General features: G+C 35.1%; 7 protein-coding genes and 1 pseudogene across 7 annotated transcripts; 3 read left to right on the top strand and 5 right to left on the bottom strand.

Annotated features, from left to right (window-relative positions):
* The first annotated feature begins 25,378 nt into the window (after window positions 1-25,378).
* Window positions 25,379-26,903, top strand: LOC107848601 (chitinase 2). Its single transcript, XM_016693382.2, has one exon. It carries the CDS (start codon window positions 25,903-25,905, stop codon window positions 26,821-26,823), a length of 921 nt encoding a protein of 306 aa, XP_016548868.1. The 5' UTR covers window positions 25,379-25,902; the 3' UTR covers window positions 26,824-26,903.
* A 280-nt stretch (window positions 26,904-27,183) lies between these two features.
* On the bottom strand, window positions 27,184-29,231 carry LOC107848602. Its single transcript, XM_016693383.2, has 2 exons — window positions 29,105-29,231; window positions 27,184-28,827 (listed from the first exon to the last, which is right to left on the bottom strand). Exons 1-2 carry the CDS (start codon window positions 29,176-29,178, stop codon window positions 28,398-28,400), a joined length of 504 nt encoding a protein of 167 aa, XP_016548869.1. The 5' UTR covers window positions 29,179-29,231; the 3' UTR covers window positions 27,184-28,397.
* Window positions 29,232-29,371: 140 nt separating this feature from the next.
* On the top strand, window positions 29,372-30,949 carry LOC107848603 (chitinase 2). The gene has a single exon (XM_016693384.2). It carries the CDS (start codon window positions 29,378-29,380, stop codon window positions 30,296-30,298), a length of 921 nt encoding a protein of 306 aa, XP_016548870.1. The 5' UTR covers window positions 29,372-29,377; the 3' UTR covers window positions 30,299-30,949.
* Window positions 30,950-32,336: 1,387 nt separating this feature from the next.
* Window positions 32,337-33,657, bottom strand: LOC107848417 (kinesin-like protein KIF27). Its single transcript, XM_016693182.2, has one exon. It carries the CDS (start codon window positions 33,444-33,446, stop codon window positions 32,532-32,534), a length of 915 nt encoding a protein of 304 aa, XP_016548668.1. The 5' UTR covers window positions 33,447-33,657; the 3' UTR covers window positions 32,337-32,531.
* A 23,514-nt stretch (window positions 33,658-57,171) lies between these two features.
* Window positions 57,172-57,684, bottom strand: LOC107846271 (secreted RxLR effector protein 161-like). Its single transcript, XM_016690702.1, has one exon. It carries the CDS (start codon window positions 57,682-57,684, stop codon window positions 57,172-57,174), a length of 513 nt encoding a protein of 170 aa, XP_016546188.1.
* A 7,312-nt stretch (window positions 57,685-64,996) lies between these two features.
* LOC107847641 lies at window positions 64,997-87,233 on the top strand (annotated as a pseudogene).
* Window positions 87,234-91,688: 4,455 nt separating this feature from the next.
* Window positions 91,689-95,903, bottom strand: LOC107848196 (BTB/POZ domain-containing protein At5g60050). The gene is made up of 2 exons (XM_016692900.2): window positions 94,864-95,903; window positions 91,689-92,877 (listed from the first exon to the last, which is right to left on the bottom strand). Exons 1-2 carry the CDS (start codon window positions 95,407-95,409, stop codon window positions 91,924-91,926), a joined length of 1,500 nt encoding a protein of 499 aa, XP_016548386.1. The 5' UTR covers window positions 95,410-95,903; the 3' UTR covers window positions 91,689-91,923.
* Window positions 95,904-111,918: 16,015 nt separating this feature from the next.
* LOC107847595 (phototropin-1) lies at window positions 111,919-136,390 on the bottom strand. The gene is made up of 25 exons (XM_016691954.2): window positions 135,983-136,390; window positions 129,329-129,886; window positions 128,586-128,760; window positions 127,287-127,469; window positions 124,257-124,348; window positions 123,066-123,375; window positions 121,590-121,839; window positions 121,256-121,326; window positions 119,240-119,346; window positions 118,044-118,093; window positions 117,694-117,798; window positions 117,178-117,237; window positions 116,999-117,088; window positions 116,596-116,672; window positions 116,381-116,465; window positions 115,793-115,873; window positions 115,462-115,565; window positions 114,853-114,902; window positions 114,313-114,419; window positions 114,062-114,184; window positions 113,777-113,828; window positions 113,540-113,652; window positions 113,284-113,424; window positions 112,319-112,426; window positions 111,919-112,195 (listed from the first exon to the last, which is right to left on the bottom strand). Exons 2-24 carry the CDS (start codon window positions 129,873-129,875, stop codon window positions 112,322-112,324), a joined length of 3,078 nt encoding a protein of 1,025 aa, XP_016547440.2. The 5' UTR covers window positions 129,876-129,886; window positions 135,983-136,390; the 3' UTR covers window positions 111,919-112,195; window positions 112,319-112,321.
* Between the last annotated feature and the right edge of the window lie 7,789 nt (window positions 136,391-144,179).

Here is a 144,179-nt window from a genome sequence, read left to right as displayed (position 1 = left end):
TAAATCACATAAAGATTTTCATAGAAATAGTGTAAATAATTTTTAAGTTTTAGCATACATACTAAAAGTAATATTCTATCAAGTAAGAGAGTCGTTTGCCATTTATCTCTCCTCAGCATTATTAATAAAAGGTATTGAATTAAGACACTTCAGAAATTTGTTCATATTATTTAATATTTAGTATACTTAAGTACTATTAATAGATCATTGTGGTCGGATTTTCCTTGAACCCCACATAGACAAGAGTTTTAGTGCATCGGTTCAAGTAGTGGCAGAGCTAGCTTTAATTAAGGAAACAGTTCGATTGAATTTCATTAATTGAAAAACTACATTGTGCAAAATGGGAAAAGTATACATTGTTTAATTATGCGTAATTAAACGAAGTCCTCACGCGAAAGCTGATTATAAAAGTAGTATTCCCTTCATTTCAATTTATTTATCTTGATTATTATTTGGACAACAAAAAATATTTTTTTCTGGGTCAGATTTCAAATAATTTTTAGATATTTTTGAATTATCAATTTTTGAAACTTATGATATCTTTTTATGTACTTTTTAAATATATAATTTTATCTTTTAAAAAAAAAATCTTATATATAAATTAGACAAAAGATTAATAATACAGAAATTAATTTTGTAGAGATTAATAATGTGAGTTGGGGGTGCGCATGAGTTAGTTAGAGTCCGTTTTTGTTAAAATCAAAATTGAATCAATTTGGTCAATTTCGTAATTGTTAAAATTAAACCAAATAAATTTAATAACACTAAGGTGAATAAGATATAAGCGAAGTCTAGGTAAAAATTTATTGTTATTTGTTATTTGTTTACGTAAGTTGGTCTAAATACATGTCTTCTATTAAAAAATGACTTAAAGCCTAAAGTTTATTAGTCCAACAGAGATAAAATGAGTGGTACAAATAAAATTTTGATGGAAGACGATACCGAAAATTTAAAATTACTAGTTTAAGTGTACGCACCTCACGTGTGTATTTCACTTTAATGAGTTTAAATATTAAGCTAAATAGGATATTAATTTAAATAATAAAGAAGAATACAATAATTAGATTTAACATCTTTTGAACATGTAAAGATGGAGAAAGTATTTAATTAAACTTAATATTTATCAAAAGAAATTCTCAAAGCCAATCAAAATTTATCTACCACTTTTAAATTACAACAAAACTATATGATTATAGAAATATCAAAACAATACAATTAAATCTAACCTCTGTAAAAAATAATTTCTCAAAGTCAATCGTTATTCATCTACTACCTGTAAACTACAATAAAAAAAATACGATAATAGAGATATCATAACAATGCAACTAAACTTAAACTTTATACACACAAAATAAATTTTCAAAGCAGAGATCAAAACTATACAATTAAACATAACTTTTACCTAAAAAAAATTCCAAAATCGACTGACATTTATCTACCACATGTAAACTACAATAAAATAATACGGTAACAAAAATATCAAAATAATACAATCAAACCTAATCCTTACACAAAACTTCATAAACTTATTGTTTGAGTAGAAATCATAAAGTTACTCAATAACGAAAGCTTATTATTCATGATCAATAATTACAATGTAATAGAAAAGAAAATTTAAAACCTAGAAACAACAAAGTCACGTTGTAAATTCAATAATAAAAATTACATACAAACATGAAAAGATGTTTCGTTATTCTTAATCAATAAAATCAATGTAACAAAAAAGAAAATTTAAAACCTAAAAATTAAATCAACATATTATATTAGAGATTCAATAGCAAAACTATTTATAACATAAAAAGATGTTTGTTAATTATGATCAATAAAATTAAAACATAATATAAATAGAATTTTGAAATCCGAAAACCACAAAGTTATTCAATAACAAAGCTACGATCATAAAATTTTACTACCCAAATAAGATATCCATATAAACCTAAAAAAGAAATTCTAAAATTGAAAGAAAATATATATATATATATATATATATAATGAATCCTAAATTATAATATTATAACAAAGGAATAAAGTCCTAATCTAAAAATACAAAACCTTTTTTTCTTGTTTTGGAAAGTCCAAATACCCTTTTTTAATTAGAAAAAAAAAATCGCGCTTTGTGTTTAGTTTTTGCAAGAATTCTTTTTGCTTCTTTTTTTAGAAATCTTAACCTATTTTATATAAAATAGTTTCAACAATTTTTCTAAAATATTTAGAATTTTACTTTATATATAAATATTATATAATAATTTCTTTGAAGTTGTATTTCTGTAACAAAATATTGCCATATATAGGAATTCAACTACAAGTAGAAAATATTATCCATTTAATTTTCTTATATATTTATTATAGTTAATATTTAATATTATAAATTAAATAAAAATTATAAAAAGATAATTTTATTTATTGTGGAGTCTTTTAACGAATGGCAAAAAGTTCAAATCGTTTTCCTAAGGTATTCACATTTTTAATATATTATAGATATAGATATAGATTATAGATATAGTTTACCAACAAAAAAGATTATAGATATAGATTATAGATATAGATATAGATTATAGATTATAAATAGATATAAATTATAGATTATAGATTAATAAAACTTCATATATATTACATATTAGCGTACAACATATAACCTATTTTCGCCCTGTTATGATTTATGAGGTTTGGTCATTTTAACAGCATGTATGTCTAATTTTCCTATTCTTGTTCTATCATCTATTTTGTATAAAATAATATATGGTTTTTGCTAACTTATGCATATACTCCCTCTGTTCCTTGTACCTTGTCACATTTTATTATTTAAAAATTAAATTATATAAACTTTGGCTAATATTTTAAAATATATTTTTTAATTATATTATATAAAAAAAATATAATTTATAATATTTTACGTATAGATTTTAAAAATCTAAATTTAAAATTTTGAATTGATGTAATTCAATTTAACTCTAAAGCTAGTTGAATTAACTCTGTCATAAAAGAAAACCTGATACGTAAAAAAAAAAAAAAAAAAACAGAAAAATATTATTATTACCGACAATGGAAAAAAGCAAGCAAATAGGGGGGAAACAATGTTGAATTATATGGAGTTTGAAATAAAACCAACCAAACTGTTTATTACTCAGACCAAACGGCTCCTTATATTTAATACATAATTTTATGGAAGTAATGTATTTTCTCAGTTTTAAAATAGTTGGCCTTTATTGATTTGATACTTTTCTTTAGAAAAAAAAAAATTATTGAGTGTATGTTACCAAATTAGCCTTATTAATTAGGGCAAAATTCAAAAATAGCATACTTATCCCTTAATAATGAGTTTCATAGCAACAGTTTCATAATTATATAATATAGGAAGTTGTATTTTGCATTTTTGCAAACTGTTGCTACAAAAATACAAATACGTATGCTTTTTACTGCCCTAATGATCGATATGTATTTTGTATTTTTGCAAACTGTTGCTACAAAAATACAAATACATATGCTACAAAATGTAATTTGATAAAAGTGTTGTTATTTTTTATAACCTAATACTTAAGTATGTTACTTTATGTATTTTTTCCTATTAATTATGATTTGAAAATATAAATTTGAGTATATATACTTTGTTTACTCATTTAATTATAAGGATAGTATTGGAAGAACATAATAAAATAATCTGAATTTCATAAATGGGACAACTAAATTAAAACAAATATTTTTAGAAAGAAAATCAACTATTTTAAAATTGAGCAAGTAGAGCGAAATGCCTATTCATCAGACCAAACGGTTCCTTATTGTTTCATTTGCCGATGGACCATGGAGGTTAAAATAAAAATGTTACATAAATTTCAGCCTTTTTGAAGCTAATTATTCTATATCTCAACTCGTTTTCATATTAATAAAAATTTCTAATTTTTTCCACACAAATATATCACTTAATTTTACATGGATACATCACATTCTCCTATTTATATCACATTCTTCCAGATATATCACTTAATTTTACATGAATACATCACATTCTTCTTTGATTTATCCGTGAGTTTTAGAGATAGAAAGCGAAATATGGGCTGGAATAAAAGAGTATGAGTTTTAACTAGATATGATAAGTTAAGTAGTATTATTATGTAATTTTTCCTTCAAATAATACGACTCTTGTAGCCTCTAATTTGGATTGAATCTTTTTATTGCGATTTTATTCGTTGAAGAGTTTGATCATCTCATTTAAAAATAGATATTTTTTGAAAAACTTTTAGAAATAACAATACTTTGAGCTTTAGTTATCAACAATAGCGATAACTTAGCTAATTACAAACGGTGAAATAGTTTACTCAAAAAGATTTGCAACACAATATATCAGTTGACTCTATATCATTATAGCAGTTTGCTCTGTGTTGCTTCATTCTGTATCGATTCTCTCTGAGTCAGAGCGAACATATACAATAAATACAAAGTGATTTGGTACACTAGTACAGGGTGAATCCACATTGATAGATGGGGTGCACCTGCACTAGTTAACTTCAATAAAATAATTTGTGTATATATACCTACAAAAGAGTTGTATACTATTATTGTAATACCCTGTATTATTTTTAGCTCAGTTCAGCTCCTAAATGCATGCATAAGAGGCTTAAAATCCAAAATTTTCACTAAATGTTGGGGACTTAGTCATTTTTTAGGGTCTCTTAACTTCAAGGATTTTTAAATTGGTATTTCCAACCCCGAGATGTTAGTTTTTGAGCTAATTCATGCTCAGGGTGTAAGGTACATGTCTCGGAGAAGTTTCAGATTTTTCGGACGAGGATTGGGTCATGTTTGGATCACGATTCCAGCAGCTCATCACGATAGGGTCGTGTCATGGTGGTAATAGAAATGGAACCCTCATCGCCTGACGGTGACCCTGGAAACCACATTCCAGCTACGAATTTAATTGCCTGAGGGACAATTGTGTCATTCCCCCTCAATTTAATTCATCAATTCACAAATTTTAACGTTAGTTAGGGTATTATTTGCCTATCTTCTTCAATTATTCCCTCAAAGAAATCCTATTCACCTCCCAAGAACACCAATTTCCATTATTTTTCTCCAAGGAAATCGATAATTCAAGTTCTCAAATCCAAGAACCTTTAAGAAAGCATCAAGATTGGCATTTCTCTTTCAAGCTTAATGGTTTAAGGTATGTGTGATGTTTATCCATGGGACTTTTTCACCCATGGAGTCCAAGAATCCCCATTTATCTTTAAATTATGAGTTTTTACATGTTCAAGGTGAATTATCTCCATTAAGCTATTATTGATTTTCATTTGGAGTTATGTTTACAAGTGTTTTGGATGGGATGAGCCATTACATGTTTTGAATACTGAAATCTTCATATTGAAATCCCTAATTTATAATTTTAGTATTGTAATCACGTTATTCTTGCATGTTTTACCCGTTACCATGCTTAAATTCATGACTCTCATGTGTTTGATGATATGTCTAAATATTGGGTTTTGAGCAATGATCCCCTACTATGTTTTTTTAAAGTTTTATATGTCATTATTTTTATTTTCATTCAGTGCTGGTGGATTACGAACACTCGATACCTAGTTGTTTACATAATTTCAGTATCTTCAGAATAATTTCAGATAAACCATGAGCATTGTCATTCAGTTAGTTGTTATGATCAGTTGTTTGCTCAGTTAAGCTTAGTTCATTCATGTAAACAGTGTCATTCAGTTGGGAATAGGATTCAGCACCGACCAAACTCAGGGATGGAGGCATTTCTGTCAGTTTAGGGTTTGACCCTTAGTAGCAATCTTTGAGTTATAGAACTATGAAGTCAGCGTAGGTTTGAGATATCTTCCTGCTAGTTTGGGGTTAACACATATCTCATGAGTACTCCTGCCAATATAGGGTGACTCTTTAGTCCTTTGGGACGCCAGTTTAGTGGATTCACGCAGTCATTGTTAGTACCCGTGGCACGGTAGTGACACCCTTCCAACTGGGGTTACAGGTTGGACCCCAATTAGCTCAATTTGAGGCATGTCAGTTAGATGATACCTCGCACAGTCTCAGTACAGTATTCAGTCCAGAATTCAGTTCAGGTTTGCTTGACCAAGTGTATAGATTTTCAATTTATCAGCTATACATTTTCAGTTTTTTAAATAACAGACTTATTTCAAATTTTAGATTTATGCTTGGTCTTGCATTCTCTGATGTTACAATTTTCATACATTCATGTTCAGTTATCTCATGCTTACAGTTAGTCCTTATCTCATATGCACAGTACCCCATGTATATCAGCCTGACCTCATCGCATATACCAGTACAGTCAAAGTACTAACCGTATACTCTTCTTTGCACTACAATGTCTTGTATCATAGGTTCGGTTGCTCAGTTCCCCGACCGTAGTTAGACATCCCAGCATTGGTGAGTCCTCATCTATCTGGGACATGATGGTTTATTTCAGTTGTTCAGTAGTTCAGTACATTCAGTCAGTCGGAGTTAGTTGGGGACTTGTTCCATCAACTTCTCGATCAGTTTAGAGACTTTCAGACATTCAGACAGTCAGTTAGAAAGTTAGTTCATTTTTAACAGTTTTTATCTATTATTCAGACTTGAGATTAAATCATATTTTCAGTATTCATACCTTATGACTTTATCAGTTGTTTCCGCACATGTCCATTAATATTATTTTATTTAGTGCTCACAGCAGGTACTAGCTACGAGTTAGCTTGTAGTTACTTATGACCGTAAGCACCGTTGTCGCGACTAGGGAGTAGTCTTGGGTTGTGACAATTATTTTGTGCACCCTCAAACTTAAGAACTGATTTGATACATTGGTTAGGAGAGTGACCTTATTCCCTTTGTATGAGTTTCGTGTGTTTGAATCTATATAGTGTCATTCTTCTATCATGATCCGAACTAGGACCCTAGTCGTGATTGTCACCCCAAGCCAACCAAGGCGTGAGGTGGCCTCTTAGCCTTACATCATAAGCATAATAGTATAAAGAGATTATGGAAGTCAACACATGAAAAGGAAAGAGTTTGATAAGTAAAAACAAAGTATAAAACTTAAATCCAGGAGCAATAATCCCCATACTGTTTACAAGTCTTTATACATAAAACATTTACTGAGTCAGGACATGACCCTGACTATGCCAGGAGAAAATCAACGGAATCGTTAATACAAATTAAGTGAAAAGTAACATGGTCTACCGGATGATGGAAGGATCACCACTTCTCACCAGTTGTCCAATAAAGTGACGATCCACCCAACACTACACTGGATCACAAGAAAAGGTCTCTGAACCTACATCATAAAATGATGTAGCATCTGGGGATGGTCAGTACGGAGAGTACCAACATACAACCCAAGTAAAGGGATAAAATATGTAATTTACCAAAAATCAGTTATAAATCATATACACAAAACAGCAAGATAATAAAATGTCAGGTAGGGAAAGGGGACATGAAACATGATCATTTAAAATTTTAGTCCTGAACTATGTATTTCATACCGACCTTCAGGCACCCATGGTCTATATGGGTGTGGCTCTCCCTTCTAGAAGGACTCCAGTCCATGTTAGCTACATAGATCGAGAATAGGTTAGAGTCGCCAAGATAATAACCTCACAATAAAATAACTATGTATACTGTGTGAAGCAAGCACATAGTGGTCATCCATTTCAGGACAAGACCCCCAATGTCGACAAACGTGGTTTTCAGTGTTGTTTCTCTCGGTACTACACTTTTTCAGTAAAGCAATACAATTTTTTTTAAACCCAATTAAAATATTTTTCACATACCATTAATCAATAACCATGGAGCTTTCATTTATTAAGGCATATCCTAATTGATATTGTCATACCAAAAGAACTTGCAAGTCATTCCAGTCAAATCATTTTATTGAACCATTTAAATTCTAAACTCCAATTCCAACAGTCCAACGCAAACCATTTTTCCATTAATGCTATATTATTTTCCTTTAACCATGCAATGTTGCAAAAGATGGGTTAACACTATGAAAATCTCTTTCAAAACCCAAATTCATGAAGTGGGTGGAGGTTCATATTTTTATCATGCAAAGGTCATAAAGACCATGAAATCATATCACCAAATTCCACCATTATCATAAAACATAATTTCAGCTTACAATTCAACACTTAAATCATGAAAAAACTATTAAAACAAGAAAAATCAATGCAAGGATATGTAATAACCCAAATTCCTCAATCTTAGTTTACACAATCATCAAAATATGATAATATCAAGTAAATTTCATAATTTAAAAATAAGTAAAAATAAGGAGGTGTCCAACATATCTTTTTAGTAGAATAAATTCATGAAGAACCTGAATTGGGGCCTTGTGAGTTGAATTCTAGAGAAACTCTAAGCTTGCTTCTTTGAATGATGAAAAGGGTAAGAAATGATGATAAAAGTGATGACTGATGGGTTAATAGGGATTAGAGGATGTTTAAAGTTATGTAATAGGGCAAAGGACCATAAATCTCTTACCCTAATTGAGAAAAAAATAAAATAGGCATTTTGTGCCCTTGAGCGTGTCACACCACTATCGCGGAGGCCGAAGGGAATGCCACACTCTTATCGTAGTGTGCACAGGGCGTGACACGCTGCTATCGCAGACCCTCACTAGTTTGAGGTCCAGAAATGACCCGGAACCTTTTTCAAAAATTCTAAAACTCTCCTCAATCATCCCTTTAACATCCCTTATCGTGATTCAAGTCAAAAATTATTATTAAACACAAGATAGGATCCAAAAAAAAAATCATCAAAATTTTTTAGGTCTTACATTATCCCCCCCCCTTTGGATCTTGCTTCCTCAAATGAGAGACTAAGACATCCTTAGAACGATAATTTGAAAAATATAGAGGGGTTTAAGAACAAATTTGAAATGCGTTAAGAGAAGAAGTAAAATTCGTACCTCAAGCACTTTCGTCCAACATTGGAAACAAGAACGGATATTTAGCTTTCACGTTCTATTTCCATTTCCATGTAGCCTCTTTTATATTTTGATTCCTCCAAGGCACCTTCACCAAAGCTATTTCTTTAGTCCTCAATTTCCGAACAAGCCTATCCAAGATTTCAATCGGGATTTTCTAATAGGACAATGAATCCTTAACTCCAATATCCTCAATGGGCCCTATCAAAAAAGGATCACCCACACACTTTTTAAGAATAAACACATGAAAATTGGGATGAATCGAGGTAAAGCTCGCTGGTAAGTCTAATTTGTAGGTAACATCCCAATCCTTATTACAATGTGATACGAATCAATGCAACGGGGACTGATCTTCTCCTTTTTTCCAAATCTCATAACTCTTTTCATAGGAGAAACCTTCAAGAACACTTAATCATCAACTTCAAACTCCAACTCCCTTCGCTTCACATCCGCATAAGACTTTTGGCGAATTTAACCAGTTTAAGTTTCTCGAATTACCTTTGCTTTCTTCATCGTTTGATGAACTAAGTCAGGCTCAAATAACCTAGTTTTTCCCACCTCAAACCATCCAATCGGAGACTTTCACTGTTTACCATAAAGGGCCTTAAAAGGGTCCATTTGGATGATGTAATGTAACGCCCCGAATTTGGTACCCGAAATGCTACACGGTGCTCATGACCCCGAAGGACCACAAGCTAACCCATGACAGATATCTGTAACTGAGCACGGAATAATAATACTAATATCATAAATACGAAAATATGAACTGAAAGGCCATAAGGTTCAATACTAATACATAACTGAAAATATGGTATAACAATACCAAAACAACCGAAATAACTATCTGAACATACTGTAGTCTGAAAGCCTCTAAAACTGACTGTTTGAATAAGGAGTTGATGGGATATATCCTCAACTAACTTCAACTACTGAAATAACTAAGTACTGAACTAATGAAATAATAAATCATATCGTCCTCGAAGGATGAGGACTCACTGTTGACTGACTACTGATATCTGGAATCTACTGATGCTCTGGAGCTCGTGTCTCTGAACCTATGGTATAAGACACCATAACGCAAATGTGTCAGTACTTTGAATGTACTGGTATGCAAGTGAGGTAGGTTGAATGCAAGGGGTTCATATGCATGAACAATACTAACTGACTGACTAACATGAATGTGAGAATACATGCATGAATACATAACCGTAACTAAGATCATGATAGGACTAAATACTAAGTTCTGACTACTGAGTCTACTGATAACATGGATTTATAGATATCTGAGTTTACTGATACTGGGATACTGAATACTGAGGGACTAATACTATATTACTAGTATATGAATAACTATTTTTGACAGTTCTAATTATGAAGAACTGGTCTGGTTAACTGTATCTGATAGTTCTAAAGTTAAATACTGATAAAATGAGTTCTGATAACTGATATAACTGATAACATGAGTGACTGTATCTGACAGTCTAAGTTCTAATGAAACTAGCTAAGTTTTATACTACACTGGGTGACTGTATCTGACAGTTCTAAAATCTGTAAAACTATCTGAGTTCTATTACTGAGACTGAGACTGAAACTAAAACTGAGACCATGGGAGGTAATCATCTAACCGACATGCCCCAAAACTAAACTGGAAGGGTCCAACCTGTAACCCCAGCTAGAAGAGTGTCAATACCATGCTACGAGTAAAGACAAATTGTTTGGTAACCCTCTCTGATAGGAAGCTCTTCCATCAACCCTCCTATAGGAATAACCCCAAACGAGATATATTAGTATCCCTACGCATAGGGGTAAATCTTAACCTACACTGGCTACGTAGTTCTGGAATACAAGGATTGTTTCTAAGGATCACACCCTCTACTAATTAACAGGTGAGTCCCTATCCTTGGGTTCACTCGATGTTGAATCCTACTCCCAACTGAATAGAAACTGAACTAATTAACTGAACTGAACTGATACTAATGGTATTATTTAGCAGAGCTAAACTAAGTTCGCTGAGTTTCGTTGACTGATGGAATGCTACTGAGATCTGAGGACTAATTGAGGGTACTGAAGTTACATAGATTTACTGGGAATACTGAGGTTACCGAGATTACTGAGTACTGAGATCACTGAAATTACTGAACTACTGAGATTACTGAGATTTCTAAGATTTTTTGGTTTTCCTAAGTCACATGACTGACTGAGTTCTATGGATCATGACTGGACTGAGAATATCATGAAAACATGACATGGATCTAGACACACAACTAAATTATCGGGTACAAGTACCCCCAGGACTCGATAGAATGAAACTGACAAGGCAAGACTTTCTTGAATGCATGACCAACCTCAACAACACATAATACAATAGTTGGGATTATTTTATGAGGCACTTGATTGTGATAATCTTATACATGGACAAGGGAGCAAATAATCATGGCTTAATTACATACTTTTAATATCATTAACACTTTATCAAGTAAGCATAATGCATAATCAATTATAGGGGAGTCATATTAAACATGAGTAAATGGCATGCATTTATCATATAAACCATAATTGAGTCATTATTCGTGATTTCTACTATACTAGGCATTTCATCAAACACCTTGCATGCACTATTTAGGGCATAGGTATGATCATCAATTAAATACAATATGATTCCACCATTTAACTCTATTGCATGAATTTCAACCCTATACTAACATGGTTTCATGAAAGCATGATAAAGATTCAATCTTGGTAGTCATACAACCATAGCAACATGAACATAATCAATTCACCACATAAATATCATGATATAACATTTAAAAGAGAATTCTTGGGCTTCATGGATGAAAGGGATCCATGAATGAACACCTTGCATACGTTAGATGGCAAGTTCCTTAAAGATCTACGGTGAAATCTCTTGGACTTATTCTTCAAGTTGAAACCCTTGCTTTTGTTCTTGAGAGAAATTGAAAAAAAAAAGTACAATTTAGTTTTTTGAGGGTTTAATTTCATGTTTGAGACTTATATAGGGGTAGAAAATTGACCAAATTACCCCTCAAAGCATGGAGGTAGAATGCTGAAAAACTAGGCACAAAGGCTATAGCAAGGCGGCGCCTTTTGCAGAGCCTTTTGTAGCTGGGTGGCGCCTTGCTATTGAGGGAAAGGGACAAGGCTATAATTTAGGCGGCGCCCCCTTATAGCCTTTAGCTACTGGTTCGAAATCCAAACGTTCCCTAAACGGATTCCAAAAATTCTGAAACTCACCCAGAATTACTATTGGCTTGCCCCATTGCAACACAACTTGAAAATTGGAAAATGAAGGCCAGGAAGGTGGTCAACTAAATCCCCGAAGTTCAAAGGCTTAAAATAAGACTAAGTGTGAACACCTAGCTAAAATATTCTAAGTGTTGGACCTTTCAATGAGCTTTTAGGAGCTAAAAGAGCTGATTATCAACTTAAGATTTTACGGGGTCTTACAATATCTCCCCCTTGGGAACATTTGTCCTCGAATAAAAATTGACTGAGACGGGGAAGAAGACCACTGAGGTACGTATAGAGCATAAACTACTGAAAGCATGAGATCATGATTGACATAACTGACAAGCTGAACATATCATACTGAATATGCATATCTAATATATGTATAACTGATTCATGAATGCATAACTGAGTGTTCTGACGAACTGAATTTCTTGCAATGAAAATGCATGTCTGATGCATAATTATTTAACTGAACTGATATATGAATGCATGACTGAATATGCAAATGGTAATTGATACCAAGTTTGTAATGAAAATCTAAGCATGAACTGAATACCAAGCTTGTAATGGTAATTTGAACATGGAACTGAGTAAGTTCAAGAAAATTGTTATGGAAATTAAAAAGTACACGATGAACCCATGATTATGCTACAAGTATGCATGTACGGGAATATGAGAACATGACTGATATCGGAAAGTGATGTATGAACTGAATTTTGTGAACTGAACTAAGCCCCTCGAATATAAGGCTTATGACTGAGATTGGAACTTGAGGGCTAATTTAGGAGTATCCCCTACTTTGAACTGGATCCATTATTAGAAGAGAAAATAGAATGTTCATGTCATAAATATTGGGGAATTTATAGCGTATCTCCCCCTTGGGATACAATATCCCTCAAAGTATACTGACTTGGATGAGCTGGTGAGGATGCTAAAGTGATGCATAAGGCACCTATGAACTGAGTCGTAACTAATTATCTAAGATCTGAAACTGAGGCATGATACATGAACTGAGCTGAGCTTGTATCTATCTAATTGGTTCATCTTAAAATGGTTACATTCTTTCATGATATTTCGGCTAGAGCGCATAGCTGGGGACATAGAAACTAACTGTATGAATTTGTCTGTACAAGACAGCTGAGTAAGAAAATCATAACCTAATTGAGATTCGGTAAGATGAGTTAAGACCTATGAACACCATTTAAGATGAAATAACTAAGCCTCTTGCATTGCAACTACGATTACTGAAAAGATTAACATGGGCTTTGATCACGAATGCACAAACATATTGAATTATCTAGTTAACTGAATAACTGACAGTTATAGTGTTGGTCAAGCAAGTATGGAACTAAACTAAGTTTCTGATTTGATTACTAAACTGAAGCTGGCATCATAACTAAGACTGTAGTAGAGACTGTAACTAAGTCTGTAATTGAGACCCATACAGGTACCGAATGCTAGTAACTGAGGTTGATACTGATACTAAATTACTGAGTCCTAATGGCTAAGTAACTGAAAATGGATAGCCATGGTCCCATAGGGCTATCTGGGTCCCTTACAGAATATCAATTACTAGACTGATGTTGTAGCTAAGGCTTGTGGAATGGAATATTGACACTACAGATTTACCAAGGGATCTAATCTCAGGGTATACATGGCATAATCTGAGTTTCACTGAACGCTAGGAGTGAATTCATGAATTGGGTGGGCTAAGCATACTGTAAAGCTTGTCATGAGCACATGAGTCATGAACTGTATGACTTGAGTCTAGAATTTCTGTGTTTCATGGGACATAATTCGTTACACTAAGTGAACTGGAGATCCTCATATTAGGAATTTAGAACATACACCATTCTAGGAGAAATGGGTTGAGAATCATTTTCCCTTACTGATTTCCTACACGTACGACATTACTAACAAGATCTAAAGATTTGACTTTTAGAGATATCATAACCAGACAGTTCATGTATATCTGTCGGGTGATGATAGACTGATTTACTAGGGTAGATACTAGAAAAGTCTTGTTAACATTTGGTCTGACCTTAAAGTTGACCGCTATGTAAAGAGTTACAAAAGAAAAGAAGCTCCTGAATTGGAGAAAACATGAACATGTAAATGAGGGATCTGTAACATACCAGTGGATGCATCAGGAGAAATTTCCTGATCCTATTGGGACTGAAGTGCGTAGAGTCTATTTAGGCGTTGTCCACTAATAGTGCTGGAATTAGCACCCTGCTTATTCGAGCAACCAGACTGAGCTGAAGAAAGACCGTGCTGACTTCGAGGACTGGGTTTAGGACAATCTCGGACTTTATGACCTACTTCACCACATCCTAAACATATACTACTGTCGTCTTTACACACCTCCTTATGATGCTTACCACACTCTTCGCAAAATGGACTAGTAAGAATCTTGCTCTCATTACCCTGGGCATTGGAGCCTGATGCCCCATCTCTATAGATATTTCTAAACTTTGGTACTGGTGCACTAGCTGAAGGGTAAAATAGGGCTGAACATTTCTAACACAACTGAAAATGATTACCACTCTGCCACCCCGACTGAGCAAAACTATAACTACTTGTTCGGGCTCTCTTATTTTCTCTCTCCTTCTTCTTAAGTTTCTTCTCTTCAATATGTTGAGCATAGACCATAAGCCTAGATATGTCTATCTCCTTAACCAACATCGTATTCTTGCACTCCTTAACTACTCTACCTGATACCCCTGATACAAACTTACTCATTCTGGATCTACTGTCTGCTACTATATGGGGAGCATACCTGGCTAACTAAGTGAACTTAAGGGAGTATTCTTTCACACTCATACTACCTTGTCTGAGATTGATGAACTCTAACACTTTAGCCTCCTTCTGCTCAATAGGAAAAAAACTATCTAAGAAAGACGTAGCAAACTCTTCCCAATCTATGAGATCTATATCTGTACCCCTGTCTACCTTCCACTGTATAAACTACGTATGGGCTACATCTTATAGCTGATAGGTGGCTAACTCTGCACTCTCGCTAGAAGTTACTCCCATAATATTTGTGACTTTCTGAACTTGATCGAGGAACTCTTGTGGATCCTCTCCTAACTTAGAACTGGAGAATAAGGGAGGATTCATTCGGGTGAAGTCCTGAATCCTAGTTGCAGCAGAATTTGCCACTGGGTTGGCTGGAACAGCAGTTGTCCATTCATTCTGAGCTACGACTGAACTGGCTAGAGTAGTAAATGCAGTCCTGAATTCTTCATGAGAGACATGCTCATCCAGAGAATTTGTCTGAATTGGCTGAGGCGCTGACTGATTTTTGGTTCCTCTTTCGTTAGCCCTTTTGGGAGGCATGTTCTACAAACGAAAGGAAGAAACAGATTAGACAGAGAGTTTAACTTTGATCCTATGCTCACTGGAATGACATTAATACTGAAAGAAGGGAAACTATTCCTAATATATCTCATAGCCTCCTGCATATAAGTGTGGTGCAAAACATACCCATGTACAAGACTCTACTAGATGCGGCTTTTCAGACTTTCTAGGACACTATTGAACCTTAGCCTCTGATACCAAATTTGTAACGCCCCGAATCTGAAACCCAGAATGGTATACGGTGCTCATGACCTCAAAGGACCACAAGCTAACCAATGACTGATATCTGTAACTGAGCACTAAATAATAATAATAATATCACAAATATGGAAACATGAACTGAAAGGTCATAAGGTTCAATACTGATACATAACTAAAAATATGGTATAACAATACCAAAATAACCAAAATAACTATCTGAATATAATGTAGTCTGAAAGCCTCTAAAACTAACTGTCTGAATAAGGAGTTGATGAGACATGTCCCTAACTAACTCCGACTGTTGAAATAACTAAGTACTGCACTAATGAAATAAAAAATCATATCGTCTACAAAGGATGAGGACTCACTGCTAACTGACTGCTGATATCTAGAATCTACTGATGCTCTGGAGCTCGTGTTTCTAAACCTATGGTATAAGACACCATAGCACAAATGTGTTAGTACTTTAAATATATGGGTATGCAAGTGAGGTAGGCTGAATTCAAGGGGTTCATATGCATGAACAATACTAACTAACTGACTAACATGAACATGAGAATACATGCATAAATACATAACTATAACTAAGATGTGATAGGACTGAATACTAAGTTCTGACTACTGAGTCTACTGATAACATAGATTTACAGACATCTGAGTTTACTAGTGCTGGGATACTGAATACTGAGGGACCGATACTACATTATTGGTTTATGAATAACTGTTTTCGACAGTTCTGATTATGAATAACTGGTCTGTTGACTATATCTGACAGTCCTGATGCTGAATACTGATAACATAAGTTCTAATAACTAATATAACTAATAACATGAGTGAATGTATCTGACAGTCTAAGTTCTGATGGAACTAGCTGAGTTTTATACTGTACTGGGTGACTGTATCTGACAGTCCTGAAATCTGTAGAACTATTTGAGTTCTATTACTGGGACTAAAACTAAAACTGAGACTATGGGAGGTAATCATCTAACCGACATACCCCGAAACTAAACTGGTGGGGTCCAACCTGTAACCCCAGCTGGAAGGGTGTCAATACCTTGCCACGGGTAAAGACAAACTGTGAGGTAACCCTCTCTGATAGGAATCTCTTCCGTTAATCCTCCTGTATGAATAACCCCAAACGAGATGTATTAGTAGCCCTACGCATAGGGGTACATCTTAACCTACGCTGGCTACGTAGTTCTGGAATGCAAGGATTGCTTCTAAGGATCACACCCTCTACTGACTAATAGGTGAGTCCCAATCCTTGGGTTCACTCAGTGTTGAATCCTACTTCCAAATGAATAGACACTGAACTAATTAACTGAACTAAACTGATACAAAGGTAATGTTTAGTGGAAGTAAACTTAGTTCGTTGAGTTCCGTTGACTGACAGAATGCTAATGAGATATGAGGACTGACTGAAGGTACTGAAGTTACTAAGATTTACTGGGAATACTGAGGTTACCAAGATTATTGAGTACTGAGATCACTGAGATTACTGAACTACTGAGATTACTGAGATTCTATTGCTTTCCTGAGTCACATGACTGACTGAGTCCTATGGATCATGGCTGAACTGAGAGTATCGTGAAAACATGACATGGCTCTAGGCACACAGCTAAATTATTGGGTACAAGTACCCCAGGACTCGATAGAATGAAACTGACAAGGCATGACTTTCTTAAATGCATGACCAACCTCAACAATACATAATACAATAGTTGGGATTATTTCATGAGGCACTTGATTGTGATAATCTTATACATGGACAAGGAAGCAAATAATCATGGCTTAATTACATACTTCTAATAGCATGAACACTTTATCAAGCAAGCATAATGCATAATCAATTATAGGGGAGTCATATTGAACATGAGTAAATGGCATGCATTTATCATAATTGAGTCATTATTTATGATTTCTACTATATTAGGCATTTCATCAAACACCTTGCATGCACTATTTAGGGAATAGGTATGATCATCAATTAAATACAATATGATTCCACCATTTAACTCTATTGCATGAATTTTAACCCTATACTAACATGGTTTCATGAAAGCATAATAAAGATTCAATCTTGGTAGTCACACAACCATAACAACATGAACATAATCAATTCACCACATAAATATCATGATATAACATTTAAAAGAGGATTCTTAGGCTTCATGGATGAAAGGAATCCATGAATGATCACCATGCATACCTTAGATGGAAAGTTCCTTAAAGATCTACGGTGAAATCTCTTGGACTTGGTCTTCAAGTTGAAACCTTTGATCTTGTTCTTGAGAGAAATTGAGAAAAGAGAGTATAATTTGGTGCTTTGAGGGCTTAATTTCGTGTTTGAGACTTATATAGGGGTAGGAAATTGACCAAATTACCCCTCAAAGAACGGAGGTGGAATGCTGAAAAACTGGACACAAAGGCTATAGCAAGGCAGCGCCTTTCCCAGAGCCTTTTGTAGCTGGGCGGCGCCTTGCTATTGAGGGAGGGGGCCAAGGCTATAAGTTGGGCAGCGCCCCCTTATAGCCTTTAACTACTGGTTCGAAATCCAAACGTGCCTTAAACGGATTTCGAAAATTCTAAAACTCACCCGAAATGTACTTTTAGCTTGCCCCATCGTAATGCAACTTGAAAATTAGAAAATGAAGGCCGGGACGATCGTCAACTAAATCCCTGAAGTTCGAAGGCTTAAAATGAGACTAAGTGTTGATCACCTAGCTAAAATATTCTAAGTATTGGACCTTCCAACGAACTTTTAGGAGCTAAAAGAGTTGATTATCAACGTAAGATTTTACGGGGTCTTACATGTAATGATAGATATTATTATAAGCAAACTCAATAAGCGGCAAATGATCAATCCACCTACCTTTAAAATCAATTACACATAACCTTAGCATATCCTCCAGACTCTGAATAGTACGTTTTGCTTGTCCATTCGTTTGAGGGTGGAAAGCGGTGGTAAGATTCACCTAGGTACCCAGCCCTTTATGAAATGAATGCCCTAAAATAAGAGGAAAACTGTGTACCTCGATCAAAAATAATAGACATCGTATCCTCATGCAACTGAACCACCTCCTGAATAACTTAGCATATTCTTCTCACGAGTAACTAGTCCTCACAGGCAAGAAGTGAGTGGACTTGGTCATTCTTTCTAAAATGACCCAAATAAAATCATACTGATTTTGAGACTGGGAAGACCTATGATGAAATCCATATAATCATCTTCCACTTCCACATGGGCAATTTTATCTCTTGAGAGGTGCCACCTGGCCTCAAATACTCAACCTTAATTTGTTGACAGACCATGCATTTGGTGCAACAAAATTTGCCACGTCCCTTTTCATATTATTCCACTAATAAATTTATTTCAAATCATTTATATCTTCATTGAACCCAGATGAACCACTTATCTGGACACATGGGATTCCGTCAAAATCCTTTCCCACAACCCATCTACATCAGGAACACATAACCTTCCTTATATCTTAGGATGCCATCTCCCCAATTTCAAAAGCCATAACCTTTTCTGACCCAAGCTATTCTTAATTTGCATACGTATGGGATCCATAACTTGCTTCTCTTTTGACTTCATCCCCTAGAGATTAATTAGACACTTCCTGGATGATTACTCCCCCATCCTCGAAGTTCAAAAGACGTACTCCCAAATTGGACAATCAGTGAATATCCTTCATCAAACCATTTTTCTCCTCCTCAATGTGAGACAGACTCCCCATGGACAACCTGCTAAGAGCATCAACAGAAACATTAGCTTTCCCTGGGTGGTAGTGTAGACTCATGCCGTAATCCTTAAGCAATTCGAGTCACTTTCTCTGCCTGAGGTTCAATTCCTTCTGCGTGAACATATACTGCAAACTCTTATGCTCTGAATAAATATTTGTATGCACCTCAAACAAATAGTGACGCTAAATTTTTAAAGCAAAATCAAAGTCGCTAGATCTAGATCGTGTGTCGGGTAATTTCACTGTTGAACCTTAAGTTGCCTGAAAACGTAAGGTATCATTTTCCCGTGTTGCATCATAACACAACCCAGTTCCATACGATACACATCACAATACACAATGAACCTCTCAGTACCCTCAGGTAGGGTCAAAACTGAAGCAGAAGTCAACTTATCCTTCAACTTCTCAAAGCTACCTTCACAAGCATCCGACCATAGAAACTTTACCTTTTTTTGAGTCAAACTTATAACCAAAGCAGCAATAGATCAAACACTCTCCATAAATCTTCTATAATAACTTGCCAAGTCCAAGAAGCTCCTAATGTTGGTTGGAGTCTTGGGTCTAAGTCACTTCTTAACCGCCTCAATCTTTTGTAGATCCACCTTGAACCCTTCATTGGATACAACATGCCCAAGAAAAGTCACAGCACTTAACCAAAATTCACACTTAGAAAATTTTGTATATAATTTTTAATCCTTTAGGGTATGAAACACAATTCGGAGGTGATGTGCATGATCCTCCTCACTTTTAGAGTGCACCAAAATATCATCAATGAAAATTATAACGAACAAATCCAAAAACTACCTGAATACTCGATTCATAAGGTCCATAAAAGTAGTCGGGGCATCAGCCAATTCAAAAGACATGACCAAAAAATCAAAATGGCCATAATGGGTCTGAAAAGCAGTCTTGGGAATATCAGTCTCCTTAATCTTCAATTGGTGATAACCTGAATAGAGATCTATTTTAGAGAAACACCTGGCACCCTGAAGGTGATCAAAGAAGTCATCAACTTTAGGAAGAGGGTACTTATTTTTTACTGTGAACTCATTTAACTGACGATATTCTATACACATTTGGAGAGACCCATCTTTCTTTCGCACGAAAAACATAGGAGCACCCCAAGAAGAAACACTAGGACGGATGAAACCCTTATTAAGGATATCCTTTAATTACTCATATAGTTTCTTTAATTCTGTCAGATCCATACTATAAAGAGGAATAGAAATCGGATGAGTATCCGATAGGAGATCAATCCCAAAGTCTATTTCTCTATCGGAAGGAATCCCGAGAAGATCATTGGGAAAAACTTTGGGAAATTCATTTACTATGAAAATGGATTGTCGGGAAGTACTTTCAGAGTTAGAATCCTTGACCTGAACTAAATGGTATAGACACCCTTTGGATACCAGTTTCTGAGCCCCAAGGTAAGAAATAAACTTTCCTTTTGGTACTAGGGAACTCTTATTCCATTCAATTACCAGTTAATTAAAAAATGAAAAGTGACTTTTCAGGTTTTATAATTCAGAGAAGCATAGCATGAATGAAGCCAATCCATCCCCAAGATCACATCAAAATCCACCATATCAAGCTCTATTAAATCTACCAATGTTTCGCTATGAAAGATGGACTCCATACACACCTTATAGACCTTTCTAGAAACAATAGACTCACCTACCAAGGTAGAAACTGAAAAGGGGTCCAAAGTACTTTCAGGAATAAAAGCAAAGTATACAGCCACATAGGGAGTTATATAAGATAGGATAAAACTCGAATCAAGCAAGAAACAAACATCACAGGAGAAAAAATATAACATAACAGTAGCAACATCTGTAGATGCTGTGGATTCCTGACAAGTAGAAAGAGCATAAGGGCGGTTTCAGTCATTCCCTGTCCATGAAGTAACACCCTTCGCTGCAGGAGCTGATGAAGTGGCGATCAAAACCTTATTAGCCCTAGTGGCAACCCTAGATGGGGGAAAATCATGTTGCGTATGACCGGGTTGACCACATTTGTAACTTAAATTCTTCCCCTCCTTACAATACCCACGATAAAACTTCCCACAAAAATGGCAGTGGGGGTAAGGTGGGGATGACTGAGCTTCACTAGCCTAAGATTGAACACCTTATGCCCTGGGACCACTGGTAGGCTTGAAACGTTGATCACCTGAAGGCTTAGGGGCAGAAGCACTAGTTTTCGAATACGAATCTCCCCAAGTATTCCTCTTGAACCATTGTCTACCCCCATTTTTACTATTCTTCTGGCTCACACCCTGCTCTGCGTACCTAGTCTTTTTACTATGCATTTCCCCCATTTGAATCTGCTTCTTATCATCCTTCATCTAATGTATATAAACCACCAACCTCGATATATCCATGTCATTATTTAGTATAGCCGTCTGACACTCTAACACGAAGTCACGAGACAGTCCTGAAGCAAATTTTCTCATGCTGGACCTCATTCCAAGCTCAAGATCATAATGGGATAGTTGCGTGAACTTCAATGCATACTCTTTAACGCTCATATTACCCTCCTTTAGATTCATAAACTCTTAAGCTTTGGGTTCCCTCAACTCCTGAGGAAAGAAATGATCGAGAAAAATACCCGAGAGCTCCTCCCGCACAGCCGGCTCAACATCTTCACCCCTTAACTCTTCTCACTCTTTGTACCACTGATAAGCCACTTTTTCAACTGAAAAGACGTAAACTCGACCCCCTCTGAATCACTAGCATCCATAACTCTAAAGATATTTTTCGTCTCATCAATAATCCCCTGAGGATCCTCCTCAATCTTAGAACCTGCAAATGTCGGGGGATTCAACCTCATTAATTGGCCAGCCTGAGTTACCTCAAACGAACCGGTGGCAGAACCAATATGATCAGAATGATGAGACTACGATGCCACAATTTGAGCAAACATGTGAATGAACTGACGAAACTCAACATTCGAAATATCTCTCTGAAGAGACTGAGTATGAGTAATGCCAACCTAGGAAGCCCAAGGAAAACTAGTAGGGATAGGTGGGACCCCAGGAGCAACAGTGGAGTCAGAAATAGGAGCCCTATATCCGGTCTACATACTATGAGTAGGGCATACCTCCTCAGCATTTGCCCCAATTAAGAAGGAGGTTCCAACTGAATTTCTACGAACGTCATATCTTTGTGAAGACATGATCTGAAATGCTAGTAAGCCAGGAGTTAGAGAAAATCAACAGTCACCAGACTCTCTAGCATGAAACAAAATATAAAGAAGGGAAATCATTCCTAAATGTCTTGTAGCCCCTTCTCCCCCCCCCCCCCCCCCCCCCCCTCGCTTATAAGTTGGCGCACTACATACCCATAAACGAGACTCTACTCGACACGGCTTGTAGACACCTAGTAATCCTAAATTGTGCTCTGATACCAACCTTGTCACGACTCGAACCAACGCCATGGTCGTGACGGTCACCCCAAGCCATCCAAGGCGTGAGATGGCCTCTTAGCCTTACATCACTAGCACAACAGTATAAAGAGATTGCAGAAGCCAACCCATGAAAGGGAAAGAGTTTGATAAGTAATAAAATGAAATCTGAAACTCAAAATCAAGATTAAAAAAAAAATAATCCTGATACTGTCTACAACCCTCTATCCATAAAACATTTACTGAGTTGGGACATGACCCCGACTATGCTAGAAGAAAACCAAGGAAACCAATAATATAAATAAACTAAAAAGCAACATGATCTTTCGAATGATGGAGGACTCACCACTCCTCACCGGTTGCCCAATAGAGTAACAATCAACCTAACGTTGCACCAGGGTTACAAGAAAAAGTCTTCAAACCCACATCATGAAACGATGTAGCGTTCGGGGACGGTCAGTATGGCGAGTACTAGCATGCAACCCAAGGAAAGGGATAAAATATGTAATTCACCAAAAATTAGTTATAAATCATATGCACAAAACCATTAAGATAATAAAATGTTGGGGTAGGGACAAGGGACCTAAAGCATGATCATTTAAAATTGTAGTCCTGAACTATGTTGCTCATACCGATCTTCAGGCCCCCATGGGTTATATGGGTCCGGCTTCTCCTACCGGAAGGGTCCCAGTCCATGTTAGCCTCATGGACCGAAGACTAGGTTAAAGTCACCAAGACAATAACCTCCCAGTAAAATAACTATGTACTACTGCGCGAAGTAAGCACACGATGGTCATCCCTATTTCAGGACAAGACCCCCAACGTCGGCAAACGTGATTTCCAATGTTGGTATTTTCAGGATTGCGCTTTCTCGGTGAAGCTACACAATTTTCTTTAAGCCCAATTAAAATATTTTTCACATATCATTAATCAATAACCATGGATTTTTCATTTATTAAGGCATATCCGAATTGATATCGTCATACCAAAGAACTTGCAAGCCATCCAATTATGCCAAATCGTTTCATTAAACAATTAAACTCTAAACTCCAATTCCAACAGTCCAATGCAAATCACTTTTCCATTAATGTTGTATCGTTTCCATTTAACCATGCAATGTTTCAAAAGATGGGTTAACACCATGAAAATCTCTTTCAAAAATTAAATTCATGAAGTGGGTTAAAGTTCATATTTTTATTATGCAAAGGCCATAAAACCATGAAACCATATCACCAAATTCTACCATTATCATAAAACATAATTTCAACTTACAACCCAACATTTAAATCATGGAAAAATCATTAAAACAAGAAAAATCAATGCAAGTATATGTAATAACTCAAATTCCTCAACCCTAATTTACACAACCATCAAAACATGATAATATCAAGTAAATTTCATAATTTAAAGATAAACAAAAATAAGAAAATGTCCAACATGTCTTTTTAGTAGAATGAATTCGAGAACTTGAATTGGGGTCTTGTGAGTTGAATTCTAGAGAAACCCTAAGCTTGCTTCTTTGAATGTTGAAAGGGGGGAGGAATGATGATAAAAGTGAACTGATGGGTTAATGGGAATTAGAAGGTGTTTAAAATCGTGTAATAGGGCAAAGGACCAAAAAGCCCTCGCCCCAATTAAAAAAAAAAACTGGGTGTTTTGTGTCCTTTGGCGTGGCACACCGCTATTGCGGAGGCCTAAGGGCGTGCCACGCTCTTATGGCAGCGTGCACAGGGCGTGGCACGCCGCTATCGCGGACCCTCACTGGTTCGAGGTTCCGAAATGACCTCGAACCCTTTCAAAAATTCTAAAACTCCTCCCCAATCATCCTTTTAACACCCTTTATCATGATTCAAGTCAAAAATTATCATTAAATACAAGAGAGGATCCAAAATAAAATCGTCAAAATTCTTAAAGTGTTAACATCTTTTTTTTTACAAAGAAATTACTGATAAAACTCATGCACCAAGTTTTGAATTAAGGATCAGAGGGTTAAAAACAAGTTCTAGGACCATCAAACCAATCATACAATTGTGTTGGTCTAGCTCATTTAGTTTTCATTTATCTAGTACATTGGGTCTTATGTGTGTGTAACAACAATTTTTGATGAAGCAATGTCGATGTCATGTGACACCACTCGACTAACATGCATCCCCCTATAGTGGTGCATCCGTTATCTTCCAATCTTTGGTTCGCTTCTGCATTAATACAAAGCAAATTGATACAGCTCTAACCGAATATATAAAAGCCAAATTTCCACTATTTCGGATAAATATAAAGCATATGTTTGCTTGTTTGCTATGCTAGATAATTTTCTTTATTTGGTATGTACTTTAATTGTATTATCAACACGTCTTCTCACATTGAGACTTAGATTCTTCTTTTCCATAGCCAAGCACATGAAAATTCCTTTAATGGGTGGTAGTGAAACTCAATTTCAGGACTTGGTTGCTCTAATATCACGTTGAAATATGTATCCATCTCATCTAAAAGTTTAATCCGTTAAAAAGTAAACTTTTTATTTACTTGAATTATATTCTGAAACTGTCAAGTTCCTTTTCTGGAGAACATGGAAACAAAAGTTGGAATGGGGACAAATGCAAAATGACTCGAGTTTGCATTTGTGCTCTAGAAAGAAAATACAGCGGACTTAATCCAAACACAAATTGAAGGCCAAATAGATTGTTACAGGAAACTTTGACTACTTCAAGGTCCATAGTTCACATTTTAGACTGCTAAACACTTTAAGCCGGCTGTGGAAGATGCCAAGCAATACAATGCCAAAATTTCCAGTTAAGACATCATTTTTTAACTATACTGGTGCTTACCAAATACCAAATCAGGTCTGCAAAAGAAATGTTATTCACAAAATTACAACCAGAAATTAAGCCTTAAAATGATGGTGTGGGGCATCATCATCTAACAAATGCCTTGTCGACGGAGGCAAAGCACTTTAAATATTGGTGTCAGCTTTGCTTATATACCAATAAGAAGTACAAGGAATCCTTCAAGCTCCAAGAAAGCATGGAGTCATTCAAACTCTGGATCTCCCTTCTTGTCCTTCAGACTCTCTTGAGTATTTCACGTACAACCGCGGTAGTTTCAGCAAACTGCCCTGTGGTTTTCAGAGAATATATTGGAGCTCTAGGAAAGAATGTCACATTCTCTGACGTCCCAATTAATCCAAATGTTGAGTTTCACTTCCTCCTCTCCTTTGCCATAGACTACACAAACACAAATTCACCACAACCCACTAATGGTAACTTCCTGATATATTGGGACGCTGATAACCTCACGCCTTCTCATATTTCTTCCATCAAGGCCAAGCATAAAAACGTTAAGGTAGGTATGAGTCTTGGTGGTGATTCAGTGAATGGTAAAAATGCCACCTTTGCTCCTACATCAATTACATCTTGGGTGAGAAATGCAATATATTCAATCACCAAGATATCAAAAGAGTATCACCTGGATGCAATAGATATAGATTATGAACACTTCAATGTGGATCCCAATACATTTGCAGAGTGCATCGGACGACTGTTATACTTCCTTAAACAAAATAATGTCATCTCTTACACATCAATAGCACCATATGCAGATGATTCAGTGCAGGAGCATTATTTAGCACTCTGGAGAAAGTATAGTCATCTAATAGACTATGTGAACTTCCAATTTTATGCCTACGCGAAGGGCACAACTATTCCTCAATTCCTGCAGTACTTTGAGACCCAGAGATGTAACTATAAAGGAGGCAAGGTTCTTGTGAGCTTTGGAACTAATAATATTGGAGGTTTGTCTCCTGAAAATGGATTCTTTGATGCATGCACCATACTAAGGAGACAAGGAAAGCTTCATGGTATCTTTATTTGGTCTGCAGATAACTCTATGAAGGATCATTTCCTAAATGAAAAGCTTTCACAGGACCTCTTAGCAAGGGCAACTTAAATATCTTGCAACTATTTAAGACAATCTTTTGTAGACCATCACAACAGATAAAAATTGGAATGGAAGAATGTTATTTTTTATTTTGGACGCGTGAGTTTCAGGTTTAGAATTCCCAAATGTGCTAAACCTTACTCTTCACGGGAAAATATTCCCTCTTAATAAATATAGTTTGTAACGCTAAAAGGACTAACAAAGCATTTCACCAAAACGCAGGTGTCAATTAGACTGACCAGCAGCATTATACAGGTCTAATCATCTATGAGACACATTGTAACACCTCTACCTGAGTACAGATATGTCATAAAATGTAGTAGCATGCGTGAATATACAGGTAAGGACTAAAAGACAATTGATTTCCATAATTTATGCCGTAAATTAGTTGCCTAGGAAGTATACAATTGAGAAATTTTTCAGTTTCAAAAGCAAGCAATCCCTACAGTATCTTGAGTAAAGTAAACCATACAAGTTCACTGACCAACTTAAAGTCTCACTGGTATATGTCCTGCATGTTGCCCTAACCCTTGCACTATGCTTCGTTTACATCATCACTCTCAATGCATTTGGGGTCAAATATTTCATCGCAAGTACACACTTTCTCCTTCTGTCGAATTGCTCAACTTAAATCCTTTAGCTCAAAGAAGGCAGTCTGACTATGTTAACCTAGGAAAAAGCAAATAAGCAAAAACTCCACGCATAGCTAAAATGTTGCTTCCATCAAAGAAAACAGGTTAGAGGAAACATTTTCCAGTTCTGAAGAAAAATGAATAGTCCTTTTAATACTTGCTTCTTTTACCCCATTTCCTTTCTCTACTGTAGTTATTGGACAGCTATGAATGTTTATCTTACTAGCCTAGGCAAATGGACTGACTGGGTTCAACTTTCAAAGGTAGGTCATCTTAGAAAAGCATATCCAAAGTTGTGCTACTATGTTGTACAAGTGAAGAACCACCACATAGTTCTATTCATAAGCCTTTGAACCATCCTGTGCAATAAATTATTCCAGACTGTTCTTTATAAACAAGAAAATAAGAAAAAGATAACTCAGTATCAGCCGTCGAAAGCATTCACACATCATAAGTTGCCATATCAATTGTCAAAAATAGATCAGACTGAGGAATGGTACTATCAACTTGAACCAAAGAGCCAATATTCAGTATCATCTTTGCTGACAATTAAGAGAGAACATCGATGGTTTCAAGGAATTCCAGAGCAGAGTAGGTAAGTTACATATTACCTTTCCAAAAGCCCCGTTGCTAACTTTTCATAAGTATGGGCTCTTTTCATCACAAGTATGGGCTCTTCTCATCATAAGTATGGGCTCTTTTCATCAGCATGGCTAACTTACAATGGATTATGCCAGAACATACGGCAAATCTGTTAAGTTGTTGGATGAGGAGGTAGCAAGAGTCAGAAAAGAAGGTGGAGGACAGTACCAGCCTTCATATGGTGGGTTATCTGGAAGGAAAGAAATCAAAGAATTTATGAAGGAATGTTCAATAGGGAAGATTAAGTGGAAAGTAATTACTACTCTAGATTTTTGGTGTAAAGAACAAAACATGGATGAGGAGATCCAATTAGTGGACTTCATAGGAGCTCTGTAATTGTCGTTGCTTCAATTTTCTGTAAATAACACTTTTGGAGGTGGCCAGCATAGCCCTTAATGTTGAGGAATACAAAGTTACTGGTTTAAAAAAAAGAAGTCCCATTTGCTGGCCAAACACCATGGGCCTTATCCTTTGAGGTGTTCTATTAACACAGAAATTCAGGGATACGAAACTATAAATCAAGTTCTTCTGAAAAGCTTGTAACATAAGTTGAAGGAGACAGATGTGAAATGACTCAAGTTTGCGCTTGTGCTCAAGAAAACAACTGCAGATGATCAAAACAAACACAGTTTGAAGGCCAACAATTGTTACAAGTAGCTTTGACTGCTTGAAGTTTGACTGCTTGAAGTCGATGAAGTGAACGTCATTATTTTCTGAAAATGTTAGAAACGTCAAAGGCCTGTGAGACAAAAAATCAACCACTTCAAAATTTATCAGGATTTCTTTGTATGAAAGAAAGATGTCATCTAAATATGACCTCTACATGACAATGGCAGATGCATATATGAGTCAATTTATATTCCAAACAACTTGATTAGGATATTTAAATTTTAACATTTTAAATACATCTCATAATACCTAGCACAATTGATATAGCAGAATGACCTTGTTGATACAAAAATAAACATGAAATTTCATGCCTTGCTGACCAGCCAATGAGAGGGAGTTTCACTTACCTAAGAATATTCATAAAGCCGTCCATAGAAATGCCAAGAAAGACAATGCTTGGCTTCCAGCTGAAACATAACATATTTAATAGTATGAATGCTTACAAAACCTGGCTCCAAAAAAATGATATTACTCACAAAAGAACAAATAGAATATACATTATATGATAGTTGGTGAAGCATACAACAAATTCCTTGTTGAAGGAGAAATATTTTAATAGGTATCTACTTTGGTTAAATACCAATAAGAAATACAAGCTACCCTTACAACTCCAACAAAGCATGGAGTCTTTAAAATTTTGCATCTCTCTTCTTGTCCTTCAAGCTCTCTTCAACATCTCTCCTACGACTGAGGCAGTTCCAGCATTCTGCCCTGGGGTTTTCAGAGAATATATTGGAGCTGAGGGCAAGAATGTCACATTCTCTGATGTCCCAATTAATCCAAATGTTGAGTTTCATTTCCTCCTCTCCTTTTCTATAGACTACACAAACACAAAATCACCAGAACCCACTAATGGTGACTTCCTAGTCTATTGGGACATTGACAGGCTCACCCCTTCTCAGATTTCTTCCATCAAGGCTCAGTATAAAAACGTTAAGGTAGGAATGAGTCTCGGTGGTGATACAGTGAATGGTAAAAATGCCACCTTCACACCTGCTTCAATTACTTCTTGGGTGAGAAATGCAATATATTCAATCACCAAGATAGTGAAAGAGTATAACCTGGATGCAATAGATATAGATTATGAACACTTCAATGCAGATCCAGATACATTTGCCGAGTGCATTGGGCGACTGTTGTACTATCTTAAACAAAACAATGTCGTCTCCTACACATCAATAGCACCATACGCAAATGATTCAGTGCAAGCTCACTATTTAGCACTCTGGAGAAAGTATGGTCATCTAATAGACTTTGTCAACTTCCAATTTTATGCCTATGAAAAGGGCACAACCACTCCTCAGTTCCTACAGTACTTCGAAACTCAGATGTATAACTATAAAGGAGGCAAGATTCTAGTTAGCTTTGGAACTGACAACAGTGGTGGCTTGTCTCCTAGACATGGATTCTTTGATGCATGCAGCATACTGAGGAGTCAGGGAACACTTCATGGTATCTTTATTTGGTCTGCGGACGACTCTAAGAAAGATAGCTTTATATATGAAAAGCTGTCACAGGACCTCTTAGCAAGTGCAATTTGAATATCTTGCAACCATTCAAGACAATTGTAAGCCATGACAAAAGAGAAAAATTGGAATGAAAAAATGTTACTGTTTCGTGTTTGAAGTAGTCCGCTTATTGTGGTCTTATTATCACAATCCAGATGCAAACACGTCCATATTTACAATTTCTAAAGATGCTAAAAAAAGTAAAAACTTATTTTTCGTGTTGATTAATATATTTTAACGTATTCCATGGCAGAACAGATATAGGACAAATGCAAGGACATATAACAATAAAAATAGGACATGAAATGCACCCATGGAATTATTGAGGTGCACAAGCTGGCTGGGACACCGCGGTTATCAAAAACAAAAAAAAAATAGGATGTAAAAGCTTATAGCAGCCCACTTCCCAACTTGTCTAAACAAAATGCTTATCCACTATCCAAGGTCCATAGTAGATGATTCAGAGGGCCTTGTTTCGTGCTTCCATCATAGCACCATTTGTCGATAATCATCAGAATATGTTAAACTGTTCGACTTAAGCGACATCACTCCCTCATAATTTGTTACTCCTGGAGGCCATTCCTACTTTTCCATTTTGAGTTATACATCATTGGATTTTCAAGAACTAAAGTTAGTGCTGCCTAGCAGTAATAGGAATTAATTTACAATCTCTTTTAGTTTTCTTCAGGATTATTTAAATTTCAAAGGTAAAAGAAGAACGGCACAGTGTAGTTCTCCTTACACTATTAGCTTCCAGAGGATAGGACAGGACGACAGGTGAAAAGAAGAGAGATATCTTTTTTGATTACTCTTTCCGTGCAAAAAGTAACAGCAGATCAATATTCATCATTACCCTTACATACAGTTATCATGCTTCTCAAATTCAAACCGAGACAGCTCCAACTCTGAGGTAGGGGCAAGGTCTGTGTACACACCACCCTCCCCAGACCCCACTTTGAGGGACTACACTGGGTATGTTGTCCTATGATTGTGGTGTCTCATTTTTGGTAAGCGCTTTTTATCAAGTAACACAAACACAATTTCTTGCACATAAAACTCACACTATCTAGAAAGATCAGGAAGCTAGCCAACCTACTTAATGTGAATAATTACATTTCCTAGTAGTTCTCCTCTAAAGCAAATTTTTAACACTACCCAAAACAGACATTCACCAAAGCCCAGACCTCCTGTAACAACTCAAAATCAAAATCTCTAACTTCCTAAGCCTTTTTTCAACCCAAGCAATTCTACTACCACCTCCCTATATCTCTTCCACTAAAAGGATTAAGATGAAACATTGCAACAAATTACATAATGTGCCAATTAGACTGAGCAGCAGCATTATTCACGTCTAATAATTTACGACCCATCATAATATGTCCACTACTTTGCTTTCTTACATATGTGCTATTAAATGTTGTAGTGAGTGTGGCTATAAAAGTAAAAACTGTCAGGCACTTTGTTCCATAAAGTATGTGAAACGTACAACTTCATTGACTAGCTTGCAGTTCAACCAGCATATTTCATCCCACATAAATTCTTGCTCTTTGTCGAATTGCTTAACAGAAATCCTTTAGCTCAGAGAAGGCAATCAGACTGTTAACTCAGGAAAACAGATTAGATGAAACATTTTCAGGTTTTGAAGATAACTGAACTTCTAAAACTTAGAATTATTTTCCATTTCCTCTTCTACTGAGGCTAATGGACCGCTATGAATTTATCTTGCTAGCCTATGCAAATGGACTAACTAGCTACAACTTTCATGGGTACAGCATGTGAGTATTAGGAAAGTGAGAAAAATATTCAAAAGATTGCTACTGAATCATACAAGTGAAGAACCACCACTTAACCAATCAATGAAAAGCTCCAATAAATAGCAAGGATGTTAGATAAACTCAAATAAAAGAAACAGAAATGAACAAAAACATATTAGCTTTGCAGCTTCAATTTGCTCAGTTTGTACAACCATATGCTTCTTTATAAGATAGATTGCATCCGAAAAATGTTACCTCTACTCAAAAAAATAGATAGCATTTAAATCCTAAATCCAGTTCTGATATGTCAACCATACTTCGCTAGATCCATAATCATTTTAAATTAAATCATATCTCAAAAAGGATTACTTGAACCACTATATCCATACAGCTTTAACAATGATATCCACAGGGAACAAATTTCCTCAGGTGCAAACAGAAAAGCATAACTCTGATCCTCGACAATAGTAGCAACAACAACAAAAATATTCCTACGACTCAACTAATTTCAATTACTTTTCACCTTCAACTCTTCTGTTTTTACTCTTTTTCTTACTACTCTGCTCCGTTGAACCAGCATTTTCACAAGCATCAGGATCCATACTCTTCCTCTTTTGCCCTTCCTCCTCCGTCTTATTACCCAAGTCCTCTTCCACTTTCTTCACCTCCTGCTCACTGTCACCAACACCTCTATTTTTCTTTTTCCTCTTCTTCTTATCTTTACTTGTCACGCCATCTTCCTTAACTTCCTTAAGCTCCAGTTCCATTTTCGCGGAACTATCAGTTTTAACATTGGATTTTACTGTCTCTCCTTGGTATATATCGAGCTGTTTCTCAGTCTTGATCAACTTCTTGGCCTCATTTTCCTTGCCAAGATTCTTGCTTTTCTTACTTTCTCGAGACCCATTTGGAATATCCACATTCTTCATTACACCTTCATTCGCTAAACCCACCTCCCGATTCTTCTTGTGATCACGCCTACTTTCTGAAATTTCCTCAGAATGCTCAATTTTAACAAACTCCAACTCATTTTTCTTGGATTTTACTGGCTCCCCTTCGCCCACTTTATCATTTTTTGATGATTTCTTCATCTTATTCCTTGTATCCGTTTCAGGATTTTCTTCCTTGCCAAGATTCGCGTTTTTCTTGTTTTCCTCATTCGTCACTACATCTTCAACCTTTAAATCCATTTGCTTACTTTCTGAAACTTCATCAACTTTGATGTCATTAGCAGAATGCTTCTTTTCACGGCTGAGTTTTTCATGAACCTTAACAAGATTGTTGAAGGAATCGGCAGCACGTTGGAGGTATAAGGAAACGGCATGTGAAGCTTCGTGATTTGATGCAGCAAATTTGGAGAGGGATTTTGCTGCGTGTGCTAGAGAGGTTGGGGTGGTGGATTTCACTTTGCTTGATACAATCTTCATTGGGGTTGCTTGAAATTGCAGAAAATGGAGGCTGTTGTCTGGTGGTGAAAGAGCTAGGGTTTATGTTTGGGTTTTATGATTTTGACTTTTTTAAGGTTTCAATTGGTACCGACCCTAAACCCCCCAATTCACCAATTACTGCCTCCGCGTTAGTACTAATATGTTTGTCCTTCGCACAACTTTTAAAGAAAAAATAATAAGGGATGTAAATGGAATAATATGATAGAAGAGCGGAGGTTTTTTATTTCTCATGAGGATGAGATATATATAATGAATGAAACCTTTATATTTATAGGAGAAAATATTCATAGTTTCTAACTAAAAGACAAATACTTCAAATGGTGATACATATCAACTAGATTTTGATAGATAGATTTTGTCTCTATTCTTGATAGACATTCATTAGAACGTAAATACATTTATAACACTTCCCTTGAATGTCTAATTTATAGATAATATGTCTTATTAAAACCTTACTAGAAAAAACTCAGCCTCATTAAAACCTTACTAGAAAAAACTCAGTGGAAAAAAAATCTAGTAAAGGAAAAAGAGTACACATCTCTAACAATACGCATATAGGCTGCCTTATTAAAAACCTTACAAGAAAAATTCAGTAGGACAAAATCTCGTAAGGGAAAAAGATTACAACGCATATTAACTCACCCTAATGAGAACATTCTTAAACCATTGCATCCCAATCTTGTGCACCATCTTCTTGAAAGTTGTAATTAGAGGAGACTTGGTGAATAAATCAGTCACATTGTCACTTGAAAGAATTTGTTGCATGTTAATATCATAATTCTTTTGTAGCTCATGTACGTAGAAAAGCTTTGATGAAGTGTGCTTCATTCGATCTCCTCTTATGAATCCTCCCTTAAGTTGTGTTATGCATGCTGCATTATTGTGTTATGCATGATGCATTATCTCTATATAAAATTATGGGTACATTATCACATTTCATATCATATTTTTCTCGAATGAGATGTATCTTGGATCTCAACCATACTCATTCTCCTATTGCTTCATGAATAGCTATTATCTCAGCATGATTCGATTAAGTGGCAACGATAGACTGTTTTGTGTATCTCAAAGACATAGCAGTATCCCCACACATGAACACATAGTTTATTTGAGATCGAGTTATATACGGGTCAGATAAGTACCCAACATTAGCATAATCAATAAGATCGAATCTTTAGAATAAAACAAGATCATGTGTTTGATCTCATTTTGATGTCTCCTAGTAGGACCAGAATTATACCTTGCTTACAAATTAACCGAAAAGGTTATATCGGTCCTTGTAGTATTTGCAAGATACATTCGTACGTCAATTGTACTAAGATATGGCACTCCATAACCAATTCAATTTGGGATATTTCTCATGTCAGCAAATAATCTATTATTTTGAAAACTCTCTAAGAGTTCCAATGATTTTCAAGTTATAAACTTGTGCAATATAAGAATTATAAATAAGTTTTTCAGAAACTTTTATATACTTCAAACATTTTGAAACCTTACAAAGTTTCATATAAATTTTGTCACGTGACAATATTCAACATTTCACGTGTAACATCGTTAAGTGTTTGAATTGCAAATCAAATAAGTTTTATGCTTACTAAGATGCATCCTTTCATGTCATTTGATAAATGTTTCTACGGCAACATGCTTAAATAAACGTAGAATTCAGATCCTCATGATCTTTTACAATACTGCAGCAATATCGTATCAAAAATATCGTTAATGATATATTATTTTGTATCGATTCACAATGCGACATAACATTTTCAAATCTCACCACTTCATTATTTTTAGGTGTCCGAACCTCTCATAAGGTTTCATGAAGTGTTATGTTGTAGGCTCTTCAAGAGCACATTGCCTTCTTATTATGATTATTTGCCCCTTATCATTTTCAGAATTATTTTATTTGGAACCGATTGGTCTACCATGCTTCACGCATGCATAGATTTTATCCTCTAGGGACATAAAACAGGAGCATTTGCATCTTAAATATAAGATGCTTTCGACATTTGACTTGAATTATCTTTTGAACGGGGATCTAATGATAATTCTTAACATATTTCATAGTTGCTTATAATCTTCCTCTTATGTTAGGAAAACTAACACACATCCTTTATATTCTTTGAGGAATTCATCATTGTGCATCAAGATAAATTCATTAATCGTATATCGCACAATAAAAAAAATTAGATAGAATATTTGGTTTGGGACCTTGAACCAATTGAGAGGGAAGAAATAATCATAATCTATTGGTCTGATGCATACAAGTGCTATTGTATGCAACATATCATATTTCACATCAACACATGAAGCTTTGTTCTCATTAGCAATGGTTTAACTATTTGTCGAAGGCATTCAATGCCAAACCATTATCATCAAGATAATTTGTCTTGATTATACAATCTGAAAGTGATGTTCTTAACTCAATTTTATTAAGCAAGCAATGTTATGAATGTCAAACTGAAGGTTAACAATGAATGTACATGTGATCTTTTTATTGATGCATCTTTTCAACATATCACATGATAGGTGAACGGGCCCTTATTCACCTTTTATACTTTTCAGATTTTGAGGAATTAAACCCCAAAATTAGTTAGTCCAACGAAATTTTTATGAGAACAAGCAAATAAGCAATTCTTGAAGAATTCTCTATTTCTTCAACATATGTCTAATGCACAATATGCACATTTTTGAAATATAGCAATCGTTTATGTCAATTTATGAACTTTTATACTAGTAAACTCCAAGTTTACCATGACATGTGCCTCTTTTTCTTTAGTAAATTTCAGATTTACTATTATATGAATAAATTCTAGATTTGCTACTTTAGAAGTAGATTTCAAAATAACTCTTCTCAGTTATTCTACCTCTTTTGGAGGTGAGATGTGATACCATGACAATCAAGTGCACGTTTGTATTAATAAGTTTATCATTCCCCAAGAATGAAATATAATCGTGTCTTAAGCCTATCAAATTCTGACAGCTTATAACCTCTTTCATGATATTTCTACTTTAGGAGCACATCGAGGCATACATATCTTTCAAAGTATATCATATATTGCTACCACATTCACTTCAAGAATGGAGCATATTCAGTAGAACAAGTTTCATGACTTTTCATCAAAAAACATATTATTTTGCCTTAGACATCATTATATCAACAATATGGTGCATTGAGATTCAAACTCAATATCTTATTCATATAAAGGCATCTTAGGCCACAAAATGATGGGGTTTGAACCCAACATCTTATTTTCATGGTGCATGCATTCAAATCGTGCTTTTGGGAGGATGACCATCTTCAAGTGGTCAAATCTTTCTTTTAGGCTATTCCACAAAACAAGTGAATCCTTGGGTATTGAATTTTTAAAATTTCATCAAGATGATGACGCAAGAAAATCATAGCCTTAGCATAATATTGATTAGATGATGTATTTTCTTTCTTTATGGCATCTCCAAGATTCATAGCATCTAATTGGATTTCAGCATTCAACACTCATGAAAGGTAGTTCTTGCTCGAGGTAATGAACTCAGATTTTATAAGATTATTAGCAATATGAAAAGAAAGACAATAATACCTTCAAATTTGAGATGACAGAGTCTCGTGCTAATAACGTGTTATAAAATATAAATTAAGAACAACAAGAATAAATAGGGAGAAGAGGGAAGACTTCTTTATTTCTCTTGAGGATGAGAGAGCATCAGATTGAGGATACAATGAACAAAACCCCTCTATTTATAGGGGAAAATACTCTTTGTTTCTGACGAAAAGACAGATACTTCAAATCCTGATAGACATCAACTAGATCTTGATAGATCTTATTTATATTCTTAATAGACATTTACTATAATGTAAATACATTCATAACAACATTAATATTATTATTACTTATTAGAGTTAGTCACTCTTTCATTAAATTATTAAGGGTGAAATTGAAAAAATGCATTCAATTCTCATTTGATTCTTTAAACATGACAAATATTTTAAAATAATTTTTTTAACAAACATGTCAAGTAATATAAGACGAGAAAATTTGGCTGATAACCTATTTTGAGTTCTCAATTTGCAAAATGATCTTCTTATTTTTTTATCATTTAAAAATAAAATAAAAAAATAATTTAATTAAAAATGGATCATAATAATATATTGAAAAGTATGAGACTTATTTGTGATAAATATAAAAGATAAAAACCTTTCATCTTTCTCTTCTAATTTCAAATTCTTGTCGGGTCTCATTCTTTTCTTCTCCATTTTTTGTTCTTTTCCCTAATCTCATCAAATAAAAGTTAAATTTTCTCACCTTGCAGGTCTCGTTCTCTCTCTTTTCTCCTCTTTTATTTTTAAAAACTCATTATTTCTTCAATATTTTTTTTTCTATAGTAGAACTCATTCTTGTATTTTTTTCTTAATAGATTTTACTTGTTTTTTTTTGTGAAGAACTCATGAGAAAAGTCAATGCTAAAGATGTTGATTAGAGCTCAAAGAAAATCAGGTGAACCTTATTTATTTTTAAATTTTATAACTTATATATTGAAACTTGATAAATGAGATAAAAGAATCATAGACAATAATTTTGAGTTTTCTTTTTTCGTTAATTGATACGAACTTTGTTTATATTATCTTTAGGGACATGATTCTCTGGTGAAGGGAGTGAGTTTTCTGAGGCATCTAGCAACGAAAATGAGCCTTCTTAGGAGAATGATATATTTGTGATAGCTGGATGTGAAACCTCGATAGATTTCTTTCAATATTATTTGTGCAAAGACTTAGATAACGAGGACCACTTTGATGCACTTGTGTCTACTTTATCAAGGTAAGATGTTGTTGAAAAATACAGAGATTAAAAAGGAAGGAAAAAATGTAGTTGAGAAAGATGTTGCTGCTAAATTTATAGAAGAAGGTACTACAAGAGTGAAACGAGCTAGAAAAACTAACCCGAAATATAAACTACAAGAGTGAAACGAGCTAAAAAAACTAACTCGAAATATAATTTTCCTTATGCAACAGAAGTTGGACAAAAAAAAGTAAGGAAGACTTCAAAAAATATGAAGACTCATCTAAGGAAACGAAAGTTTGATGTTGATAGTTTGTAATTTTGTTAAGATATTTTTTGTATTTGTCAGACATACTATGGATTGATCTGATTAGTTAATAATCTATCAGATAGACACGTAATCTGTCTGTTAGGAGAGATGCGTCGTCTTTGCATATGGTTATGAATTCTTGATTTGCTTGCTTATAAGTCCAAGATACTCTTTCATATATTATATTGTTTCTTTATTTTTGAAAAAAGTGAATGTACTTCATACTTTCATTCGTATAATCGCCTACAAGTCTATAATTTGTTGATAGATACGTAATCTATCTGTTAGGAGAGATGTGTCGTCTTCGCATATTGTCATTTTATAAGTCCAAGATACTCTTTAATTTATTATATTGTTGCTTTAGTTTTGAAAAAAGTGAATGTACCTCATATTTTCCTTTCGTATAATCGCCTACAAGTATAGAATCTGTCGGATAGATACGTAATTTGTTTGTAAGTAGAAATGTGGCATCTTCACATATGGTCATGAATTCTTAATTTTCTTACTTATAAATCCAAAATACTCTTTAATATATCACGTTGTTGCTTTGCTTTGAAAAAAGTGAATGTACCTCATATTTTCTTTCGTACAATCGCCCACAAATCTATAATCTGTCGGATAGATACATAATTTGTTTGTTAGTAGAGATGTGTCGTTTTTGCATATGGTCGTGAATTCTTAATTTTCTTGCTTATAAGTCCAAAATACTCTTTAATGTATTACGTTGTTTCTTTGCTTTGGAAAAAGTGAATGTACCTCATATTTTCTTTCGTATAATTGCCCACAAGTCTGTAATCTGTCGAATAGATAAATAATTTATTTGTTACGAGAGATGTATCGTCTTTGCATATGGTCATGAATTCTTGATTTTCTTGCTTATAATTCCAAAATACTCTTTAATGTATCACATCGTTGCTTTAATTTTGGAAAAAGTAAATGTATCTCATATTTCTTTTTGTATAATCGCCCACAAATCTATATTTTGTCAGATAGATACATAATCTGCTTGTTAGGAGAGATGCGTCGTCTTTGCATATGATCATGAATTCTTGATTTTCTTGGTAATAAGTTCCAAATACTCTTTGATATATCATATTATTGCTTTAGTTTTGAAAAGAGTGAACGTACTTCATGTTTTTGTTTCGTATAATCGCCCACAAATCTATGATCGGTCTGTTAGGAGAGATGTGTTGTCTCTGTATATGATCGTGAATTCTCCGTTTTCTTTCTTATAAGTTCAAGATACTCATTAATATATTATATTGTTACTTTAATTTTGAAAAAAGTGAATGTACCTCATACTTCCTTTCGTATAATCACCTACAAGTCTATAATTTATCGGATAGATACATAATCTTTCTGCTAGAAGAGATGGTCGTCTTCGCATATGGTCATGAATTCTTGATTTTCTTACTTATAAGTCCAAAATACTCTTTAATGTATCCCATTGTTATTTTAGTTTTGGAAAAAGTGAATGTACCTCATATTTCCTTTCGTATAATTACGCACAAGTCTATAACCTGTTGGATAGATATATAATCTATCTGTTAGAAGAGATGCGTCGTCTTTGCATATGATCATGAATTTTTGATTTTCTTGCTTATATGTCCAAAAACTCTTTAATATATTATATTATTGTTTTAGTTTTGGAAAAAGTGAATGTACCTCATATTTTTCTTTTGTATAATCATCCACAAATCTATGACCGCTTTGTTAGGAGAGATGTGTCGTCTTTGCATATGGTCATGAATTCTTGATTTTCTTACTTATAAGTCCAAAATACTCTTTAATATATCATATTGTTGCTTTATTTCTGAAAAAAGTGAATGTACCTCATATTTTTCTTTCGTATAATCGCCCACAAATCTATGATATTTCGAATAGATATATAATTTGTCTGTTAGAAGAGATGCGTCATCTTTGCATATACCCATGAATTCTTGATTTTCTTGCTTATAAATCCAAGATACTTTTTAATATATTTTATTATTGATTTAATTTTAAAAAACATGAATGTATCTTATATTTTCTTTCGTAAAATCGCCCACAAGTCTATGTTTTGTCGTATGGATATGTAATCTGTTTATAGGAGAGATGCGCGTCTTTGCATATGGTCATGAATTCTCGATTTTCTTGCTTATAAGTTCAAAATACTCTTTAATATATTATATTATTGCTTTAATTTTGAAAAAAAGTGAATTCAAATCTTATTTCTTTCGTATAATCGTCCACAAATCTATGATCCATCGGACAGATACGTAATCTGTCTGGCAGAAAAGGTTGTATCAATTGTACAATTTAAAATCAATAATAGAATTTACAAAAACTCAACCACTTTTCAATTATTTTTCTATCGAGGAAACTCTTAAAATTGGCCTACCACCTTCACCATTTATATCATTCAAATAAATTTGGGCATCTTTATCGTTCATTATCTCAACATGCAGTGCTTTGTCACTCGAAAAAGCCCCTGCATTAGTCATATACTTGACACAAATAAGGTCATGTTCGCAGCTCAATTAACCTCTTCTAAATGATAGTTTCTTATCAAATGTAACATCACCACTCACAAGCATTGTTCTAACTGTGTCATTCTAAGAATTCCATCTCCAAGATTTCTTATCGTCCACCCACTTTAAAAAATAATCAATAAGTAAGACAACTCTTGCATGATTTTGTACCTACAATAAATAATTTAACATCATTTAAAACTATTAAAACGAAACATTATTGTAAATATGAAAATCAAAATAAAAATAACAAATGATTAATCTGTCGGACTAATTACTACAATTGTTCTGCTATAGATTGATATAATATACGTCGGATCGATTATCAATCTGTCCATCGTAGATCAACTTTCATTTGCATAGAACTTTAAATACATAGAGAAATTGTTAATGTACCTCCAATTTGAGGTCTTGATAAAATGTTAGAACACAATTCCAAACTAATGCTACTTCGAAATAGAACTTAATTTGATTTAACTTGATCGTAGCTTTTCTCTCCTTCAAACCTTCTTCAAAACTATATAAAAAAAAACTTATTGAATTCACAAAAATGAGAAGAGCTTTAGGATCTCAATAACTCCCTTCACATTATGTGCATAGAGAATGGATTGAGAGTGGAAGAAGAAGAAGAAGAGGAACTCTCGCGAAGAAAACTCCCTTGAAGAAAGATTTTTTGGTGGGAGATTTTTTTCCCTTTTAATTCAGGTGCTGACTTGTCCCTTTGTGGACTAATTTGTAATTATTAAAACGAGTAAAAACATTTAAATCACAAAAAAAACTAATTATTCACAAAATGAGTCATTTTCCTAAAGTAAAAAACTTATGGTCCATTTAATTAAAAAATAACTTAAAAGGTTTATTTAACAAAGAGTCTCATATAAGATGGATGGAGTACTACTTACCTATTGTTGGTAAGTAGTAAAGAGTCATGTTTGGTAGTTGGTTTGAAGATGAGTTATGTACGTATTAAGTAATATTATACTTTTTTTTTTTCAATTTATATGAGTTAGTTGACTTGGTATAATGTTTAAGAATAATAACTTTTGAAATTTGTGATATAAAATAAGTCATAAAAGTTTGTGTAGGTAAAAATCATTTCATTAAGAATAAAATGATCATTTAAAGTTAAATTGTTACTCTCCACCCAACAATAATTGTCCACTATTGACCTGACAAACACCCGAAGAATAATAAATAATATATTATGTAATTTTATCATATTCCCCTTTGAATATAATAAATTTAATATTTTAAAAAATATATTGGATAATGAATAGTATATAATATTAAGGATAAAATGGATAGAATCGGGTAAATTATCTATTATTTTTTCAAACTGAACAAATATTGTTGAACATCTATTTTTAATATAGCGGACAAATATTATTGGACAGAGAAAGTATTAAATATAGATATAGATCGTTCTTTTTGAGACTTTAATATAAGAATTGATCATTGTTTTTTAGACTGATTAAAAAAATATGACTCATATAAATTGAGACAAATGGATTATTTGGAAAGTTTTTTTCCAGTATATTTGGTAATTGATTATAAGGTTAGTTAATTCATGCATAAAATTAATATCATATTTACTATACATGAATAATTTAACCCAACATAATTTCCTCATAAGTAATTTATATTATATTATACTTATATATAAGGGAGAATCACACATTTTGATAGTTCTTACAAGAGCTTTTTAGATATTTCACTTTTTTAATGAAGTACAGTTGCTACACATATCAAATATACAATGAATTGATGATGTCCTTTTCTTGTATATTTTTATTTTTACCCCCCTGTAACACCCCGTATTCAATTACGTGTATTGGCGTATTCAAGTACGTGTATTGGTCTTATTTATATGGAATTAAATTTTTATTTTATTTTATTTATACCGAAATTTGCCCGTCGATGGTTTCATGCAAAGGTTATTGAATAAGCTTTCCAACGATATAAAGATTTCCAAAAACGGATAGGTTTCGAATATAATCGAGCACGTTCGAAACTATAAAATGGTGGCCGGGATATTTGAGAATAGTAAATGTGCAGGAAAATTTCCTGCACACAAACTACTGAGGCCAACCAAATTTTTGGGTCAACTTCGAATGATCATACCTCTTTTAATATAATGAACTGGGAGAGATGCGACCTATGAAAAGAAAGATCTTTGAGTCTTTTTTCCAATGCAATTGGTTTCATCCAAATCCAACGTCTGAGTAAGGAGTTATACTCGTTTTACTTCAGCCTATCAAAATAGATTTTTAGGGTCAAATTTTAAACGACCATACTCCTTGTACAGGACGAAATGGGTGGCCTACTTTGTATGAAATGAAAGCCCTTTGAATTATCCTTCCAACGATATCAATTTCACCCAAATCCGATATCGGAGCAAAGAGTTATGGTCGATCTACTTTATCTTATCAAAACAGTCCACCAAAGGACAGATTTGACATTATTTAAATTTTAAAGGCATTTTGGTCATTTTCTATTATATTATGGACGGGAATATATGTATATATACATGTATATGAGTTCAAAAACTCATCTTCATCATCAATCATTGAGAAAGAACACACCCTAGCCAAATTTGACCTTTAAATTACTTTTGATTCAACCGTAGAAATTCTAAAGTAATCCAATAACTACGTTTGTCATCTCGAGAGCTTCTAACGGCACCTATAATTTGTGGAAACAGGATTGCGTAATCAAGAGGTGAATTCTAAGGTATGAATATTGTTTTCCTTTATTCTTTTCCATATGTATATGTGTGATAGAGGATTATGTGTATTGATTGTTATTGAAAGGTGATGGAAATAGAGTTATGGACTATTTTGCATGGTTTGATTGTATTGAATTGTGGAAGGTGGATATGGTAATTGAGTTATGGAAGGTGGATATGGTGATATACTATTGAATTGATGATTATTTATGTCTATGACTTAATTTGGTTTAATGGATTGGTAGGAAGGATAAATGAATCCAAACTTGATATTGGAGGATGTTGTATGAATTTGCATGACATGTGAATGTAATTGGAGTATAAGAGGGTTAAAGTGACACCCTTTATGGTGTAATTAAGGCTTACTACTTAACCACTAGTTTGGTGAATTCAAATAATTGAATTGTGACGTTTGGTTGCTAATACTAGATTGTTATATATGTTCATTGTAGATAAGTAATCCGAAAAGACGAGAAGTCCATTTGGGACTAGTATTGAAGGTTGACAGTCAGGTATGTAAATCATACTCTATACCATATCTTTGTCATGAAAGTGAACAATTGTTCTATTAAGAAAGTTTCCAAAGTTATTCAATAACATGTGATCCATAATAGTTTTGTATGATGTCCTACGTTACCAATGAACTTGTTTCCACCCTACAAGATGTCAAGACATTCCAATACTTATTTTCCAAATCTTACATATTTATTGCACTAATGAATGTCAGAAGGTATCCGGTTACTCAAACAAGATCCATGTGCTATTAATGACTCCAAAACGTTTCATTGATATACCAATAAGTTCCTACTTTATTATTATGGCATTGATGACTCCAAAACACTTCATTGATGTGCCAATGAGCTCTTACTTCATCGTTATTGCATTGATGGTCTATTTATATGTCTCTTATTGATGTATCATTGTTTCAAAGTATCAAAAATGCGGTGGTGACTAAAATAATAATCTTAAAGATTAATTGAACTAAGTGATGGAAGTTCTCTCTTATCGAGTGGTATCCCAGGGGCATAAGCCTATCATGGGTTGATCCCTATTTATGTGTTTATGGGTGGTATCCCAGGGGCATAAGCCTATCATGGGTTGATCCTAGTTGATATGTACTGGAGGCAGCCTAATGGTCACAGTACAGTACAGTAATGATTACAAAGATGATAAGAACGAAGGTAAAGTAATTGAATAAATGCAATGTACAGGTTGTCACAAGTTCTAGTAAGTGTGGTCCACTCCTATTACGATTTATTCACTTGTTTCTGATTTCTATTGAGCTCCTATATCATATGTGATTATCTACAGCTTTACATACTCAGTACATATTTTGTACTGACGTCCCCCACGGGGGACTTGCATTTCATGCTGCAGGCACAGGTACCTCAGCTCATACACCGCACAAGTAGGAGCCAGGATATCCAGCTGCTTTTGGTGAGCTCCAGTTTGCTTTGGGGCTTTTCGTGTCATATCCAGTCACTTTTGGTATTGTATAGAAGTTAGTTATATGGCGGGGCGTGTCCCGACCTTAGTTAAACTCTGTGTATTGTCTAAAGGCTTTGTAGACCTAATGTACAGTCAAGGTGGTGTTTTGTTAATAGACGTGATGGCTCCAACGGCCAAGTATTGTATATATATATGTGTGTGTGTGCTTGAGCTTATACAGGTGATTATTTCCTTTTATATACGACATGATGCTGTCCAAATTTTAGGTTGTCATAGAGGTATGCATGGGAAGTATAAGGTTATGAGCTGGTTCTCCTGGGCCTCCTCGATTACGGGTGTCAGTCTGCCCCAATAGGATTTGAGGCGTGACAATAGTGGTATTAGAGAAGTTTGTCCTAGTGAGTCTACAAAGCCATGTCTACGTAGAGTCTTATTTATCGGTGTGTCGTGCACCGCATCTATAAATAAGAGGCTATGGACATTTAGGAATTATTTCTTTTCTTCATGTCTTAGATCGTGCGACAGAGCCTATATTGTATATGAAGTCATAGTTGACCACTGAATCTGTTTATTTCTCTTATTATAGTAATGATGCCGGTTACCAGAAGCAAAAATACCGGTAAACAAGTAGATGTGGCTGTCGAAGAGGGGACTAGTAAGTCACCCACTATACCAGATAATCAAAGTGAGGCTCCAGCTGAGCATGCATGAGAAACTTCTTCCACTCCAAAAGAAATAAGAGGGAGGAGAACTATATCCCCAGAGCCACTTATTAATGCTGCTGATCAAGATCTTAGAAATACAGTGCAATTTTTGACTCGTATAGTTGCTGGGCAAGCTCAAGGGCTAGCCATTCCTACCACGGGTCCTAGTGGTATAGATAGGGCGGCTAGCCTTCGAACATAGGATTTTCTTAAGATGGATCCTCCCACTTTTACTGGATCAGATCTTAACGAGGACCCACAGGACTTTATTGATCAAATTCAAAGGGACTTAGATGTTATGCATATAACGGGTAGAGAGACAGTGGAGTTAGTGACGTATAGATTCAAAGGGAAGACTATATATTGGTACGAGGATTGGAAACGATCTAGGGGTATTGATGCACCCCCAACTACTTAGAAAGAGTTCAAAGAGGCATTTCTTGATCATTATCTTCCATTCGAGATTCGTCAGGCCCGTGCAGATTAGTTTTTAAATCTTCGTCAGGGGAATATAAGCGTGAGAAAGTACATTCTCCGATTTAATTCCTTGTCGAGATATGCTCCTAATGTTGTAGCTACTAAGGATGACAAAGTTTATTAATATGTGGATAGGCTGGATCCATATCTGGTTAGAGATTTTACTATTGCCGCTTTGAACAAAGATATGGACATAGCGAGGATCCAAGCTTTTGCACAAAAAATGAAAGATTAGAGGCAGAGGAGAAGAACACAGGAATTAGAAAGAGGATATTCCAAGAGGGCCAGATCTACAGGGCAGTTCATGGCATCCCAAGGAGGGTTCAAACCACAGTTTTCTGTTAGACCACCTAGGCCATTATCTTCTTATTCTGCAGCTAGTGCCCCACCATAGTTCTAAGGGTCCAGAGGAAATCAATTTGGGAACAGAAGTGAGAGTCAGAGTTCACGGATAGTGGGGTACCAAGGGTAAGGAAATATGAGCCAATTGAGACCTCCTTGAGAGCCATGCAATAAATATAGAAGGTATCATTTGGGTGCATGTCGGCTGGGGACCAATGTTTGCTTTTGGTGTAGTATGTCGGGGCATATGATGAGAGAATGCCCACGAAGGGGCATAGGAGGTATGGCACAACCTACGGGGTCATTTGTTGCATCATCATCATCGATGCCTTATTCAGGAAGGGGTGCACAACCAATGGGTCATGTTAGAGGTGATAGAGGAGCCACGAGTTCTAGCGGGGCTCAAAATCGTACGTATGCTCTAACGGATCGACAAAATTTAGAGGCTTCCCCAGATGTGGTTACGGGTACGTTGTCTATCTTTTCATTCGATGTATATGCCTTAATTGATCCCGGTTCTACATTGTCTTATGTTACTCCATTGGTTGTTGGAAAGTTCTAAAGAATACCCAAAGTGTTAGTTAATCCATTTGAAGTGTCCACACCGGTTGGGGAATCTATTATAGCTAGAAGGGTTTACCAAAACTACATAGTAACTATTTGTGGTCATGATACGATGGCTGATCTTGTGGAGTTAGAAATAGTGGATTTTGATGTTATAATGGGTATGGACTGGTTGGCATCTTGTTATACCACAATTGATTGCTACACGAAAAAGGGATATTTTATTTTCCAAATGAATCAGTCCTTGAATGGAAAGGTGAAATTGGCGCACCAAGAGGTAGATTTATTTCTTATTTTAAGGCAAGAAGAATGATTTCCAAGGGATACATATATCATTTAGTTAGAGTAATGGATACAGAAGAGGAGCCACCAACTCTTCACGCTGTTCCGGTGGTAAATGAATTTTCTGATGTATTTCCTGAAGATCTTCTAGGTTTGCCTCCTGAACGAGAAGTAGAGTTTGGTATTGATGTAATACCAGGCACCTAACCAATCTTCATTTCTCCGTATAGAATGGCCCCAGTAGAATTACGAGAATTGAAAGAGCAATTGAAATATTTGCTAGAGAAGGGATTCATAAGGCCTAGTATGTCCCTCTGGGGAGCACCGGTGTTATTTGTGCGTAAAAAGGATGGCTCGCTGAGGATGTGTATTGATTATCGACAATTGAATAAGGTGACTATTAAGAATAAATATCCTCTCTGAATTGATGATTTATTTGATCAATTACAGGGCGCCAAGTGTTTTTCTAAGATTGATTTGAGGTCAAGTTACCACCAAGTGAGGGTCAAAAAGAAGGATATACCCAAGACAACTTTCCGAACACGGTATGATCATTATGAGTTTCTAGTTATGTCATTTGGGCTAGCAAATGCACCTGCAACTTTTATGGATTTGATGAATAGGCTGTTTAAGCCATTCTTGGATGTATTTGTGATAGTTTTTATAGATAATGTTCTAGTTTATTATAGATCAGCAGAGGACCATGCCAATCACTTACGACAGGCATTGCAGACTCTTCGTGATTGTAAGCTTTATGCAAAGTTCTCTAAATGTGAGTTTTGGTTAAAGTCGATGGCATTTTTGGGTCATATTGTATCTAGTGAAGGGATAAAGGTTGTTGCTCAAAATATAGAAGCTGTAAAGAACTGGCCAAGGCCCACAACGCCTACGGAGATTTGTAGTTTTCTTGGGTTAGCCAGTTATTATAGAAGGTTTGTTGAAGGATTTTATTCCATTTTAGCACCCTTAACCAAGCTAACCCATAAAGCATCCAAATTCCAATGGAATGATTCCTGTGAGAAGAGTTTTCAAGATTTAAGGAACAAGTTAATTTCTACACCCGTGTTGGTACTTCCAGAAGGCACCGAAGGGTATACAGTGTATTGTGATGCTTCCAGAATTGGTTTAGGATGTGTATTGATGCAGCATGGTAAGGTAATAGCATATACTTCTAGACAATTTCGCCCACATGAGAAAAATTATCCTACATACGATCTTGAGCTGGCAGCAGTTATTTTGCTTTAAAGATATGGCGCCACTACTCATGTGGGGTTCATGTTGATATATATACTAACCATAAGAGCTTGCAATATATTTTTAATCAGAAGGATCTAAATTTAAGGCAGCGGAGATGGTTTGAACTATTAAAGGACTATGATATTAATATCTTTTACCATCCAGGGAAAGCAAATATGGTAGCTGATGCGTTAAGTCGTAAGGCTATGATGGCACCTATAGAAAGGCAAGGGATGATTAAAGATCTTCACCAGTTAGCTAGTTTGGGAGTTCGTCTTCTTGAAACTCCAGATAAAGAGCTTATTAAACATAATGTTGCGGAATCTTCATTCGTAGCTGAAGTGAAAGAGAAATAATATGCAGATCATATTTTACTACACCTTAAGGAGAACGTTCAGAGTGGTGCGACCAAGGCATTTGAGCTTACACGAGAAGGAGTACTTCAGTGCCAAAACCGATTGTGTGTGCCGGATGTAGACGGGCTAAGAAAGAAGATTATGATCGAGGCACATTATTCAAGGTATTTCATTCATCCAGGATCAACCAAAATGTATCAAGATTTGAAAGATATGTATTGGTGGAATGACATGAAGAAGAGCATCGCAGAATTTGTAGCTGAATGTCCAAATTATCAAAGAATTAAAGTTGAGCACCAAAAACTCGGAGGTTATATGCAATGCATTGATCTTCCAAGCTGAAAGTGGGACATGATTTGGGAGAGAGTGGTTGAACGGAGACTGGGGAGGGTTGTGTCTATTTTGGAGAACCAATTTGGATTTATGCCTGGCCGTTCAACGATAGAGGCAATCCATTTGGTGAGGAGATTGGTGGAGCAGTATAGAGAAAGGAAGAGGGACTTACACTTAGTGTTCATCGACCTAGAAAAGACGTATGATAAAGTTCCGAGGGAGGTTATTTGGAGGTGTTTGGAGGTAAGGGGGTCCCGGTGGCGTACACCAAAGTTATTAAGGATGTGTACGGTGGAGGGAAGACTAGGGTGAGGACGACGGGAGGAGACTCAGACTATTTTTTGATCGAGATTGGGTTGCATTAGGGATCGACTCTTAGTCCGTTCCTGTTTGCGTTGGTGATGGACGTGTTGATGAGGAGTACTCAAGGTGATTTGCCTTGGTGTATGCTACTTACGGATGATGTAGTGTTGATTGATGAGACGCGGAGGGAAGTGAATGAAAAATTAGAGGTTTGGGGGCAAACCCTCGAGTCGAAGGGTTTCAGGTTGAGTAGGTCCAAGACGGAGTATTTGGAATACAAGTTTAGTGACTTGAGGCAGGAGGATGATGTAGTGGTGAGGTTGGACTCCCAAGATGTTTGTAAGAGGGATAGTTTTAAGTATCTTGGGTCTTTGATCCAAGGGAATGGTAAGATTGATGAGGATGTCACTAATCGTATTGGAGCAGGTTGGATGAAGTGGAGGCTCGCTTCCGGGGTGCTGTGTGATAAGAAAGTACCCCTTAAGCTTAAAGGTAAATTCTATAGAGTGGCAGTCTGTTCGGCCATGTTGTATGACGCAGAGTGTTGGCCAGTCAAACATTTCCATATCTAAAAAGTGAGGGTGGTGGAAATGAGGATGTTGTTTTGGATGTGTGGGCTTACTAGAGGGGATAAGATTAGGAATGAGATTATCTGAGAGAAGATAAGAGTGGCCTCGGTGGAGGACATGATGCGGGAAGGAAGGCTAAGATGGTTTGGACATGTGATGAGGAGGGACGCGGATGCCCCAGTGCGTAGGTGTGAGAGACTAGCGCTGGATGGCTTTAGGAGGAGTAGAGGTAGGCCAAAGAAATATAGGAGGGAGGTGATCAAAGAAAACATGGAGCAGCTGCAGCTTACTGAGGACATGACCCTAGATAGGAAGGTATGGAGGTCGCGGATAAGGGTAGAAGGCTAGTGGGAGGGTGTCGGTTGTAGCAAGCCACCAGAAGAGATCTTGTGTAGCCGGGTTAGTAACCTTAGGTCTGTGTCTATAGGTTTCTATGGCGGCGAATATGTGTTACTTATACGTGGGGATCCCTTTCATATTTTCTCAGTTGCTATCTGCTTACTTCGTGTTGCTGTATCTCTTGTATTTTTGTATTGCTCTGATTTACTTTTTAGTATTCCTTACACCTTTTTCGTTAATGTATTTTATCTCCTTGTCTCTTATTCTTTTTCTTGAGTCGGGGGTCTATCGGAAACAACCTCTCTACTTCTTCGGAGGTAGCAGAATGGACTGCATACATCTTACCCTCCCCAAACCCCACTTTGTGGGAACACACTGGGTTTGTTGTTGTTGTAAACTTTTGGTTCAAATAACCATTATTCTCTATTATTTCCTTACTAGTGTCTTACTTTTATCTCTAATTTTTTTTGTTCTTAGATTAAGGTTTCTTTTTGCATATCCTTGTTCATATCAGACCTCTATCTGAAGAGAAGATTCCTTGAGGGGTGCCATTAATGATAACCTAAGAATCCCGTCCAATTAATCCATTTGGCGTTGAAGCCCAGTTGACATAGTAGATTCAAGAGAAACTCCCAGTGATCAACACTTTTTCAATGTCTAGCTTAAAAATGATTCCCGACTTTCTTGGTGAGAGTAGTTCTAGGATGGTGGCCAGAATATTTTGAAGAGTCATATGAATAAACCACGGTGCTTGGGACCTAGTTCCTTATCTGGTCTTCGGCTATAAAAAGAGTATTGCAACTGAGAACAGAGAATAATCAACAGTAATCAAAAGACACAGGATGTTTTAGTGGAAACCTCCTTGTTCAATGGAGTAAGACCACGACCTACCTAGTAGGATTTCTTCAATAGCTTCACTAATCAATCGATCCATATTCAAATTACAACTCTATGAAATCTAGGAATTAAACTCCTAATCCCCAACCCCTTACAATAACTCTATTGTAAAGACACCAACAGTTAACTCTAACAACTCAGATTTGTGACATAGGAGAAAATAAAATATCCACAATGAGAGGAGTAGGTTTGCGGTGTTAAGAACAAAATACAATGACTTAATCAACCTAGAATAAAATACATTTTTCACTATGAGCAGACTTATATCTTGGTTGTTGAAGCTTTGTCTTCAATGACTCAAACGACGACTTTTGCATAGAGAAAAAACTCTTTATAATTTTGTAAAAACTAGGTTATCATCCCATGTAATGATCAATATATATGAGAGATGATGGGAAGGATGTGAGAAATATAATCGAAAAATATTATTAAATTTTTGTCTACATAATTACATTGACACCCTATTTATAGACACTACATTACAATCCTTTTCTAAGTAGGATTTGTATACTATTCCTATTCCTATTCTTATTCTAACACTCCCCCTCAAGCTGGTGCATACAAGTCATATGTACCTAGCTTGTTACAAATATGATTAATACGAGGACTGGTGAGGGATTTGATGAAGATATCTGCAAGTTGATCACTTGACTTTACAAATTTTGTAGCAATATCTCCCGAGAGTATCTTTTCTCTGACAAAGTGACAATCAATCTCTATGTGCTTGGTCCTCTCATGGGATACTGGATTAGATGAAATATGAAGGGCTGCTTTATTAGCACATACAAGTTTCATCTTACCAGTTTCTCCAAATTTTAGTTCTCTCAGCAATTGTTTGATCCAAACCAGCTCGTAAGTTGCTGCAGCTATTGCTCGATATTCTACTTTGGCACTAGATCGAGCAACCACACTTTGTTTCTTACTCTTTCAGGACACCAAATTACCTCCTACTAAAACATAATATTCAGATGTAAAATGTCTATTAGAGGGTGATCCTGCCCAATCAACATCTGTATATCCAACGATATGCTCATGGCCTCGATCCTCGAAGAGTAGTCCTTTACCTGGAGATGACTTTACATATCATAAAATACAAACAACTGCATTCCAATGACTATCACAGGGGAAGTCACAAACTGTCTTACCATACTCACAGAAAAAGAGATATCAGGTCTAGTCACTATGAGATAATTCAACTTTCCAACAACCCACCTATACCTTCTAGGATCACTGAGTGGCTCCCCATGTCCTGACAAAAGTTTAGCATTTGGATCCATAGGAGTGTCAATAGGTTGACATTTCATCATTCCTGTCTCCCCAAGAATGTCTAAAGCATACTTGCGTTGAGAAATGACAATACCTAATCTGGACTGAGTAACCTCAATACCTAGAAAGTATTTCAGTCTACCAAGGTCTTTAGTCTGAAAATGCTGAAAGAGATGTTGCTTCAAGTTAGTGATACCATCTTGATCATTGTCGGTGATAACAATATCGTCAACATAAACCATAAAAAAATACACAGATTTGGTTCAGAATGGCGATAAAACACTGAATGATCAGCTCTACTACGAATCATGCCAAACTTCTGAATCACTGTGCTAAACTTTCCTAACCAAGCTCGAGGGGACTGTTTCAAATCATAGAGTGACTTGCGCAATCGACATACAAGGCTACTAGACTCCTTCTGAGCAATAAAACTAGGTGGTTGCTCTATATAGACTTCTTCCTCAAGATCACCATGCAGAAAGCATTTTTAATGTCCAACTGATAAAGAGGATAATGACGAATGACAACCATACAAAGAAAAAGATAAACTGATGCTATTTTAGCCATGGGAGAGAAAGTGTCTATTAGAGTGCGTGCCCTACTGATTTAATATTTTACTATACTAGTTGCCTATCTGTGGAATAAGTAAGCTAACGTGGTTCACAAAATTAAAACTTGAACATAGTATTTTTACGTGGAAAACACTCGGCTCAAGAAAGGTGTAAAAAACCATGACCTGTACCTCTACATGATTTAACCCCAACTTCACTAGAACTCTTGAGCCTCAACAATCAATAAATTACAAAACTCCTTGTAAACTAGGAATTAAAACTTCTAACTCCTACTTCTACAAAACACTAGTCTTCCCAAGATAAGTGTTCCCAAGTCTTTGAGTTCCCCAACTTGAAGACGTTAATCCTAACTAGTTTATACTTCACTGAGACTAGAGATTATAACTTAATATGACTCAATGACCAACCTATTACATAAAGTCTATGAGTGGAACACTTCAATTTTGTTTGTTGTATTTATCCTGATGGAGTCCTTTAGTTGATGTACTTTTCTATTTTCAATAGGATTCCCAGGTAGTTTCACTTCCTCTTTGTTGTCTTCTCTCTCCCCTTGCTTGAATAGGACTCTTCTCTTCTATCCTATAGTCTTTCCAGGACTTCTTGATCAACTCAACTTCTAGATGATGCACTTATCCTCTCCATTGCATCTACTTCAGCTGATGTGATAAGTGTTGAGAGCATGTTACTTATCCACTCCTATTTTTACGCAGTGTCATCATATCAGTAGTCTTACCTGTAACTTGTTCACTTGTGTGGAACAACTTACACAACATGTTTCATTCATATGTCCATCATCAAAACTTCATATTTCCTAACAAATTCCCCCTTTTTGATGATGACAAACTTAGCAGCTCATCATCTATTTTTAAAATCCTGACACACTCAATAAAGGATTAAAATAGAGGATCATAGGATGAAACAGGTTAGTCATTGAGTTATAAGAATTGTATAATCTATTCTTCCCCCTTTTGGCATCATCAAAAAGTTGGCTCTAACAAGTAATAACTGTTTAATAATTCATGGCCACTGGGGCTGTCACTAAAACAATCAAAACTCAGAGCAAGAGAACAACACTACATTATGAAAAAACAGAATCAAAACATATTTAGCAAAAAGGTCTATTTTATTCATAGAACAAGATACAATTATCATAACCTAGTAACAACAAAAAGAGAAACAACATGGACCAAAGACAACAAGGAAAATATGCCCAAGGCACTAAGAAGGGGCTTAAATCAATGAGGAGGGGGGGATAAGGGAGGTCAGCTTCCTAATAACATCAGCATTCTCAGCTCTTTCCTTTTCCAAAGTGGCTGTGAGGGAAGCAATTTAAGATTGAAGAACTATTTTCTCATCCTCATAAGCAGCCTAAGAAGCCTCCAATGCAGCCTGAACAACCTTCACCTCAGCAAGGGCATTTCTCAACCTTTGCATAGGGTTATCAGCACTCCTCATAGAAATAGGTAGCATCATATGGTTCATACTCCCTATGATATCCTTGGTAGTCTGTGAAGACCACACTTGGACAGACACCTCAAACTCCTCAAACATAGGGGTGAGCCAGAATTCATAAGGGAGGGCATGTCCATTCACTTTCTTAAGGAGAACCCTTTGCATATGCTTCAATATGAGTCGAGGCAAGTCAATTTTCACCTCAGTGTCCAACAGTTCCATGAGAGTAGGGTCAAGAAAACTAGCCACAATTTTTCTTTCCTTTCTTGGGATATCATCTTATGCACTACATCAAAATAGAGTTGGTGAAGTGGAGACATCTCCCTCTTAAGAACTCTTCTATGAGTGATCAAGTGAGGATTTCTAGAGAATTTTCTACATATGTCAAGAGCAGAGGCAAGACTATCAAGAGGTGGCCAAGTGCCCTTAACATAGTGACCTAGTGACCCCATCCCCAGAAGAAATATGCAAAATCCTAACAATGTCAGCAACATAAAGGTTCATTGTAACTTTTTGAACAGTAGTAGAAAACATCTCACTAATGAACACCCCATTTATGCAGAACTCATACACTTCAGGTTTGGCAAATCTCCTTTGAAGGTCACCCTGAAGGAATAGGTATGACCATCCTTGAAACTCCAATTTTCCCAACAAAGTATACATATCAACACCCCTAAAACCACTAATAACCCCCCCTCTAGCTAATTTGCACTTTTGAAAGTGAAGATGGTGTTCCTCAGGAGTGTCCTGATATGAGGATGGTTCTGGAACCTCAAAATCAGGATCCAACTCAGCAGTAGCATCTAGGGGGGGGCTCAGAATCAGGCGAGTCAGAAGGAACAGGTTTGTTTACCTGTTTCTTTGGATGAGAAATAGACCTTGGAGGAGGAACTTTGGAGGATGAGGAGGCTTGGACAGTAGGGATGGATTTAGAAGAAGAGGAAGCCTTTAAAGTGGGTTGGGATGATGATTTACGAGACAAGGAGGGTTTTGGGACTTTAGAAATGATTGTCTTTTTCTTTCTTTTTGATCGAAGAAGAATATCAGGAGAGGAATCATGAGGAGGTGGAGAAGCATAGGTATCTACATATTTTTTTTACTGGCTTTAAGTGCCTCTTCCAGGGAAGCATCTTCCTGTTGCCTTTTACCCCTAGTATGAGGAGTACAAGGAGTAGAAACAAGAGAGGAAGATTGCACTGGAGCATTGTCATCAACATCGATGGTGATGGAAGAGGGTTTTCGTTTAGGCTTAGATCTGGACCTTCTAGGAATTAGGTCAGCAAAAGGAATGTCATCATGGTCAAGAAACTATAGAGAAATTGGAGGTGGTAGTGAGGGTTCAAATGATGGTGATGGATTTGAAGAAAATTTAGTAAAGGGGTTTTGTAGGTTCTTGAACATTGCAAACTCTGACAGTTTGATGGAAATTGGGGGTGGAACGAGTGGGGGTAAGGTAATGTTTAGATGAAGTATAATGGCAGTAAAGGGAGTAGTAGCAGATTCTGCAGAGGAAGAGGATGAGGAAGACGCCATTGAAGAACAAAATTTGTTGTGATTGTGCAGAGCTTGAAGAAAGAGTGAAGAGTAAAGAGAGGGAAGAGGCGTATTTAAGAAGGAAAAAAAGAAGATGAAACGTGATGTGAAGTGTATGTGGTGGAAGAAACGTAACGATTAAGGGGTTCAGTTTTGATGGGAAAGTTCTGGCATAACGGAAAGAAACATGTAGACAACCTGTTTCTCTTTATGCTACTATGGACAAACAATAATCATACTTGAGTTCTGAATAAACAATGGACAAAATTACCTTAATGTTCCAGTCTTCCTGCAAAATCAACACATAGCTGAGTCAATTTACCCTAAAATCTTGGAATTAGGATACACAACTAAATGTGTAAGACTGAATTAATCAACAATCACTTAAGAGCAGCTTATTCTAGTCAATCATTGAGGGAAATTTATACAATTTTAATCATCCCCGAGGCTAACCTATTTTTTTTAAAGTATTCTCTACTCAAAGCCTTAGTGAATATGTCAGCAATTTGTTCCTCAGTAGAACAAAACATAATTGATATATGACCTTTTTCAACATTATCTCTACGAAAGTGATGCCATATATCAATATGCTTAGTTCTTTTATGTTGAACAGGATTTTTGGCTATGTTGATCGCACTTGTATTGTAACAAAAAAAAGGAACACATCCAACATCTGTACCAAAATCCATAAGTTGTTGCTTAATCCATAATAATTAAGCACAACAAGATCCTGCAACAACATATTCAGCTTCAGCAGTAGACAAGGCTATTGAATTTCGCTTCTTAGTGGACCAGGTAATTAAACATGATCCAAGGAAATGTGTCATGCCTGTAGTGCTCTTCCTGTCAACCAAATATTCTGCATAGTCAGCATCAGAATATCCAACCAAGTTGAAATTACTACCTTTTAGGTACCATAAACCAAGATCACTGGTTCCTTTGAGATATCTAAAGATCCTTTTTACGGTTGATGAGACTCCTTGAGACTTCTTAGGAGTAGATTGAAATCTAGTAGATAATCCTACACTAAACACAATATCAGGCCTGCTTGTTGTAAGATATAGCAATGACCCTATCGTCCCTCTGTACATATTTTGCTCCACATCAGAACTTGTTTCATCCAAATCAAGCTTTGTAGCAGTGACAATTGGAGTGCTTATTTCTTTTGTTTCTTTCATGGAGAATCTCTTGATAAGTTCTTTTACATACTTCTGCTGATGGGTCATTATTCCAGATGTTTTTTGTTTTATTTGCAATCCCAAGAAGTAGTTTATCTCCCCCATCATGCTCATCTCAAATTCATATTGCAAAATCATGAGTCATGTTCATGTTTGTAGAGCCAAAAATAATGTTATCTACATACACCTGCACAACCAACAAATCTTTTCCATCAGTTTTCAAAAAAAGAGTGTTGTCAATTTTACCTCTAGTATGTCGATGCTCCAGTAAAAACTTTGAAAATCTCTCATACCAAGCTCTTGAAGCTTGTTTCTACCCATACAAGGCCTTATCCAGTTTATACACATGATCAGGAAACTCCTTGCTTTCAAACCCTGGAGGTTGTTTAACATATACCTCCTCTTTGAGAATTCCATTCAAGAATGCACTTTTAACATCCATCTGATATAGAATGAACTCCATGTAGGCAGCAAAAGCAACAAGTAATCTAATAGCTTCAATTCTGGCTACAAGATCAAAGGTCTCATCAAAATCTATGCCTTTTTCTTGATTGTAACATTGGACCACCAATCTTGCCTTGTTCTTTGTAACTGTTCCATGCTTATCAACTTTATTTCTGTACACCCACTTAGTCCAAAGTACTGTTCTATCTTTTGGGAGAGGAACTAAGTATCATACTTTGCTTCTCTCAAACTGATTTAACTCTTCCTACATGGCTATGATCCAATCAGCATCAAGCAATGCCTCAGTTACCTTCTTTGGCTCAATCTCTGATAGAAATGCCTTGAAGGCATACATACTTCTTAATCCAGACCTAGTAGTGATCCCAAAAGTGAGAAGTGAGATCAGTGAGAACATCCTCAATAGGATGTAATCCTTGATACTTGTAACCTTTTGGGACCAAGCCTAGTGAGCTACTAGGATCACTGCTGATGTTCTGAGCTGGGTTAGTTGGTGGCTCAGTTCCCCCTGTCACTATACCTCCTGATTCAGTTCCCCCTGTTGGGGTGTCTCCATGTTTGGTAACTCCAGTCAATGAACCGGGTTGTGTAACCTATTCTTCAGAGTCACTTTCTTCCTGCAGGTTAGTCGTAACACTAGGTTCATAAAAAACTACATGCATGCTTTCTTCAACACAGTTTGTTCTAATGTTTAGAATCCTATAAGCCTTACTATGAAGTGAATAACCTAAGAAGATTCCCTCATCACTTTTAGCATCAAATTTTCCCAGATTATTCTTTTCATTGTTATGTATGAAACATTTACAACCAAAGGTTCTAAAATAAGAAATGTTTGGCTTTCTTCCTTTTAGTAATTCATAGGGAGTCTTCTCTAACATAGGTCTGACCATGCACCTATTTATGATATATGCTGCAATACTTATTGCCTCAACCCAAAGGTTTTTGGCAATATTTGCTCCAAGCATTATTGTTCTAGCCATATCATCTAAGGTTCTATTCTTCTTTTCCACCACTCCATTTTGTTGTGGTGTTCTAGGAGTAGAAAAGTTATGATCTATACCATTTGCTAAATAAAATTTTAAGAACTTGACATTCTCAATTCTGTACCATGGTCAGATCTTATAGAAACTAATAAAGTGCCCAGTTTCTTTTCAATTTCCTTGATGAAAATTGCAAAGATATCAAAGACATCTTTTTTAAAGGCTAGAAACAAAGTCCAGGTAAGTAATCATCAACAATTACAAAGACATACTTTTTTCCGCCTCTACTTTGAAGTCTCATTGGTCCACACAAATGTCCACACAAATCCATATGTACCAGGTCCAGGCACTTGGCAGTGCTAACATGGTTCTTTGACTTAAAAGAAGATTTTACCTGCTTCTCCCCTACACAAGCACTACATAACTTTTTCTCTTTAAACTTAGTCTTGGATAATCCCAATACCATATCTTTGGAGGAAAGTATGTTTAGTTGTTTTAGACTTGCATGTCCAAGTCTTATGTGCCAAAGGAGGGGATTATTTTCTATTGTACTTAGACAAGTCAACTCTGGTCCTGGTATTTCCATTATGTCAGCTTTGTATACATTTCTGTATCTTCTAGCAGTGAGCACAATCTCCTTAGTGTCCATTCTCTTGACTTTGACACCTGCAGAAGTGGAAATAACTTTATTACCTTTATCACATAGTTGTGAAAACCTCAGCAGGTTGTACTTCAATTCTTCTACAAGATAGACATCTTCCAAAGCTCTTGACTCAGATGAGCCAATTTTTTCAACTCCAGTAATGATTCCCTTTTTTCCATCACCAAGAGAAACTCTTCCTCTATTGATTTTTGAGAATGAAATGAACTTTTTCTTATCACTAGTCATGTGTCTTGAACAAGCACTGTCCAAGTACTAATGCCTTTTGTTTTCTTTCACTTTCTCCTGCAAAAGAAATCAATGGTTAGACTTAGGAACCCAGACAAGCTTGGATCCTGTTTTATGAGTAAAAGGATGAATTAAATTTCTTCTAGTCCATGCTGGCAACATGTAGTGCAACCTGTTTCTCTTAGCTGAACTAGTTCTTTTCTTTTTGGTCTGAGAGAATTTATTTGCCAGGTTTTGACTGTTTGATCTGCTTTTAGCAGCTACTGGACATTCAGTGGTTGGATGTCCAAGGTTGGCACAGATATAACATAAATCTTTAGGATCAACACTTTCTTTGTGGAATCCCAAACTTGCCTTTTCATTGTGAATTCTTTCACTCAATTTGTGAACAATTCTTGATGAATTTGTCCACCTATTAGCTCTTTTAAGATCAAGTTTTAGCTTAGAGACCTCTTGACTCAATTTATTTATCATGTCAGCTGTATTACTACACTCTAGTTTGCACTTTTCTAATTCAAGTTCAACACTTTTTTGTTCTTTACTCATTGTTTTTTTCCCATTGTTAGTGAGAGTCAATTTAAGGATTTCAGACTTAAGATCATTATTAGAAGAATCAAGTTCTACAACCTGTTTCTTGAAAGTGTAGTTTTCCTTGTCAACGGTAACTTTACAAGCCTTTAATTCAATGAGATCAAATTTAAGGCTTGCAAAACTGTTGAACAACTCATCCCTATTAGAAGTTAATTCTTGAAAATCATTAATTACTGCACTCATCAAGGAAATAAGTTTTAATTTAGAAAAGAATTGTAGTTTTTCTTCAAGTTCAAGTATGCTTACCTCAATAGCATCATCTTCTTCATCTAAATTTGAATCTCTTAGTGCCATGAATGCAGTTTCATCAGCTTCATCATCATCTGAGTCAAACCCCCAAACTGCTATCATTGCATGTTCCTCCTTCATTTTTGCCTTCTCTTTTGGTTTCTTTTAGCCCTTTCCTTTTTCCACTCTATTTCCCAGACTGGAAAGTCTCTGATCTGATGATTAGTCTTACCACACTTGTAGCATCCATTCGGATTGTCATTTGAACGCTTCTTCTTACTTGTTCCCTTCTTCTTTTTGAAGAATTTGTTGAAGTTCTTGGTTATGAAGGCAACTTGTTCCTTATCAAGTTCAAATTCATCATCACTATTAGAAGCCTTTAATGCCAATATTTTCTCAGGAACTACTTATTCTTTGGTTCCATCAACTTCCATTTCATAAGTTCTCAAGTTTTCAACCAGTTCATCCAGGGTCATACCTGTGAGATCCTTATTAGCCTCCCTAATTGTAGTTACCTTAACATTCCATTTTGATTTTGGCAGTACCCTTAATATCTTTTCAACTTGTTTTTCTTCAGTGATGATTTTTCCCAAGGAAGTCAACTCATTTGTTAAAGTAGTAAGCCTTGTCATCATCTCATGTAGGGATTCATTTTCCTTCATCGTGAATGCCTCATACTCAGTAAAAAGAAGGGAAATTTTGAATTTCCTTACCTGAGAGGTACCCTCATGTGCATTTACCAATGCATCCCATATTTGCTTAGCAGTGGTGCAAGTTGATACCCTGTTGCATTCAGCAGGTCCTAATCTACAGACTAGGATATTCTTAGCCTATGCATTTTTTCTTAATGCCACCAAGTCATCAACAGTAAATTCACTCCTTACCTTTTTTACTTGTTCACCATCAACCATCTACATAGGACCATCAGTAATCCTATCCCACAACTCATAGTCTTTGCCTTGGATGAATATCTCCTTCCCTGCTTTCCACCCGATAAAGTGAGATCCATCAAAGAGTGGAGGTCTAGTGGTTGACTTATCTTCACTATGACTAGTAGGAGATGTGGAAATCATCATCGTGATATTTTCAGGTGCTAGCCTTATTTAAGACAACCTCTCTCTGATACCACTTGTTAGAATGTGTGTCCTACTGATTTTAATATTTTACTCTACTGGTTGCCTAACTGTAGAACAAGTAAGCTAACGTGGTTCACAGAAGTAAAAGTTGAACACAGTATTTTTACGTGGAAAACACCCGACTCAAGAAAGGTGTAAAACACCACGACCTGTACCTCTACAGGATTTAACCCCAACTTCACTAGAACTCTTGAGCCTCAACAATCAACAAATTACAAGACTCCTTGTAAACTAGGAATTAAAACTTCTAACTCCTACTTCTACAAAACACTAATCTTCCCAAGATAAGTGTTCCCAAGTCTTCGAGTTCCCCAACTTGAAGACGTTAATCCTAACTCAGTTTATACTTCACTGAGACTAGAGATTACAACTCAATATGACTCAATGACCAACCTATTACATAAAGTCTATGACTCTAAGTAAAGGATCAGGTTGCTCCACTAGCTCCTTCAAGTTGTAGGACTGATTTGCTGATTGTTAACTATCTTTTTCAGTGCATGAGTGAAACACTTGAATGTCGTTTGTTGTATTTAAGCCAACTCCTGATGGAGTCCTTTAGTTGATGTACTCTTCTATCTTCAATAGGACTCCCAGGTAGTTTTACTCCCTCTTTGCTGTCGTCTCTCTCTCCTTGCTTAAATAAGACTCTTTTCTTCTATCTCATAGTCTTTGCAGGACTTCTTGATCAACTCAACTTCTAGATGCTGCACTTATCCTCTCCTTTGATTCTACTTCAGCTGATGTGATAAGTGCTGAGAGCATGTTACTTATCCATTCCTATTTTTACGCAGTGTCATCTTATCAGTAGTCTTGCCTGTAACTTGTTCACTTGTGTGGAACAACTTACACAACATGTTTCATTCATATGTCCATCATCAAAACTTCACATTCCCTAACAGTGTCACTATAATCAAGCCCAAATATCTGTGTATATCATTTGGCAACAAGGCGAGACTTCAGCCGATCAACCTGACCATCTGGACCAACTTTGACTGTATAACCCAACGGCAACCAACAATAATTTACCTGCAGGAAGGGAAACAAGCTCCTAACTAGTATGTAAAACAGACATCTCATCAATCATAGCCTGTTTCCATACTGAATGAGAAAGTGCTTCAACTGTAGTCTTGGGGATGGAAATAGAGGACAAAGATGATACAAAAGCATAATGGGGTGATGACAAATGATGATAACTCAAGAAAGTATAATGTGGGTTAGCATTACAAGTGGATTTTATACCTTTTTGAAGTGCAACTGATTGGCTAGAAAGAGGCAAGTCCGCAGTAGGAGAAGCGTCAGGCGCATGACATGAATCATCTGGGATTGGGACTGATGTTGGACGTGGGCGGTGGTGATAAGTCAAAAGTGGTGGCACTGTAGCTGGAGATGGAGAAGTAACATAGATTCCTCAAAGATTGGCGTAGGTAAGACTGGAGGTATGGGTAAAACCTCAGAGATATTAAGATGATCAGAACATGTATAGTAAGGTTGAGACTCAAAGAATGTGACATCAGCGGGCATAAAGTAGTGACCTAAATTAGGTGAATTGCATCGATACCCTTTTGAACTCGAGAGTAACCAAGGAAGACATACTTGAGAGCACGGGGGCTAATTTATTTTTTCTTGGGACTAAGTTATGAACAAAACATGTGCTCCCAAATACACAAGGGAGGATAGAGTAGAGATGTGATTGAGGAAATAGGATGGAATGGGGAACTTGATTCTGGATCGAAGATGATGACTTTCTATTAATGAGATAGCAAGATGCGAGGATTTCATCGCCCCAAAAACGCAACAGAACATGGGATTCTATGAGAAAAGTGCAAGCAGTCTCAATGAGATGCCTATTTTTTCTTTCTGTTATACCGTTCTGCCGAGGGGTGTATGGACATGATGTCTGGTGAATGATTCCTTGATGAGTCATAAACTCCTAAAACTGGAAGGATAAGTATTCTAAGGCATTATCACCACGAAAAGCACGAATAGAAACACCAAATTGATTTTGTATTTCAGCACAAAAACTTTTGAATATAGAGAATAACTCGAAACGATCTTTTATCAAGTAAACCTACGTACATCTTGAAAAATCATCGATGAAAGTAACAAAGTAACGAAATCCTAAGGGTGAACTGACTCTACTAGGACCCCAAATATCAGAATGAACTAATGAGAAAATAGACTCTAAGCGACTTTTAATACTACGTGAAAATGTAACACGTGCGTGTTTCCCAAGTTGATACGACTCACAATCTAATGTGAATAGACTAGACAAACAAGGTACCATCTTTTGTAGCTTGGATAGACTTGGATGTCCCAAACGTTTGTGAATAAGGTCGGGAGGATCTGTAGTGGAGCATGCTGTGAAGGAATTTAAAGAGGTAAGATGGTAACCCTACTGAACCTACTGAACCTCCCTTTGCTTAGTAACCCTCTTTTTTTTTTTTGGATAACCCTGGTGTCTGGGCTAGCTTGCACACCTCAACTAATTTCATGGAATATTTGCCACCTCGCACCAACAACAGATACCCACAGATAGGAAGATATCACCTAGTGTTTGTCTCTGTTGGGAATTGAACCTGAGATCTCACTGTGTTCAACCCAACTTCATTGAATCACTAGGCCACACTAAAGGTGGCAGCGGACTGGAGTAATTCTGGACCGGTCCGATTTCGGTCACGCTTTGGTACCGATGCGGATTGTGACATTTTTTCGGTAGTTTCAGTTCCAATTTATCGGTTTCGATCCAACGCTGGCACCGGAATTAACGTTTGATTTTTTCTTTTTTAAACTTAATATAAATATAATATAACTTGTTAAACTTCTTACAAATGTTATATTAACTTAAACTTAAAGATATATTTTTTAAGTTTAAAATATATTATAAAATATTATATTTATTAACTTAAACTTAAAGATATATTCTTTAAGTTAAAGTTTTAAACTTTTTATGATATACTAAACTTAAATTTATTAAAAAAAAGTTAATAAAAAAAATTATATTAATATATCTTTAAGTTAATTATATTTTAATAAAATATAAGTTATATAATATAAGTTAATTATATAATATAATTTAATTAAAAAAAAGGGTGAAGTTCGAATTATCCGGCCGGTTGCCGGTCTGGTTCGACCCAGTTCCACACCGGTAACCAACGGAGCGGTGCGGACCAGCCAAAATTTCCGGTAAAATACACCGGTAAGACTGTGCTGCTACCGGTACCGGTTCCTGTTAAACCAGTCCGGCGGTACCGATTTCGGTTCATCGCCAGGCTTAAGCCACACCCTTGGGTGCAGTAGCCCTTTCTTTTTCGCAGTCACTTCATTGTGGATTGCCTGACTTCTCTTTAATTGTTCTCCTAACCAGTCTAACCCTCTTATGGTTAAACCCCAATTTACCTGAAATTGCCAAGTCCTCTCTCAATAAGTAAAAGAAATACCCTGTCCAAATTGTCATTCCTTTGTTCAAGCTTCTTCCGCTCAATCTAAGCAATAGCAAAGCCATGCAACCCCTATTTAGAGAATATGATGAGAATTTGATGTATCCAAGCTCATTTTAAAAAAAACATACGCTTTGTATTTATTTGAATTTGTGGTTTGGGGGCTATTGTAACAAAGCCTTGCCAAATTGCAGAAACCATTTTAAGATATTTTCAAATTCGGCCAATTATATGTGGATTCTTACATTATAGTCTTGTCCTTCAACTAGAGTACAATATCTTTTTGCATCAAAAAGAGAGTCCAGTCAGTGACGGTGCCAACTTGTAATGAGAATCTTCTTCCATAAAGCAAGTTGTCGTTTTATGGTCCCATAAATCTTTGGAAAAAAAGAAATTTGAGTGGTCAGTTTGCATCTAAGGCCTGTAGCTAATAATTTAGCGAGTTAGAAGACATGCTGAAGTCTCTTTCTTAAACCTTTCTCCCAGAAGTATAGTTGTTAGATATTGATTAATTAATTTTTTATGTCAGATTTTGACACGGGAAGGTGGAACAAGTTAGCCTGAATATCAATTTTTTTTATCAGATTTGTATGAAAGCACTACACTGGAGAAATAGTCCTCTAATCATGTCACAGTGTGGTTCAAAATGATCCCCAATTAACATAAGCCAGATGATTGCGCGTGTTGGTCAGCAGTCCGTTGGCGGCCGTCGTGCTCCTGATGGATTCATAGATCGAAGTCTTCCTCATTTTCCCTTCAAATCAAAATTTCCAAGTGTGAGTAGTTCATGCTACACTTTTATCTTTTTGTTATGCTCTGGATAGTTAGTCATTTTCTCTTCTGACAAGAGCTCAAGGTCTTTCCTCATACGCCTACCTGTATCAGTAGTAGGTGGGATTGCTGAGAGCATCCTCCTATTCCTGTCCTAACTGGGCTAATCTTCTTTACTTTCTTCTTTTTATTAATTTTCTCAATCCAATTAATTTAGCTGCATCAATGTATTGCCACCATACAGATACAGGTATGATGGTTCCTTTTCTAATTTTTTAGTAATGCATTTTCATCTTTAGTTTTTCCAGTGGATCATATGTTACAGTAGTTTCTCATTCACATCGATGGCTGTACTTGTACTATTAAATGATTGCCTATATGCCATAGGTGAGATATGCATTTAGCAGATAATGGTAGTGACCAGAAAGGGAGCCTTGGAGTAACTGGTGAAGTTGCTGTCATGTGACCAGAAGGTCACGGGTTCAAGCCTAGGAAACAGCCTCTTGCAAAAATGTAAAGTAAGGCTGCGTACAATAGACCCTTGTGGTCAGGCCCATCCTCGGAACCTGCGCATAGCGGGAGCTTTAGTGCACCGGGCTGCCTTTTTTTTTTTTTTAAAAGATAGTGGTAGTGACCATTTGTCTGTCTATTTCCAATGTGATTTCTCACCTGCCCACCCGTTTACTGTCTAAATTACAACAACAACAACAACAAATCCAATATATTTCCACTTAGTGGGTCTGGGGAGGGTAGAATATACGCAGTCCATACCACTACCTCTAAAGAAGTAGAGGCTGTTTCCGATAGAACCCCGGCTCAAGACACAGGACAATAAACAAAAACATCCAAAGCATGAAACATGATAAAACTAACATAGATACGACATCCACAAAAATAAAGTACATTACCAAACAAAAGACACCAAAGCCCACCTAACTACTGACTACAATTCAACCACCCACTTTATCCCTCTATACTAGTGTTTTTCCTCCAAACCTTCCTATTCAGGGTCATGTCCTCAGTGAACTGTAACTGGTCCATGTCACGTCTAATCACTTCTCTCCAGTATTTCTTAAGTCTACCCCTACCCCACTTGAAACCATCTAGCGCCAGCCTCTCACATCTATGAACTGGGGCATCCGTGCCCCTCCTCATCACATGACCAAACCATCTCAACCTCACTTCCCGCATTTTATCCTCCATCGATACCACTCCCACCTTCTCCCGAATAATCTTATTCCTAACCCTGTCTGCCCTTGTAAGACCACACATCCAACGCAACATCCTCATTTCCACCACCTTCAACTTTTGGATATGAAAATTCTTAACTAGCCAACACTCCGCTCCATACAATATGGCCGGCCGAACTGTAACTCTGTAGAATTTGCCTTTAAGCTTGGGAGACACCTTCTTATCACATAAAATTCCCGAAGCGAGCCTTCATTTCATCCAACCTGCCCCAATACGGTGAGAGACATCCTCATCTATCTCTCTATTCCCCTGGATCGTAGACCCAAGATACTTAAAACTATCCCTCTTGCAGACTGCTTGAGATTCCGACTTCACTACCATCTCCTCCTCTTGCCTCGAGTCACTAAACTTGCACTCCAAATACTCCGTCTTGGTCCTACTCAAACTGAAACCTTTAGACTCCAGGGTTTGCCTCCAAACCTCCAGCTTATCATTAACACCTTGGCGCGACTCATTAATCAAAACTACATCATCCGCAAAAAGCATACACCAAGGCACCTCGTCTTGTATACTCCGCGTCAACACACCCATCACCACTGCAAATAAAAACGGACTAAGAGTTGATCCCTGGTGCAACCCTGTCAAGACTGGGAAATGCTCAAAATCTCCTCCCACCGTCCTTACTCAAGTCTTCGCCCCCTCATATATATCCTTAATCGCTCTGATGTACGTCACAGGGACCCCCCTCGCCTCCAAGCATCTCCAAAGAACCTCCCTAGGGACCTTGTCATACACCTTTTTCAAGTCAATAAACACCACGTGAAGATCCCTCTTCCTCTCTCTATACTGCTCTACCAGTCTCCGCACTAGGTGAATTACTTCAGTTGTCGAGCAACCAGACATAAATTCAAATTGATTCTCCGAAATAGACACAATCTTCATCAACCTCCGCTCCACCACCCTCTCCCAAATCTTCATCGTGTGACTCAACAACTTAATACTATCTAAATTGTTGTGGAGATATTGTTTTCAAGTTAATACCTTGTGGAAAGATGTCATTATAGAGAAATATGATGTGGGGCATCATTGGAGTACAATGGTAGAAACTACTCCATATAGAATTGGATTATGGAAAAGCTCCAGATCCTGTTGGTCTGGAATGTATAAAACATTGGTTTCAAATTTGTTAATGGTAGGAACATCTTTCTGGGAAAACCAACTGGATTATGTCACTGTCCATTGAAACAATTCCCTGATCTTTGTGCTCTAGGAGCGATACAGGCGTTGCAAGCTGCTAACAGAGAGTAAATAGTTGGGGAATTCAATATAGTAGGAATTAAGTGATTGGAAATTAGAAGAGCTGCGAATTTTATGTTATCTTGGAAACTTCCCCGAAACTCTCCAGTTCTGAAGACACCGTAACACGGAAACCATTTGCCACAGTGCTTTTTTTACTGTCAACTAATGTCACATGTTTATGAGTTCTAGCCAACAAAATTAGCAATGACCATAAAGAAGATTGTAAGCCGAAAGTTGTGTAAAAAGTTGCATGTTTCACATGGTTAGCGACAAAGGAGTCATGCCAAACACAAGAACTTGCAGAAGAGGGGTGTTCACTTATGAGCTAGGTGTTATTTGTGTGGAGAAAGGCATAAACTATGAGCCTTTTGAATATGCACCGCAGATGACTATTTAGCTGGTGCATTTATTCATAAAGATGGTGGGACTTCAATTGGTGACGCTTAACACTCCCTATGATCTCCTAAGCTGCAGAAGCAGGCCAGGCATGACTAAATGTCAAGCAAATGGTGACCATGCCCACTTGTATATGGCGGACAATTTGGAAAGAGAAACTCTAGATATTTTGAGGATAGTCAAGTTCCATCCAAATGATAATCAAAAGAATTGTATTTAGTTATTTTATTTCGTTGTAAAGAAGGATATTTAAATGACGTTGAATCAGTAATAAGGTCTTATAGAATTCATTTTCGGATTTTTTTCTTATAAGTTTTGCTTTTGTCTTTATAATTGTCAAGAAAAAGTAATAAGGTCTTATAGATGCCCTACAAGAATGAGACAGGGATACCTCTTCAATTTTTGGAATCTGGCTACTGATTTACATACCTTTGCTGCACTTCAGATATTATAACTTTAATTTATAGCCCTTAACATTTTTATAAATGAGTACTTTCAAATTGTTTGTTACAGGTCAAAAGACTATTTTTATAAATGAGTACTTTCAAATTGTTTGTTACAGTTCAAAAGACTAAAGTTTCATTTCTTTATTTCCGTCAAAATTTTGTGGGATTAAAAGAACATTATGTCTACTATTCCAACCTCTTGCACCCTAACCAAACTAAAATCTTAGTTTGATTCTGTTTTGTGTAAGTTCATTTTATCCTTTTAAAATAGTTCATTTATTCATCAGTTGCAGTTATTTCCTTTTTCAAGGAAGAGAGCTTAAAGTAACTGTTGCAGTTTTTATCCACTCAACTTTATGCATGTATATACACTCGTGGAGTGCTGAGTACAGTTTGGTTTTTGATCCAGGCTAAAGGGTTTGTAGCTCATTCCTTTTTTGACGGTTTGTCAGCAACTGAGTTCTTTTTTCACACAATGGGAGGAAGAGAAGGCCATGTTGATACAGCGGTACGGATATCCTTCTGTGACTTATTTGTTGGTGGTATTATTTGTTTCTCATTGGAACATAATATATGTTTACCTGAATTCTTCATTTGTCTGCCCTGACTTCTATCCAACGGATATGATATGAGTGTGGATACTTCGGGTAGGTTCTCCTGGAGACACCAAAAATTGACAAGAAGACAGCACATACCCGTATCGGATGCTTAACACAACCGTATCAAATATGCATGAAACATAGGATTCCATAGATTCATGCTGATGTCTTCCTTCGAAATTTTAGGCTAAAATTTTGTCAGTGTTGGATGTTCATCTTGATTGCTACAGGTCAAAACTGCTGATACCGGATACATGTCTCGTCGACTTATGAAAGCTTTAGAGGACCTTGCTGTTTATTATGACAGCACTGTACGAAATGCTAGCTCATGTATAGTTCAGTTCATGTATGGTGATGATGGCATGAATCCTTCACAGATGGAAGAGAAAAAAGGATGTCCTCTGAACTTTAGCAGATTATTTATGAAAGTTAAGGTATGAACTTCATTTTAAATAGAACTATCAAAAAAATTCAATTTCAATAGAATTTTCAACAGTTTTTGGTGAAGGTTAGAAAATTTTGATATTAATATCTATTTACAGGCAACATGTCCTCCTAGAGGTGAGAAGAGTTTGTCTTACTCAGAAATCTGTGAGAGAGTCAACGAAAGGCTCTCATATCATGATTTGAGTCCTTAAGGGGGATGCTTGGAGACATTTCGTGCTTCGCTGTCAGATTTTTTGATCAAAGATTTAGCTGAAACTTTGAAAAAATTACGAGAAGCCCTATTATTGGGTGAAGAGAAGTATGCAGGGTATGATCTTGAGTATCTTGAAAACATTGCATTAAACATATCTGGTATTACTAAGAAGCAACTGCAGGTAATTCAGAAGTTCCTTGTTGCTTGTTCAGAGGAGTTTTGGTTAATTGCTTGCTCCATCTATAAGTGGTTTACTAATACAACAATTACATAACTTGATTTGTCTTTCCTTCATCTTTTTAATTGGTTATCCATTAAGATATGAAGTTTTGTTATAATGTGTCGTCATTGAGGATGATGCAGATTAGTTATTCAGAAGTGACTTACTATTTTGATGAGAGTTTAATATGACATGTTTTCTATTACTGCTAGATTGTAAATTCTTATTGGTACTATATCACTTGATAGATGTTTTTCGATTGACAAAATAGAAATATAAGTACATAGCACCCAAAGGTGTGGCCTAGTGGTCAATAAAGTGGGTTGAGCACTATGAGGTCTCAGGTTCTATTCCCAACAAAGACAAACACTAGGTGATCTCTTCCCATCTGTTCTAACTTGATGGACAGAGTTAATTGGCACTTGATGCTGTTGTGAGGTGGCATGTATCCCGTGGATTACTTGAGGTGCGTGCAAGCTTACCCGGACACCTTGGTTATAAAAAAACAAAAGTAAATAACGAGGACAAGCAAGATTTAAATCTTTGTTGCTCCTTAGTGGAAACTTCATATAGTTTGATATAAGCATTATATGTGGCAGGGTTTGCTTTGCTAAGTGGATTCAGTGAATTTTTATTTGCACCCCACTCTACTAATTCAAATATTGAATATATAGATTCAGAATCTATTCCAAAAGTTTTATGTGCTCATGTATGATGAAAAATTGTAGTATGTGCAATGGAGTATAAAAGTTCTTCTACACATTTAAAATATAGTTGTAAAGGAGATACAGTTTTTGACTATTGAGAAGAGAATTGCATAGCACCAAATGAGACAGAGAGTAATTTATTGTCAGTCAAAAGTTAGCAAACTAATTGTTTGATGATATGTGATGCTAACCAATTAGATTTATTTGTTCTCTGTCTCAGAAAATGATCCTTTTTTTTGAATGAATTTGTGTTTTAATTTCAAATTAGAAAAGATGTAAGTTCTGCAAAGAAAAAAAAAAATCAAAGTTCAAAATTTAATAGGTAAAAGAATATGAATTGCATGCAAGGTGTGGCCTAGAGGTCAATGAGTTAGGTTGAGAATGTGAGGTTTCTGGTTCAAATTCCAGCTAGGCATAATACTACTCCCTCCATCCCATTTTATGTGGCACACTTTCCTTTTAGTCCGTCCCAAAAAGAATGTCACCTTACTATAATTAGAAAAAAAAATAACTTTAAAATTTCCCTTTTAGCCTTAATGAAATGATTTACATGCACACAATATTCGAGGATTATCTTGAGACGCGTGTTTCAAAAGTCTTCCTTTTTTTCTTAAGCGCCATGCCAAGTCAAAGGATGCCACATAAAATGGGACAGGGGGAGTATGTGATTTGTTCCTGTCTGTTCAAGCCTTTATTGGACAGAGTTGCCTAGTACTTGTGTATTAATGGGAGGTAGCAAGTACCCCGTGGAATATGAATATGAATTCTTCAAATTTGAAAGTCATATACAATAACCTGTTTTGTTTAAGTGTCAAATATTTAGGTAGGTCCAAAAATAGAAAGAGCGTCGTGTAAGTTTGAGCAAAGGGATCATTTCCTTGACTTTGATGTGTCACATTTGCTTCAAACTGTCTTACATTGCACCTCTTCCATCAGTGTTTTAATTCCTAGCTCCCTCCATGTAATAACACGAGACTGTTTTCCTATATTAACTGTTGTGCTAATCAGAGTGATTTAAATTGGAAACACGGGAATTCTGTGTTATCCCCTATATTTTGACTTAATAAAACTACAGTATGTAAAATTGACATGAACTCAGTGTCTGGTACAAGAACTACTAGCAGTTCTTCATTGAGGAAATAATTTCAATGGAAATAAGAAAAATAGGGAAAAAGAAACTAGAGATAATTTTTGCTACTTATATTAAAAGAAAAAGGTAGTTTAATTTTCTCCAGACCATACAGTTACTAATAACATTGTGCACAAGTGTGGGTTTTAATTTTCCTTGCTTGTTTGTAGGTGTTCCTCGACACATGCATCTCTCAATATCACCTGAAAAGACTAGAATCTGGTACTGCAATGGGTGCAATTGGAGCTCAAAGTATTGGGGAACCTGGGACACAGATGACACTGAAAACCTTTCACTTTGCTGGAGTTGCAAGCATGAGTATTCTTTGTTTATTAGGAGCTTAAGTATGCATCATCAAAATGGTTTTTGACTAGTCTAGCCGACTTTGTATCATCTTATCCTGTTTCTTTAACTCTTTGGTAGATGTTACACTTGGAGTTCCTCAAATAAAAGAAATTATCAATGCAGCAAAAAAGATCACTACTCCTATTATTACTGCAAAACTTCTGTCTGCTGCTAACTTAACCGGTGCAAGGATGATTAAAGCCCGTATTGAAAAAACTCTTTTGGGGCAGGTCAGTTGCTTCTATTTATGAAATATTTTTGGGCTCACTGCCTAGGTTGACACCTCAACTTATCCCGTTTTCCCCAACTTCCCTTTTCTCCATTTAAGCACTTGTACTTTGTAAAAAACATCTTTCAAACACCTCTGAATGGTATAAATACGACTGTTATCTGCTGCCCCAACCACCATTCCCTCAGCGACCTTATCTCCTTCACACCTTCTCCATCTCGTCCACCAATTTTAGACTGTTATCTGCTGCCCCGACCACCATTCCCCCAGCCGCCTTATCTCTTCCACACCTTCTCTATCTCGTTCACTCGTTTTATTACTGCCAGCGCCCTTAAGCCAGGAATTGCACCTTTATTGTGCCTTCACCTCTTGCTTACTCACCTCTTGCACATTGCCTTATCACCACTTGCCACCACCAAGCATATTGCCTCCACCTCCTCCTCTCTTCACCTCCAATCTGTCTACAGTGCTCCTTGAACAATTCCACTGCCGTCCTTCATTAAAGAGAATCCAGGTGCAACAATAGGATGAGATTTTGTTCCTTTTCTCTCTCGTGCAATTATCCATATTCTGGTAATTTGTGGAGAGAATCTTGATCTGTGGAAGGAACAGGACTACTAAAGAAGATGTTAACTCATGCGACAGTTTCAAGATTCTCCTTAGCTTCTCTAGCATTGCTGGTTGCCTACTATAGGATTACTTGTTCTGGAGAAACTTTTTAGTTCATGAAAAGCTACTTGTAATATGTAAAATATTGTTCATTGATAAAGAAATGGTCCATGGGTCTTAACTCATCCTCAAACGCTATCTCAAGAGGTGAAGATTGTCCAAATTATATTAAAGAGATCACCCATCCCTTGAAAGGAACTGTAAAGATATGACACCTGGACCTAACTCAATCCCAAAAGCTAGCTCATGAGGGGAGGATTTCTCAAGTGACCGTCAGTCCATTACGCAACCAATGTGGGACTTTTACCCACTTCACCACCCCTCTTCATGCCCTGGGCCCAATTGGCGCGTGGACCGGGAGACAAACGGGGATGAACCTGGCTCTGATACCTTGTAAAGATATGGCACCTGGGCCTAACTCAACCCAAAAGCTAGCTAATAAGGGGAGGATTGCCCAACTCCATATAAGGAGACCAAGTACCCATCCTTCTTCCGATGTGGGACTCTTAACAATGTTGAAGTGGGTGAAAGTCCGCATTGGTTGGGGAATGGACTGGCGGTCACTTGAGAAATCCTCCCCTCATGAGCTAGCTTTTGGGGTTAAGTTAGGCCCAGGTGTCATATCTTTACATGGTATTAGAGCCAGGCCCATCCTAAATCTTTGTTTACTGATGTTGGCCCCCATATTATATTGTCCATGCTTCAGTTAACGAGGCAAGGCATGGGCGTGCACAGGAGTGTTAAGTATCCCACATTGGAAAAGAGATAGGGTAATTGGTCTCCTTATATGGACTGGGGCAATCCTCCCCTCATGAGCTAACTTTTGAGGTTGAGTTAGGCCCAAGATTGGTCTCCTTATGGACTTCCCCTCATGAGCTAGCTTTTGAGGTTGAGTTAGGCCCAAGATCCATTTCTTACATGGTATCAGAGCCAGGCCCATCCAAATTCTTTGTTCACCGATGTTGGGCCCCCATATTATATTGTTCACACTTCAGTTAACGAGATCTGGGCGTGCGGGGGAGTGCTAAGTATCCCACATCGGAAAAGGGATGGGTAATTGGTCTCCTTATGTGGACTTGGGCAATCCTCCCCTCGTGTTCTAGCTTTTGAGGTTGAGTTAGGTCCAAGATTCATTCCTTATATGGTATCAGAGTCAGGCCCATCCAAATTTTTTGTTCACCGATGTTGGGCTCCCATATTATATTGCTCTCACTTTAGTTAACGAGGTCTGGACATGCGGGTGAGTGCTAAGAGTCCACATCGGAAGAAAGATGGGTACTTGGTCTTCTTATATGGACTTGGGCAATCCTCCTCTCATGAACTAGCTTTTGGGGTTAAGTTAGGCTCAGGTGCCATATCTTTACAGGAACGATGGGATTCCTTGAACTGTTCAGAGGGATATATTATGATTCCTGCCATTTCTTCTTTCATTCAAATTCCCTGATAAATTTGCAAAGCTCTCATAAAGCCATTGAACAAAGTTCGTTTTGAATAGAACATTTATTTTCTATGCAGATGGCTAAGAGTGTAAAGATTGTTATTTCACTTGATATGGAGACAATTCAGGTGTCACAGCTCTGTATTGATCATAGTGTAAAGCAATCAGTTTTGCAGACGTCAAAATTAAAATTGAATGAACATGTAAGCTAAGTTGTGTTTCTGTTTCTGCTGCTTATCAATCAATGACATCTTGTTGAGTGAAATTCCTTTTTGCTGCAGCAAGTAAAAGTTTTGAATCCCAGGAAGCTAGAAGTTTTTCCTCACGCTGATAAAGCTAAACTGCAGTTTGAACTGCACCGGCTGAAAAATAAGCTGCCTTCTGTTGTTGTGAAGGTATGACAATCATCAAGGTTGAATTAAAATTAAATTAAATCTGTGGATTTTCAGATGACTATTGATTAATCTGTTTTAGCTGAACTACTCTGTTGATTTATATTTGTAAATCTTCTTGGGATGGCAGGGTATTACTATGGTTCAAAGGGCCGTGGTGAACAAAGAACAACAAAAAGATCGTAAAAATGATGTCAAAGGAGAAACATATGAGTTTCTTGTTGAAGGGTAAGTTTGTACACCTTCCAAATTCTACATCATTAGGATGTGCTCAGTATGGTGTATCAAGCCTTTAACTTTCTACAATATTCTTGTGACTAGATGCATTACCCTCAGGCCAAAAATGGTCCCCATACCAATTTGATTTTCTTAAATTATTTATAGCTCTATTTTTCAACAGAATAGTTATTTATAACTGCAACATTAGATATTCGTCTAATCTTGTATGCATCAAATAAATTGGAATTCATTAGCAAACAATCTATTTAACTAATCAATGGCTACAAACACACATTAAATCCTCTAAAGGTGTTTTGTTTCTTATTTTTACTCTTTGTAACCTACAAATGCATCCTATGTGTGCTTTTAATGATTTTAGATATAAGTTCAGTAGGGGAATTTTAGTAGCTTAGTTGATTAGTTACCTGAACTCCCACCTTGTTGGTGAGGGTTTGATTCCCCACATTGTAATCCCCTCCCTTATCCCCAATTTTTTCTTTTAAAAAGGACATAAACTCAATATCACAAAAATATGTCAAACTAATTGAAAATATTAAAATGCAATTAGGATGTAAAATATACGAAAGAGGACAATACGAGCTGTATTTTATGTCTATGCTAACATAAGGCTGTCGGCTGGTACGATTACTTGGTCTCTACCATGATTCTTAGGCTTTGATACCATATTGAAGGGTGTCACCTACCTCATCTAAAAATTTAATGTTATGATTCTCTTGTAAAAAGTTCCATATTGGTTTAATGGGGGGTTCATGTGGGGCTTATATAATTTTGGTTTCTCCCACCTTAATAGATAGTTTTTAGGGTGTGGTTCTCCTTGGGTTGTATCAATGGTATTAGAGTCATCCATCACCCTCCGTGCCCACCGTGCCATGGAGGCACCTGGGCGTCTGATTCGAAAAAGGTACCTGGGAAAGAGCACCTACCCAAGTAGAGTGAAAGCTACCCAGAGTGGAGCCATCGAGGACTGCGGATGCGGAACGTGGTAGTTTGTTATGGTCCTATTGCAAAAAACCCTAAATCGGTTAATGAGCTGATGTGGGACTTATATAACCTTGGACTCTCCCATCTAAATAGCTAGCTTTTAGGTGTGGCTCTCCCCTGGTTGATTCATCTAAGTTTTTAAAATGGGGAAGAAGTTTAGAATATTTAGTTATCTGTTTAGGTCTGTAAATTTCGATAATCAAGTAAGGAACAACTTTGAAATTTATCTTTTTAATCAGAACGCAAGGTATTAATGGAACAATTTCTTGAGAAACCTGACAATTAATGGAACAATTGTAAACACAAGGACATGATTTGGATCTTTTAAGACCAGTTTGTTGTATCATTTTAAAAAATTAAAAGGATTCTAAAAACATGCAGAAAATCTGTATTTTATTGTCTCATGAGGGTTAATTGGAAGACTATTGGCTCATCTAGTCAAAATGAAATTGTCAAAATAATGCTGGCTGATCTAGTTTTGGATTATGTGAAGAAATGTACAAGAGAATTACAGTCCTACTTTATTGTGTCAGTTGAATTACTGTGAAGAAATGTACAAGAAAATTACAGTCTTACTCTATTGTGTCGGTTGAATTTTCAGCAACTTAGGCTTTTGGTTTCTTCTCTGTGATATCATGCTCCAAGCCGTTATTGCTATGAAATAGAAATTTTACATGATTCCTGCTCTATCCTTAGCAGAACCGGTCTCTTGGCCGTAATGGGCACCGAAGGAAGTGATGGACGTAATACAAAGAACAATGATATAATGGAGGTGAAGCAAACTCTCGGCATAGAAGCAGCGAGGGTCTCTATAATTGATGAGATTAATTATACCATGTCAAGTCATGGAATGACAATAGACCTGCGGCACATGATGCTTCTTGCAGATCTGATGACATATAAGGTACTTCTCCTAGAATTTTTTTCATCATCCAAAAACATGTTGGATGCCTTTAATACCAAAGTATTGAGCTTAATCGACATTTCGTTGTTATTATCATAGGGTGATGTCCTGGGAATAACCAGACACGGTGTTCAGAAAATGAAAGATAGTGTACTGATGTTAGCTTCATTTGAGAAGACAACCGACCACCTGTTTAATGCATCTGTAAATGGAAAGGATGATAAGATTGAAGGAGTAAGCGAATGTATCATCATGGGCATACCAATGCAGATTGTCACTGGGATGTTTAAACTTCGCCAATGGTATCTGTTTGACTCTTAGCATGAAATTTTGTTCTTGAGCCTTTATAATATCCTCCCTATGCATCATAATTATTTGAATAAGCTAACATATTGGAAGCTATAAAGGAGAAAACTGATTAGTGTATGGAGCTTTTAAGGTCTTATTGCTAGATCAGTAAAACAGTATTTTGAGGAATGGTTTCTTTTTATTAGAACAATCAAATAGTGGCATATCCTTGCGTCCGGCTGATGCAGGACAAAAAGGAAGATGGGATAATCTGGAGAAAATTAGATTAGGAAAATGAGAGAAGAATAGGACGGGAACACAGAGATATCATCAAAAATTAATCGTCAAGTCATCTGTTAGTATTGGTACCAAAAATGTACATTTAATTCATCTGTACAGGTACAAATATATAGTAGAGAAAAGCAAACAAACTATCAATCATATCCTTTGATTCTAGGTGATCTGAGAATCAAGGGATGATTTTATTTGATCTAATTTCCTAAACTATTTAGTAGTATATTAGATCTAATTTTATCAGATCGAGGATTGCCTCGGGAGTGTTATGTGATAGGAAGGTACCCCTTAAGCTTAAAGGAAAATTCTACAGAGTGGCAATCCGTCCGGCCATGCTGTATGGAGCTGAATGTTGGCCAGTCAAGAACTCCCATATCCAAAGATTGAAGGTGGCGGAAATGAGGATGTTGGATGTGTGGTCTCACTATGGGGGATAGAGTCAGGAATGAGATTATCCGAAAGAAGGTGGGAGTGGCTTTGGTGGAGGACAAGATGAGAGAAAATAGGTTGAGATGGTTTGGGCATGTGATGAGGAGGAGCACAGATGTCCCTGTTCGGAGGTGTGAGAGACTAGCTTTGGATGGCTTCAGGAGGGGTAGAGGTAGGCCAAAGAAATACTGGAGGAAGGTGATTAGGCATGACATAGAACAACTGCAGCTTACTGAGGACATGACCCTAGACAGGAAGGTGTGGAGGTCGCAGATTAAGGTTGAAGGCTAGTGTGAGTGTGTGGGTTGTGGCTAGGTGTTAGGAGAGTGTGGGGGTGGTAGTCTTCTTAGGTCTGTGAGTGTATTGTTTACTACAAGGAGAGTATCTATTTTCCTATTTCTTATTTCGTATTGCTTGTACTTATTTTGTATTCCTTGATATTTATTGTTATTTTTTTATCGCTTATTTCTGTTGTGTTATACATCCTGTTTCGAGTTGCATTACGAACTTGCTATACTATTCTCTCTCTTGAGCTGGGGGTCTATCAGAAACAGCCTCTCTACTTCTTCGAAGGTAGCGGTATGGACTGCGTACATTTCACCCTCCCCAGACCTCACTGTGTGGGAATATACTGGGTTGTTGATGTTGTTGTTGTTGTAATTTAGATCCTACAAAATCAGACTCTATCCTAGTTAGATATTCACAAATCAACACTCCCCCTTAAGTTGGCATGTATATATCTGTCATGCCTAACTTGCTTACAAGAATATCAAATTTTGGTTTAGCCATGCCTTTTGTGAAAATATCCGCAATTTGTTGACTTGTTGGGACGAAGGCCATGCATACACTTCCTTCTTCACTCTTCTGTTTTATGAAGTGTCTATCCACTTCAATATGCTTTGTCCTTATCATGTTAAAGATGATTGTGACCGATACTTGTGGCAGCCTTGTTGCCACAGTACAACTTCATTGGTAGAGTAAACGGGCTTTTCAGTTCTTCCATCATCTTCTTGAGCCAAATCATTTCACATATCCCATGAGCCATAGACCGGTATTTAGCTTCAGCAATGCTACGGGCTACAACATTCTTCTATTTTACTCCTCCAAGTCACAAGATTTCCCCATATGAATGTACAATATCTAGACGTAGACCTTCTGTTAATAGTAGAACCTACCCAATTTGCATAATCTGCATTTGTAAAGCGTTCAGTGCCCCTATGTCGACTCTTTCAGAAAAATAATCCTTTTAGCTAGTGAATTTTCTAGATATCTTAGAATCCTGTAGACCGCTTCTTAGTGCTTTTCCTATGGAGAGTGCATAAATTGACTAACTAAGCTTACAACAAAAGCTATATTAGCTCGAGTGTGTGACAAGTAGATCAACTTCCCTACTAGTCTCTGACACTGTATTTGGTCAATTGAATTTTCTTTGTTTTCGAATTTTATATTAGGAACAATAGGTGTTTCAGTTGGACAAGTTCAAGGGTTAGAGTGTGCCTGATTCATATGCAGTTTCCTCTCTGAAAGATGCCCAATCAAGAAGGATGTGCCACCATGCCCGATGGGCAAGATCTATATGAGCAATATGGCCAATGGCAATCATTCGCAAATTTCTCAATACTTACAACCATAAAGACACGTCTTTTTATTTTTATAGGTAAGACGCACCTATTACTAGGATAGTTTTTCATCATTGTATTTTTTTATTTTTTCCAGTACATACTTCCTTTGTGACACCATAATGCCTTCTTTTGATCTCGCTACTTCTATGCCAAGAAAATATTTCAACTGACCTAAATCTTTGATCTCGAACTCCAAGGCCAACTGTTCTTTTAAATTCTTCATAGACAAGTCATCTCCTGTAAGTTTGATATCATCGACGTACACAATCAGGATAGTCGTCTTTCCCTCAAGAAAATGTCAAAGAACATGGTATGATCTGTCTTGTCTTTTTACAAACTGCCTAAACCTCTCAAACCAAGCTCTTGGAGATTGTTTGAGCCCGTAGAGAGATTTCTTTAGCTTGCGCACTCTACTTCCATACCTTTCTTCGAGTTTTCCATTCAAGAATGCATTCTTCACATGAAGTTGTTGAAGGGGTCAATCAAGGTTGGCAACGAAGGTTAGAAGAACCTTGATTGAATTCAACTTAACAATTAGAGCGAATGTCTCAAGATAGTCAAGACCTATCAATCCCGTAGGTCTGAGTGAACCCCTTTGCTACCAAACATGCCTTATACCACTCTACGAACCCATCTGATCAAATTTTGATGGTGAATACCATGCAACCCATTGTTTTCTTTCCACGGGGTAGTTCCACCATTTTCCAAGTTTCATTTCTGGCAAGAGCATTCATCTCCTCTAGAACTGCCTTCTTCCACTCGGGAACATTTAAAGCATCCTGCACCATTTCTTGGTATCATAATTGAGAAAGAAAATTGAGAAAGAAGAGCTATATAGGAATGACATAATTTTCTATATGACACAGAGTTTGACGTGGGGATAGTGACTTTTCGTACCCCTTTACATTTGGCAGTTAGTAGGTCAAGGTTTAAAGAAACAAGGGGTATATCAGAATTAGATTTTAGAGAATTACCTTGTATATCAGTGAGATCTTGCGGGGCGGAAACTTATGTAAACCTGTAATTCTTTTGTTTGTTCTCTGTCTTTGTCATTAATTGTATCATGAAAAGGCTCTATCGTCTCGATTTCCTTGTTTTCACTATTTGAGTTAGGATCTCTTACTTTATCTAGGTTGTTATCATCAAAAGTACTATATCCCGTATCTATCATAAAACTTGGATCCTTTTGTTTCTGATGTGAGATCACGAGGATCCTTATCATCCCGCGAATGTTCACTATGTTTATCCTTTTTGAAGATCTAAAAAATAATTGAGATTCAAAACAGGTGACATCCATTGTGATAATAACCTTCCTAGTATTTGGGTCATGACACTTGTATCCCTTTTGTCTAGGGGCATAGCCAACAAAAACATATTTTTTAGCACGTGGATCAAGTTTATTCCTTGGAAGTGAAAAAATTGCCTAGCGGTCATTAAAACACTTTCTGCCATTATCACTCTGAAATATTTGAATCTTCTAATGATATTGTGTCTCAACCATAACATAAAAAGCCTCGAATATATGTGTTACTTCCTCTTTGTCTTTCAGTAGGTACACCCAAGTTAGTCATGATCATTTATGAAACTCACAAACCATCTTTTACCATTTACAGTTGCAATCCTAGAAGGTCTCCAAACATCACTATGGATTAACTTAAAGGGTTGTGGCATGGTATTTTTGGGAAGAAAAAAATGAATGTATGTGTTTAGCCATTTCACAAAATTCACACTTGAAAGAGATGTACTTTTATTCTCAAACAACTGAGGTAATAAGAGTTTCAAATAATGAAAACTAGGATGACCAAGTCTATAGTGCCATAACATGATTTTATTATCAACTAGAACAGAGTTCAAACAAGTTGAACTGTTAGAAAATAGAGACCTTTAGACTCTCTACCATTGCCAATTCTCCTCCTCGAGACCTTGTCCTAAATATACATGAAATAGAGTCAAAAAAAGCACGACAATTGAGGTTTTAGACAATTTTGAAACATGAAGGACATCAAAAAGAGTCAAAAAAGATGTTAGCTTGACTGTCCCTTTTCATGAAATTGCTGAGAAGGAACCATCAACAATTTTGACTTTTTTATTTCCTGTTGAAGGAGTGTAAGTTGAGAAAAGACGGGAATTTCATGTCATGTGATCATTGGCCCCTGAATCTATGATCCAAGAACTTATACCACTTAAATCTGTACTAAAAAAAATCGATGGTACATTACCTGTTTTGGAAAAAGAACAAGTGGGAGTAGAAAGACCATGTTTATTGATTTGGAGAAGTCTGTGCAGTAGCTCTAATTTCTCCTTGGTGAATGATGATAGTTTTGGAGAAGATTGCAGCCTTGGTTCTTCTCTGGTATACTGAAAGGTTTGTCTGCCATGGTTGTATGCACCTTTTTTATTCCAGCTAGGTGATTTTCCATGGACATTCCAGCAAGTCTCACGATTGTGCCCGTGTGTTTTGGAAAAATCATACCATAACTTCATTGTTGTTTCGGTCGAAACTTTGTTAACAGAATTCTCAGCTTCTATTGAGCCTGTTGGGTAATGCAACCCAGAAAATTTGTTTTATTCGTAAGTAACAAGAATAAAGTTGCTCTGATACCATGTTAGTTTTGGGACCAAAAATATACATTTTATTCATCTATAGAGGTTCAAATATATAGTCTAGAAAAGCAAACAAACTAGCAATCATATCCCTTGATTCTAGGTGATCTAGGAATCAAGGAATGATTTTATTTGATCTAATTTCCTAAACTATTTAGTAATATATCAGATCTGATTTTATCAGATCAATTTAGATCCTATAAAATCAGATCCTATCACGGGGTCCGGGGAAGGGTCCGACCACAAGGATTTATTGTACTCAGCCTCACCTTACATTTCTGCAAGGGGTTGTTTCCAAGGCTTGAACCCATGACCTCCTAGTCACATGGCAACAACCTTTTCCGAGTTAATAAAACAAGATGAATAAATAAAGCCTTATCTGTCGGATAGAGAGTTCAAAACAAGTAAAAACTCTTAAGACTATTATCAGGGGCTGATCCATGATTTGAAGGTTGTGGGTGCTCACGGTACTGAAGTTCCATATCAAAGGCAAAGCTCCAAACCACCACTTTTGTCTACGGGTGCTTAACAATACATCATAACTGATTTTATTGTATTTTTTATATAAAATATAAAAATTTTACCGGGGTCAGTGGGTGCTCAAGCACCCGGTAAACACCATGTGCATCCACCCCTGACTATTACGACTTCGTACCTTTGTAAAATATAAAAGACTACCTCAAACTAATCGATAAGATCTTATCTCAAGCTAAAAGATAACATCTCTAACTAACATATGAAGAAATAGAGTGTAGGAGTTGGTCGATTTGGCCCTCATTATAAGGCTGGCTACGGAACCGGAAAATTCCGTTCCGGTCCGCCAACTTCGGTTCCGCTAGGTTTCTGGTTCTGGTAAGCAACGGTTCCGGTTGGGTCCGGTATACCGGTACCCAATGGTCCGGATAACGTTACCGGTGCGGAGCGTCGAAAAAATCCGATATTTCCGGTACCGGTTGACCGGATTCCGGTCCGGCGAACGCGTTAATTTCTGTTTTTTTTTTTTTTTTTTTAAATTGGGATTTGGTTGGCAACGGCTCTTTTGTCCGTTGATTTCTAGCCGTTGCCCCCCCTCCTCCCAATTACCCCATCCCTCCTCAATTACCCCACACCACCCCTTAAAATTTTCATTATAAATATTCTTCTTTTCAATTCTTTTTTCACACAAATATTATCAATTCTTACACTCTCTCTTAGTATCACATTCGCCCTAAATATTTATAATTGTTATATTAGTTGGAGTTGAAGATTCAATTATTATATTAGTTGGAGTTGAAGATTTTTTGAAGATATTATAACCTTCAATTATCATCTTTTAATTCCGACATTTGGTATACATCTGCTTTTACGCAGACGTTCGGTATAATCGTTCCAACTTTAAGCTCTTTTTATTTTCGTTAATATCTATATTTTTATTTTTTAGTATCTACATTTGTTACTTACATTAATTTTGTAATTTATAATATTTGTATTGCTTGTGTTAATATTTTAATTTAAATTATGGATTTCGGAAAAAATAGTAGTGGTAAAAAAACAAGCTTTGGTAAGGTTTTTCGTAGAAATAAAAAAAGTAAGGCTAGTACTAGTTCATTACACCCTACAGTTTTCTTTATCACAATCTAATGGTTTCGATGTTGGTATCGGTATGGAATTAGATAATGAGACCCTAAGTAGGCGTTATAATAATTTTGAGGAAGACTTACCGGAGGAAGATGATATAGAAGAATAAGAGTTAGGTGATACCCCTACCCCTTACTAGTTCGGTTATGGAGTTACCGAAACACGGTGAAGAACTTCCCCCTTTACCGGAATTCACTAGGGCCAAAGGTACTGAACGTACTAAAAGGTCTTTAGTTTGAAAATTTATGGAGCATGATAGGGTAAAAGGTATTGCTACTTGCTATAAATGCAAGAATATTTTTAAACATTTGACCGGGGGAAAAAATGGTGGGACAGGGTTTCTAACTACGCATTTAATGAGATGTAATAAAGAATTTATTCGTCTAAAAGATGAGGTTAAGGCAAAAAAAGATGGTACAACATTTGTACATGAATCTGTAGGAGGTAATATGGTTCAAACGCGTTTAGACATATTTAACCCGGCTGAAGCAAGTTCATCATCGACATATAGTGAAGATGTAGATAGAGAAGAACTAGCGAAAATGGTTGCTGTTATGGGTTTGTCTTTTAGTTTTCCTTCGCATTCCGGTTTTATTCATTATATTCAATGAGTATATAATCCCTCTTTTAAAGGTTTTTCACGAAATACAATTAAAAATGATATTTTTAAATTTCAAGCTGAACATTGTCATTTTCTTCGTTGCTTATTTTATAAATTTGATGGTAAAATATCTATTACTTCTGATATGGGTACTAGTGTTGTCGGTAATGATTATTTTACTCTCACGGCTTATTGGATTGATCACGATTGGAACATGCAAAAAAGAATTATTACTTATAAATATGTTGACGGGTCTAAAACCGGTATGTATGTAGTTAGTACAATAGCGGAGAGCATGAAATATTTTAGATTTATTGGTAAACCTATGACATGCACATTAGATAATGCTTGTAATAATTTGAAAGTTATTAACGAGTTAAAAACTAGATTATGTTTAATGAATGAAGATCATTTTCATGTTAGATGTTCTGCACATATTTTAAATTTGATAGTACATGATGGTATTCATTTGTTTGGAAATGGTTGTCTTAAAGTGGGAATTGCTTGTTGTTATATGTTTAAAAATAAAAGAAAGGGTGTAATGGATGATTTTAAACTTAAATGTAAAACAATGTGACCTTCCATATAGAAAAGTTCCAAAAGAAATTCCTACTAGATGGAATTCTTTGTTTCAAATGTTTGAAGTTGCTGTTATATATCGTAAACCTATACAATTAGTTTATAGTTCTTATAATGAGGATGTTAATTTAATGCTAGATGAAGATGATTGGACTGAAAGAACTTTGTAAATTTTTGAAAACTTTTTATCAAGCTACGAACACAGTATCTGCTCAATATACTCCAACTATTTCTTCTGTTTTAGTAACTATTACTGCTATTTCTAAAGTACTTGCTGAATATAAAAAAAATATGTCCTAACAAAGAGGCAATTGAAGCTATGATTGAAAAATTTTAAAAATATTATTTTCCTATTCCACAAATTCTTTTAGCAACTAATTTATTAAACCATTTTATAAAGAACATGGTACAATGATATTTGTTAGAAAATTATACAACAATTTAGAAATTGGACGTCATGAAAAACTATCAGTTGAAACTTGTTGTGCTATCATAGTATCTACAGCTAGGAGTTTATATAACTTGTATCAAGTTATGGAACAAAATATTGGGCCGATCGAACCTCCTACTTCTAGACGTAGATATGATGATTTAGATGACGAGATGGGCAAAGAACTTGGTCTTCAATGTAGGAGTAATGGTTTTGATTCGTATCTTTCGCAGGATCGGAAAAATATTAGAGATGAAACTGGAAAACAACAACTTTTATTGTGGTGGAAGACCGTATCAGACAATTTCTAAAACTTTCAAGGATGGTTCGAGATTTGCTATCAACTCAAGCTTCTTCAGTTGCTTCAGAGCAAGCTTTCAACGCAGGAAGATTTATAATAAGAGATTATCGGTATTCGTTAGCAAGGGATAGTTTGGAGATTTTGGTATTATTTAGAGATTGGATCAATGCTGAACGAAGAAATTTTGGGCTCCCCAAATTACCGCCCCATATTGAAGACAAAATAGATGAAATTTTTGAGGAAAATAGTGATGATGGCATGGAAGCAATGGAGGAACAAGGAAATAGACCAATTTCGGAATATTTATCGGCCGAAGAAATAGAAAAGTTACGCCAAAAAAATTATAGACAATTTAGATATTAATAAGATTCTACAATAGAGATCTAATTCAAACAGAACTCTTCCTAGAAGGTGGCTGCGTAGATTAAATTTTCATTTAATATCTTTGTAATAAATGTACAACGTACGAAATTTGAATAAATATAACGGTTATTCGCCTAATTTTGTTTTAAAGTTTGTCTTTTGTTTGTTGTAATAATTTTGTTTGTTAGCAAATTTTTTAACTTCTTAAACTTATTAAAAATATTATATTAACTTAAACTTATATTTTTTATGTTAAAATTTTAAACTTTTTAAGATATATTAATAAATTATATAAGTTATTATATATATAAAACTTATATATTAATGCCATTAAGTTAAGATATAGATAATTTAAATTAAAATTGTAAAACAAAAACTGTATTACTGTACACTATGTCATCTCTTCCGGTAATTCTGGTGTCGCTCCGGTCCACACCGGTAGCAAGCGGACCGGTCCGAACAACGAAAAAATTCCGGTAAGACCGGTTCCGGTAACACCGGTTCCGGCAGCAAAAACGGTAAGGAAGTTCCGGTACCGGTTCCGGTATCGGTTAAACCGGTCCGGCGTTCTGGTTCCGGTCCGTTGCCAGCCCTACCTCATTATGACCATATGGAGAAAGAAAACCTGTTGTTTAAAGGGGTCAAAGCAGTTCAAGGATTATCTCTAATATTTTAACCTTTTGGAGCACCTAATGGATGTCGATAGATAATTGTTGCTCTTTGTGGTGGATCATATTTCGCCTGGATATTATACTTTTTGGAATATAACATACATATTGTGGTTTAATCAATATTTTTAAAATGTTTCCTTCAATTTTAGACCCATAAGTCATACCAAGCCACTGACAGCGATACAAGAATGTTAAGAGAAACAGGTCATGTAGAATAGGAGGTTTCAGATACGTAGAAAGGGATATATCTGTGATTATGCATTTATGCGAGCATATACCAGTTCACCAGTTAAATGGAAAATATCGTGAAATGTTATCTGAATGATAGGTTATTCATGTGAGGTCTACATCTTGTATTTTATCAAATTTTCTTTTATCACGAGTACATGTTTTGTGTATTGGAGAAGTCCTTGGCGTACTTTGTCAACTTATGCTAAGTGATTATTTGTACAATTACTAACAAAAGGGGACAAAGGTTTGTAAGCTAAGAAGTTATCTGCTATTCCAATTACCTACAGTTATTCTGGTAGCTTGTAAATCCTTGCTGTATTAAAGTGCACTTTCTAGGTGTGGTGAAAACTCTATAATTCAATGAAACCCAAACTTCTGCATAGGAGGATAATACATAGATTAATCTGGTTACATCTATCCTCAAAATAATCATATTTTATCCTTTCATTCCTGTCTTTTTTCGTCATTCTTGTGAATGTCTTTTTAGTTTGATGTGCTTCTTACCTACCACGATAACTAATTCCTTATTTCCTGGTGTTGTGTTCTGCTTTCTTTGTGCCAGTGTTGAGCAGGTCGAGCTGAATTATCAATCAGAACCGATGATATCCTAGGACTTCTAAATGAATTTTCTAGTTCTGCAAATTTTTTTAATTTGTCAGTGTCTCAATGGCATCTGAGAGACATTGCTGGATTCTGGTGGAAGGATAATATCAGAGGTAAAGACGAATTTAATATGAGGAGAATAAACACTCTTTTGTGGCATGATATTTCGATGCAGATGCTTGTTTTCTGCTCTCCTTGCTATTGTGCATCAAAATTTCTTCTTTTAGTTCCCAATCTGGTTACTGTTCGTCCAAATTTTAGTTTCAGCTTTAATGGAACTTTATCCATTTCTCTCCGTTGTGCTTATTGTTTTCCTTCTAGTTTTAATGGGGTACCCACCCTATTTGACTTGGGGGAGGAAGGAATTGTTGAAGTCGAAGCATTATCAGAATTGAATGGAATAGTAATTAAGAACAACCTTTCTTGATTTAGCCCTCCTTAACTTTTTCGTCTTTGGGACCGATTTTACAGGTAGTCAACTTGCAATATTCTTAGTGTGGCGTGATTTGCAGATCCTAGCAGTGTCCATTCAACACCAGCTGAATAGGACTCTCTGAAATAGACAAGGTTTACCAGCACCTGAAAGACTGATTGCACCAAACCTTATAATGTAAAGTTACTTTGGCCCTTGTGAAGGTGAAATATTGTCGTCAGCAGCCAGCCTCTAGCGTGTGGTAACATATCATTGTGTTGCTATTCAGATTTTGTTGGTAGTTTTCATGATTCATTCATTTACAAATTCTTGGGGCATATTGATACCTCATATTGGGCATTGCAGGGAACTGCAGAATGATGTTGAACTTATCCAACCATTTTTTGTGGAAAGAGTAGTGGAGAGTGTTCGAAGTGAATATATCAGTTTCAAGAAGTGTATATATCGATATCCATATTAATGTGACCCTTCTTACACGGTGATAGTGCTTTTGACATAAAGTTCTAATTTCCTAGTTTACGCATGGTATCTGTGGGATTGATAGTTTTTTGCCATCTTTATCACCATATAATATCAAAAAGATCTTCATATATCAGAAAAGCTAATAAAGCCATTTTATACAAATGTAGATAAAAAATAGGAAAAAGATGGTGACGTTTCTTGGAGTCATGCAAGATAAAGATAACCTATGATACAATAAATATTAAATTAGGGGTGGGCATTTGGTACTTTGGTTTGGGTTCGATTTTTTTATTTTGATTTTTTCTGTTTTCGGTTATGAAATTAGGTGTACCGAGAACCAAACCTAATTAGTTTGGTTCGGTTTATGTAAATTTTTTTTCGGTTCTATTCGGTTTAATAATTTCGGTTTTTCGATTTTGGATCTATTTAATAGGCTAAATTATATTTGTAAATCGAACTGGTTTAACTTTCTTACATTAAAGAAAAATCAATATAAACTTGTAAAGTCTTCTAGGTGACAAATGAGAATAATCACCTCCAATGCAAAAATCAGATGGAGGACTATATATTAACTTTTGGTTGCAAAAATCAATGCAAAAAGTAACTTTCGATTTCGATTGCTGAATGTATTTGGATTTTGGGGCTTTGGACTGTATGCAGTAGTGGGTTGTAGCTAAAGCCTAAATAGGTAATGGGCTTGGATATTATAAATAATATATATATATCTATAATATATTAAAAGTGTGAAGCTGGAAAAGTGATTTGAACTTTTTGTCCTTCATTAAAAGACTCTTTTTTAGATAAAATTATTTTTTCACTATTTTCTTTAATTTATTATTTAACTATTTTTATTATATTAACTACACTCCTAAAATATATAGGACTCCTAAAATATATGAAAGGAGAATCAATTAATATTTTCTTTTGTACTGAGCAATTAGAAAAATAGTCCTAAAATAAGATAGAAAAATACTCCTAAAATAACTAGAAAAATACTCCTAAAATAACTCTATCAACGAAATACTTCTAGAAATATTAAGATGCACGTTAAACTAGAGAAGAAACTAGTTTACTTATTAAAAAAATTATGATTGATGTTCATCTAACTTGATTCGGTTGACTTCTTCACTATTTTTGTCAACATAATAGAATTCAACGTTTGTGTATGTATGTATATATATATATCTTCTTTGTTTTCATTCAAGTCATTCGTTAGTGCCAAAATTTTCGCTCAGACAAGAATTATTTTCATCAAAACTGAAGTTTTGTGGTCACGATTGTATTATTTTATTGTAATTTATAGGCCATAGATGAATTTAAAGGTGGTAGATGAATGTCGATCCGCTTTGAAAATTTTTTTTAGGTCGGAAAGGTAAAGTTTAGTTGTATTATTTTGATATCTCTATTGTCCTATTATTTTGTTATAGTTTACAGGTGGTAGATGAGTGGCAAACGACTTTGAGAAATTTTTAATTATATTGTTTTGATGTCCCTATCAAAGTATTATTTCGTTGCAGTTTACAGGTGGTAGATGAATGTTGATCGGCTTTGAAATTTTTTTTGGTAAAAAGTTAGGTTAATTAAATAAAATTTTCAAAACATGTTGAATTTAATTACTGTATTCATCTTTATTATTTAAACAAATATCCTGTTTAGTATAACGTTTGAACTCAATAAAGTGAGGTACACGCACGAGGCGCGTACACCTAAACTAGTATATATATATATATATATATAATAATTAAAAAATATATATGAAAAATTTTGGTTTATTTCAATTTAAATCGAAAATCGAATTATGTCAACCTATAAATTGAAAATCAAATCGAAATATCAAATTTATAAAAAAATAAATCAAATCCGAATCGAAAAACTGAAATAATTCGGTTGATTTGGTATTTCGATTTTTAGGTATTTATGGCAACCCTACATTAAATCATATGCAACTATTTTTCACGGGAGTGTATTCTTTTGAACAATTAAAAGATACCACCTTTTTAAAAGAGTTGCTTTGAGCTGGGTGGATCCTTAAACAATGACGAAAATAAAGAGGATTTTAGTGTGGTTGAGACCCACTAATTGTTGTTCACATTTTCAAGAGAATGTTACAAATCTTCAAAGTGAACGTGATTTAAACATGTATTTTACAATTTCAGAATTGCGTAGTGGTGATGAAAATTCACTTTGCTGGGGCTAGTTAGGTTGTATATCCAAATTACTACCCTCTTTATACAAGTAGAGTATACGGTTATGATTTTGATTACATTATTTTCTGCTTCTCTTCCCCTCCTTAGATAAATCATCAGACAAGCTGAAGTTCCAAATTTACAACAGAAAGAACTACACAATTGTTTGAAAGAATGGTGGCAGGGCATCTCTTATATACATTAATGTGTATAGGAGCATGTAACAAACCAAGAATGCCATTGTATTCTCCTTCTCACTCTGTATAATCGAAAAGAGCTAATTGTAACTGAGAATCGACTGTGTACTGCTTAACGAATGACCTTCTCCACCAAACTTCAAAAGCTCTCTGAATATTGGGACAGTCATCCCCTTTGTTAAGGAATCGATCGAACCAGTTAAGGAGAATGGTTTGTTGCTGAGCCAAGGGTAGTGTTAAAATAGTCTGGCCAAGTCCCTCCTCAACTAGCTTCTTGTCAATTGATCTACCAGCCCTCTTCATCCACCCAAAATCTTCATATAGACTTTCCAGCCATGTCGATAACAAACAATATCTAACATCTTTTGGCACTAATAAAATTCCCCTACCAATTGCAACGCAAAGTTGTGCAGTGATCTTACTGATCTCATGGCGATACATGGTGGGAATCTTGGAGTGGAGAACGGAGAGTTCTTTTTGTTCTGCCCATAGTTTCACAAACGCATCCCCCATTTTCCTGTCGATTAGGATATCAACTATCCACTGCAGATTGTCTGCTTCACGAGCAATCTCACCCATTAGAATCCCTCGGTCCTGCCTGTTATCATCCACGGATGTAGCTTCAGACAAGCTAAGTATTAGAGAAGTGAGGCATCTATGACAAAAATGATAGAGCGTATCCTTAGATATATCGAGGTTACTTTCATGACTGCTACTATTGCTAGTGTTTTCTCTTAGCAAACGAGATATCACTTTTTTCATCTCTTTGCGGGCTTTATCATCTTTGGCATGTAAAACAGCAGTAAGTAGTCTCTGAAGAATGTCATCGGATCTTGAAGATGTTGATGGTTCAGCAACTAATCTCTGAAGTATATCAGCTGCCGAATCAGGAAGCTGAAGTTGACTGAGATGAGATACTACTTTTTCCTCTTCTTGTTGGGACCAAGGAACAGCCTCCAGATACTCCAAACAAGCCAATACTCCATCATCAAACATAATTGCTGAAGATATCTGCGATAGAAACATGATAAAAGAAAATATTAATACAGAAAATAAGATCGTAAAAGGAAACTCCAAGTCCCAAGTCATCAGTGTAGTTAAAACTTTGCCGTACCAGAAAAACAAAGCTTGGTACCCTACCCATTCTCTAATTCACACAGTGAATTTGTTTCTTTTACAATGTCTAGCTCTCCATTGATTTCTCATTTACTGAAGAAGCACACAAGCAGAGGGAACAAGATGTTTTCCATACGATCTCCTCTCCATTGGAGTTAAATTTTCGCTTTTATCATGTGAAGAGATGGACCTTAGGCCTAACTTAAACCTAAAAGCTAGCTTACGAGGGGAAGCCGAAGACCATATAAGGAGACCACAACTCATTCTCTCAACCAATGTGGGAGTCAACACTATCTCACACACCCAGGAAGGACAACTAGAGCGCGGATTATATAACATGGGGGGCCAATATTAAGAAACACATCAACAAGGATCAATGGATCTTGGTTCTGATACCATGTAAAAGATGGGCCTTAGGCCCTAGCTCATCCTAAAAAATTAAACTCATGACGGAAGGATTGTCCATAGGAGATCACAACTCGTTCCCTCAACCAATGTGGGACTTGACACTCCTCACGCGCCCAATGCTGGACAACTCAAGTATGATAATATAACTCGGGGACTCAACTTTGAGAAATACAACAACATGAATAAATGCAACCAAGTGATTTAAAGGGTATTTTACGGTAAATCCTCTAGTACTCTTAGTGGATTTTAACACACTGTGACGTGAATCATTTAGCATTATTATTTCAATAAAATATACCAAGCCACAATCAGCTCATGGAGAAACTTGCTAACACAAAGTTACATTTAAAAACCAGCATCGAAATGCCATATTTTTGTAACCTTTTCCCAACATGTCAACTTATAGCTAGTTATTAGTCTCCTACATAAATGATACTCCTAACTTATTTGTATTCAAATCAATTTTCTAACTCTACGCGTTCATATTTCCTCCTAATGTTTTACTCATCAATTTAGATATTCATAACATCTTGCAGCCCATCAACAAACCTTGATAATAAATACACATTGTAGAGTAAAAATTTGTCTTTACGGGCTTTTTCATCGGCAGGTCATATGTTTGGGATTAGTACAAGTTGCAAGTTACAAGGGCCTTTACCCCTTAGTTTCACGGACTAGTTATATAGGGATTACAATACATGATTGTATGCAGTAATAAAAATATGGATTCATATAAGCTGAATCCTACCACATATATTATTAAGCAACAATTGAGATGCCTAAGTCAATAATCGGTTCTGTACTAATATTGCCTATACCCTTATTTTTATTTCCATTTTATCATCATAAAGCTAGTACGTAGATTTCTGCATAAATCTTTTAAGTTTTAACTACTTGGTTTTTGGAGTTACATGTCATAAATCAAATTGCTTTGATTATCAAAGCACCAATCCGTTCCAACCAATATGGGACTCTAATCCACTCTTAACACACTCTTCACGCCCAAGTCCAAGCTGAAGAATAGACGGGAGCCCAAAAGGGATTGGACTTGGCTCTGATAGCATGTTGAATTAATTAGGTCTTGGACCTAACTCACGTTCCAAAAAACTAGCTCAAAGGGGGAGGATTACCCAAAAAGGTTTAAGTTAAAAAGGTCAGGATTCTATGCCTAACCTAGATTGATACAAACTAGGTATAATTATATAAAAATACATAAAAATTGATGTAAGACTTAAAAAAACATTCAGTAAACCAAGAAGATAGACGGGTGTTTTAGTTCCCATTTGGAACTTCAAAACTTTGGGCGTCAATACGCCCTTTGGGGAACCCACGACCCCTAAATCCCGAGTCCGCCACTGTTAACAACAGTAACCATCAATTAACAGGGATACTATGGTAAAACAGTAATATTAACAATTTTCTTAATATGCGTGCCAAGACAAACTGCCACAATTAAATTAAGTACTATCATACCTTAAGCAATCCTAGGACTTTGGTAACATCCTCACCAATCAATCTCTTCTTCAAATCATCACAATACATGAGCACCAATGTCTCCACATAAACCTCCACATCATCACAATCAAGAATCTCCACTGAATGCTGCAACCCATTTCTCCCTTTCAGCTTCTCAGCGAAAAACCTACTCTTCCCCACCAGGACTCTCCTGTGGACATCCATGGAAACCTTAAACCCATCACGCGCTGCTATCGTCAGCCTGACGTCACCCACGGCTGGAAATGGTGCGTCAGCCAATACCTTGAAAACTCTGTCGTGCTGCACTTTAAATGAGTTTTGGTTTTGTTCCTCTGACATCATGTCGAAAAGGGTCGGGGTCGGGCTTGGGCTTGGATTACCGGGTCGGGTTGGGCTTGGGTTGTTGTCGGGTCGTGTTGGAATTTGGGTATGTGGTGGTGAAGGAGAGAGGTAGGGGTTGGAAATGAAGCCTTGTTTGATCATAGTGGAAACTAATTGGTTGTTCTTGGGATTTTTGTTGTTGTTATTGTTAGGGGAAGCCATTGAAGGCGATAAAAATTGTTCTTTGTTGGATCTCGATAGATCTTACTTCTAACTCAAACTAACATGTGACATGTCACTCACGACTTTGCCAACTGAACACTTAAAACTCATTCGGTCAGAATAAGACTTTTAAACCCCTCAGTACATGAGTAATAATAAGGCCAACAAGAGATAGTAGAATAGTAATATAAAAAAATAATACTATAATCGAATTATACAAAATAATAGATAGTAACTAGTTGGTTGTTCTTGGATTTGTTGTTGTTAGGGGAAGCCATTGAAGGAAGGAGCTAAAAGTTTTGAGGTTTGTTTATTTTCTTGAGATTTCTTAGCTCTTGAAGAGGTTGAAGAAGGTAGAGAGAGAGAGAGAGAGAGAGAGAGAGAGAGAGAGTTGTAAGCTGTGGGATCTGAACTCTTGAAGTTTGGTAGTGACAGAGTGTGGTGGGAAGTTAGAGTAAAAGTAGTTGATTATTTTTGGGATTTGAATTAAAAAAACTATAATAACTGTTACTCCCTCCCTTGTTTTATAGTATTAGTTGTCTAATTTTCACTTTACATGTCTGTTAAAAAATCACAATTACGATGAAGAACAACAACAACAAACCCATTGTATTTCCACAGCATAGGGTATGGGGAGGGTCAGATGTACGCTGTCTATACCGCTATCTTCAAAGCAATAGAGAAGTTATTTTCGATAGACCCCCGGCTCAAGATAAAAGATAATAAACAACGGGATGAATGATATAACCGAAATAAAGAATAGGAAATAATAGAATAAAATCACAGAAATATAAAATACGGAAAATAAAAGCAACACGGAATAAGAAAATAGGAACTAAGCAATAGAAAATAGGGCACCCATCTAATAGTGACATACACTCACATACCAAAAGACACCTATATTCAGTATCCTATGATTACTAAAACTTGTTACACAAGAACTCTCCTGACTGCTAGCTACAACCCACACACTAACACTAGCCTTCTACCCTAATCCTCGACCTCCACGCCTTCCTATCTAGGGTCATGTCCTCAGTAAGCTGAAGCTGCTCCATGTCATGTCTAATCACCTCCCTCCAGTATTTCTTCGACCTACCTCTTCTCCTCCTGAAGTCATCCAACGCTAGCCTCTCACACCTCCGAACCGGGGCATCCGCGCTCCTCCTCATCACATGCCCAAACCATCTCAGTCTTCCTTCCCGCATCTTGTCCTCCATCGAAGTCACTCCCACCTTATCCCAAATAATCTCATTCCTAACTCTGTCCCCTTTAGTAAGCGCACACATCCAACGCAACATTCTCATTTCCGCCACCTTCAATTTTTGGATGTGAACGTGCTTAACTGGCCAACACTCCGCCCCATACAACATAGCCGGACGAACTGCTACTCTATAGAATTTGCCTTTAAGCTTAAGGGGCACATTCTTATCCCATAACACTCCCGAGGCGAGCCTCCACTTCATCCAACCTGCTCCAATACGGTTAGAAACATCCTCAACAATCTCACCATCCCCTGGATCATAGACCTAAGGTACTTAAAACTATCCCTCTTACACGCATCCTGGGAGTCCAACCTCACTACCACTTCGTCCTCCTACCTCGAGTCACTAAACTTGCATTCCAAATACTCCGTCTTGGACCTACTCAACCTAAACCCCTTAGACTCAAGGGTTTGCCTCCAAACCTCCAATTTGTCATCTCTTCCCCCTCTCCCCCCCGCGTTTCATCAATCAATACTACATCATCCGCAAATAACATACACCAAGGCACCTCGCCTTGGATACTCCGCGTCAACACGTCCATCACCAACGCAAAAAGGAACGGACTAAGAGTAGATCCCTGATGCAATCTTGTCTCGATCAAAAAATGCTCCGAATCTCCTCTCGCCGTCCTCACTCGGGTCTTCCCTCTATCGTACTTGTCCTTAATAGCTTTGATGTACGCCACCAGGACCCCTCTCATCTCCAAGCATCTCCAAAGGACCTCCCTCGGGACTTTATCATACGTCTTTTCTAGATCGATGAACACAATTACGATGAACGATTTTATTAATTTACAATTTATCTACTTTTTTTAAAAAAGATGTTTTGGAACTTATAAATATGTTTATAACAACAACAACAAACCCAGTGTATTCCCACATAGTGAGGTCTGGGGAGGGTAAGATGTACGCAGTCCATACCACTACCTCCGGAGAAGTAGCAAGGCTATTTCCGATAGACCCCCGGCTCAAGATAAGATAAGTAATCACAACCGTATAAAACGCATAAACTTATAAATATGTTTATACTTATAAAAATTATTAATTATAAGGATAAAATGGATAAATATTAATTTTGTCTTGATTTAATAAATAGATAAATAATTTGAGATAACTATTTATAATAAAATGGACAATTAATATGAAATGAAATATTTTTAATCCTGCTGAAAGGGATTAACGGAACCTCTAATATTAATCTTGGGAAATTGAACATTTGGAGTTACATAACATAGAAAAATTAAGAAGTAAGAAGTATTTAACTTGGATATTGAGTAATAAATAAGAAGTGGACTTTTATGCTAACTTAACTCATAAAAATAGCTCATAAAATCATTTTTCAAGACCGTATAAGGAGTTCAATATTTTTGTGTCCTTATTTATGTTGTGTAATTAGAATTTTTTTAATTTAAAATTTTAAATTTTGATCATGAATCAAACATAAAAGCTTTAAGGTTTTTGAAATAAAATTTATATAAAAAATACTACAAATTATAATAATTAATAATTTAAAATATTTTTAAAAATTTTGATTAATGACTAACCTAGCTAGTTAACTCTCAATTTTTTTTTAATGTGCTATATAAATTGAGATAAAGAGGGTATTTAATTTTACAATTGAGGTGGGAAACTCAAACAACTTCAACTGCATCTGATTTTGTGTTTAGTTCACTTTTACTTTTTCTTTTCTTATCCTTAGTAAAACGTGGAAATAATATAAATATTTACTTAAAATTGATAATAATATTAGTTAATCAAATAGTTTTGTGACCAATTTTTTATTATAAAAGATTGATATTAGTAGTTTTTGATATAGAATCATTTGATATTCAAAATTCTCTTAACTAGTTTTAATTAGTGTTTAATAAAACTTATTAAAAGAAAACACTTACTACTAGGAGTTTTTCCATTCTCAAAATTTGAATTCGAAATATCTAATTTGAAAAAGAAGGAATTCTATCACACTCTTGATGGTATTAATATTAATTTTAAGCATTGGTTGTAATAATAATATGAATAATTAGAAAAGCAAATGACTTTCGTTCAAACATCAATAAACTCATTTGGTAGGAAAAAAATTTCACCTAGAACTATTTTTTTTTTTTTTTTGAAAAAAAAAAAAAAGCATTCTTCATCATGCCAAACACATGATACGTGTCTTTTATGTACTACATTCTTATACAAGTTTATCACTTAATTAGAAACAACAAAGTTAATGTTAACACAAAGTATGAACATAATTTTATCACTTAATTTTTTTTCCTTTTGTTGAAAGTTCCTTTTTTTTTTTTTTTTCATTTAGAATGAGTGTGTGACTAATAATAGGCAGAAAAAGTAAAAAATATAAACTTTATTTGAATTGAAGTGAAACTGTGGGCGATGCAATTTTGAAGATTTAAATCCGTACAAAATTTAAATTATATTAAATTCAAAATATATTAGTCCCAAATAAATATTGCGGATTAATATAATTGGATTAATTATTTAAGTCCAAACATATATGGATTAAATTAAAGTTCATTTTTTTTATTGGGCTAGCGCATTGATTTGGGCTACAAATGATGAGCCCACTTTGCTAAGCCCAAGATATTGTCATATTCTACAGGTCCAAATAAACGTCATGTGTCAAACGACGTGGCATGACAAGTCAAGTAAAGGAGCCAATAGGATCATGCCACATATCAAAATAATACAGCAGACCCAATAAAATCAAAGGCCATAAAAGGCGTCACGTCACTTGAATTTGATTGGTGAAAGGAAGTCCATCTTCATCATGACTCTTCTTTTTCCACAACTATAAATAGGGGTCTCATAATTCAGAAAGAGGGACCCCAAGAACTCTAACAAGTAGCAAGAGAAAGCTCGTGGATCAAACGCCGCAATTTCTCTAAATAGCTCAAGCATTCAAATCAAGTTCATCAAGATTCAAGATCAAGACCGCAATATTCAAGAACAAGCTCAAAAGTCTTTGAATTCAAGCACAAGTCAAGATCAAATCTTCAAATCAAGTTCAAATTCAAGATCAAGCTTTAAGCCCTTGAATTTATATTTGAAAAGGCGAATCAGGGGATTTACAAAGATTGTAACACTCGCATTGAAATCAGTAAATTGATTGTTGTAATATATTTTCTTGTCTCGATTTATTTATTTTTTGGTCTCGAGAATTTTAATGTCCAACAAATTCTGGCACGCTCAGTGGGACAATCTCTATCTCTCATCTCAACTTTTCATACTTCAAAGTTTAAGAACGACGAAATGACTTCCAAGAAGGTCAACTCTCAATCAACTATTGCCAAGGTTGTTGATTCAAAGTTCTCTGCTGAAGTAGAAAACATCCTTGATGTTACTTTCGGAAGCTTAAGAGCTGTCACAAGGAGCAAGACAGGCTTGCTAGGACAACAAACACATCCAGTGTCGTCCGAACCAACTCCAATTTTTGGATCTCCAACCCCAAAAATAAAGAAGTCCAATGCAAGTGCTTCGGAATGAGGAAGCAGTATAGCGGAATCGATTAAGAAGACTCTAGCTCTACTTAAGCATTCCGATTCCAAATACTCTGGCGCAAAGAGCGATAGTTGTTCAAGCAACTCATCATCTCCGACTACACCGCATAAGTTGAGCATTTTAAAGATTAACTTATGAGATAATCTGTGCTACTCTCCAACATCTCCAGTGATTATACAAGCGATGGTGACTGATGTCTCATCTATAGTGGAGCAGCTCGCGAATCTGGTAAAGGCCTGACCAAATATGTTCAGAATCAAGATGCTTGAATCGATAAGATAGTGGATAGGGTGAAAGGTCTGATAGATGGAGAGTCTAGCCATTCAACTGGAAAATCTCTAGAGGTTCATGAGACAGAAAATCCTGTGAAACAAACACCACCGACTAAAGAGGTGCAAATTTCTTCTGAGGGAATGATCCCAATTGGGCAATTAAAGAAATTCATTGAAGGGACACTCAAAGACAAGTATGATGTTGTCACCATATATTTCCTTGCGTATGCCAAGCCCTATACTGCGAGGATAGATGGCCTCAAAATACCTGCCGGCTATCAACCCCCCAAATTTCAATAATTTGAGGGCAAAGGGAATCCAAAACAGTATGTTGCACACTTTGTTGAGACATATAATAATGCTAGAACTTATGGTGACTATCTTGTCAAACAGTTTGTTTGTTCCCTAAAGGAAAACACCTTTGATTAGTATATGGACCTTGAGCCTAATTCCATCGATAACTCAGAGCAATTGGAGCACAAGTTCCTAAATTGCTTTAGCATAAGGCGTACAGTGAGCTTGGTAGAGCTCACAATACTTGGCAAAGAAAGGATGAACCAGTCATTGAATTCATAAATCGATGGAGAAATGCTAGCCTAAACTGCAAAGATAGGGTCAGCGAAGCTTCTGCAATAAAGATGTTCATCCAAGGAATGCACTGGAAACTTCTCTATATCTTGCAAGGCATTAAGCCCAAATCCTTTGAAGAGCTAGCTACCAGTGCTCACGATATGGAGTTGAGCATGTCTTCTATTGGAATGGAAGCAACACCTATCCACGACTCTCAAAGGGGAAAGAATAAGCAGGAGCCCAAGAGATGGAGTAAGTTTATCCCCAAAAATGGCAACAAGGAATCCATGAATGTTGATGTGTCTTCTGTGAAGGTCACCACAAAGGTGAGCAAGAAGCAAAGTGTGAAGGGAACTTCTGGAGCACGTCCGAATAAAAAAACTTTAAAAGAGATGCAAGAAAAGGAATATCCCTTCCTTGATTCTGATAGTGCTGAGATTTTTGATGAACTCCTTGAGCATAAGCTCATTGAAATCCCAAAGATGAAGCGTCCCAACGAGGCTGGAAGGACCAATAACCCTAATTATTGCAAATATCATAGGCTCATAAGTTATCCTCTGGAAAAGTGTTTTGTCTTTAAAGATAAAGTCATGCAACTGGTAAAAGAGAAGAAAATCTTCTTAGACGATGAGACGGCCAGTTCTCATCAAATCCCTATCACTTTTGGCTCACTCGACCCAGTCCAAATATGTGTCAAAAATCATAATGAGAAGATATTTGAGTCTGACAGGTCTTTAGTTGACGAAGGTGATGATGAAGGTTGGACTCTGGTGACTAAGCGCAGACATAAGAAGATGATTCTGCAAAAGGAGTCATCTAAGCAGCCAACCAGAAGAAGAATGGTGAAGAAACCAAGAAAATAGAAGTTGGTTGAACTTTCAAAGAATACGAGGGTGACAGAGCTTCACCACCAAAAACCTCGACGTCTAGTGACTTTAGAGGAATTCTTACCGAGTTGCTTTCATGTAAAGACTGTCCAAGTCAACCTTGAGACGTCTTGTTTTAATACTGCTAAAGAGGGAGCAAAGGGTGAGAATCTACCCATGAAAGTTCCTTCATCTTTCGAAAAGCTTGCTGAAACTCTTGACAAAGAGGCACATATATGTGATATAAAAATCCCATTCATAAATAATGGTATTTTGCTTGGTGATTCCCTACATAACCATCTCTTATACACGGTGGGTCAAATTCTAGGAAAGAAGATCAATAGAATCTTGATAGATGAGGGATCTGGAGTCAACATCCTACCTATCCGCACGATAAAGAAACTTGGCATCGCCACTAGCGAACTAGATGAAAGCCGTATAATGATCCAAGGCTTCAACCAAGGGGGCCAGAGGGCCATGAGATATATCAAGTTGGGAATTCGTATGGATTATTTTCAATCAAACCCATTGATGCATGTGATCGATGCCAAAACTTCATACAATATATTGCATGGTAGGCCTTGGGTGCACGGGAACAAAATTATACCGTCCTCTTACTATCAATGTTTGAAGTACCTCAAAGGCGAAGTGGAAAGAAAGATAGTTGTCGGTGATAAGCCATTCACTGAAGCTGAGTCCTATTGTACTGATGCAAAAGTCTACTTAAAGAATCATGTTGTGGATGAGAAGAGGGTTGAAGATGTCACCAAGACCAAATGTGATAATCTTGCATCTAAGAAGGTCGCAGTGACTGTCAAAACATTCGCCAACAAAAAAACTCTCTCCATTTCAAATAAAGAAAGTGCCGCTTCTATGAAAAAAAAGGCAACTCCCATTCTTCGCTACGTACCGAAGGTAAAGAAAGAGAAAGATCACCCATCGAATTCCCAAGATAATGTGCTAAAGGGGGTAACTTTTCCTATCAGGAAGATTGATACAATAAATCCATCCTCAAGACTTCTTGAAGAGACTGTGGCTCAAAATCTGCCACAAGATATGACACTCCCTACGAAGCGTACGAAAGAAGGCTTTGACCCAAATGCATATAAGTTATTTATAAAGGCTGGAAATAATCCTAATTAGCCATCAAGGTTGGTCAAACTTCCGTCGAAGGGTACAACTAGGCAGGCACGTGAAGGCTTAGGATACACGTAGCCACCTCTAATTTGCATCTCCATAAGAAGGGCAGTCAGTAATTACATCACCGTGGAAGAAAAATCCACTGCTGCTAATAAAAGACCCTCTGTATTTGATCGACTTGGAGGGTCAACTGTAAGAACTTCTGTGTTTGAAAGTTTAGGACCTCTAAATAAGAAGAAAAACAACAAGCGTAAGAGGAGTCGTCAAAGCACGATGATGCACTCTTCACTTAAAATACAAAAGGATTTCCAAAGTTTGATTTCTTCTAGAATGAAGCGACAGACGAAACTGGTAGTTTTATGCAATGAGGTGCTAAAAGCAAAGAGGCATAATATGGTTTATACCAAGCAACACAAAGAAGATGAAGAGAGTGTTGGCTCCTCATATCATGTTACGACCCAAAACGAGAAAGATGTCTCATCTCAAATGAAGGTTGATGAAGAGATAAAAGATGCCTTTTGGTGTTATCATATATATGACAACAACGATGATCTTCAAGAGAATAAAGATACTGGAGATGCTCCATCACAACTTGAAGAAGGAGTAAAGGCCACAATAGATCCTTTGAAGGAAGTTAATCTTGGAACCGATGAAGACCCAAGACCAACTTACCTGAGTGCGTTTCTAAAAGTAGAGGAAAAAATTGCTTATATGGACATACTCAAAGAATATATAGATGTCTTTGGCTGGAGCTATAAGGAAATGCCTGGCTTAGATACAAAAGTAGCGGTCCATCAATTGGCGATCAAGAATGGTGCCTGTCCTGTTAAGCAAGCCCAAAGACGCTTTAGGTCGGAGTTGGTTATTTTGATTGAAAATAAAGTTAACAAACTCATTGAAGCAGGCTTTATTCGTGAAGTCAAATATCCCACATGGATTTCAAGTATTATTCCAGTACGAAAGAAGAATGGCCAAATTCGAGTTTTTGTTGACTTTGGGGATCTCAACAACGTCTGCCCTAAGGATGACTTTCCAATCCTTATACCAGAGTTGATGATTGATGCCACCACTAGTTATGAGGCAATTTTCTTCATGGATGGTTCATCCGTCTACAATAAAATCCGTATGGTGACAAAGGATGAAGAACTCACTGCATTTCGTATGCCCAAAAGTATTTATTGCTCAAGGTGATTCCTTTTGGTTTGAAGAACGCTAGTTCCACTTATCAAAGGGCTATGCAGCACATCTTTGATGGCATGCTCTATAAAAATATTGAATGCTACGTGGATGATCTAGTGGTGAAGTCAAGAAAGAGAGACGACTACTTAAAAGACCTAAGAATGGTATTCGAGTTACTTCGAAGATATCAACTTAAGATGAATCCATTGAAGTGTGCCTTTGGAGTTAATTCTGAAAAGTTTCTTGGCTTCATTATGCGACACCGAGGAATTGAAATTGATCAAGACAAGGTCGATGCAATTTTGAAGATGCCCAAGCCTTGAAATATTCATAAGTTAAAAATCCTTCAAGGAAGGCTAGCATATTTAAGGAGGTTCATCTCAAACCTAATCGGAAAATGTCAACCATTTAGTCGTCTCATGAAGAAGTACACTCCCTTCGAATGGGACCAAGCTTGTAGTAATGCCTTTGAGAGTATCAAATCATACTTAATGAAGCCACCAGTTCTTGTGGAACCTATACCTGGGAGACCATTGATACTCTACATCGCGGCATAAGAAAGGTCAGTTGGAGCACTACTGTCTTAAGAAAATAGTGAAGGCAAAGAAAACTCTCTTTATTATTTGAACAGAATGATGACGTCGAACGAGCTAAAGTATTCTCCAATTGAAAAGTTATGTTTGGCACTGGCCTTCTCAATTTAAAAGATGAAACACTATTTTCAAGCCCATGTTGTCCGTCTTATGTCTAAAGCAAATCCCATCTAGTTTGTAATGTCGAAACTAGTCCTTAGTGACCGACTTGCAAGATGGTACCTTTAATTTCAGCAGTTTGAGATCGTGTATGTTCCCCAAAAAGCTGTGAAGGGATAAGCATTGGCTGACTTATTGCATACCACCCAATACCTGATGATTGGGAATTGAGCAATGAACTTTCTGATGAAAACGCAATGGTTATTGAAGCTAGAGCCCCATGAAAAATGTACTTTGATAGTGTCGCACATCGAGATGGAGCTGGTGCTAGTGTGGTATTCGTCACTCCACAAGAAGAGGTCATTCCATACTCTTTTACCCTCATGAACCGTTGCTTTAATAATGTTGTTGAATATCAAGCTTTAATACTAGGACTTGAGATAACAGTTGACATGAAACAACTGCAATTACAAGTCTTTGGTGACTCCCAATTGGTGATCAAGCAGCTTTTGGGAAGCTATGAAGTCAGAAAGTCTGAGCTACGATCATATCATGATTATGCATAGAAGTTGATGGGGTGGATTGGAGAAGTAACCCTCCAACATGTGCCAAGGAGAGAAAATAAGCAAGCTGATGCCTTAGCTGCTTTGGCCCTCAACCCTAACTCTTCCAAATCAGACACGAGTTACTATCCACCACGAATGGGTAGTACCGCCGTCAGATGAGGATGTAGAAAACAAGGTTGAATACCTTGTTGCTGTGTTTAGAGATGTACAGGAAGATTGGCGAAAACCTATCATTGATTACTTATGTTATGGGATACTTCTAGAGGATCCAAGGAGAAGGACTGACATTCATCGTCGCGCACCTCGCTTCCTTTACCATAAGGACACACTGTACAGAAGATTATTTGAAGGAGTACTTTTACGGTGTTTGGGAGAGGAAGATGCAATTTAAGCTTTACAAGAAACACACTCGTGAGCTTGTGGATCACATCAGTCTGGACCAAAGCTCTATTTTCACATTAAAAGAATGGGATATTATTGGCCAACAATGGTGAAAGATTGCTTGGACTATGCTAGAAGATGCAAAGCTTGTCAATTCTATGCAAATTTCATACATTAACCTCTAGAGGTACTAAATCCAACTGTAGCATCTTGGTCGTTCAATGCTTGGGGAATGGATGTTGTTGGTCCACTACCAAAATCTTCTAGTGGACACTTATACATCTTAACCGCGACAGATTACTTCTCAAAGTGGGCCAAAGTTGTTACTCTTAAGGAAGTAAAGAAAGAAAATATTGCAAACTTCATCTGAGTGAATATTGTCTACCGCTTTGGAATCCCTCAATATATAATAACTGACAATGGCAAGTCGTTTGATAACAAACTGATGAATAAGATTTATGATCTCTTTGGCTTCAAGCAGCGCAAGTCTTCTATGTATCATGCTGTCGCCAATGGTCTAGCTGAAGTCTTCAATAAGACTTTGTGCAACTTATTGAAGAAAGTTGTCTCCAAATCCAAACGAGACTGGCATGAACGAATGGAAGAAGCTCTATGGGCATATAGAATAACTTATCGCACACCAATGTAAGCAACCCCATATTCGCTTGCTTTTGGAGTTGAAGTCATCCTACCACTTGAGCGTTGAATACCTTCTTTGAGATTGGCTATTCAAGAAGGGCTTACCGAGGAAGAAAATGCTAAGTTGCGTCTTGCAGATTTAGAAGCTCTTGATGAGAAGAGACTAGAGGCTCAACAAAATCTTGAATGTTACCAAGCCCGTCTATCTCATTCCTTCAACAAAAGAGTTCGCTTGAGGTATTTCTAAGTTGGAGATCAAGTCCTTGCATTAAGGAGACCCATTATCACTTCTCATAAGTCTGGGGGAAAATTCACCCCGAAGTGGGATAAACCTTATGTCATACAAAAGGCATATTCAAATGGTGCTTACAAGCTTGTCGATGTATATGGAGTAAAAGTTGATATTATCAACGTCAAGTTCTTGAATAAGTACTATCCTTGAAGGGAGATGACACTCCTTAAGGCACGAGTATAAACTGCATGTACACTCCTTAAGGCAAGAGTATAAACTGTATGTCCACTCCAGGCCCTCAAGAGTATAAACTATGTATGGCTAAAAAAAATGAAAGTCCGCTAGGTTGAAAACCTCGAAAGAGGCAGCTTAGGCAAAAATTAAGAAACAAAAAAAAAATACTCACCCAAAACTACGTCGTGACTTGATCCTCTTCATTGAGGTATGTAGGCGCTTGGAATTTCATTCTGAATTCAGTTGCATGAGTGTTAAAAAAAAATATGTTCCTGCTGTATCTACCATATGGATACCAAGTATGAAAATATTCTCATTAAATTTTGGACTCACTCCATGTATTGATGACTCAATGGGGGCAAATTCCAATGAAATATGAGAGCTTCATTCACATAAGATGAAGTCTCCAAAATTCCCAAATTTAGAAGTTGAACCGCTCAAAATACCAAATTTGGAAGTGAAAGTTGACAAAATTTCCAAGTCTTCAAATCAAGGCTTCTCGCGGGTTTATCCTTAAAAGGACCTAAAATTTTTCATGCCTTAAGGTGAACAAAATTTGTTTCTTTGCACCTTAAACTGGCCCTCACAGGTTTATCCTTAAAAGGATCTCAAAATTTTCATGCCTTAAGGTGGACAAAATTTGTCCCTTTGCACTTTAAGTTGGCCTGTCACGGGTTTATCCTTAAAAGGATATCAAAATTTTCATGCTTTAAGGTGGACAAGATTTGTCCCTTTGCGCCTTAAGCTGGCTCTAACGAGTTTATCCTTAAAGTATATTGAAATTTCCATGCCTTAAGATGGACAAGATTTGTCCCGTTGCACCTTAAGTTTATCCTTAAAAGGGCTCATACTTAGAGAAGACCATCGCATAAATGCATCGGTGAAAAGGGTCATACTTAGAGAAAACCATCACATAAATGCATTGGTGAAAAGGGCCCATACTTAAAGAAGACCATTGCATAAGTGCATCGATGAAAGGGCCCATACTTAGAGAAGACTATTACATAAATGCATTAGTAAAGGGCCCATACTTAAAGAAGACCATTTCATAAATGCATCAATGAAAGGGCCCATACTTAAAGAAAATCATTCCGTCTTCAAGCAAAGTCTTTCGGTCTTAAGGTGATGGAGGCAAAGTTAATCTGTCGCGCCTTAAGCTGGTGTCCACCGTCTTCAAGCAAAGTCTTTCGGTTTTAAGGTGACGGAGGTAAAGTTAAACTCTCGCACCTTAAGCCGATCAATTATTGCAGTCTTTCGATCTTAAGGTGGCAGAGGTGAAGTTAAACTCCCGCCACCTTAAGATGGCCAATTATCGCATAAGTCTTTCGGTCTTAAGGTAACAGAGGCGAAGTTAAACTCTCACCACCTTAAGTCGGTCAATTATTGCACAAGTCTTTCAGTCTTAAAGTGACAGAGGCGAAGTTAAACTCTCGCCACCTTAAGCCGGCCAATTATTGTATATTGCTATTTTCTTCAATCCTGAAAAAAAAGGGAAAACAAGAAAGAAAGTAAAAAAAATACAAATAGAAAGGATGTTACCTGTCAGAGCGTTACGATCTTAAAAGTTGTATATCACCAACTTGGATTGAGATAGAATAAAGCCCTCAAAATCGAGTTTGAAGCAATCAAAACTTCCTTTGATGGTGATGGTACCACACCAAGATATAAATTATTTGGTGAGGTGATGTAAATCTGAAATCCTCTGTCGGACAACATATAAAGATCAATTTCAAAAAATTATCTAGAACAATCCAAAAAGTGTTAAAATCTAAATTTTGGATATGTTATACATGCATGTTTCTGGTATCTATAGGATCAAGAGGATCATAATTTTAATACTCTCACATTGAGATATAATTTTTTTGGTGATGCTGCGTAAATCTGAATTGTTGATGAATCAAAACTCGATATTCATTTCATGATAACACCTGAAAATATCTGAATTTTATTAAATTGTGAATTTTGAATATGTTATAGATCTTTGGATCTAGTGACACAAGAATCAAGTGTCTTGTGATTTCATCCTTCCTACTTCAAGATATGAAAGTTTTAGTAAAGATGCGCAGATCTAAAATTTTCAGCATGATAAAATTTAGGGCTAACTTCAAAAAATCATCGAGAATTATATTGAAGGAATTTAAAGCTGAATTTTTGATATGTTATAGAACTCAAAATCTAGTTTCTGGAATATCAAACGGTTTATGATTTCAATAGTCCTACAATTAGATATTATTTTTTTTACCACAAATATGTTGTGCTAAAAAAAGGTGACGAAAATAAGAGAAAAGTAAGAGGAAAATAAATTACCTCAATATTGTTGATGGTTTGAAAACCCCAAAATTGATATGGAGAAAGTGGGAAAACTACCTCCTTTTATAGATTGTAGGATGGATGTTTTCTTCTCCAGTATAAGTTCAGATTGGAATAACTTCTATCTCTAAATTCAAATTAGAGGTTATTTTCTTCTCCCATACAAATTCAAATTAGAGGTTATTTTCTTCTCCCATACAAATTCAAATTGGAGATTGTTTCCTTCTCCCATACAAAATTAAAATGAAGGTTATTTCCTTCTCCCATATAAATCCAAATTGAAGATTGATTTTCTTCTCTCATACAAAATTCAAATTGGAGGTTGTTTCCTTCTCCCATACAAATTCAAATTGGAGGTTCTTTATTTATCCAATCTAAGTTCAAATCGGAAGAGTTTTATTCCTGATTAAGTAAGAAGATGAAAAGGTCTTCCAAAATCTGTTTGAAATTGAATATCATGCCTCACCAACGGGTTTTAAGTATAGAGATTCGTGAAAAAAAAAAGAGAGTTTTGAATGGCAATATCAATATGGTTCGGCTTAAATTTTTTTGAATGGGGTATTCATATGTATGAAGATCGTTGAATCACGAAGGAAACATGTTTAAATAATCATACTTCAAGGTTAGTCTCCAAAATATTAAATGTCTCGACAAGTCTTAAAGTAGGGGGCATTTGTGGGCGATGCAATTTTGAAGATTTAAATCCGTACAAAATTCGGATTATATTAAATTCAAAATATATTAGTCCCAAATAAATATTGCGGATTAATATAATTGGATTAATTATTTAAGTCCAAACATATATGGATTTAATTAAAGTCAATTTTTTATTGGGCTAGCCTATTGATTTGGGTTATAAATGATGAGCCCACTTTGCTAAGCCCAGGATATTGTAATATTTTACAGGCCCAAATAAACGCTACGTATCAAATGACGTGGCATGTCATGTCAAGTGAAGGAGTCAATAAGACCATGCCACACGTCAAAATAATGCAGGCCCAATAAAATCAAAGCCTATAAAAGGCGTCACGTCACTTGAATTTGATTGGTGAAAGGAAGTCCATCTTCATCATGACTCTTCTTTTTCTACAACTATAAATAGGGGTCTCATAATTCAGAAAGAGGGACCCCAAGGACTCTAACAAGTAGCAAGAGAAAGCTCGTGGATCAAACGCCGCAATTTCTCTAAAAAGCTCAAGCATTCAAATCAAGTTCATCAAGATTCAAGATCAAGACCGCAATATTCAAGAACAAACTCAGAAGCCTTTGAATTCAAGCACAAGTCAAGATCGAATCCATCAAATCTTCAAATCAAGTTCAAATTCAAGATCAAGCTTTAAGCCCTTAAATTTATATTTGAAAAGGCGAATCAGAGGATTCATAAAGATTATAACACTCGCATTGAAATCAATAAATTGATTGTTGCAATATATTTTCTTATCTCGATTTATTTATTTTTCGGTCTCAAGAATTTTATTGTCCAATAGACACATGTGTAAGTTGCAATGATTACAATACCAAGTGCTTCCTCGTGATATTTCCTAGAAGAGAAAATGGTCCAAGTATATCCCTAATACTCCATTTGTTTTAATTTATTTAGCTTATTTTTATTTTTAATTTATTTCTAAAAGAACAATTCCTTTCCATTTATCAATATTTTAATTTCAATTTTTCATCCAACATTTAGTCCATAAGATTAAGAATATTTTTATACATTTGACATTTCTTTAATTTAAGATCACAAGATTCAATTTTTTTTAATTATTTTCTTAAACTCTGTATCAAATTAAAACATGTCAATCAATTTAAAATAGAGGGAGTATATATTTTAATTTATTCATCTTATTTTATTTTTGAATTCATAAAAAAATGTTTTTTTTTTTTTTTGACAACTATTTAAATTTAATTTTTTACATGACAAGTTTCAAAATACAAATTAAATAACAATTTTAATACATTTCACTTGAAATGATTTAGTCCAAATAAGCATTATCCAGCATGACCACAAAATTTAAATTTTTTAATTATTTTTTAAACTTGGGGACAAAATAAATATGTTGGGAAAAATTGCATTGGACCAAAGATTAGCTCTGCAATACAGTGATGTTCCCCTTGTCGGAAGGATTGTACTAGCATATTACTGTATTTGCCGTGAGATTTAAGACATTGTGACATCTAACTATCAAAGTGCTACTATATTGGTGAACATAGTTAATTCTATCAATTTCATAGGACACTTAAATTTAAATGAGTGATTAAATAGATACTTGACCTTGATACAAATGTATGTCTTTTAAATATTTCATATTAACGTAACACATGAATGTTTGAATAATTTCGTCTTGTAAATTCGTTCTTCTAGTATGGGGTAAAAATTGTACATGACACTTGAATAAGTCAGAAAGCAACGTGTGGTAAGAAAAACATTAGCAGAAACGACATCAAGCATTGACCTCGAAATACATGGACCTGGCACTAGGTCGTGGTCGATCGAAAGGAGATAAAAAAAATCCACATGTTAGGAAAGATTTTTTAAACGAGAGATATATTTACTCTAAATCACAAGGGTTATGGCATTTATTTACCCTTTTTCTCTTTGATATTTATGGTGTCAGCCAATTATAATTGAGTAATCTAAAATCAAATTAGAAAATGTCAGTGGATGGAATGAAAAGTGAGTTAAAATTAAGAACACTAAGACTTAACAGATTAATTTATCTCAACATCAACTGAACAATTCATGAAACTGGGATTACAAAACAACCCAACTATGCATACAAAAAGAAAACACAAATATCAAGAACCATAAAAAGAAAAAAAGCAAATGAAAACCATCATTTCTATACAAAAATAAACAAATGAACTGTTGCAAGCAGGATCTTAGGACCACTTTTCTCCACTCCATCCACTTGACTTGATTGGGAGATAATACTATCATTTCTGCAGCAAATTGAACAAATACATTATCTTCTCCAACTATAGATTAAAAAAGATAGTTCGGTAAACAAAACATTCTATGTTAGCGGAGTCATAATGTAATATGAGCAAAAGATATACTAGTACCTTTTAGAAAACATTTGTTTGTAAATCCTCCATCTCAGGGTTGATGTCTTTTGCTTCTTTCTCATCTTCAGTTCCCAAAAGAGTAACAGAATCTAGTTTGGGAGGGTTCTGAAGAGTTGATTCACATGTTATTTTCCAGTGTAGATGAAATATATAGACACAAAGGGTGTGTTAGGTATGAAGGAAAATATTTTCCCGAAATTTTTAACCAAACGAACACGAGAAAACAGAAACTGAACACATTTAAAATAAAAGACTAATAACATCTTATGAGCCTATACACACACACATAGTTCTACTTTGACACATTAGAACAAAACATGTTATTTTAGAAAATTTGTAATCTTGAAATAAGACAAGTTATCTAACTATAACGGGTAAAGAAAACCCGATGGTGTAGTATTTTCTTTACACTGATTGTGTATGTAACTTAAACTCTTTTAAAAGGCCAGAATCAAAGGAGGCGACGAGAATTATATTTGAAAATATCGGTCAAATATTTTCTTTCACGAACTGAAATAACAGTTTAACTTTTGTACACCGACAGAGGAGAAGAATTCACACTATCAGGTCATCTGAATAATGATGACAAATAAGCGTCCACATATAGTAGGATTAGTAACCTGGAAAATAAGATAGGTTACGTGCTACAAGTTAAAATATGTCTATAGTGTAAAAATTCTTGTTAATTGTATATAAGTTAAACCCGAACTTGTAAACTTAGGACAAGAGTACGGGGATATTCCCAGACTCCCCCGAACTGTCACCAATGTATGATCGCAGTTTATTTAGATCCTTCACAGGCTTGTTTCAGTGAATTGTATGTCATTATGCCCCATATTCATCTGACTTGTACCATTTTAAGAATGTTTGGCACAAAACAAGTGACTTGAAATGGTAGCTGGAATCAAATATATGATAAGACGAAAAAGATTCACAAGTTAAGCAAGAGTTCATAACAATACCATGCAACGAACTAATGCCCAATTCACACCCCGGAAGAATGGATGCTGCTTGATCTCATTTGCTCCTTCACGGGATCCTAACCTATTTTTGGGATCTCTGTGTAACAATCTATACATTAACTGCTTTGCTTGGAGACTAGCCTGGAAAAGGAGAAAATATATAGACAGACAGTTTTAGTTAGTAGCTGGCGGAAGAAAAGACCCTCCCACAAGATGAAGTATCTTATTTATCATGATGAGGCACTTAAGTTCATGCCTGTATGCTTCTGGGGAATTTTAGATCCTTGTGTAGTATATTCGTGAATGTCTTTTGCCTCGTCTTTCCCCTGAATGGTGTATAACCGTAAAGCATTTCATACAAAAGAATGCCTGCCAAGCAACAATTTGTTCGTGAACAATAGCAGAAAGAAGCAACGTGTGAAAAGTTCTCAGTGAATATTGAAGATCAGGTAGTATCAGCACTCAAAAGAGAAAATGGATTCTAAAGAATTACCAAGAGCCCACCAATCCACTGCACTAGTGTGCCCTGCACCAGTTATGATTTCCTGTAAAATAAAGCGAAAAGAGATGGTTTAAAGAGCAGGAATACAAGAATCACAACTCAACATTTAATACAAACTATTAAATGTGAAAGGAAAAAAGGCTACATTTTCTGAGGAAAATCTCAAAGGGAGTCATTTAAGAATTCACGATATTTAAACAAAGGTTAATTATAATCTAGCAGTAGCCCCTTTGCAGGATGAAAACATCATATGGGAAAGGAAAGAAAAAGTCTAACCGGAGCTATGTATTCTTCAGTTCCGACAAAAGAATTTGATGCACGCATAGGTTCAGCCATGAAGATCGGACTCTGTTGACCTTTTTGATGCTTTTTCTTTTCGTTGATTTCTGGAACCAAAAGCTGTACAAATCACCAAAAAGCAATGTATTGGCATTCATTAGTTACTATTTTTTTTTTTTTTCAGCATAGTCACCTCATGAAAATAAAAAAGATTTTGCAAATTCGGCAAACGTTAAAGAGCTAGGTACCTGTGGCTTGCAAGATGTCAAACACGAAAGATCAAAGTCCGTCAAAGATACATGCCCACCACTCTGTAGCAAGACGTTTTCAGGCTTCAGATCCCTATAAATTATACCTGTTGGCAAAAGATAACTCAGGATACACGGAGATGAATTTTTCAACTCTTTAGATATGTTGCATATGTAAGCAATAAATAGTAATATGCTATGTTTTGTCTCTGATTGATATGCCATCTGCAGCATTGCCACATTTACTCGAAGATCACTCACGATAAGTATTTTGTCGATCATTAATCACTCCAAACAACTAATGTCATAGTGAATGGTGTATATAGATTGAAATAAAGAACAGAACGGAAAAAGTTAGATACATCAAACATTTATTCATGAACACGAGGTCCCCTTAATAGCTAATAAGGTAAAGGAAATTGTTCAATCATGCTAAGTCTAAAGTTGGTAGAACTGGACTGGTTAAAAAAGAATAAAGAAAGGCTTTGACATCACTCAGATCTATTGTGTGTATATAATACATGTGGATATAAGTGTTACCTTGACAATGAAGGTACTCCAATGCCACCACTACTTCAGCGACATAGAACCTGCACAAGACAAAAAGTTTTATGTTACTGGATAATGGTGCAGCAAAGTTAAGCTGGCTATATTTTTCATATACTGAAATTGACACCTATAGATATTAATGAACTTGTTACTAGTGGGTCTATCTCAAAAAATTCCACTGTATCAAGCTAGGTTAATAGACAGCATATCGAAGATACATTCAGTAGCATGGGATTTTCATGATTGCAAAGTCGGAATGTTGCCCTAGACCCCATTTGGTGGGAATATACTGGGTATGTTGTTGTTGTACAAAGTCAGAATGTCTAGTCTTAATCTGGTGTGAGTTATGAGTTATAATAGTAGGCTTAGTCTCCAGTATGATGTCTCATCCCAATAGTTTTTTTGGATATCATTGCCTAAAGGAGGAACTAAGGGACGCAAATTGTCTAAGAAGCAACAAAATGGAAAAAATCTTTAGAAATGCTCAAAAGATCATGACAATATGATCTCAAAGTCTCAGCTAACTCAGGAGAATGGTTCTCGGATAGGAATGACCATAGACAATTTCATTTTTAAAATTTGGTTATACATATGCTTTACCTTGCAGCATCTTCCTTCAACACCTTCGTCGGTTGTCTGTCTAGAAGCATGAAAAGCTCTCCTCCAGGGTAGTAATCAGTTATTAGACAGATATGGGTTTTGGTCTGAAAGACAGAAACGATCAATAATTCAAAATTGTAAATAATACCACAATGGTACACATTTATTAATGAGGTGAGAGTAGATTATGCCAGAAGTAACACGGGTGGTTAAGTTTTTCACGATGCAGATTCAAGTCTACATGCACTTACATTTCCTACTCATATCAATTTTTTTGACATATGGGAACTACGTAAGTATGATCCCTCTCATCAAGTTCCATGTATCTAACCTGAAAAGATGCATAAAGTGCCGGAAGAAAAGGATGGTCCAACAGATCTAGGATTTCTCGTTCGGCACAAGCTCTATGCACCTGCAATAAAAGATAAAAGGCTCCTTATTAATGATAGAATAATGAAAGTATCAGTTTACATGTTAGAACGGAACGGAGCTTCATATTCACCAGTCAAAAAATTTCTTAGTTTCCATCACATTTAGATTTAGATTTTTGTATGGCATCCGTAATAAAGCAATTGTGGAAGAGAGAGATGCCATTGCATAAGATGCCTAAATTTAAAAACCAATTCTATTGGAGAAGCCAAATGTTAAGAGTAGGTAATTTGTAAGTTCAAAGGGACACTATCTGTAACCCAGGCAAATCATAAACTATTCAAGAAAGAAGGAATCAGAAACCAGTTTAGAAAACTACGAAGCCTTCAAAATCTTCTCTTCCCAAAGATGCATAACGGTATAGCCAAAGACAAGCTTCACACGACTATGTCACTTTGTAAATGCCATCGAAAAAGATGGGAACAGCAACATAATCTCTAAATCTCTAAAAGATGCAACAGCATTTGTGATTAGCAATTTAACTCCCTACCTTGTTTCGGTTAAGCATTATAGTCTTATCCATTGCCTTCATAGCAAAATGCTGGCCAGTTCCACAAAGCTCCACCAAATGCACACTGCATGTTCAATAGTTATTCCGCAGTTAACCAAGAGAGCATAAATATCCATTGGGGGCAACTGTATACGTCATTTTATAATATTTGATCCACTTTACAGTGAGGCAGCCATGTTCTTAATAAAACACACCTGCCAGTATCACCAGATCCCAGTGGCTTAATTGGCTTAAAATGCTTCAAGCCTATTGGTTCTCCACTCTCCAGAATCTGCAATTGACAAACCTCTCAGTGATGAAAGGGGTAGTGAAGCCTCAAACTAATATTATCAGGGGAATATTTGGCTACAGAATTTATACTATACTGAGAATGGATTATGAAATGTTGATCTTTATACAATGCTAATAAACTCCGAAAGCCAACACAGCAGGTGAACAGCATAATGTTGAAGGATCACAAATCCAGACATACAACGTAATGAAGGAATGCTGAAACTTTGAGGCATTATCATTCTTCTGAGCTAGCACATTTTATGTGCACATATATAACTGTTTATTAAAAACCAATTGAAGAGTGTAAGAAAAAGTCCTATCTACCTTTTGTATTGCTTTCCAAGATGGACTGTCCTTTCTGTGAGGCTTTGGCTGAACAACTTTTGAATGATTTCTCCACAAATCCTCTGGTTTCTGCAGGTCAGTTCAGCAGTTTGTGAGCCTCATACAATTAAACACCTACAAAAAGTCTTAAACAGTCATGTTCAACATTTTGGACATACTGAATTGGCATCTGGAAGCTCTCGAACTGCTTCATCAACATTTACAGCAGTTTCTTTCACCTGATAGGGAACCAAATGAAAACCATTGTCAAGAGAGTGCCTCACCACTCAAAGTGAAGATCATATACGACACATCAAACATGAGTTAATTTATGTCGTGTATACAAATGCTCAAAATAAGTGATCATTCTTGAGTACTTGTGTATCTGTCACATCTCTACGAAACACACACCAAAAATGATCTTTAGCAGCAATTAATTAACGGCAATAGCTTAATTGTCGCTAAATATGTACTTTTAGAGGAAATTACTAGTGACAATCACATTTTAGTACTCTTTCTAAATGCCTCTAAAAGCCTATAGGGATGCAACTAGCTAATGCTGGTAAAAGTTTTAACACTCTTAGTTAAAATGCATATTTATTGCTGTTAAAAACTGTTTTTGTTGTAGTGACATAAGTGTAAAGAATAGCAAAAACTTATGTAAAATAAAGGCAACACGAGGACTAGAGTATAACCAGTTTTGCACTTTCTGTTGCCTTGTCTTCAGGGATACTGTTCTGTAGTGGCTCCACATGCTGACTTCCATCTAGTTGCACTCCAATGAAGTATTGTACCTCACCCTGAATATTGACACAAAAGCCATGGAATAATACTAATTTTTATGCAGTTTTTGTACAATACATTCAGAGTAGCAACACTTTTATTTCAACATCGATAACCTAAGTTGCTCGGACTCTCTAAACATGTTGCCGCACCAGTGTCGAACCCTTAAAAAATGTACTAATTTTGAAGGATCCAACATGCACCGATGGCATTTTTGAAGAGTTGGAGCAACATAGTCAGAGAACTATATTAACATAAATACCTTTTGATCACGCATAGGCTGCAGGTGGAACAAATTCCAGAACTTTTTGCCTGAATTTTATAAGGAATATCAGTTGCTTCAACAATAAAATACCTACGAAAAAATCCAATATTCTCACATTTTGGACATGGGATTTCATCTCGTGGTTTAAAATCCTAAGATGAAATCAGTGTTTGAACATGTGATTTCATCTCGTGATTTCAAGTCTGTGAGATGAAATCCCAAGTTCTTCTTGATTTGACAATTTCACTTTTTTTTTTCAAATACCCACAAATTTATATTTTATAAAAAAAAAACAGGTTATTTTATATTTATTGATCATTTATTTCAGACATTGATAATTAATTTATAGTTGATATTATTAATCTTGATGTGGACCAATAAACAACTCAAAGTAACAATTTAGCTTCATGTTCTCGGTTATTTAATGGAGCAATGCATCTTCAACGTGAGGAGATTATGTGTACTATATCGAAGAATTATACTAAAGAGTAATATACTAGAGCTGATCATGTACAATTGTACTACAAGATCAATTAATAAATGTTGTTTTTTCTTAAAAGAAAAAGCTTTTTGATAGTGTATTATACTTTATTATCAACTTTTGCATATTTGCTAAGATTATATAAAAATGGAAAATTTTTGATAGTTTTTACAACTTATGAGGTTATTATGTCCATTAGAAAAATTATAACTTGAAAAATTTTAAATGCAAGTTCAAATAAAATTTCAATTTCATCTCAAATGATTTCGATAATATCATGATTTCATTTCTCATTTCTCATGATCAAATGGACCTAAGTTTGTTACATCTCTTCAAGTAAAACAAAATTAAATCAGTGTCTTTAAGATTAAAAGAGGAAGAGAAAAAAAAAGACAATTTACTAAATTTAGACAATTTACTAAATTTGAGTAAACAAAGTTTTCCTTTCTTTGATTAACAATATGAAATTAATTACTGGTTGATCCAATATACATATGGGATTTAATTTTTATATACTGATAATATAATTTGTTCTGCGCTACCGGTAATATGACTTGTTCTAGCGCGTTACCTTCCTTGTTTTTTAAGTTATTAATTCTACTTTATTTAGATTATCTAATTTTACCGTTAGAAATTAAACATATGTATGTAATAGAAATTAAACACATATACAAATATGAGAAGAATGGAAATTTATGGAAAGCTAGCATACCAGTCTTAGTGTAGTTAATGAGCTGGACAGTGACATCAGTTTGATTATCAATTGCCTGTCTGATTTTCTTCACAGTTGCTGGATCAGTTTCAGGGCCTTGAAGAAACCTATATATAACAATGGAAAAAAAAAACCACCAGCAAATGTGAAAGTGTCAGTGAGACATATATGAACTTTAAACAACTCAAGAATTCTGGATCATTTCGAAAATAGTCACTCTACCTCAATGAGGTAGAAATAAGTTTTGTGTATATTCTAACCTTTCGAGACACTATATATCAAATTATACTAGCTATGTTGTGTTGGGAAAGGTAAGGACACTAACAAAGTGCCCGACAGGGTAGCAACGGAAAGTACTCAAGTAAACTTTTCCTTTTAATTTGAATCAAGAGGAGACAAGAAAATTCAAGCAAAACAAAGTAATATGGCAGCAAATAACCAATCACACAAATACGATAAGATAAGAATAAAGCCAAGAACAAGAGACACCAAATTTACGTGAAAAATCCTTCGGTGTGAAGGGTAAAAAACCACGGGACCAAAATCTCTACTATAATCACCAAGAGTTACAATATTGTTCTTTAAAATGGCCGCAAAACAAGTGTCAAACAATGAGTAACAATAAATAAACCACAGCACCAAACACTAGAGAAATAAAGGAGCGAAAGTACCAAAACGTAGCTATTGTTTGAGAATGAAGAACAGGAGCTACAAGACACCAAATCCAACTCCGTCAGTTTCTAATCAAAGATTGAGATGAGAGGAACAAGCAGTCCAAAAATCGGCTCAATCAAATAAGAAACGAAGCGAGAATCGCAATTTAAAGTTGATAGCTGTGGCTGAAACTTTTAGACGAAAATCTTTGTTTGTCTCTCTTTGGCTACTGAAAACTCTCTTTTTGTGATGTGAATAAGACCTAAAAAGGATTTATATATATGCCTCGTAGTAATGAGTCTATGAACAAAAGTGAATTGGTCCAAATTAGATTTATTTATCCACATAGCAAAGGGAAAAAGCCAATAACCCAACATGTTGTTGTTGAGCAACTCAAGAGTTTTGAGTCATTTTCTTTAGTTTGTTTTCCCCAAATAAGAAAACTAGTTGAATAAATTTTGATTAATCTTTCTTAGGAAGCCTTTTTCTAAAGCAAATACACTAGGTGAGGTGTCTAGAGATGTTTTTTTTTTTTTTTTATGTAAGTAATAAAAGTGAAACTCAAATGAAAAAGTCCAAGCAAGAGGCTTATGTCTTATCGTACTAATCCCGTTGTGTAAATAAATTAAAAAATAGTTTTAGAAAAACGTATTTCTTACTCCAAACATCATGTTTCTTTGGAAGCTAATATTTGTAACATAATGTTTTCTTGAGTAGTATATGATTATCAACAAACTTCTTTCTTTAGATTGCTTCTTGTCTCATATCGTTAGAAAAAGATTGACACTATTTTTTCAGGGTCATGCTATATTTTCTATTTTCAGATACTTATTAAAAATATATACTCTCTTCGTTTAAAAAATAATGATCTACTTTTCTTTTTAATCTGTTTCAAAATGAATGACCTTTTTCCTTTTTTAATAATATTTTAATTTCTACTTTACACGCGTCATGCTTAAGACCACAAACTTGAAGGACATTTTAGTACATTTGACATAATTTTAATTTAGGACCGTTAGAATCAAAAATCTTTTTTACTTTCTTAAATTATATGTCAAGTCAAACTAGGTCATTCTTTTTTAAACAGAGGGAGTGTGTGTGCGAACACACATACATATAATATACATAAGTATACACGCCATATGCAACCGAGTGTGTTTGTAGTGTATACTTCGACCATTTTTGATAAATTAGATGGGCGAATAATATATATTGGTAACTAACCCCCCACCCCCCCCCCCCCCCCCCCCCCCCCCCCCCCCCCTTTTAATTTGGGTCTTCAAATTTTTTATGACAATACAAATTAATTCAGCAATTCAAATTTTTTATGACAATCAAAGAATTAACATCATCTATATATACCTGCAGTTTCTTCCCAGGATTTCTTCACGGCTGTACTCCGTCAGCTCCAAGAAACTATCCGATGCAAATATCTGATTTATCAAACACAAACGCCATAATTACAATCAATATGGAGATAGCAAGAAAAAACAACAAATACAAGCATTTGATGTGAATTACTCTCTCCGTTTCAATCTGATTGTCTGATTTTGACTTGGACACAAACTTTAAGAAAGTAATGACGACTTTTCAATCTTTCTTTTTCAAACGGACTAAGAAGGAAAGTAAAACAAACAAATTAAAGCACATGGAGTAATTATTTGAATTAATTATAAAGAGGGGAAAGTAGTCTTACGATGGGATTATCAGGTAGCCTTGGATCAGTAATGACAAAGTTCTTCTCAATACGTTCAAGTGTGGTAGCTAAATCAATACCTTTCCTCATTTCCTTCTTCCTCACTTTGTCATCAACACTAACTGGACGTCCATCGTTGTCACTGTCATCATCTTCGTCGTCGTTATCATCGTTATCCATAGTCATCCTTGCCTCAAAATCATCATCCTCATTAGCCCTAGTAGTACTAGAACGGTTTTTCTTCATAATCCTGTATAATATGTCGTAATGTCACATTTATATATTGGACGTGCATGCATGCATGCAGGTTTAGGGTCATGTGTAATTCAAGAGTACTTTAATAAGTTCTACGTATAGATATACAATGTATATATTCTTTTAATGATCATTTTTCTTTTTATGCTAATGGGGTGGTTTGGTTCAAAATCTAAGTTATTTCAATCACGATTACAACTAGGATAACCAATCCCACTTTCTATATGAAATAATAAGTACTAAAAAATATTTGGTATAAAAACAATTACTAATATTAATTTTAGAAAATAAATTTAATCCCAAAATATACATTGGGACAACACCCACCTAATTAATTCCTTGGACCAAATTTTTCTCAGGTAGTTTAATTAACCTATTGTAATAGGTTAGTTATTTTAATTTTACTACCATTTTATCAGGTTACCAATTAGTTAATATAAGGGGTGTGCAATTTGGTTCGGTTTTATATATTATCGGTTCGATTTATCGATTTTTTATTTTTAAATATGCTAAACCAATAACCAAACCAATAAGATATTTTTTATCGGTTATTGGTTTCTAGTCCTTAATGATTCGATTTTCAGTTTAACTGATAAAACAATACTCATAAAATAGAAATAGTAGTAACTAACATGAAAAAAAATCGAATCTTAGTTGCAACCAAAAATCCTACATAATGTGTTTTAATTTACAAGAATCGTCAAGTTTTGACTAAATGTTGTTAGGAAAAATTAAGAGTTTGTATTATTGAAATAATAAGTTTGTTAATTTGTAGAAATTAAAGAGAAATATATATATATATATATATATATATATATTTATTGGGTTATCGGTTTAACTAATAACCCAATAAGAAAAAATCGAACCGAATCAATAACCCAATAATTTTTTTTTATAAAGCCATTAAAAAATCATTAACCCAATAACAATAAAACAATAACATTTTTATCGGTTCGGTTTATCGATCGGTTTGATTTTTGCACACCCCTACTTAATAAGTATGACCATATAAATCGACACGTATATATAATTACCTTATAAGTAACCTAGTTCTAAAAATATTTTTACAATATCATGCAATATGATACTATGAATTATGATGCTAAGACTCTTCAAGGTAGTGCATTTTTTAAGGACTCAACATGATTGCGACAGTATTTTTGGAGAGTCCGAACAACATAGATACGATGTATTGAGAATAGGGAAGCAAGTATTGATTACCCCATGAAAGATAGACGAGGAGCTTTTTTAGGTTTCTTTTCAGGGACTTCATTAATTTTTTCCATCTGCATGGTGGTTGTCCTTGTACCAGCATGTGAATGTCTTCTTGCTGGTGCTTTGTTCACTAAATTTAACTTATGAGTAGTGATGCCAATATCCTGTTTGTCTTGTTCAATTTGATCTCCTTCTGATTTTCTCATGGAAGTTGGTCTATTATTTGTTGATTCACTAAGAGCTCTTGCCCTTCTTGGCTTTTTTATTTCTTCCAATAGCTCATTCACTGAATTACCAGCCATCTCCTTTTGACGTACTGCCAACAACAAACAACTATAGTTTATTATACTACTAAAAATCTATTTGATCAAGTTTCTAAAATTAACTTATTTTGAAAAGTATTTATTTCAAAAATACACTTATATTATGTAGTTTAATATAATAGTATGATTTTTAAGGGCGATAACTTATGTACATTGTCAAAATCATTCGGTGTATATTAAAGTCTGTTTAAATTGACTTTTGGCTTTTGACAAAGTGCTAAGTTATTCTCATTTAAAACACTTAAAAGAAGTTAATCCAAATAGGCTAGCCAAAAATCATAAGTTTAGAAATTATAAGTTATAACTTTTGGCTAGTTTTGTTATTTTAGTTTAAAATAAATTAATCCAAACATGCACTTAACCTATTACAGCAGAAAGTTACTGATTCCTCTTACTCTTACTTTAGAATATTGTTAATGGATAAAAGTTAAATCTCAGAGCGATAACAAGAGGTATCAAAATTACCTCATGAAAATATGATCCGTTCAATATTCTCAAGTTTTGATCGCCCAATTATATATTTATTAGTCAGCTCACTTTAACCTTTCCAATTGTGTCCCATCTAAGCCAAGTACAATAACCACCTTTACTATTCACATTAAATATATTCATTTCCCATCAAAGCTAATAATCGAATACTCTCCATGTTCTAATTTAATCATACCACATGTTTTTCAAGAGTCAAATTTTTTTTAAAGTAATTTTGACAATAGAATATTTTAGTTTCTTTTTAAAAAATTTAAAATATATATATATATATATATATATATATATTTGAAAATTATATGAAATCTTTTGAATAATAATAATTAATAATTTAAAATATTTAAAAATATATATAAAAAATTATGATTAATAATAAGAATAATATTACCATCATAGCGTATCAATGATTCGGGAAGCCCGTTGGGCCTAACAGTCTTTTCCTTGGAGCCTTCTGTGTGCTTGCTTACCTCCACTTGCATTCTGACAAAAAATCATATTTAATTTTATCAAATTAAATTTGTATACATTTAATAATTACTATGATATACCAGCAGATTTAAGGAATGCATTATTTTATGGATATGTTTATTCATAAACACTTAAATAGTTTGAAATAACCCATAAATCACATAGAGTTATCTCATGAGCAGTAATCTAAGAAGGGAAAAATGTATTTAATAAATTATGGGAAAAAATACATAAAGTAGTATACTTAAGTATTAAATTACAAAAAATAGCAACACTTTTATCAAATTACATTTTGTAGCATATTTATTTGTATGTGTTTGTATTTTTGTAGCAACAGTCTGCAAAAATACAATATACAAATCGATCATAAGGACAGTAAAAATCATATGTATTTGTATTTTTGTAGCAACAGTTTGCAAAAACACAAAATACAACTTGCTATATTATGTAATTATGAAACTGTTGTTAAGAAACTCATAATTAAGGGAATAAGTATGATATTTCTAATTTTTCCCTAAATATATGTTAGTATATCAATAACTAAATTTATGTAGGGCGATGTGAATATATACATATTTTATGTTTCCTTTTCCTTTTCTCTTTTCATTTCTTTAGTGAGGCTTTATGCATGATTCTATATTTTTTACTTCTTTCACAATATTACAAACTATCAACTTCGAAGAGTCTTTTTTATGCGTCTGCGATACTTTATAACGAGGGAAGCTTGTGTAGGAAAAGACATAAAAGTAAAAATTTTACGAGTTAGTAGTCATCATCTCTCTCTCTCTTCTATCGCATATGGATAATTAAAATTTAACTACTCTTTATTTTGCACGTGAAAATAAATTTAATTAATTCATGTGATGTACTTTCATTTCATTTCAGAAAAAAGATAGCTTTTATACTAAAAAATAATTTAATCTTACACCTTTTCCTATCCCAATGAGATGATTTGCAATCACATTAATATGTATATGTTGTTTAAATCACAAATTTTATATTTAATTAAAATAAAACGGTACGACATAAAATGAATCAAAAAATAAAACAAAGAGAATAATAATTATGTCATCAGGAAATGCAAATGTTAGATCATATTAAGGCCCACCTCTACCATCATGGACAAGAAGTTGAGGGAGAATTTATTCATCAAAGATTTTTTTTTTAAGTTGAAAAATTACAATAAATAGTTATCAAATGTATTTACTTTTATATAATAATATATTATATACGTAAAGTATACATTTTTATAGAAAATATAATATACTTTTATATATTTGATTAGCAAATATAATTATTTTTAGTTAACCGGTGAAATGTGTAGCTTTCGTTTTTCAATCTAACAAGTTGTATGTGGTCGTTTGTATGGAAGATAAGGTGGGACATCCTAGGATTAAGTTTGGAATAAAATTTACACCGAATTTAGTAGATAATATAAATTTATTGTGGGATCAATTTAATTGTATGTTTACCAAACACATTATAAATTACATTCCATAATTTATCCAGAAATACCCACCTTATTCCATCTAGCTTGAAATTATATCATATCATTTCTCAAATAGGATAAATTAGTCCAAAAATTATGCTAGCTATGGGGGCATGAAAATATCAGTCCAAAAGTTGACAAGCAAAACAAGGATGAAATAGGAGTTCGCAAAAAGTTTTGTGGGTTCATTATTATTAAGGCCCACTATATTATCTCCCTATCTTAATCATGTATTGAATCTCTCCATGGATAAGATGAGGACAATGTCCAGCTGGTAACCAAAGAAAAAGCAAGAATGATTGAAAAGATGAGGGAACTCCCCACTCAGCACACAACACAGACTAGTACGCTACTCTTTCAACATTTAAACTTTGGGCCATTATAATTTATCAAAGAAATTCTTCGACCATTATTTAAGTATGTCATTTTCCAAGGAGAGAGGATTGCAAAGTGATAAACACCTTTCAGAATTATAAAAGAAATTCTTCGACCATTATTTAAGTATGTCATTTTCCAAGGAGAGAGGGTTGCAAAGTCATAAACACCTTTCATCAAAGACCAAAAGGTCAGAACACTTACGGGTGGACATATTTTGGTTTAAACTAAAAAATAAAAAAGTTAAATCGAAATTTAATTTTGATTTCAATTTTTCGGATTGGATTTGGTTTGTAATTTTAAAATTTTAATTTTTCGGTTCGATTTTCGGTTTTTTTTTTAAAATGGGTTAAACCGAAAAATCAAAATTTTATAAATAAATAATATATATATATATATATATATATATATATATATAATATTTAGTAATTCACATTCACAACTAAAGATATGTTAAGCGTAAATGTTCTTTAATCTTATGATTTTAAGCATGTGAAAAGTTAAAATTAAAAAACTGTTAAAAAAAAAAAGAAGTTATTTTTTTTAGACGGACTAAAAACAAAAGGAGGGAGTGTGTTTTGATGTTATCAATGGAAAAACTTTAAGTTACATATTTACTACTCCCTCCGTCTCATTTTACTTGTCTCAAATTGGGATGATACAACAATTAAGAAAAATAATAAATAACATGACTAGTTTACCAAAGTATCTCTATTAAATGATGTTTACATTTTAATTTAAAGAAAAAGTAATTAATGCAAAGGATAAAACATGAAAAAAAATTTACCTTATCTTGATAAGTAAAATGGGACATCAACTTAACCAATTTAAGACGGGTAAAATGGGACGGAGGAAGTTTCGACCTACTCCCTCAATTTTAATTCGTGTGATGTCATTTAACTCAATACAGAACTTTCAAAAAGAAAAATCACTTTGAAAATTTACGATGTTAATTAATATGTTACTCATAATATCATTTATTCATGGTCTTACACATGTTGTATCTTTACATGGCTATAGTTGTTAATTTATTATCATTATTTAAGGGGGAAAAAAAATTATGAAAAGTGGTTTTTAGAGTTTTACCCAATGAATTTGAGGACTTTGCCAGCGTCATCTTTGATTGGTGCAATAGTGAGGAGATTCCAAAAGGGGGTCCCATCCTTTTTATAATTCAGTAATCTTCCACAGTAAGTTGAACCCGATTCCAATGCTTCTCGGATCTTGGCCACATCCTCTGGATCCGTACCCGCACCCTGCATGAATCGACTACAGAACATTTCGTGTTCATGTAAGATTCAGACTGAGTCGCATTTAATGAGTGTAATAGATACAAATTATCCTAATATAAATATTAGTAATAATTATATTTACGATTCAAATTTGTAACATAGCTCATACAAAGATGACTTCGCAATTGTTTTAAGGCTATACCCCACCCAAACAATTAAAAAAAGAAAAAATTTCTCATTTTTAGTAATCCCTTCGTCTAAAAAAGAATGACATTTTTTAACTTGACATAAAGTCTTAAAAAATAAAAAAAATTGAATCTTGTAATTTTAAATTAAAATATTAAATATATCAAAATATTTTTTAATCTTACGATCTTAAACACAAAACATGAAAAGTTAGAATTAAAGTGTTGCAAAGAATCATTTTCTTTAAATGGTTTAACAAAAAGTCAATTTTTTTCAAAACAACGAAAATATATCATGTTAGACCAAAAAATCAATTTGGTGCACAAAAATATCTTTCATTCACATAGGGTGTGAAAGAGCTGCACCCAAAAGTGTGACACAGACAACCTATTCTAATACAAATATTAGTGGTGACTTTTACAACTCAAAATTGTGACTATAACTTAAATGAAAATATTACCGTTCCCTCAATGCACCAATATGACCATTTAAATAAAACAAGAAAATAAACATCAAATTATATACTCCGAGGATGTTTAAATTGATTTATTTTAAATAATTTTTACCTTTTAAATATTTTTATTTTTTAAAAATGTTTGAAAAAGACAAATAATCCTTTTAATCACTTTCTTTTAGGCGGAAAAAATCCAAACACAAGCTAAAGCCCCCAATAAGTTGGGGAAAAAAAATTCAATGTCAACACCCTTTCCCTTATTTCAATTTATGTTTGTTATTATTTTTTTTAGTCTGACCCAAAAGAATATCTTTTTCCATTTTTGGAGAGTTCTTTAATTAATTTTTTCATAACATGTTAAATACCATAAAATTAAAGAACATCATACAATATTCTACATATTTTTGCTTTAAAACCATATGATTTAAAAGCTTTTTTTACTTTTATAATTTTCGTATCAAGTTAAATTCAGACAAATAAATCAAAACGTTGGAAATAATCTATTATTAATACCAGTTCCTGCCTATAACCTCCTTTGATGTATAACCAGTCATCTTGAAAAATCCAGCACTTGCATACAAAATTGGGTAATCGGGTTTGGTTGCATCCGACACCACAAATGTTTGTTGAAATGTTGATAAAGCATCTCTTAAATCCTCTGAAACTCTTGGAATTCCCCTCTCTTTACCTGTATTTTCCCAAATCATCAAAGAGACAAATAATTTACACAAAACTCAAATTTTATATGACCATGGTATTACTAAATTAGTACTCTAAATTGCCAAGTTAATATAAATTATAATTGCAATTTGCCAGTTTGTTTTAGAGAGATAAAGACACTAAGTACAGTCTGATTTAAACCTTTTCAATCTCTCTTAGCTCCCCGAGTCTATTATGGTTCCTTCTTTTCCATGCTTCGAGGAGGTTAAAAATTTGATTGTCTAAATGACGAATACAAACTTTTTTAAGTGTTTAGATAAATAATTATCTACATGAATCCTTTATCTTAAAAATGTGTGATACAGTATAAACATCGAGTATGAAAAAGTCCTGAAAACTTTGAATTGATAGCATAAGTTTTAAAAAAAATTATAGTATTTGAATTTGAAGTGTATATAACTTAGATTTGCATATAAACGTTTTCTTTTGTTTTGAAAATTGGGACAGAGGAAGGGAAAACTGAATCTCACCGACAAGGTGAAAGTTTAGATAAATAACCAACTGAACTATTAAAATTTTCATACATACGTACTTACCAGCACCATCATCAGAAAATTCACCAGAACTCCTATAAGAATTGCCAGAATTCCTTCTGGAACTCTCTGTTTTACCACCATTTTGATCATCACCAGAAGTCCTAACTTTAACTCCTTGCAATTTCCCCGTCTCATCATCAGTTTTCAACACCAGTCCCCACTCCGCCGCTCTCTGAGCAGCAGCATCATTTCCATCAATATCATTAGCAGATGCTACTTCCTTCTTCCGACTTATCGAAGAAGCATCAATTTGCGTAGTAGACATTGGAGCAATTGCCATCCATGAAGTCGTGATTGGAGCAACTTCGTCATTGTTAGTTTTGGGAGGTTTCAATACTTCCTCTGATTCATGTGTTTCTGGTATTGTTGATGTAGTAATTGGATCGTTGGAAGACCAGGCTTTCCATGAAGGCTGTGATCGATAAACTGGATTTGTTGGGCGGGAATTGTTAGAGAACGTTGAAGGGTTGAATACTTCTAATGAACCTCTTGGATCTCTAGGGAGTGGTGGTATAAGAGGAGATTGTGGCTTGTTTTCTTCTTCCATGATGAGTGTTTCTGTGTATACAAATAGTTAATTTCATGTCTGTATCAGAATAATATATATGTGTGTGCATACTCTGATATTTATCTCATTTACACACACACAAAAAAGTACTTTCTCAGTTTAAAAACCTTTTTTTTTTTTTAATCTGTTTAAAAAAAAATGTCCTTTTTTTCTTTTTAGCAATACTTTAATTTCAACCTTCCACATGACATGTTTATGATCACAAGATTAAAGAGCATTTTGGTACATTTGACACTACTTTAATTTAAGGCCACAATCTTTATTTTCTTAAATTTTGTGTCAAGTCAAAGTAGATCATTCTTTTTAAAACGGAGGAAGTATATATGCTACTCCCATCGTTTTCTATTTAGGTGGCGATTTTTGATTGGACTACAAAATTTTAGTAAAGAATAGTAATCAACAACAACATATTCAGTGTAATCACACGAAACAAGGTCTGAGCAGGAGCGACTCAAGCACATTAGTGGCCTAAGGCCACAATCAAATGGAGGAATTGACTTTTCGAGGAAAAAAATTAACTTTTTTTAATTAAGTCCATCTTTAAAATTATATAATCGACGTTTTTTCAAAAATATAATTTTGATTATTAATATAATCAATGCATTGAATCTTTTTTGAGATATAATACTCCCTCTATATCAAACTTCTAATAACTTCCTTTTTTATATAAAAACATTATTTTTCTACAAATAATGCGTAATATTTTTTATTAAAAAAAATCTGTAAATTATTATTGCGAAAAAACGAGGCCCCTCAAAGTTGGGGGCTTAAGGCGGTCGTCTAGTTCTTTGAACGGTAGAGCGCCCCTGGGTCTGAGAGGGTTGAGTATACTCAGTTCATACCACTGTCTCAAAAGAAGTAGAAAGACTGTTTTCAATAGATTCCGACTCAGAATAAAAAATAATATAAAAAAACGTAATTAAAAAAAATAGTACTCAACAATAATAACACATATTTTGTATAATTACACATATTGAGATTATGTGTATGAGAGTATAGCATCTTATCTCTAGGTAGAGAGGCTCAAGGAAAAAAAAGTTCAAATTAGAAATCAAATGAGATGAAACTAATGGTGCAATACTACAACTGCTAGTATGGAGGAATAACACTATAACACACAGCTACCTACTAATTTTTCAGTTTCTACCCTCAAGGATCTTTTACAACCTCCTATCTATTTATTCAATCTATTCTAAATTATGTGAAATTCTTTTTGACCTGACACAAAATTTAAAATAGAAATGAAGATTTTTAAAATTTATAGTCTGAAATACTATAAATAGTAGATATTCCTCTAATTAAAATTTATTTATTAAGGGTAAGAAATAAATTTTAAAGTTAAATTTTTTTAAATTATGAAAGGGTGACATTATTTTAAACGAACTAAAAAAGAAAGTGTGACACAACTGAGGGAGAGGGAGTACAAAGATTTCTGTACATACGAAAATTCAAAAATACCCTTAGCAGTTGTAATTTAGATCATGGCATGATATATTTATATATTTTTTTGACTATAAGTATGTTATTAAGCGTAAATGTATCATTTCTTTAAGGACATATTAAGAAGAATTCAGAATACCATATAAAATAGAACAAACTAAGGATCTAAGTTTTTTTTTTTCCCATCATATAAGAATTAAACAGCAATATTACCAACTTATAGATTTATATTACAAAAGTATCATGATAATTATATACATACATGGACAGATTAAAAGTCATTGTGGCTTAGCTAGATATTAAATGCAGTTGAATGGCCTCTGTGACAGAGGACTGAAAAGAGCAAGACTTTGTCGCTGGAAAATGATATATTTGTTACTGTTAGTTCGGATGACAATAACAAGACTTGAGAAAGACCATACACGGATGAGATTTACGTGGGTGAATAAGACTCCCATCATCAACTAGGATTATGAGTACTCATCAGAAGTTTTGAGTTCGAATTCTGAATATGAAGTCCCTTTTGTTAATCAAGGAATAGTTTACCACTTATGCGGAACTTTTTGGTACAAATTTTGATTTAATCGGGCTCCAAAACAGATATCGCACTACGAATGCTTGAGCTCCTCACAAATGAAGGGTAGTATTGTCAATAAAAAAGAGTACTCCAATAATAAGAACAGCTAAAAGTAGCTAAACACACACACAAGTTAGTTTCTACATGTCCAGTAGTTCGATATTTAAAGCACTATTGCCCTACCTTTGCTGTCTTGACAATGACGTTAGGAGGAATATCAACCGCAATAGAACACTCAGGGCTAGTTCGGTAGAGTGTATTGATAAAACTAATGCTTCCATTAATTAATGTGTAGTGTATGTACCTTATTTGATATATTTTTTAGCCTATCAATTATACACTCTATTATGTATTGAGATATGTATTAGTAATACACACTATTTTCTATGTATTAATAATACAATGATTCTAACACATGCATTAATTTATTAAATGACATTATTATTCCTCAAAATATTTTTCACTTCCTTTTCCCATCATTATCTCATTCCCTAGTTTCTTACCATCATTTTTAAAAAGTTGTCATAGGGAGAATGAACACCTGCGCCTAGAAGATTTGGTTGTTCTTTGCCATGGAGATATTATATTCCTCCATTCTTTTCTTTTCTGTGTTATAGGCTCCACCAGGAAATCAAAAGAAAAAGCTATGTGTTAAAGTTTTTGTCCTGATTTTCTTACTATATTTAAATTTTACTTTTTCTTAAAAGGAAAATAAAAGTTACCATAATTACTTTTACTTTTCCTGAAAGAAAAAATATAATTCTTTTCCATATTTGGCTAAACTCTTTCTTGGAGAAAAGGTTTTGGACACCTATAAATAGAAGACCTCATTCTCATACCATAACACAATAATAACATCCACAATGTAGTATTTTAAGATTTTCGTTTAGGGGGAGATTTTCTCTCTTATTAGTTTTATATTTTTTAATATTGGGTTTTTATATGTAGGCCAATTGGCCAAACCATATAATAAAATTATGTTTTTAGTATTGTTTTTCGTTGTCATCTTATTTATCGTCTCATAATTTGCAACTAATAGCTTCTGCATGACGCCCTCTCGATTTTGAACCCAACAAGTGGTATCGGATCTTACGGTTCAATGGTCCAATGGTGTGGTGAGACGAGATTAAACAGATTCAAAGTGGTTTCAAAATCAAACTGCAACCAATTTGATGATAATGAAGATATATGTCCAAAAGCTACATGTGGAGATAATTGTCAATCATATTTTCAACAATCCTGCTATCACATATTTAAAAATAAAGCTCACTTTTAACCCTGCAAAAGGGCTATAATATTTTTAACCCGAAAAGGACTAATATATTTTTTAACCCCAAAAGCTCCATTTTTAACATGTCAAACAACAGTGATATATGAAGAATATATATGAAGAACGAAGATCATGCACAAGAAGAAGGAGGATCAAGAATATTTTGAAGAAAATCAAGCCAAAAAGAAAAGGTTTGTTAGTTTTTTTGCCCTGATTTTCTTAATATATTTAAGTTTTACTTTTTCTTAGAAGGAAAATAAAAGTTACCATAATTACTTTTACTTTTTCTGAAAGAAAAAATATAATTCTTTTTTATATTTGGCTAACCTCTCTCTTGGAGGAAAGGTTTTGGATATCTATAAATAGAAGACCCTCTTCTCATACCATAACACAATAATAACATCCATAATGTAATCTTTTAAGATTTTGATTTAGGGGAAGATTTTTTCTCTTATTAATTTTATAGATTTTTTCTCTTATTAATTTTATGTTTTTTAATATTAGGTTTTTATATGTAGGCCAATTGGCCAAACCATATAATAAAATTATGTTTTTAGTATTGTTTTTCGTTGTCATCTTATTTGCAACTAATAGTTTGCAACTAATAGCTTCCACATGACGCCCTCTTGATTTCGAATCCAACACTACATTGTCCACTTTCAGATCAGAAAAAAAAAAGGTTTAAAACCAAAAAAAAAATCGCAGTATTTCCTTTGGGGTATTTATGGTGCTACTTGTTCATGTTGATTGCATTTCATTCTATCCCTTGAAAAAAGAGTGTACAAAAAAGGATATTTTGGTAAATAAATATTTTTTATAAAAATTACGTAAATATATTTAATCTCTAATACATCAAACCAAACGTTGTGTAAAAAATAATGATTGCATAACTAATACCAACATTATTAATACTTGCATTAATAATGCAGGCATTACTAATATACCTTATTTGATATTATTTTTATACACTCTACCAAACGACCCCTTAAGGAATTGTTTGATAGGAGAGATAAGGATAACTAATTCTGAAATTAGTTTAGAAGAGAAGTTTATCCTATGTTTGTTTGGGACAAAATGCATGGGATAGCTCATCTCGAGATTAGTTATTCCAGAATTGTAGTTTTTTTCTTATTCATCCTTGAGGGTGGGATAACTAACTAATCCCGAGATAACTTATTTTCCAACCAAACGATCCCTTAGTGAAGTGCTTATTGTTTGTCAAAAATCTTAAGGGCTAGTTTGGTAGTGTATAAGGACAATACAAAATATGAAATATTAATAATGCTTATGTTAGCTATGTTTGCATTAGTTATACTTATATTTTTTCTTAAACGGTTTGATGCATTAAAAATAACATGAATTACATAATATTTTTAATAGAATTATAAAAATACCTTCCATATATATATTGGAAAGGATGTAAAAAAAACCTTTGAGAGATAATTATATCTTTAATCATGTTAATACATGCATTAGATTCATTGCATTACTAATTTTATAAATTTTGAGACAATAACAATACACACCTCAATACACAACAAAACGTATAACTAATGTCTTGCATTAGTTATACATAGGTTAAAAATATACCAAATAAGATACCAATAATGCCTAAAATTAATACATGCATTATTTTTTTTTTGAACATTCTACCAACCGACCCCTATGTCTTTTCACAGAGAAGATAGGATGTTATATATACCTACATCAAATCTTGAATATTCTTAACTAAATTTTTGATATCGTCCGTACACTAAACCAATCAAACTTTCAGTCAACAAGGTGTACATACTGAATTAATCTCTGTTTTATCTAAAGGTTTGATCCATTTTAGTATATGATCAAATTCTTGTATCACTAGAACAAATAGCACTCAAAATTAACAATGTGTTCGGACCGATTTGCGTACACACTAGATTTATGGAGAGGATGAAAAAAACTAGAAACAAAGTTCTTGAGGAGAGAGATGTGTAACAATTTTAAAGTAGTCAGTTTCAGCTAAATTAAAGGATCCCTGTAAATAATTTTAAAGGTATTTTAATCATTTAATAAAAAAATCATTTTTCAATATTTATTTTATTCAAATATTTTAATTGTTTATAATTAACACTTTCAGTACCTCTATTCAAATACATAATGCTTTTTTATAAAATCAATTTCCACATTTAAAAATACTTTTCAACACTGAGGGATCATTTGATTGGGAAATGAGTTATCCCAAAGATTACTAATAATGGTATTGTAATATTAGAATTAACAATGACGGAATTATTTTGTGAAATTGGTGGATATTTGATTCATTGAACTAAAACTGAGAAATATGAGGTATAATAATAAAATATGTGTTTAATTTAAAATAGATAAATTGGAATAAACTCTTACTTTCAATTTTAACCTTGTTTTTGCTCAAAAAGTTTGACAGAAAAACTTTAGAGAAGGGCAAATGTAGCTTCTTATTCTTTTATCCGAGATTACTCACCCTTGAATTGTTATCCTACTTTTAATGTGTGTTAAAATAATATCAACATTATTGTATAACTAATTCTGAAATAAAAAAAGTCCAATCAAATGTGAAGCAAACTACGTCCAATAACAATAACAACATACTCAGCGTAATCTCACAAGTAAAGTTTGACGAGAATGGTCTATACACAGCCTTATTCTTACCTTATGCTGATAAAATTATTATTTATGAATAAATTAAATAATTCCAAAATTATAATCTCTTATCCTTGGAACCAAATGAACCCTTAAACTTTTATCAACTATTCACAATTAGTAGGCTCATAATTTACATACCTTGGAAAGAAGTAGGATATTGATGCTTTTGCCTTTGATTGCAGGAATAACCAGATGAGTTAAGTAATAAGTGGATGGATATCCTGCAGACTTCACACAGAAGTTGATCTATATATATACTCCACAAACAAAGAAGCCTCCAATGATTTAAATATTGGGAGTAGAAAAAAAGTAATGTATCCAACTTTTAACTGGCAGAAAAGGCTAAGAAGAGGGTAATTAAATAGAAAAGCAAGAAGAAAGAATGATTGTCATGAAGAATTATCATCCCATGCCTGTACACCTAGATTTTCACATGGCTAAACACTCATCCCCATGCTTTCACATTTCAATCATCAACACAATACAAAAACACTTGGAATCAAAATAAAAGAAGAATGTTGAAGATCAATTTTTGATTTGATCTCTCCCTATTGAATATAATGTATCATTATATTCTCTCACTTGCATTGATGAGTTGTGGGCTTAAATATTTTTGTTTGGCAGATTGGATTCGAAATGTGCATGGTAGTGACAAAAGATTTTAAGGGTGTGTTTAGTATAAAGGCAAATATTTTTCAATTTTTTTTTTTAAAATTTAGTGTTTGATTGGCCAAAGTATTTTGAAAATTTTATTTCTTATAAATAAGAAAAGTGATTTTCCCAGCGGAAATAAGAAAAATGAGTCTCATGAGTGACATTTCAAACTCATCTCCTCTCCGTCTCGAATTCCCATGTTGAAACACAGGGATCCACCACCACTAAGGGATTAGGTACCTGAAAGGTAATTTATGACAAACGCACAGAAACACCAGAGTAAAACTGAAAGTAAAGAATACAATCAATTTTTACGTGGAAACCTCTTTGTTCAAATAAGAAAAATCACGATATGTACTCACAGACTCTCTCAAACTCCACTATTATTAGAATGAATCACGATTACAGACTCGGTTTGAACTTAGCTCTAAGTTCCAATAGATTGCAATAACTCTGTTACAATCCTCACTCAATAACTATGTCAAAAAGCTCTCTCAAAATTGACTAACTCTAGCCAACACAATTTAAGCAACTCTACCTAAGAAAACTCAAAACTAAAAGAAAAACATTACTCACAAACACACTAGTAAATCAGTTTATAGAGCTATCTAAAAAACAACAACAATATGAGCAGTATCAAAATCAGATTTTGACCCTTTGAGGATTTGCCGTCACATAGAAACTTCTGATTTGCAAAAAATTACCCAATAATATTGCATTCTTTTGTATTTATAAATGGACATCTTGTTGGAAATTAGACTGGACTAGGTGTTCATACCAGTACACTGTGCACCTGCAAAGTATTTTACTACAAGACAAAACTATGCAGAGTGCAACATCTGTATATTTGGCAAGGCATCATGTTGTCATCATCAAAATATGGAACAACATTTTTCCCTTTTTAATGATGATAAATCATAACCACAAGACACACAAATTTCATTACAGTTTAAAACATTTAGCAAGAATTTCCCCTATCAGCAGTACCACCCAGTATTCAGCATTCCCCCTGTCACCAACACATCATTTTTCTTAGGACTTAGATTCAGTATTCAGTATTCCCCCCATCAGCAACATATTAGGACTTAGGACTAGTTAGAATTAGGCCCTTCACAAATACCTCACAAGTGAATCATTTTTCCCTTTTAGAATCATAAAAATAAAATAAGGACAGTAAATCAGGAAAAAAAATTAGCATAATTAGGTTAATTCATGGCCACTGGGGAAATACTAACATGAATGAATAATTAAAATGAAAGAAAGACAGATGATAGACACATAAAATAGTTCATTCATTTAAACATAAGGCAAGTACTATACAGTACATCAAGATAAAAACATAAAATTCTGAACCAAAAAGCTACTAAAAACAACAAAAGAAACTGACACTTGGGATAATTAGGAAACAAAGAGGAGACAGAGGCTTAAGAGGAAGGAGGTTTGGGAGAAAGGGACTTGAGCAACATTTTCATCCTTGCATTTTCAGCAGCATGAGAATTTTGATAATTGCTTGGTGAGGTCCTTCACTTCAACATTTAATCCTTTGATCTCCTCAGTTAGTGCAACGACCTTGACCTTTAACACTACATTTTTAGCTCTTAATGCTTCAACAATACCTGATCCTTCAAAAACTAGCTGCTGGTTCCTCAGCTTTAGATGAAGAATCTCAGAATCCTTGGTAGTCAAATTCATTCTCATCTCCCCCTCCCCTTTACTCAAACTCTCCTAGGTAGCAATCAATTCAGAGATTTGGGACATGGTCTTTACTTTTCTTTCAATACACTTTTTATCAATCAGAGTGTTTAAAGAAAACATCTGTTTAATAGCTTTGGGAGTTTCTTTCTCACGAACAATGCCAAAAATGATCAAATAACTTATTTAGAAAATATCCATAGGGCATTCTATGTCTCACTTCTTTCACATGCATAACTTTGAACATATATTCAATCATCAGGGCTGGTAGACTTATGAGATCAAACTTGCTCAAACACTCTATTACAAAGAGATCAATAGCAGATGCTACTGTTCTCTTCTCAGATCTAAGTAAGACCACTTTGTTAAAAAACTCAAAAACCAACTAGAATACCCCCTTAAGAACCTTCTTTCTTACACCAGCAGTAGAGGTTTCATCAACCTTGGAAGCATCTATCATAATTTCCACTAATGGTTGTTGTTTTAATACTAATCTTACCCCAATAATAGAAACATCCAAAAATTTTCCTAAGCCTTCTTCATCTAACTTCACTTTCTTGCCTTGAACTAAGGCAGAAAGACTCAACCTATCATCAGAAAACTTTATTGTATAGTACAACTGTCTCACCTCACTTTTAAATACAGAAGGGATTGTTTCCTCCAGAAGGTGTAACCAGCCCAGGTATTTAACAAATTAAACCAACTCCACAATACTGGGTTTTTCAAACACCCTTCCAGATAAGACTTTTTGACTATTTAGTCTTTTATTCCTTTTCTCTCTTGATAGAGCCTTACCTTCTTCTTCCACCTTCCTTCTCTTAGAGCAATTGCCAGGTTCTGTAGCTCTAGGAGAATCTTAATTCATCCATCATGCTCATTTCAAACTCACTTCTCATTAATTTGGTAAATTCTTCACACAAGGATTCAGAAGTTGCTCCAAAGATTATGTCATCAATATAAATCTGAACAATCAACAAGTTATTTTCTCTAGACTTCATAAATTGAATGTTGTCAATATTTTATTTTTTAAAGTCATTTTTTAGAAGAAACTTTGACATCCTCTCATACCAAAATCTAGATGCCTGCTTTAATTCATGGAGAGCTTTATCCAACTTAAGCACATGGTGTGGTAAATCAACATCCTCAAAACTTAGAGGTTGCTTTACAAATACTTCTTCATTCATATTTTTATTTAGATATGCACTCTTGATATCCATTTGAAATTTTTGAAACCCATATAAACTACAAAAGCAATAAGAATCCTAATTGTTTCTATCCTTGCAATTGGAGAAAAGGTCTCATCATAGTCAAATTCTTCCTCCTGATTGTATTCTTGTACAATAAGTCTTGCTTTATTTTCATTGATAATGTCATATTCATCCTGCTTATTTCTGTACATCCACTTTGTCCAATGATCGTTCTGTCAATAGACTTGGGGATCAGGTGTCAGACTTTGCTCTTTTTAAATTGTTGAAGTTCTTCTTACATAATATTAGTTCAATCAGAATCTTTAAGGGATTTATTTACATTTTTAGGCTCTACTTGGGACAAAAAGGGTGAGAATGCCATAAAGATCTTAGCTTGAGCCCTTGTTTGCATCCCAAATTCTAATGAAGAGTTAAATTTTCAAGGGAGTGATATGACTTGTGCTTTCAATTTGACCTTCTTGATTGAGGTCTGCTGGGACCTGGCCCTTGAGAGTCTTGATCAAGTTTTCTTGATGTTCCTCATCTATATTATGATTCAGCAACTGAAGACCTAATTCTCCATCCCTTCCTTCACCAACAACTGTGGCATTTTGATTATTTTATTCTTGAACCTTAGCTTCAGCTGTACCATCCCTTTGAAGGGGAACGGTTCTTCCATATCTGAGTCTTCACCTTCAGTGGAGCTTTTTAACTTTCCCGATTCATCAAAGATTACATGCACATATTTTTCCACATAGGGTTCTTTTGTTGAAGAATCTATAGGCTTTACTAGTTGAGGAGTAGACAATAAATATAGCTTTATCACTTTGGAATCAAACTTACCTAGCTCATCTTTTTATTATTTAGAACAAAGTACCTGCAGCCAAAAGATCTAAAATAATTAAGTTTTGGCCTTTTGTTGAAAATATGTTAATATGGAGTGTTGTTTAGGATATATCTAATCAGACATCTATTGGTAACATAACAGAAAGTGTTGAGAGCTTTCACCCAAAAACTCTTTGGAAGATCACCATCTATCAACATAATCCTTCCAATTTCAATTAGTGTCCTGCTCTTTCTTTCAACTATTCTATTTTGTTGTGGAGTTCTTAGAGTTGAAAAGTTATGACTAATATCATTTTTAGCATAGAATTCTTCAACCTTGACATTCTCAAACTCTGTTCTATGATCAGATCTGAATCCAACTATTTTGTTGTTCAGTTTTACCTGAATTTGCTTGGCAAAGATCACTAGTACTTCACAAGTTTCATACTTAGTTCTCAAGAACATAGTCCAAGTAAATCTAGAATAGTTATCCACAATAACAAACACATATCTCATTCCTCCTCTACTTTGGACTTTAACAGGTCCACAAAGGTTCATATGTAACAATTCAAGGGGTTTTGTGGTACTTCCCTGCTTATTCTGTTTAACGGATAATTTGGTTTGTAATCCTTTGAAGCAAGCATCACAAACCCTGATATCTAAAAAATATAGCTTTGAAACACCACGAACCAGGTCATTTCAAACTATTTTGTTGAGTAGAGAGAAGTTTATATGTCCCAAACTTCTATACCACAAATCAATATTGTCGCTTTGAACACTTAAGTAGGCCAAATCACAGCCAGCCACTAAATCTAAATCAACCACATATATGTTCTTGCATATTTTATCTTTTAGAATAACCTTCTTAGCCTTCAGTTATTACACGCACCCATCAGATAAGAACTTTACTTTATTTTCTTTATTACAAATATGAGACACATTTAGAAGGTTGTACTTCAACCCATTTACATAATAAACATCCACAATAGCATAATTTAAGGATTTTCCTATCTTTTCTCACCATGAATGTAACCTTTCTTTCATTTTCAAAAAAGATAACTCCACCTTGAAGTGCCTTGAGTAAGAGAAGACAATCAATTCTTTCAGTCACATACTTAGAGCATCTACTATCCATGAACCAACTCTTATTGATTTTCCTTACCCGCTTCTGCATACAAAAAATATTTGTTAGATTTAAAAATCCACTTGAGTTTGAATTCCCTAAAGGGAGATAAGAGAGTGATCACAACTTTTTTTGTACAGCTAGGTAGTTTATTCTTCTTGAAATTTATCAAGGAAATAGATCCCTTGGTAAAAGACTGCATCTGCTGAAAATACTTAGTAGTATTCATTTTGACTCTAAGCCATCCTTGGCTATTTTTCTTCTTGTGACCATCCTTACCACAGCGAGTGCATAGATGATTGTTATCTTTGGTGTTTTCTATAGAGAAAGACTTGCCTTGGGACTTATACTGAGGAGTGTTTTATTGATACCCAATATCTCTACCATTGTTCGCATCCTGATTTGTTAGGTTTGCAAGGATGTGTGAGGAAGTAATTCATTTTAAGAATTTGTTAAGATCTTTGTTTTATGCGGACTGGGTTCCTCTCCAATTCATCATTCTTTTTAAGAGTATTCATAGTAATCTTTTGAGATTTTTTCAACCTCTCCTCAAGTTCAATCTGTAACTTGGTATCTTTCTTTTTTTGTTTACCATTAGATTCAGCTAACATCCTTAGTTTTTTCAACATTTTCTTGTTTGTAAATTTCAATTTTAGAAAATGTTCTTTTATCTTAAACAACTAAATAGTTAGAGCTAGTTTTTCATGTTCTAAAGTTTTCACCTTATCCTCAAGAAGCTATTTCTCAACAGTAAGCTCAGATACAGAATCAATCAGGATATTTGCAAGTTTTTTTACCTTTTCAGGAGTATAGTCATTTAAATTCTACTCAATGTTAAAAGGAGTTACGGGTTACCTCATCCTCTTATTCATTACCTAATATAGCCATGAGAATAAAGAGTGAGTTATATGAGGTTTAACTATTCTACAGCCAGCATAGATGCATCTTCAGGCTTCTTTGAATCATCAGACTAACTTGAGGAGTCTCCCCAGACAGCTAAAGCTTACTTCACTATATAGTCAGCTACAACTTTTCTTCTTGACTTATCAAGGACCTGATTCTTTTTTTTTTCTCTTTCTAACGTCAGATACTCTTAATAATTTATTTTATGCAGTGGACAATCATTAATAAAGTATCTTTGTTTCCCACACTTGTAGAAAACCTCAACTGTACCTCCTTGCCTGCTGCTGCTTTTTTTTTTTAAACTTGTTACTCCTTTTCATGGCCCTTACAATCTTTCTATCTAAGTTGTCTACATCAACATCCTCTTTTTCAAGCTAATGACTTTTCTCTTTTTGACTTCTTTTCTCTTGTTCCTGTTGTTTCTAGAATTCATGAATTTCCAAGTTTCTAATTAATTCATCCATAGTGAGTGCTTGTAAATCTCTAGACTCAGTAATTGCATTAATCTTACTCTTCATGACTTAGGAAAAACTCCCAGAATCTTTCTCAATTGTTTATTGAGTGTAATCACTTCGCCAAAGCAGTCTAACTCATTTGTGATTACAATAAATTCGGTGTGCATCTCTTGGATGATTTTGCTCTCCTTCATAGAGAAGGCTTCATACTGAGTGGTTAACATATCTACCTTTGATTCCTTTACTTGAATTATTCCCTCATGGGTAGTCCTTAAGCAGTTTCAGATCTCCTTGACACTTTAACACACAAAGATATAATTGTATTCATCTGGTCCTATCCCACAAACAAGTAACTTCTTCGACTTGAAGCTCTTTCAATCTTCTTATGATCTTCCTCATTATACTCTCTTCTAGTTTTATCAACCATCCTGGCTATCTCCTCTTCTTTAACTTCCTCTACTGGGACATGAGGACCACCAAGTATCAAATCCATTAGCTCACCGTCCTTAGTCATAACAAAGTCATACATTCTAGTTTTCCACCACCCATAATATTGGTCATTAAATTAAGATATCCTAGTGGTACATTATCCTTTCTCTATATTGGATAGTGCAACCTTGGTCAAAAATCCGCTCTAGGTATGTGTAATACCCCGTACATTTTCCTAGATTTAAATCGTCTAAAAAATATTAGGAGCTTTCTTTGAAAGATTAATCCACTTTTGTACATGTGGTATTTCTAATATTTATACTTTTTGTCATGTGAAAAATTCAATAAGCTTTCCATCGATATAAAATTTTCCTAAATCCGATAACCGGGTAAGAAGTTAGACTATTTCAAGTTTCCGTTGTAAAACAATGCCATATTGGTCAGTGGCGCGCCGCGCCACAAGCTAAAATGGCAATTGTCTTTTTTCAATGTCTCAGCACTATTTTCTTTATATCGCGCCAAGTTTCTAGGTCATAAAATAAGAGGCAATGTGACGGCTCCGCGTCGCGCCAGGGGTCCAATTCGAGAAATTTTTACTGAAATTACAAGATGCATCTAGGGTTAAAAGGATCAATTTTTCACCCCTATTTAAGCCCTTTAACACGTGATTCAGCCACTTTTCAACCAAAATACACTCCCTTCTCTCAATTTTCTCTCAATAAAAAACTAGGATTTCTATTGGAGATTCAAATTCAAGAAGGTTTCACCATCAATCCTTATGAAATCACTAACTAAGGTATGCATAGTGTTCATTCATGAACTCCTTTCGTCCATGAAGCCCAAGAATCCCTTTTTCTAAATTCAAGTTTATGGATTTTCTTATAAATTTCATGATAGGGCTGTTCTTGTTCATGTGGATAATGAGAAATTTAATTCTACTCCATGTTGGGTGATAAATTCTATGTGGGTTAAATTATTATAGATATAGATTCATGTAAACCTATGACTAAACTCTTGAATGATGAAATTAGAATTGAACCATGATGTTTAATTATTGTACAATGATG

Source organism: Capsicum annuum, chromosome 11, assembly GCF_002878395.1.
Source record: "Capsicum annuum cultivar UCD-10X-F1 chromosome 11, UCD10Xv1.1, whole genome shotgun sequence".
NCBI lineage: Eukaryota > Viridiplantae > Streptophyta > Magnoliopsida > Solanales > Solanaceae > Capsicum > Capsicum annuum.
The sequence above is the reverse complement of the archived record's forward strand: the minus strand, read 5'-3'. Positions and strand labels throughout refer to the sequence as shown.

Excerpts from the sequence above, each read along its gene's own strand:
- LOC107848601 (XM_016693382.2), top strand. The coding sequence starts at position 25,903 with ATGGAGTCATTCAAACTCTGGATCTCCCTTCTTGTCCTTCAGACTCTC.
- LOC107848602 (XM_016693383.2), bottom strand. The coding sequence starts at position 29,178 with ATGTTATGTTTCAGCTGGAAGCCAAGCATTGTCTTTCTTGGCATTTCT. Across the intron at positions 28,828-29,104 it reads GGCTTTATGAATATTCTTAG|GCCTTTGACGTTTCTAACAT; the intron begins GTAAGTGAAACT and ends TTTGTCTCACAG.
- LOC107848603 (XM_016693384.2), top strand. The coding sequence starts at position 29,378 with ATGGAGTCTTTAAAATTTTGCATCTCTCTTCTTGTCCTTCAAGCTCTC.
- LOC107848417 (XM_016693182.2), bottom strand. The coding sequence starts at position 33,446 with ATGAAGATTGTATCAAGCAAAGTGAAATCCACCACCCCAACCTCTCTA.
- LOC107846271 (XM_016690702.1), bottom strand. The coding sequence starts at position 57,684 with ATGACCCATCAGCAGAAGTATGTAAAAGAACTTATCAAGAGATTCTCC.
- LOC107848196 (XM_016692900.2), bottom strand. The coding sequence starts at position 95,409 with ATGGCTTCCCCTAACAATAACAACAACAAAAATCCCAAGAACAACCAA. Across the intron at positions 92,878-94,863 it reads AAGTCCTAGGATTGCTTAAG|ATATCTTCAGCAATTATGTT; the intron begins GTATGATAGTAC and ends TTTCTATCGCAG.
- LOC107847595 (XM_016691954.2), bottom strand. The coding sequence starts at position 129,875 with ATGGAAGAAGAAAACAAGCCACAATCTCCTCTTATACCACCACTCCCT. Across the intron at positions 123,376-124,256 it reads ATCATTGATACGCTATGATG|TACGTCAAAAGGAGATGGCT; the intron begins GTAATATTATTC and ends TGTTGTTGGCAG. Across the intron at positions 117,089-117,177 it reads AGCTTCCAGATGCCAATTCA|AAACCAGAGGATTTGTGGAG; the intron begins GTATGTCCAAAA and ends ACTGACCTGCAG.